Genomic DNA, 136,917 nt, shown 5'->3' on the forward strand with positions numbered 1-136,917 from the left:
AGTACACAGGCACAGATGCAAACAATGCACAAATGTGCAAACTCTCACACACACACACACACACACACACACACTGCTATTGCACATGACATGGTGAGGTGTTGGCCTTTTCACTGATGCTCTGCTGCTCTCACGTTCACAGTGTGTCCTCGGATCTGCTGGAAATCAGAGCCAGTCCCCAATAGCTGCAGAAAGGTCCAATCATTTCCTTGTAATTACTGCTTGTAAGGGTGAGTTAAGCAGTCAGACAATGGTCATCTCCTGCAAGTCTCTCTCTAGTTACAGAAGGCAGTTCTTCCTCCTGTTCAGTTCCATCAACTTAAATTGTAAAAGACTTGCTTTCCAGAGGGAATGTCATGCCCCAGTACTTGTTACCTCTAGCTCCTGCAGAGGCCAGTTCAGCTCATTCTTTTTCTCTTTGATCCCTGACCTTGTGAGACGGTCTCCCACACTCCAAGGGGGAAGAGTTACTCCTAGCTTCCTGGATTCTTCTCCATCACATTTGCCCTCCCCCAGGCCATGGAGCTGGAGCTGCCCAGCCTGGAGACCCATGGAGGAGGCTGGGATGCAGGGTGAACTGTAGCCGAGGGCCACCTCTGCCTCTCTCCTAGCCCACACAGAACCTTGCTCTCCTTCCAGACAAAGCGGCCACAGATGGAGAAGTAGGTGGGGAGGGCTCATCTTTCCCCCCACTTCTCTCTCTGTATCCATGCTTGGTTCAAATGAACCAGAGGAATGGTAATAAAGGCCTGCTCTGGATGCCAGCAGTGGGAGTGGAAAGTTGAGAATAGATGCTAGAAACTCTATGATGTAATCTTTTTACATTAAAAATTTTACGTAGTAATGCCAAGAACTTTATATCTTTAATAGTGTAGAAAATTGATGACACGCATTTCCCTGAGAAGAGGGTCACCCTCTGGATCCAAACTAATACCACACAGAGTTTCTGGATTTCATTCTCCTCAAAATCTCTCTGCCCCGGTCCACAGTGGGTGCGAGTTTCTTGCCTCTCTCTCAGCTGCCACTCTTCTGCTGAGGCAGAGAGGTTTTCTCATCCTCTGGGTCTCCACTATAACCCCAACTTCCATGCCCCAAAGACACGCACACCCTTCCCAAAAACCCAGCAGTTCTCTGTGAGTCTGGTAGAAAGTCCCCGTTATTTGTGGACCTACTCAGCCTTGGTGAGTGGCTGGTCCCAACAGGATCCACAAGAAACTTGCATGACCGCAAGGCCTGGGCACAAGACAAACCCTTCCACTGCCATGCTGCCATTATGGCTGTTGTTTTTCCATATGGTCTCACATGGCCTCTCAGCAGGGGACGACACTGATGGGATTTTTATGGGTCTGTAAATAAAGCTCTTTCTTTCCCACTGGAGTTGTAAACTGAGAAGTAGACACAAGAATCAGACAGATGGAGATCAAAACGTCAGCTTTACTGCTGATCAGAAGGAGGTGGCTGGATGTGGTTTATGCCTTCAGGTTGATGGGCTTGCACTTATCTGCTTGTCCCTTCTCCCATCTGATTTCTTGTGGAGCCCATGGAGGTAAAGTTGGTATTTCCAAATCAGACATTTTGCCCAAAATTGCTGCCCCTCTCTGGTTCTGAGTGGAAAGGGAAGAAAAGAAATCAAATCTCAATTACTTATAGTTTTCCAGTAGATCAGCCTCACCAATCATGGGCCATGAGCCAATATAATCTCCCACAGACTGAGACCTCCATCCCCCATGGTGAGGGGCTAGTGAGACTGGAATACGAAGAGAGTTGCTCAAGTGGCATTCCCTCCTCATGCAATTATGAGGCACAGGGAAGAAGAGGGCCCTGCCTTTTTGCTCCCTGAATGCTTAACCTTTAGATTGAAGTGTTAAGTCCCTGGTTGGCCAGGGAGGCACCATCTTGCTCTTGCGGCTGCTCACTTGGCAAAAGCTGCCCCTGCCTTCAGCCACCCACTCCCCAATATCAGCCACTGTGTCTTGAGTGTCTTCTGGGGACTACTGCCAGGGAGTATGTATTTTGTTCTCAGAAGCTGTCACTTGGGTCAGAATAGTAAAATATTCAAATTAAGTTTGAGCCACACTGAAGTCAAAGTTGGAAATTTATTTTTTCTTTCTTTCTTTGCATTCTTTTCCAACAATATTGCCCAATGTAGCTTATCTGAGATTCTGCAATGTGATTAAATGTCAACATTAATATGATCTGGGAATAAAATGTCAACAACCCAAAGTTGAATATAAACCTCTTCTTTTATTAAATTCTCTTTTAATAGGTTAGGCTAGGTTGGCTGGCTGTATTTGAGACCCTGGGGCTCTCAAATAGCAGCAAACAATTCCCAGATCTCATGGCTTAACACTAGGAAAGTTTGTTTCCATGGACTTCACTGGCCAGCCTGGGCTCTGCCCTGTGCCTCCCTGGTCTTCACTCTGGTGCCCAGCTGAGAGCACAGCAGCCATGTGGAATGCTGCTGGCCGTGTGCCAGAGGGAAACTGAGCTTAGCTAGGCACACACTGGTGCCTGCAGCTTTTCCTGGAAGGGACCATGTTCCTACTGGTCACATTTCATGGGCCAAAGAAAGTTACATTGCACCACCTCAGTTCAAGAGGGCACACAAGTCCAATCCTCCCTTGTGCCTGGAGGCTGAGAGCTGAAGTAGCTTGCACCACTCTAAGGACCAGCAGAGATTCTCAGAAAGAAATTAAAAGAGGCAACTAATAAATATGCTTGGAAGTTAAAGTTCAAATAATTCTGTGTCTTAAGTAAAGTCTAAAATTAAATATTCTTGCTCTTGTGAAGTCAAATCAAAAGTCTATAATTCCCAGTCTTATTTAATGTCCAATGAAATTAAGGCCTTCCTCCATTTCTTTCTCTGTTTATTGGATCTCTGTTCTCTGGATCTGTTTCTCTGTTCTCTGGATCTCTTCAACAATCAGATGTGAACTGGGCTACCCTTCAACATGATGTGCTTAATGCCTTCAGGACTTCAGAGGATGCATTAGGTTAGGTCAATCTCTCATTTCCCACTTGAAAGAGAAGAAAATGATCTTTGCACCGCCAAGATTCTCACAGCACTGACATTCCATCACCAGCTAACTTCATTGTCTAGAGGAACTACCTAATCCAAACATGCTCTCGGGACATCACACTTGGTAAAATCTTGGCCCGTGTTACTGATGCCAAATACGCCATGGAAACTCCATGGGATCTGAGTGTAGGTTGATGTACAGAGAAGAAATCATCCTTGTTTTTATCTCTGCAGGATACCTTTGGTTGCAGAGCACTGTGACTGGGGCAGTTAACTCCATTGCAAGAACTGTCCCTTCACCAAACCAATAATGGCCCTACTTAACCTGTACATGTTGTCTCCTTCCCCAGAGAGGTATTTGTTGAGAAATATTTGAGACATTGCTATCTTCTTTCAAAGTATAGAAATATACAGAGGTGGCACACTTTCTTTTGCACCTTGGGTGTCATTTCCCCTCTAGCCCAGTGTGTGGAGTCCCCTCAGGCTGCTCTGAGAGTTGGCCCTCTATAGTGTCACGGCTGCCACTGAATCTTACAGGCATGTGTGCAGTGCTGTGACATAGTGAACTGTTTCTATTGCCTCTTGTTTTGAAATTGCTAAGACCCGGGAAGCCTGGTTCCCGGGGACAATTTCCCTCTAGTCCTCATGTTGGTTTTCAATCAAGAACCATCCTTAGAACATTTCCAAACCAAAGCTGCTGTTATTGCTTCGAGTCTTTGCTCCTGGAGCACCACTCCTCACCTTTGGCTGCAGCTTGGAATCCCTTGGGGGACTTTAAGAATCCTGAGGACCCTACTGTACCCAACCAATTGAGTCTTTGGGGGTGTGTGATGACTAATTGTATGTGTCAACTTGGCTAGGCCATGGTGCCCAGATTTTTGGCCAAAAGCCAGTCTAGATGTTGCTGTGAAATAATGTTTTAGGTGAAATTAACATTTCAGTGAATGGTGAGTAAAACATATTACCCTCCATAATGTGGGTGGACCTCATGCAATCAGTTGAAGGCTTTATGAGAAAAGGCTGAGATTCCCCCAAATAAGAGGGAATTCTGCCTCCATACAAGCTTCAGCTTGAGCCGCAGCATCAACTCTGCCCTGAACCTCCAGCCTGTCAGCCTACCGTGCAGATTTCAAACTTGCCAGCCTCCAGTCTTGTGAGCCAATTCCTTAAAATAAATAAATCTCTCTGTCTCTATCTCTATCACTATCTCTCTATCCCTTTATTTCTATCTCTGTCTCTATGTTTATCTCTATTTCTATTTCTGTCTGTCTCTATCCCCATTCCTATCTCTATCTCTATATCTATCTTTATCTCTCTCTATCCCTATCTCCATCTTGATCTTTGTCTCTGTCTCTACCTCTATCTCTATCTACTTCTGTCTCTATTTCTATCCCTAGCTACCTCTATCTCTATTTTTATCTCTATCTCTCTCATCCTATTTCCATCTCTATCTCTTTCTGTTCTATCTCTCTCTGTCTCTATCTCTATCCCTATCTCCCTCTATCTCTATCCCTTCTCTCTCTAACCCTATCCCTGTCTATCTCTCTCTATCCCTATCTGTATCTGTGTCTGCGTCTCTATCCCTGTATCTATCCCTGTCTATCTCTATCTCGATCTCTATTCCTGTCTATCTCTATCCCCATCTCTATCTCTGTCTCTATCCCTATCTTTCTCTATCTCGATCTCTATCACTATCCCTATCTGTCTCTATCCCTGTCTTTACCTACCTCTATCTCTATGTCTATCTCTTCTATCTCTATGTCTATAACTAGCTCTATCCTTATCTCTTTCTCTATGTATCTCTACCTCTGTCTTCATCTCTATCCCTATCTACATCTCCATCTCTTTCTTTATCCCTATCTCTCTGTCTCTATCTCCTCTATCTCATCTCTGTCCACTTCCTGTTGGTTCTGTTTCTTGGAGAACCCTGGTGAATACAGGTGGTGCTGATCTTCCAGGCACTGGTAGTGTTTAGAGCTTTCCTGGTGACTACAATGTGCAGCAGGGTGGACAGCCCCTTCCTGAGGGATCTAAAAAGGACCATCCCCCTTTTTCTCTGCTTCATCTTTTGTTATTTGTTTGTTTGACAATTGTAGGGGTTGTCTCCTTGGATCACGACCCTCTCCTGCCCCTGCTACTTCCAGAAAGTGCAGTGGCATTTCTGACAGTTGGACCTGCTTCTGAGATCATTCCCCTTCTGTATCAAATGACTTGCTCTTCCATGCGTTGCTCCACAAACTAGCAGCATCAGCCTTACCTAGAGCATGACAGACAAGCCTAGATATTGCACCTACTGAGGGATGATGTCCTGAAGTACTGCATCCACAGCTCCACTGTTCTCTCAGGGTCCATCTGCAGCTCCTCTCCCCTTTCACATCTGCCCAATCTCATCTTCCTTCCTGCATGCCCTGCCTCCCCTTTGAAACATCAGCTTTCCTTCCACTGAAATCACTCTCCTTCCCTCCAGTTTAATTAGCCTGACTGCCTAAAAAAACAAACAGGCCAGCTGCAGTAGCTCACGCTCATAAGGCGAGGCAGGAAGATCACTTGAGGCTAGGAGTTCAAGACCAGCCTGGGCAGCATAGCAAGACCCTGTCTCTACAAAAACTAAAAAATTAAAAAATTAGCTGGGCATGGTGGTGCATGCCTGTTGTCCCAGCTACTCAGGAGGCTGAGGTGGGAGGATCACTTGAGCCCAGGAGATTGAGGCTGCAGTGAGTGACCCATGATCCTGTCACTGCACTCCAGGAGCAACAGGGCAAGACCCTGTCTCAAAAAAATTACAAAAATAAACAACTCTTCTACAGCTCCTTTTCTTCTAGTAAAGTGAAGTACACTTTCATAGCCTTCTAGCTCCTCCTTGATTCTTCTAGCAAATATGGCATCTATAAAGTAATCCAGATGCAAGACTTGTCAGTGCACTTCTAACCTTTGGGTTCACAAACACTGAATTAAATTTTTTTTTGCCACTCCACTAAAAAAAGACATTAAAAAAGTGCTGCCATTCCTTCATTTAATTTTCATGGAAGATTCACTGAAATGATCTAATTTCTTTGTCTGTATTTTGACTATAAAGCTAATACATGGCTTTGTTCTTCTTTATTTGTTGATGATTCAAATCTACTATACTTCTACAATTAAAACTGGTCTGGAACTCTAAAATCTAAATTCAGGATTACAGTTTATGCAGCTAAAAATTGCAAAGCCAACTTGAGATCACACGGTGGTGGTGATGGGGGTAATGGTGGAGTGATGTGGTGATCATAGCAGTAGTGGGATGGTGGTAGAGACGGTATGATGGGAATATGGTGGTGGCAGGAAGATGCTCATGGAGGTGACAGTAACCATGATGGTGGAAATGGAGCAGGAGGTAAAAGTTGTGATGGAGGTAGGGGTGGGGGCTGTGATGGTATGGTAATAGTGATGGTGATGGTGGTGGTAATGGTGATGATGGTGGTGGTGGTGGTTGGTGGTGGTGATGGTGGTGATAGTGGGGATGATAGTGATGGTGGTGGTGGTGATGGTGATGGTGGTGGTGATGACGATGATGGTAGTCATAATGGTGATGATAGTGATGGTGGTGGTGGTGATATAGTGATGGTGATGATAGTGGTGGTAATGGTGGTGGTGGTGGTGATGGTAGTGATAGTGGTGATGACAGTGATGGTGGTGATGTTGGTGGTTGTAGTGGTGATGGTGATAATGGTGGTGGTGGTGATGATGGTAGTGATAATGGTTGTAGTGGTGATGGTAGTGATAGTGATGGTGGTGGTGGTTATAGTGGTGATGGTGGTGGTGATGATAGCGATGATAGTGGTGATAGTAATGATGGTGGTGGTGGTGATTATAATGGTGGTGGTGATGGTGGTGGTGATAGTGATGGTGGTGGTGGTGGTGATGGTGGTGGTGGTGACAGTAATGGTGATGACTGTGATGGTATTGGTGTTGGTGATGGCTGTGATGATAGTGATGGTATTGGTGTTGGTGTTGGTGGTGATGGTGGTGGTGATAGTGATGGTGGTGGTGGTGATGGTGTTGGCTGTGATTGTGTGGTGGTGATGTTGATGGTGGTGGTGATGGTGTTGGCAGTGTTGGTGTTGGTGGTGATGGTGTTGATGATGGTGGTGGTGATAGTGATGGTGTTGGTGGTGGTGATAGTAATGGTGGTGGCTGTGATAGTATTGTTGTTGGTGTTGGTGATGGTGGTGCTGATAGTGATGGTGTTGGTGTTGGTGGTTGACGGATGGTGGTGGTGATAGTGATGGTGGTGGTGGTGATGGTGTTGGCTGTGATTGTGTGGTGGTGATGTTGATGGTAGTGGTGATGGTGGCGGTGTTGGTGTTGGTGGTGATGTTGTTGTTGGTGGTGGTGATAGTGATGGTGATGGTGGTGGTGGTGGTGGTGATAGTGATGGTGGTGGTGGTGATGGTGTTGCCTGTGATGCTGTGGTAGTGATGATCATGGTGGTGGTGGTGGTGGTGCTAATGGTGATGGTGGTGATGGAGGTAATGGGAGTGGCAGCATTGGAGGTGTTGAGGAGGCTGGTGGTGGGAGGGGAATGGTTGTGACACAGCCTCTGGACAAGGCACATAGTAAGGAGGGATTCATCCCTCAAATTCCTCTCAATGCCTGCATACACCTACTGGAATTTGGGACAGTGAAGCAGGGAGTGTGGGACAGATGCTGCTCTCTTGGCCTGGTCCTACCGATTCAAAACAGAATATGAACTCACCATTGCCTCCTGAACCACACAGAGCTCACTGACTGTTATTTAGGGGCCTTGCCTAGAGGCCCCACTGAGGTAATCCAGAAAGGGGCAAATATGTTTTCATCACAAATGCCAAGACAGCACCAGGCTGGCTGCTCTCCTGGAGTCCAGGATCGAGCTGCAGTGGCTCCCATGGCAGCAGGCATGTGCTGCAAGCCAGATTGGAAGCAGTTTTGCTAAGGTTCTTCCTTACTAAAACCAGCTCTGTTCTGCACTAGCTGCTGGCTGTGAGTTCAGAGGGCATGCGTTTATGGTGGTGCCAGTAGTGCCTATTTGCAGCGGTTCCAAGCAGCCATTTGACCAGACTCCACCAGCAACCTTTTCAATCTCACCAATTCTTGTTTTTCTTGGGGTTCCCAGCTCATGTACTAAAGGTGTATGGCAAATGCCCTCTATACATACATTCCATATATGAAATGTGGGAGTTTTAGGGGGAATTTAAGCAACAGCCCTCTGATGTCATTTCTGAGGTATTTGAATGGAAAGAGCAGGGCATGCAGGGATGAAAATACGAGTTTATCCCTGATAAGTGCTGGCTTGGAGGACATGACTTAGGTGGGCAGTCAGATGGGCTGGGTGCTTCCTTCTCCCCCAACTCTCCTCTCCCCAACTGTCTAGCCCTTGGCACACTTACCCCAGGCTTGTGTCTCCCTAACAGATTCACTTACCCTGGTTGCTGGCATGCCTGGCCATTGGAAGAAAGGGAAATTTCTTCCTTTTTTTTTTTTTTTTACATTCTTTCATTCAACAAACTTTATTGAGCACCTAGTAACTGCCAAGCCTGGACAAGACAGAAAATAATTTTGTTTTTCTGATACTTATGTTTCAGCGGAGACACAAGTCCTCTTTGTTTGATAGCCTTTTGCTGAATGTGCCCAGTTGAAACTCACTTTTTAACCTGTGAGGAGAGTGATAAAAAGACATACTCTTTGGGAGGCTGAGGTGGGTGGATCACGAGGTCAGGAGTTCGAGACCAGCCTGTTCAACATAGTGAAACCCTGTCTCTACTAAAAACACAAAAATTACTGGGCTTGCTGGCAGGCACCTGTAGTCCCAACTACTCGGGAGGCTGAGGCAGGAGAATCCCTTGAACCTGGGAGGTGGAGGTTGCAGTGAGCCGAGATCGCGTCATTGCACTCCAGCCTGGGCAACAAGAGCAAAACTCCACCTCAAAAAAATAAATAAATAAAAATAAAAAAAGACAGGCTCCTGGAGCTTCCTTCTCAGGGGAAGGAGGAGCATGCACTTCCCCCTAGTCATTCAGAGAGGTCAAATGCAGTCCTCTTTGGGAAGTGACTGGATGTGCAGAGAAAGTCAGAGGGAGGTCTCGCCGCCTCTCAGGCTGCTTCGAAGCATCTCAGTCTGTGGACCAATGGGCTTTTCTGCATTCGGCTGCCATGGCTTGTGGCACATTCAGCAGGATTGGTTTCTGACCTCCCATCAGGCTGGGAGCACCCCACCGTGTAGCTCAATACTGAGAGATTTGTAAAGGTTTTTAATGAATGACTCTAAGGTTCTAAGCCTGGGTAACTTGGGTTATAACAGCATTCATAAATGGAAATAGAGATATTCGAAAGACTTTTTTTTGGGGGGGGAGAAACTGCTGAGCGCAGGTTTAGACCTCGTGAGATGTTTAGAGGACAGCATATTATTTTTTGCATGGCTGGATTTAATGGCTGTTTTGCATCCCTTTGCAGGGTTGAGATAGCAGAGGACTCTCAGAAACCCTCACACCCAGCATTAAGAGGCACACACTAGATCAGTTTGCAGATACAAATCTTTGTGGCTCTACACTTTCTTTAAAATCAATTCCCAGTATTTTAAATTCCTCATTATTCCTCTATCATGTGTTAGACAAATATGATATCCCCAAATCTACAAATGGCTACAACTATGCTGTCACTGCAGGGATGTCTTGCTCTCTGAACTGTCGTCAGGAAGCTTATAAATAAATACAGGACACATGAAGCTAATTTGATACCAACAGCAATAATATAAACTCTGACTAAGGGAAAATTGGAAAGTGTTGCTGATCTAACAGCACAAAGAGGCATTAGGAACATGCGTCTGCATGTACCTCACTCCCAGGCTTGGGCTCTTTCCCATAACATTTGGAGGCTGTGATTTCACCTACCAAATACCTATTTACATGCTTAGCCTTCGGATCATCATATAATTCACATCTCTGAGAAAATGATGTTTTGTTACCTAAATGTTTCACTGCTAAATGAGATCAGCTGAAGAGTATGTTATTATCGGCTTCAAACTATGAGTTGGAAATGTCCACACACTTGCACCTTTCTTTGGTGCTATTATTTGTTTTTGATTTTGTTTTGTTTTATGTTTTTGATGGGAGAGTGCGGGGCGTGATGATCATGGCTCACTGTAGCCTCCACCTCCTGGGCTCAAGCCATCCTCCCGTCTCAGCACTCTTAGGACTAACTACAAGTGCACACCACTGCACCCAGCAACTTTTTTTTGGTAGTTACAGGGTCTAGCTATGTTGCCCAGCCTGGTCTCAAACTCTTAGACTCAAGCAATCCTCCCACCTGAGCCTCCTGGGTAGCTGGGACTACAGGCACTCACCACCATGCTCGATTAATTTTTATATTATTTGTAGAGATGGGGTTTCACCATATTGCCTAGGCTGGTCTCAAATTCCTAAGCTCAAGCGGTCTGAATGCTTCAGCCTCCCAAAGTGCTGGGATTACAGGAGTGAGCCTTCATGACTGTCCAGCGCTGTTATTTGAAATACAAACTGAGTTCTCTACAAGGTGGAAGTTTTAATAAGTGATGCACCTTGTCAGAGTAAAAGCTTTCAGTGGGGGCAAATGTGCTTTAATTTAGTTCATCTAAATTTCTCCACACTCTCAGCACAGCGATTATCTTGCCTTCTATATCACCCTGACACATACTATTAACCTATCAAACAGCAGAAGGCTGAGCACCACCAGGCTCCAATCTATACAGATAGTTGGGCCAATTCAGGTCAAAATTTTATTGGTTTTGGCCTAAAAGCTGCTGGAAAAACTTGTAAAATGAAGAGAAGTTACAATGTGATTTTAAAGCGGATTTCAAAGATGAGAACAGGATAATATCAGTTTCTGGCTGCAAAGTTTTCTTCTGTTAAAAACCTATAAGTTAAATAGGCACACAAATATATTTCTATGCTCTTTAAACTACTGGGTATAAAGTGATCACAATTTTAAGTTCCATAAAAAGACTGCCAATATTAAAACACTTGACTACAATAAGGTTCCTTTTGGGCCTTAGGTAAGTAATGTTTTCTGGTGTTGTTCCAGAAAGCATAATAAATAAAATAAAATTATCCTTTGATCATACCAAGGGGTTTGTGACAGTGTGTATTAGCCTGTTTTCACACTGCTATAAATAACTACCTGAGACTGGGTAATTTATAAAGAAAAGAGGTTTAATTGACTCATAGTTCTGCATGGCCAGGGAGGCCTCAGGAAACTTACAATCATGGCAGAAGGTGAAGGGGAGGCAAGGCACGTCTTACATGATGTCAGGAGAGAGAGCAAGGTGGGGAACTGTCACACACTTTTAAACCATCAGATCTCCTGGGAACTCATTCACTATCATGAGAACGGCATGGGGGTAACCATCCCTATGACCCAGTCACCTCCCACCAGGTCCCTCCCCGACACATGGGGATTACAATTCAACATGATATTTGGGTGGGGACACGGAGCCAAACCATATCACAGTGATACCACAATAAGATATCCATAAGTATCAGTTTCTTAAGGCAATTTTCCAAAGTACCCCACATCGGATAGTTGAAATATCTGAGATGTATTGTCCCACAGCTTGGAAGGCTGGAAGTCCTAGATGAAGGTGTTGGCAGGGTTGGTTCCTTTTGAGGCTGTGAGTGGGGATCTGCTCCAGGGTCCCCTCCAGCTTCTGGGGGTTCCTTGGCTTGTAGCAACATCACTCCAATCTCTGCCTTGTCATCACATGGCCTCTTCCCTGTATGTTCGTCTGGCCCAAATGTCCCATTTTCATAAGGACACCAGTCACACTGGATTAAGGGCCTATCCTACTCCAGTAGAACCTCATCTTACCTAAGTTACATCTTCAGTGACCCTGTTTTCAAATAAGGTTATTTTCTGGGCATTGGGACTTTAACAAACGAATTTTGGGGGAATCTGATATAACCGATCCTACCCCCCGCAGTGATGCTTGGGCACCTCAGGGAGCACCCCCCTCTCAGCCCTGCATCCCAGTCCCTCATCCCACCTCCTCCTCCTGGCTTTGTTGTGCCTTGTTCCATCTCATGGCCTCACCCGCACACCGCCATTTTGGTTGGGCTGTCTGCCTTGTCCCTGAACGCTACCTTCTAATCTTCCCTTGACTCCTCTCCTGCTCAGAGCCCAGGCTGCCTAAATCCCAGACCAGGGATCGGACTCTGAGGAGCCCCCATTTATTCAGTAAGGGAGTGTCTCTGTCCCCTTAATAAACTGTTATCCTGCTTCTTGACTCATGGAGGAACAGCAAGTCCTGAAGAAAGATGCAGGAACAAGGGACCCAGAAACCCAGCCAGGTGGGCTTACGGCATCTGGGGAACTGTGTTTTGGAACAAGATTTGGGGCCTATTTGTGAGCACATTGTCCTAAAGGCATTTTTGAGCCCAGGATAGGTAAGGAAATGGAATTCTCTGCTGAGATCACTATTAATATCTTACACCACCTAGAAAAAAATGGTGTCTAAAATATCCAACCTGTCAGACAAGGAGCTTTGATTGAAGATGCAATCACACAGCCAAGCCAATGCCAGCTGACAAAAGGAGTTTCTGGGGTGGGAAATGGGTGGGATGTGTCCAGGGATTTAAAACCCAATCCTTGCAGGTTTAAACGAAGTATGATTTTTGACAGGAGGTTCTCAGTGGAGTCTTGTATTTTTCTACAATTTTTGATTAGGGCCTCATGGACTGGAATCTACCTATTCTCTGTCTGGAGTCATAGGGTGCTAGTGGGTAAGTGTGATGTTTTCATAGGTAGCAGTTCTATAAGGTCTCCTGTACAGTCATCTGTGGTATTTTCAAATGTTTACCTCTGCCCTATAAAGAATTTGGGTCACTTTTGACTATGTAAGACTTTGGTCTGAATTATTTAGACTACCACCCCTACTGCAGTAGTATTTTAGAATTCCTTCTACAACTTCAGTGGCTATGACATTTACTAATCTTGGCATATGATTTCTGAGGAAGGGTTGCTTAAAATAAATACCTAGGCGCCCAGATACAGAATTTAGCTATGGTGAAATCTCAACTGTTCAGTGTCTCCTGGAAATCAGTGATATCTTCTGGATGACCAAATTGACCAAACACTTGAAGGCTAAACTTATTCTTCCCCAGAACATTAAAATCTAAGTTTCACTTGTGTCGTATTTTGTTTTTGCTGGAAGCATGGGCTTTCTTTTAAAATAGCTGACATCAATCAATCAAACCAATTTCTTAATGGTTTATCATGGTCCCCGGGCACTCCAGTTACTTTGTCATGTTTCCTTGTGGCTCCGGTTGTATTAACAGATGCAAACTTGTGTGTAGAAGGTGTGAGGGCACAGAGCATGTTGCACATCTGTATAGAGCTTGCTTTCATGGGAATCTGTTGATATTAATTTTAGATCATTTTTCTTCTCATCAAGATGAAGTGAGGCACACAAAGGCCACTTGGTTGAGGTCATTCCCCAGCCTCTCTGCAGACTTAGAGAATCAAGCCCTGAGTCCATCTTCCACGGAGTGTTTTTCTTACCTTCCTAAAAGAGACTCGTCTTCTGATTAGCCCAGTTACCTTTGGTATCTTGGACCCATCTATGGCTTGGATCTACTTTCCCATCTCTAGTTCTTTATGAAAGGTTCACGAGGATTTTTTTCTCCCTACTACAGTAATTTGTGCTAGGAGAGGGTACAGACTGACTCTAGATCAGGGGTTCTCACTGGGGGTGATTTTATCCTCTTCCTTGGGGATATTGAGCAATGTCTGGAGACATTTTGATTGTCATGATGAGGGGGTGAGGTGCTAACCCTAACCCTAACCCACCTAGGGAGTGAGTGGAGGTCCAGGATGCTGCTCAACATCCTACAATGCACAAGGCAGGCCCCCACAACAAAGCATTATCCAGTTCAAAGTGTCAGGAGAGTTGCACTTGAGAAACCTTATTCTAAAGAAAATAACACTTTGGCAACATAACCTGAGCTACAATCTCTTTCAAGCTCTCTTTATCTGTGATAATTCAGAGTATTAACCTCTGTTAGCAATTGCATCTTAATATTAAAGTTCCTATAAAATGCCTCCCTGATGGATAAACCTTTTCATATAGTTTCTTCTCTAACACATGCTTCGTAAAGCATGATAATCCATAGGTTGAATCTAGTAAAGGCAGGAAGTGAAGGTAGGATGCCAGTTAAAACAAATACATGCAATGTTAACTCTGCAACTGGAAGGGGAACTCAGATACTGTCTTGCGCTGGTTGAGACAACTTTTTTCAGGTGTCAGGCTGGTATCTGCATTAGTTTCCCAGGGTTGCTGTAAACATGGACACAACTTGAGCAGCTTAAAAACAATAGAAAGGCTGGGTGCAGTGGCTCATGCCTGTAATCCCAGCACTTTGGGAGGCCGGGGTGGGCGGATCACAAGGTCAAGAGATCGAGACCATCCTGGCCAACATGGTGAAACCCCGTCTCTACTAAAAATACAAAAATTAGCTGGGCGTGGTGGTGCATGCCTATAATCCCAGCTACTTGGGAGGCTGAGGCAGGAGAATCGCTTGAACCAGGGAGTCAGAGGTTGCAGTGCACCGAGATAGTGCCACTGCACTCCAGCCTGGTGACAGAGTGAGACTCCATCTCAAAAACAAAACAAAACAAAACAAGCAAACAAATAAAACCAATAGAAATGTACTCTCTCACACTTCTGGAGGCCAGAAGTAAAAAATTCAAGGGGTCATCAGGGCCATACTCCCTCTGAATGCTCTAGGGAGAGTCCTTTCTTGCCTCTTCAGCTGCTGGTGTTGCCAGCCATCCTGGGCATTCATCAGCTTGTTGCTGCATCACTCCAGCCTCTGCCTGCGTTACTATTTGGACTTCTTCCCTGTGCATTTCCAAATCTCTCTTGTAAGTCATTGGATTTAGGACTCATTCTCATTTAGTCTGACCTCATCATACTGTATCTGCAAAGGCCATATTTCCAAATAAGTTCACATTTATAGGTACTCCATGGAGATTAGAACTTGGACATATCTTTCTGGGTGACACCATTCCACCCATAGCAGTCAGTAGCCAGGATGTATGAGGCACTTTACTTCCCCACACCACAGAAGTCCTCTTGTCCCTGTCAATCACGCACCGTCTGTCTCTGGCAGTGGCAATGTTGTTGCTGAGTCAGATTGCTGGTGGCAGGGTTGCCATTTGCTTGTCTTCATCATGTATTTCAGCCTCCTGTGTCCTTTCCTCCTCTTTCTTCTTTATTTTCCCATCAATTCTCCTTGTCTGCCTGATTTTACCACCAGAAGCTAATCATGATGCACTTTCCTTTATGATAAAGATGCTCACCCCATTCACTGAGCATGGGATCCGACTCTTTGGATCTTCTTGGTGGTATTCATTTGCTGCCCATTGCCTGGGAGCACCTGGTAATTGCAGAAGATATTTTCCTCTAAGTGCTTAAATGCTGGCAGTCCTTAGGGGAATCTGAGGCTTCCATAAAACTGGACTTCAGATGACAAAGCCATGCTACATTAATAGCTCTAGAGATCTGCAGTTGGGATGGTTTATCTTTCAGATGCCATCATTTTGGCTTTTAATTTGTTTGCGAACAATATCCTTTGGGGAGCTGCATCCTTCAACTTCTGCCTGCATTATCACATGGGCTTCTTCCCTGTGTGTCTCCAGATCTCCCTCTGATAATTCATCGGATTTAGGGCTCACCCTAATTTAGTCTGACCTCATTTTGATTATATCTGCAAAAGCCATGTCTTTTACCTGAGGGTAACAGTTAGTAAGAACTTGTGGGCATCACCTAAGAGCAGGGAGTGAGAAAACCAACTGAGGAAAGAAAAACGCAGGGCCCAAAAACCTTTTTAAAATGTATTTATTTATTTGAGACAGTCTTACTCTGTTGCCCAGGCTGGAGTACAATGGCACGATCTCAGCTCACTGCAACCTCTGCCTCCTGGGTTCAAGTGATTCTCCTGCCTCAGCCTCCCAAGTAGCTGGGATTACAGGTGCGCACCACCACGCCTGGCTAATTTTTGTATTTTCAGTAGAGACAGGGTTCCATCATGTTGGCCAGGCTGGTCTTGAACTCCTGACCTCATGATCCACCCACCTCAGCCTCTCAAAGTGTTGGGTTTACAGGCATGAGCCACCACACCCAGCCCAGGAAACCTTTTAATTAAACAATGTAGTCGAGGTCTGTGGGAAGAGGCAGAAGGGATAGGATTGTCCCCACCCTCTGTCAATGTTCAACAGCCTGAAACCCCCATCTTGTTGTAACCCTGATGTTGCTGTGTCACTGCTCAAGCAGAAATACAGAATGTCGATACCAGAGCAAAGATGGACTCTTGAGCTGTGTTATATTGGTGGAACCAAGGGCTTTAGTTGGAGCTATGAAAGCGGCATAAGTATACAGAGGAGTCTAGACAGTAAGCCTGGGCAAGCCAGGCAATGACTGGCAGAAAGACAATTATTATTCCTGCCGTGTGTGGAAGTGCGTGTTTGGAGGGGAAAGATGAGGTCTGATTGTCTTCAGGCTTTCCACCAGATTAGTGTTTCCCATGAAACCTGGAGGTTCATGGACGTGGTCTTTTGGGGGATGGTTCCCTGGGTCCTTTTTTGCCCTTGTAAAATATTGACAGGTAAGTTTTCAACAAGAATGCTGCTGTCATCTATCTTGTTTAAGATTGCCACCTTCCTCTGCCTCTGAAATCTCCATACCACTTCTGTGCTTTATTTTCCTCCTAAACATAATCATTTTCAAATATACTATATATCTACTCATGAATCTTGTTGATTACTTCCTTCTCCTTAGGACGTGAGCTCCACAAGGGCAGAGGGTCTTGTCTGTTCCATTTACTGCTGTGTCTTCCGTAAATGAGACACATGGCCCCTGGGCCATCCTGGCTTCCTCGTCCTTCAACCCTTCAACCTGCACATACTTGTTATTATGTGGGGTGTGATTTTACTAGAGGGAACCATTCGATGTTGCACATATAAGGGATTTGTAAAATGGGAATAGAAATAGTATTGAGCCGATGTGGCTGTCGTAAATGAGTACCTGTAAACAACAGCAACAACAACAAAAAAAACCCAGAAGCAGCCTGACCTAGAATGAGTGCTTGGCAGTGTCAGCCCACTCACCAAGACCCTCTGATGGTGCTTGCTCAAGCCCTGGTGCTCTGCTGCTGAAAGGAATCCATATGTTTGGGTTTCCACCAAGCTGAAATCTTAATTAGCATAATATGTAAAATCGTGTCAGTGTTCAGTTTTTGCTCCCTTCCCCCGCCCCCCGTTTATATTTCCTTAACTTTTGGTACTTGGTCATTGCTTCTCTGTTAGGGAAACTACTAATAGGAGGGAAAAAATGCTAAAAATCTTTCAGGGAAGGGGGAATGATCATGCTTAGTTCAACAACTTGCAGTTTTGAAGATTTATGCTTACATCTGGTTTTGTTTTCTTTAAAATTATCCTTGGCTTTATAAATGCCTATACTCAATCCAATTGAATATATCAATGTTTCCTGGTCTTCCATAATTGCATCATGACCCCAAACACTTAGTCCACTCACTAATTTAATTGTTTATGTCTGGCCATCCAGGCAGACCCATGCCTTTGGTATGTGAGCATGCTTATGCATAAGGTTAGCACTAACAGGCATTAGATGCTTTCAGCTTTGCTATATGTTGTAAAACTAATGATGATTTGCAGAAATGAGTAGGAATATACAATTACTTTATGGTCAAAAATTTGAAAAAATACTTGTTTTGGCTTTCACTGACACTATGTAATTGGAAAAAAAAGGTGATTTAAGAAGAAAATTGATTTACACAAATGTTTTATTATGGCCTTTGATTTCCATGCAGAAGGGATATTGATATATTACTTATTTTTTAATTGCCAAATCCTTAGTGAACATTAAATGACACAAAAAAGGATTGTGGCAAATTGGATTTGGAAACAGAGTTGTTGCTCTTTTAAGACCAAAGGTTGACTGAGCCATAACTTGCCAAGGTGTTTGGAGCAAAGTAGATGTTTATTCAATTATTTAACTCAATAAATAATTATGTGCTAGTTTTGTTCCTGGCATATTGTGTACACATGGTTGTTTGCCATCCAAGAGGGCATATAGTACATTTGGGAGTTATTATCATGTAGGTCGAGTTGGAAATGTAAAGTGAATGAACATGTCTTGCGAGATAATGTAGAATGAAGAGAAGACACCACTGTCTTTGGATGGGCAGACCAGCTCACAAAGAAGATGGAGGAAATGATGGAAAAGGACACCAGGAGAAAGTGTGGTCTTGTAGACCAAGGGAAGAGGGAGTTCACAAAGGAAGAAACAGTCAGAAGCATCACATGCCACAGTGAGGGTCAAGTGAGAGTCAATTGCTATATTGCTATATTTGTTGCTTTGGAATAAGGAGGGCTGAGTAAGCTATAATGAGTTATTTGGGCTGAAGATGCCAAACTTGAAGTCAGTGGTTGGAAAAAGGAATAAAACTCTGTGTCTCATCTGAGTGGCCAAATGTGCCTTTGCCATGGCAGCACCTCCTGCTCCCTCACCTCTCTGTTATGCAGCCAAAATATAATTAAGTGTATGATTGAGATATGCTCTTTTTTCCTTCTGAGCACAGGATTTCTCAACCATGGCACAGTTGACATTTGAGACCCAATATTTCTTTGTGGTAGGGTATGCCCTGTGCATTGTAGGAGGTTTAGCTGCATCCCTAGTCTTTGGGGGCCAGGACCACCAAACTACTGCCCCAAAGTTGTGACATCCAAAAATTTCTCCCAGCAGCGCCAAATGTCCCCTGGGGGTCAAAACTGCCCCAGGCAAGAGTCATTGTTCTAGATATGTAGCCAGGGAGCTCAAGCTGCTTATTTTGAAATGCTCATCAGGATAGAGGTGCAGAACAAGCAGATTTTAGATGGAAACTGTCTCAGCCAGAAAGCTGGCTAAGAAAAGGTGCGTATGGTGATGAAAACCAAATAACCAAGTAACTCAGACCTTAATTATTTAAGCAAAGTTTATTTCCCCTGAAGCAATGAAGGAATTGTCTCTAGAAGGTCAACACAAAACTGTAAAAGTCAATAATAAAAGATTGCTCCTAGTCACATACACACACCTTCATAAACTAAACATGAGGAAGCAAGAGCTAATGGTGATGGCGGTTTGTTGTGGGCATGTGGTTAGCAGGACCCTCCACCTCTCTGACAATAACGCCCTTTGGTCTTCAGTAGTTGATGACAATACCAGCTCAGAATCATATAATTTGTTCTCTACCTCATCTCTGCCTTCCACAGAGCAAAAATTCAGGTGGTCCTAGTTTTAAAGGTAGAGTAATATTTTTCCCCCTTTCTCCCTTGTTCTCCATTTGGTTTGTTTTTCTGCTTTCTAGAATCTGGAGGACATTCCTGGCCCTTAGCAGACTTATTTTCCCCTTTTCTTTTGCTTAATCTAATAAGGCAATAGCATGTACAAACCATCCAGCGAGAATTTTCCTCTCCTACAGAGTGTGCGGCTGTGACTCAGGATTTGGTGTGTGGTTCACTTAGCCAGTCAACAAACAACGGCTGCAACTCTGCTACCTGTTAGCACTGTGCTCTCACAGGTGAGACAGGTCCATGCTCTAGACAAAACAGTTGGCTGCCATTTTTCATTTGAACAAGTTTTGTTCAACTTGGGGGTAGAGATAATAAACAAGTCAAATGTAAATTTGAAAGACAAAATAAATACAAATTATAATCATTGGCAGAAAAAAAGTGAAGTCCTGTGATGGGTTTGAGATTATCCTAGATTATTTTAGTGGGTCCAATCTAAACACACAATTCCGTAAAGGTAGAGAATCATCTTTCCCAGCTGAATCAGAGAGATGAGACAGAAGAAGAGTTTCACAGCATGAGAGTGACTTGCCCCGCCCTTCATGGCTTTGAAGATGAAGGAAAGATGCTGTGAGCCACAGAATGTGGGCGACCCCTGGACACTGGGAAATTATCTCAGCTGGCAGCCATTGAGGAAGTGAGATCTCAGTCCTACAGCTTCAAGAAGATGATTCTCCCACTAACCTGAATGAGCAAGGAAACGGACTTTGCTTTAGAGCCTTCAGAAGGGAGCATGGCACTGCCAATGCCTTGGCTTTAACCCAGTGTGACTCATGCCAGACTTATAACACATTTCTGTTGTTTAAGCTGCAAGTTTATGCCAATTTGTTACAGCAGCAACAGGAAACTAATACACTGGGCTTGGTGGCTGAGTGGATATGGAGGAGGGGGAGGACCACAGGGTGGACTCCTAGATCAGCCAGAGGGCAATGAGTCCACATACCAAGGTGAGAAAACTCAGGGAGAAATGGACTATGGAGGGTGGAAACCAGACTGATGTTTTGGTCATATTAAATTTGAAATGTCTATAAGACATTTAAGTGGAGGTACTAGCAGGCAATTGACTATGTAAGTCTAGGGTTCAGAAGAGGAGTCTGAGCTAGTGATGACTTTCTGGACTGGAAGAATACAGATCCAAGGCAGGAGGATCACTTGAGCCCAGGAATTCAATACCAGCCTGGGCAACATGGTGAGACCCCATCTCTACCAAAATAATAATAATAATAATAATAATGATAATAATAATAATAATAATGAGAAGAAGAAGAAGAAGAGGAAGAAGAAGAAAGAAGAAGAAAGAAGAAGAAGGAAGAAGAAGAAGCCGTGTATAGTGGTGTGCACTTGTAGTCCCCGTAATTCAATACCAGCCTGGGCAACATGGTGAGACCCCATCTCTACCAAAATAATAATAATAATAATGAGAAGAAGAAGAAGAAGAGGAAGAGGAAGAAGAAGAAAGAAGAAGAAGGAAGAAGAAGAAGAAGCCGTGTATAGTGGTGTGCATTTGTAGTCCCCGTTCCTTAAGAGGCTGAGGTGGGAGGATCGCTTGAGTTCAGGAGTTTGAGGCTGCAGTGAGCTGTGATCGCACCACTGCACTCCTGGGTGACAGAGTGAGATTGTCCCTAAAAAAGAAAGAAAGAAGACAGGTAACAACATGCAACATGGAACTGAGTGGATGTAAGAAGTGAGTGTGGCTGGAGAAGCAAGACTAAGTCCAAATCAAAGACACCACAGTATGTGAGGTTGGGTGGGAAAGGAGGAGGACATGGCAAAGGTGTCAGATAAGGACCCCAAGTAGGGCAAGGAGAAAACCATGGGAGCACAGCATAAGAAGGGCCAGGAGCCAGGCATGGGCTGCAAAGGAGGATGTGGGCAGCTGAGAGGACTAGTGGAAGAATGACAGAGAGGTGCCACGAATTTGGCAATGTTGAATGGATCCTGGTCCTTGGTAAGTCTGCATTAGTAGAGTGGCAAGGATGGAAGCCAGATGGGAATAGGATGAGGAGGCAGGGGTGAGACGATTAAATTCAGACAACTTGTTCACTAGAAACAGAAGTGGAGAGTGGATCTAGAATGGGTGAGAGTGAAGAGATGGCTTTTAAAGATGGATCAAAGAACAAAGCTGGGGTGTCACATTACCTTTCAAATTTATTACAAAGCGGAAGTAACCAAAACAGTATGGTGCTGGTGCAAAAACAGACACATGGACCAGTGGAGCAGAATACAGAACCCAGATATAAATCCACCCATTGCAACCAACTCATCTTCAACAAAGGCACCAAGAACTTACAATGGGGAAAAGACAGTCTCTTCCATAAGTGGTGCTGGGAAAACTAGATGTCCATATACAAAAGAATGAAAATAGTCCCCTATCTCTCATCATACACAGAAATCAAATCAAAATAGATTATAGACTTGAATTTTAGACCTGAAACTATGAAACTACTAGAAGAAAACACTGGGGAACCACCCCGCGACATTGGTCTGAGCAAATATTTCTTGTGTAAGTTCTCAAAAGCACAGGCAACCAGAGCAAAAATAGACAATTGGAATTACATAACACTAAAAAGCTTCTGCACCACACAGGAAACAACAAAATGAATAGACAAACCACAGATAGAGAGAAAATCTTTGCAATCTAACTGACAAGGGACTAATAACCTGAATATATAAAGAACTCAAACAACTAAATAGCAAAGAAACAAATAATTTCATTTTTAAAAATGGGCAAAAAATCAGAACAAACATTTTTCAAAAAGAAGACATACAAATGGTCTACAGTTATATTTTTTAAATGTTTGACATTGCTAATCATCAGATAAATGCAAATCAAAACCATAATGTAGTATCATCTCACTCAAGTTGAAATGGTTTGTATAAAAAAGACAGGCAACAACATTAGGAAAAATAGCTAATGCATGCTGGGCTTAATACGTAGGTGATAGGCTGATAGGTGCAGCATACCACCATGGCACACATTTACCTATGTAACAAACCTGCATACCCTGCACATGTACCCTGGAACTAAAAATAAAAACTGAAAGAAAAAAAATGAAGATAAAAAACAATATGCACCATTCAAAAAAAAAAAAAGGCAATGATGGATGCTGGTGGGAATGAAGAAAGGGGAATTCTCATACGTTGCTGGTGGGAATGTAAATTAGTACAGCCACTATGAAGAAGAGTATGGAGGTTCCTTAAAAAATAGAAAATAGAACTTTCTTATGACCCCGCAATTCCAGTACTGGATATATATCTGTAAGACAGGAAATCAATATATTGAATAGATATCTACACTCTCATGTTTATCTTAGCACTATTCACAATAGCCAAAATATGGAATCAACCTAAGTGTCCACAACAGATGAATGGATAAAGAAAATGTGGTATATATACACAGTGTAACATTATTAGGCCCTTAACAAAATAAAACCCCTGTCATTTGCAGCCACATGGATGGAACTGGGGGCCATTATGTTATGTGAGATAAGCCAGGCACAGAAAGACAAATATCACATGTTCTCATCTGTGGGAGCTAAAAAGTGGATCTCACGAAAATAGATTGGCAGTTACCAGAGGCTGGGAATGGGAGGAGTACAAAGGGGTAAAGTGGGAAAAAATCATTAAATGTCTTTAAACTGTACACTTAAAAATGGTAAAGATGGGCCGGGCTTGGTGGCTCATGCCTGTAATCCCAGCACTTTGGGAGGCCAAGGTCAGGAGTTCAAGACCAGCCTGGCCAATATGTTGAAACCCCATTCTCTACTAAAAATACGAAAAATTAGCGGGACGTGGTGGTCGTGTGCCTGTAGTCCCAGCTACTCAGGAGGCTGAGGGAGGAGAATCACTTGAACCTGGGAGGCGGAGGTTGCAGTGAGCCGAGATCACACCACTGTACTCTTGCCTGGGCGACAGAGTGATAAGACTCTGTCTCAAAAAGAAAAGAAAAGAAAAGAAAAGGTAAAGATGGTAAATTAGATATGTATATTTTACCTAAATTTTTAAAAAAGATGAGTCAAGTTTGTATACTGATGTGAATGATCTGGTCGGGGAGGATAACTGGACCTGGAGAGAGAGAGAGAGAGAGGAACAGAGAGATAGAAAGAAAGAGAGAAGGGGAGAGAGAGAGGAGAAATGAGAAAGACAGAGAGAGATAGAGAGAGAGAAGGAAGAGAGAGAAGAGAAATGAGAGAGACAGAGAGAGGAGGAATGAGAGAGAGAGAAAGGAGAGAGAGAGAGGAGGAATGAGAGAGACAGAGAGATAGAGAGAAGGGAGAGAGAGAGGAGGAATGAGAGAGAGAAAGGAGAGAGAGAGAGGAGGAATGACAGAGACAGAGAGAGAAGGGAGAGAGAGAGGAATGAGAGAGACAGCTAAGGGGGGATGGGGGAATGAAAGGACAGAGGAGAGACAGAAATAATATTTGGGGAGAGAATATTTGGGGAGAATATAGGAGATGGACCCCAAGGCACACGCGGAGGAATCGGCCCATGGCGTTCACTGTAGTAGGAAGGGAAGCTGGGGAGATGGATCTGTAGATTTGTCAGTGGGAGGCGGATGGAAAAGAATAAAAATTCCTGGCAGCACGCCAGCTCGGCCTTCCCACATTAGTATGGCCGTAATAACGACTTGGGAGTAATAATCCAAAAATTCGGATGTGGAGAGGGAGATGACACTGCATCACTTTGATCCAAATGGCATTTTTATGATTGCGCTAAATGTTTATGACGTTTACAAGAAGAAAGTCTAGAATGCTGAGCAAAAGGATGCCTTTGGGAAAGGACATTAACATTTTACTGACAACAATAACCCCCATGCTTGCCTTTCTCCTCCCCCAGGCCTTGCACTCCTTCTAGTTCTTTTGTTGTTCCACACCTGCAAGGTTGACCAGCTGCCCCACATCAGGGGACTCAGCTCTTGAAGGTGTTATCCCAGGAATGGTAGTAGGTCTTTCTGAGTCAAATCAATGTCTTCCAATTTGACTTCCAAGTGAACTTGTAAGCAGAGATCTCATTATTCAGCTGATAGTGTTAACAGAGATGGCTCAGATTCTAGAATTATTCCTGAGACAGGCTAACTGGACCATCTGCAATGATTCATATCATGCGTGGTCTTCAGGAGTCCAGAAGGAGAAAGAAAATATTTAAACTTTTATGCTAGTAACTTTTATCTCATTCTTTTAAAACTGTATGTTGCAGTATATAAAAGCATTAATACAATAATACATGCATACAATTTATGTCTATATACAATCATACAGTGGTGTGATCAAAACCTTTATCCTGAAGGAAGAATGTGGTCTCACAAGCCTACACACACACACACACACACACACTCACACACACGACCATGCATGGCGGTTGTGAGATAGTAACGCAATGGATTTTCATTGACATTCCTATTGGTGGTTGTCCTTTCAAGAGTCTCTCCTGGTGGGTTTGGATCGTAAAGCACTTGCTGCAGCTTCTGAGCTGTCATGTGGTGCCGGCTTCTGGAGGAAACGTTTGCACCTCTGCATAATGTTTGAGCTAAAATGATGACCCTACGATAGTCATACTATATATTAATTGGCATATAGAATGTTATATATGCCTGCAGTGCACCTTTCTGCAGTGACTAATGGGCCTAGAGAGGTGGCCTCTCTGCAGGAGCTGCTCAAGGCAGGTGAGCATGGCTATGTTCCTTAGGAGGACATCACCTATTTATAGGGCCCTGCATTCTTTCTGGTCCTCAGCAAGGCCATTTGTGAATTGAGGCAATCAATATCCCACCCACCCGAACCCCATGATTTCTTAGTCAATATCCATTCTGAGTTTACTCAGTGCCAGGTGCTACTCTGCATTAGTGCTCTAATGCAGAGAAACTTATGGTAAAGATAAGGAAACAGAAGCCCATGTGGTCAGGATTTGCTCACAGCTACGGAGTGGCAGACCGAAATTTGGTTTCATCTAGTCTGTCTCCAAAGCCCGCAGTCTGAACCATGGTGATTTTTGCCTCTTGCACTCTCAGCTGCTTGCAGCTGCAGGCACAATGATTCCAGATTTACAAAGGCCCACAAGTTTAGACATCCACATTTACATAATGACTTAAGGATTTGCAGATGTCTGGGAAAAATTATCCTGCTCACTTGGATTATTGGGACTGTGTCTCAACTTTCCATTTTATTTTGCATGTGTGCACAATATTTTCAGGTAATTTCTATGAAATAATATCCTGTCACATAGTTAAAGGTTATAAACATGGTGCTTTACGTTTGTTTTTGCCTTAATGGCCAAAGGAAGGAGGTTAGCGAGTGAGCACATTTGCTCCTTTTATCTGCAGTAGGAGCGTTTTGTTGGAAGTATTTCCATGTAGCAGCATGAAGCCAAATAAGACATTTACAAACAGTTTTTTTTTTAAGTTAAGATATATGTTTCATCTCTTGTTTCACATTGTTGCACTCAATATTTGCAATTGAGTTAGCTTAAAATAAAGTGCATTTATTTGACTAGATGGTTTGCTCCAGTTGCCCCACTGTGTTTTTTTCTTCTATTTGATTGCTGTCTTGGTACTAAGCCAGTACAAAGACAGGAATGAAGATTTACAAACTTTTCAAAGATTATAATGGGCCCTTGGGTGTGATATTTTAAATAGGAGCTGACTTTAAGTCAAAAGCTTTCAAATCAACCAGTAAGTACTTAACAGAAGTCCTTTCTTCATGACAAGGATGAAACACAGAGTGGATTACGCAAGGTGAATCTGGTCAGCCCGGGCCTGAGGTCACGTCTGACTCCCAGCAATGGTGTTTTGCTTGGAGACTTCTACTGCCCTCTTGGCCTCTCTGTTTGACCTGGCATGGTCCATCTGTAGTCACTCTCATAACATGTCATACATTCCTACGCATTCTCATTTTCTGTGCTCCTTCAACTTTTTTTTTTTTTTTGAGACAGAGTCTTGCTCTGTCGCCTAGGCTGGAATGCAGTGGTACGATCTCGGCTCACTGCAATCTCTGCCTCCTGGGTTCAAGCAATTCTCCTGACTCAGCTTCCTGAGTAGCTGGGACTACAGGTGCATGCCACCACGCCGGGCTAATTCTTGTATTTTTAGTAGAGATGGGGTTTCACCATTTTGGCCAGCCTGGTCTCGAACTCCTGACCTCGTGATCCACCCGCCTTGGCCTCCCAAAGTGCTGGGATTACAGGCGTGAGCCACTGCACCCGGCCTCAACTTTTATTAAAAAACAAACAACAAAAAACTGAGGCAGGGCCCTGCCTGGTACCCCTGACAGCCTTCGGGAGAAGAAAACAGCCCTTCTCTGTGGGTCATGTCTCCAGGGTGTGCAGGACCAAATACTGCTTTATTCATAAAACAGGTAGCTGGAAAGCTGCCCCACTGAGAGTAAAGGGAATGGGGTAAATCATCCTCCCTTCATTTGGCTGTGGCTTCTGACAATCTAGATAGTTGTTTGCATACCTGTGTGCACACCTGTTGTCATTCTGTTTGGACAGATGACTAGCGTACAATGCAGGTTCTTCAGAGGATACGTAATTAATCAAATCATAATGACCTCAATAATATAATCTGAAGAATTAAAAGCAGGGCTCTGGTATTTGTTCTACACAGCATTCATATAAATGTCCGATTGCTCTTTGCAGCTTACGCTTGGTAGTCCCAATCACTCTCTAGAAAGGGCTTATGAGCAGCTACCTGGAAGGCCTGGATTAGGGAGTGGTAGCAGATGTCATGGTTGAGAGGATCTAGGGGACCAGGCAGATACCCCATCGGACAGTGGGCATCCTCTGAACTGTCTCTCACTGACTTCACTATGAACCACAGTACCATAATTTTGGTCTTTACCATTTTCAAAATTTTCTGTTTTTCAAACCACATGTTCAAACTCTATTGTAGTTTCAGATTAGTAGTCCATGTTTTTCTTATGACTCCACTTATTTAAGAACTTCAGTGACATACATTTATCTCCACGTAGTGAGGATAAAAAAGTTGAGAACAAGAAGCTAATACGATCATCAAGACACAGTCACAGGAAGTAAAATAGAAAGGAAGGAAAAAGAAAGGTCTAGGTCTTCAGAGACAAGGGAGAGATATGGCAAGGCAGAAGTCCCTAAGAGTTCAATATAAAGACAGGTAATACCACCACTCTTAAGGAAAATATTTCCAGGGATTCAAGGTTGATCAGTTCCATGTGTCTAAAATTCACTTGGACTTGTAAGAGAACCCCAACTTTAATGGAAGAAGAAAACAGGTAAAAATATCCTCAGCTCAGGGCTAGTGGCTTTTCTTATCTCAAATAAAGGGAATAACTCATTCATATTGCTGGGCTTTCTTTGTCCTGTTTTAAGAAATTTCAAGTTGTTGGCTACCCAAAAGCCGCATTCTAGACTTCTTCCTCTTGTCCCACTGGGTAGAAGCATGGCCTGATATTTTCCTTCTTCAGTATAATAATTTCATTTTAAGGACAGTCAGGTCCTCTAAATGTGTTATTATTTTGGTTCAGGCTTTAAACCGAATAAGCCAGCCAAACATTGATAAAAGCAATGTATCTGAGCTTCCCATATTTACTCGGCACCCAGTGACATTTGGCTCTCATCTACTGAGAATATGAGAGTGATAACAGCAGGAAACTTAAGTCAGAGCCTGCAGGTTCTTATTTAATATCTATAGATACTAAAGGATTTGCATCTGGATTTAAACGGAATTACTCTGAGAATATTTAATTCCAATAGTTGGAGGAAATTGCTCCTGTGATCAGTACAATTTGCCACAGTTTTAAACATGTGGGTGACAATGACTGACTTTCATATTTCTGTCCTTGGCAGCGTGACTCTACACAACTGAGTCGCAGCCACTCTCAGAGGGGATTGCAGCCTACAGCTCACGTCTTAGAGCTTCTGAATGCAGCAGAGAACCAACTTGCTGAGCCACTATCATTATTAACAAAACGTTGGGGATTTTAAAAGAATCCTCAGAGAGTCCCAGCAACATATTCAATATGGAATGATAAGGGCCAGGCCTTTGGAGAGTTGAAGAAACCATTTTCCCAATAAACCCTTACATCAAATGTACCAGTGACATCTGATTGCGCTGTTTCCTCTCTTGGAAATGCTCTTCCCCTCCTCCTCACCTATAGAAATTTGATTCACTTGCCACAACTGAACTCAAATCCTGCCTCCTCCACCGAGCCACCCTCTCTGAGGTTTCCTTCCCTGACTCCAGTTGGAACGAGTCCTTTCCTACTTGAGGCTATTATGATATGACCCTTTGTCCCTAACACACTGTGCTTCCAAGCAAAGCACACACGGGTTTACATGCCTGTCCTCTACTGCATGCCAGACTGTCTCTCACTGTCCTTAGTGGGGGCGAGGTTCTGCATTAGCAGGAACCAGAACAGCACCTTGCATGTCCTTAAGTGGCCGGGTTTTGGGGAGCTGAATCTGTTCATGCACACTTGGCCTTGTCCTGTTCTCAAAGCTGCTCCACAGACACGGGGCTGTCTCCTCTCCGTGGATGTCCCTGGCTGGGGCAGCCTCTTTTCCATGCATCAGCCTGTAGCACGATGTGCAGTCTTATGAGCAGTAAGAATAAATGTAATGTTTCTTACCCAGCAACCGCAGAATGTGCACAGCTGCAAGCAGAGTGTGTGCATGTGACAGTGTATTTGTGTAATTATGTGTGTGTATGAGAGAGAGACACTGTGCATATGTGTATCAGATGTAACTAGCTATGTCACATAACCACTTATTAGACTTAAATGTTACTGTTTCAAGTTTTTAATATTGAAAAGTAGATTTTGAGGTCAGGCGCGGTGTCTCACACCTATAATCCCAGCACTTTGGGAGGCTGAGGCAGGTGGATTGACTGAGGTCAGGAGATCGAGAACAGCCTGGCCAACATGATGAAACCCTGTCTCTACTAAAAATACAAAAAAAATTAGTCGGACATGGCGGTGGATGTCTGTAGTCCCAGCTACTCGGGAGGCTGAGGCAAGAGAATCACTTGAACCCGGGCAGCGGAGGTTGGCAGTAAGCTGAGGTCGCACCGCTGCACTCCAGCCTGGGTGACAGGGCGAGACTCCATGTCTATAAAAAGAAATTGATTTTGATTTTCCTTTTGTGCTTGTCCTCTGATGTCACCTTCCTCCCCACAACACACACTACTGTTGTTAATTTGTTCAGACCATGGGTTCCTGACTCACAATTAGAAAGTGGAAGTGACAGTAGAAACACATTGCTTTCACTCTGAGCGCCCATGGTGGGCTGTTCCCTATTTTCAGGAGGTAGATGTTCATGCGGGAATACTGCTTTGAGGACTACATGCCTTGAGTTCAGAAAATAAGTTTGATTTAACGCGCCCCCTGCCACCCCGCCTTTTGTTTTGCAGAGAACGAAGACTCAGTCATATCTTAGGATGTCTTAGGCCTGAACCTGACAAAGGCTTCCCTGCTTTATGTCATCATCAGTCAGGATGCTATCTCCCTTTATCTTTTGTCCCGTGTGCTGGGAGGACATGGTCCAGGGTGAAATGAAAAACAAAGTGAAATGTATAACTTTATTTGCATGTTTCTAATCATCCTTTAACAGCAAGAATAATACACTGTATTATAATAGTCAAATTTACTCTCTTGAGCTTACTTCATCTGGAGAGGTCTACTGACTATTTTGGTAACTCTTGCAAGATTTTTCACTAGCTCAAGCAGCATCTCTCAAAGTGTCAACTGTTCACCTTTCACTCCAGTTCATGCTGCTTTTTCTGGCTGTGCTGCTAGGCTGAATGCATCGCTAACACCCGCAGAGGGGACACAGCAGATTTTAGCAGATGCCTCCGTGGTTTGCAATGGGAGGGAGCACTTCCCATGTGTCCCAAATGAAAACAAGCAGAACTTCATGTATGAGTATATATGCAAGTACATACAATTAGAAGAATATGCAGATGTACACATGCCTCCTGGGCACCTGCTTTCAGGACAGAAAAGAGTCAGATCGTGTGTCTCTGCATGAGCTCAATTGAGAAAGGGGTTCCCTCACCAAATATTCAACTCATTGATTGTTGCAAATTCTGAGCTGGATGCTAATGAGGAAATCAAACACTGGCTCCTTCATCCCAGATTTGTAAAGCTTATTACTGATAGTTTTCAGTCTTTCCATCTTCTAATTTATAACCCAACTTCTAATGTTCAAGTCACTCTGCTCTGTGCAAGAATCCACCCCTGCCATGGTTGGGAGACTTTGGCAAACCCAATCAGAGATGAGGACAAACTGAATCAGCAAAGGAGGTGGTGCTGACCAAGTTCTGACCCAGCAGCATGTCTTGGGAAGAAACTAAGCCCTTCCTCAACACCTCCCCGCCAAGCTGGCACTGCTCATTGACCAGATCACAAATCCTGGGTAATCTGGGTGGAGCATGTTGCCTAACCTCAGTGTCATTTGCTATTTCTATTTTTGGAATAGAGCAAAAGGATTCAGGAGATCAATACGGCTTGCTCCTGTTTTTTCCTTTCTAGTCAACCTCCTACAGTGTGAGCAATGACCCTCACTCCACCCCCAGGCAAACACACCCCCCTCTACATCCCACAACTTAGGCAGTTTCTAAGACTTTGGGAAAATCCCTGGGAGTTTCTCATAACACAAAATGCCTTGGGCTGTACAAGCCTAGGAGAAGATGCCAAGCCGTGGTCTAGGCTCAGGGAATAGTTTCGCTGCCCCTTCCTCCCCACCTCCCTACAGACACCCCCCACCAGCCAAGCAGCCTGTTCCCACTGATGCCTGACTGGGGAAGGAGACTGAGTTTGTTAGGGCCAAGGCCATAAGCACTTATCACTCAGCAACCACAAAAGCAACTGGGTTTTGTGTTGATCCCTCTAAGATTAGGCCTTGAACCTCCTTTGTGCACCCCTTCTCAACAGACAATTGTACTTCTGTCTGAAAGTTTTAATTAAATGACTCCTGCACAAGCTGTCTGACTTCTTTTTTTTTAAATTTTGCTCACTAATTTTGGTATCCATGTGTAGATCTTGACTGGAGAAATTTTTATTACTGGTTGTATTTTCCACATTCTTTCTACATTTATTAATTGCAATTTCTCTAGAAGGAAGTGTTATTCCTTCTCCCCCATCTATTTATTTATTCAGTTATTTATTTATATCAGTATGAACTCAGCATTATTTATTTTATTCTTTGGATAAGAATGCAATAATGCAATACTATAACAATTTATTTTCCTGATCAAATTGTTGCAGCTTTGGCCGCTGGGAGCTCTTACAGGCTGGCTTGTGCCCCCTATTGCAAGCTTCCATTTCTTTTGTTTGAATGCTTCTTTACTCTCTGGTACCACAAATCCTCTATGCTCGTCTTATATATTCTTTGCTCCAGCTTTGGAATTAACCAATACTTCAAAAGTCCTGTTTCCTTTTATTGCAAAGTCAAATTTAGAACCAAGATCTGGGCAATAGATGTGCTCATTGCTACTAGAATGTCATTTCCACTAGGTCCTCTCAGCAGAAAGAACTAGGAAATGCATGTCATATGTACCAACCCATATGTATATATGTATCTATGTTTATTTCTGCATATATTTATCTGTATATATATTTTAAGTAAACACAAGTTTGTATTGATACTTCTGACTCCAATTCAGCACCACATGGTTCACTCTAGCCTTCTTCCTTATTTGTAATGCCTTTCCCTGACTGTGAGAGCCTGACTCACAGCATATACCATACATTTCTTGTTTTGCTAACTCATAACCCAGAGACAAACAAATTTACCAAATAAAATACAGCATGGAGTATAGTTCTTGTTGTCTTTAGCCTTCCAGTATCGAGTCAAAACAGGGTTTCCAAAGATACCTAGGTCAGCTCTTTTGTCCCCCACCTGTCTCAGTGAGCCTTGGTGATTGATTAATTTCTGACACAGTTGGGTTTCTTTCTTACTGTCTGTGTTTCTTCTCAACTGCCCCCCCTTCCATTCAGCCAACATGCTGGTTGATTTTAAAAATTTAACTTACATATAGCAAAATTGTAATTCTGTACATCAAATTTGTATGTCACTCTTTGTGACATATAGTTTTATGCATTTTGACAAAGTGATAGTCATCTATTTACTGCTACAGTTTCTTAGAGCACAATTCCATTCCCACTCCCCTAATTTCCTCATGATCCCTGCTTGTAGTTTGTCCTCCCCACCATCACTCAACTCATGGCAACCACTGATCTGTTTTCCATCTTATAAAGATGGAAGCTGTAAGCTTCACCTCTTCCAGAATGTTGTATAAATAGAATCAAACAATATGCAGCCTTTGGGATGAACTTCTTTCACATACTGAAAAGAATTTAAGATTAATCCATGTTGTTGTTTAAATTAACAATTTGTTTCTATTTATTCCTCAGTAGGATTCCATGATACAGGTGTACCATAGTTTATCCATCCTTGTTTGAAGGTCACATGGGTTGTGTCCAGCTTTTGGCCACTATAAATAAAGATTCTATATAGATCCACATACAGGTCTTTATGTGAACATATATTTTCCTTTTCTTGGGTAAATAACTAGGATTGGGATTGCTGAGTCATATGGTAGGTGCAAGTTGAACACTATAAGAAAATGCTCAACTGTTTATCAATGTGGTTGGCCATTTTTGCTTTGAGCAAATAGCAACATATGAGAGCTCCATTTGCTCTGCATCCTTGCTGGCATATAGTATTATCAAGATTTATGGGGCTTAGCCATTCTAATAGGCAGGCAGTGGTATTACCTTGTGGTGTTATTTACATTTCCCAAATGACTGATGATGTTAATCATTTTTCATATGCTTATGCACCATCTTTATTTACATGCCTGTTTAGATTACTTGCCTATTTAAAAAATATTGGGTTGTTCATTTTCTTATTTTTGAGTTTTGAGAGTTCTTTATTGTATTCTGGACACATGTCCTTTGTTAGAAATGTGATTTGCAAATATCTTCTCCCAGTTTGTGGATTGTCTTTTTAATTTTTTAAGTGTGTCCTTTTCAGAGCAAACATTTTTAACTTTTATAAAGTCCAACTCTTTCTTTCTTCCTTTCCTTTCCTTTTTTTTCTTTTTCTTTTCCTTTTTCTTTTTTTTCTTTCCTTGAGATGGAGTCTCACTCTGTCACCCAGGCTGGAGTGCAATGGTATGATCTTGGCTCACTACAATCTCCATCTCCTGGGTTCAAGCAATTCTCCTACCTTAGTCTCCTGAGTAGCTGGGATTACAGGCACCCACCACCATGCCCAGCTAATTTTTGTACTTTTAGTAGACACGGGGTTTCACCATGTTGGCCAGTCTGGTCTTGAACTCCTGACCTTAAGTGGTCTGCCTGCCTCAGCCTCCCAAAGTGCTGGGATTACAGGCATGAGCCACTGTGCCTGGCCATTATTTTTTCTTTTATAAATTGTGCTTTGGTATTATATTTAAATACTTTTTGTCTAACCAAAGGTCATTACAATTTGCTTCCATGTTCTCTTCTATAAGTTTTATAGTTCTACAATTTAAATGTCTATTATCAACTTTGAGTTACTTTTTTTGTATAAAATATGAAGCATAGTTTAATATTCTTTTTAAAAATATAAATGAAATATTCATATGAATATGAAATTTTTTCATAATTCCAGCACCATTTGTTGAAAATAGTATTCTCTCTACATTGAATTAATTTTATACCTTTGTCCAAAATTAATTGGCTATTCTTACGTGGATCTATTTCTGGGTTCTCATTTCTGTTTCATTGATATGTATGTCTGGCCTTTTAAAAATATTATATTATCTTAATTATTGTAGAGTCATCATAAGTCTTGAAATTTGCTGCTATGAGTCTTCCAACATTTTTCTTCTTTTTCAAAATTGTTTTGGTTATTCTAGATACTGTGCTTTTCCATATATATTTAGAATGAGTTTTTCAGTAGCTACCAAAAAAGCTTTCTTGGATTTTGATTGGGATTGCATTGAACCTATAGATCAAATTAAGGAGAACTGACATCTTAACAATATTAAGTATTCTAATTTTGACCATGGCATATCTTTCCATTTAGTTAGATCTTGTTTGATTTATCAGAATTTTTATAGTTGTCAGCATACAGATTCTACACACTAAAAAAAAGAAAAGATTTATACCTAAGTATTTCACTTTAGGTGCCACTGTAAATTTCTTTTAAAAAAATTGGTTTCCAGTGGTTCGTTTCTAGTGTATATAAATTAATATTTGTATGTTGACCTTGTGTCCTGTGACTTGGATCAACTTGCTTACCAAATCTAGGAGCTTTCTTTTATTCCCTAGTTTCTTTTTTAGATTTTTGTATGTAGAGAATAATATCTGTAGAGAATAATATCTATAACTAGAGACAGTTTTATTTCTTCTTTTCTAGTCTGTATGCTTTTTTTTTTTTTTCTGCCATATTGCACAGACTAGGAACCCAGAAAAATGCTGGATACCAGGAGTGAGAGAACCTCCTTGACTTGTTGAAGATCTTAGAGGAAAAGATGGAAAGTCTTTCACTAATAAGTATAATTATAATTAATTATTTCAATATCCTTTATTGGTTAAAGGCAGGTTCCTAGGTGATCACAAGTTTTTTTTTTCACGAATAGATCTTGACTTTTGTCAAATGCTTTTTCTGTTATCTATTGAATATATACTTTTTTTTTCCTTTTTAGTCTGTTAATATGTTAATTACACTGGCTGCTTTTTGAATGTTAAATCAGTCTGGTAGTTTTTGGAATAAACTCCACTTGGACATGATGTATTATATTTTTAATATATCGTTTGCTGAAAAAAAATATTGGTAGAATGCATTTATTGTTGGCAGTAAAGACCTCCATGTTCTTTAAAAGCCAAAGACCGGGGCCAGAGTACTGCTGGAAGCTAATCTCCTCCCTGGGAGCCACACAGATAAGGGTAACTGGAAGCAAAGGGCTCTGGAAGAGAGAAAGCCAGGGTGCCGCTGCTGCACCCCGTTCCTGCCTGGCTTGGACGTATCTGGAACTGACCTCATTCTTTCACTATGGTGGACAGAATTCTAAAGCTGTCTTTCTAAGATGTCGTCCCCTGGTTATATAATCAAGCGCTAATCCAGGTAATGCTGTGAAGGGACTTTGCAACCCAAATTAAGGAGGCTAATCACCTGACCTGAAAATATGGCAATTATCTTGGGTTACTGAGTAGGTCCAATGTAATCACATTAGCTCTTAAAAGCAGAAGAGGAAGCCAGAGAGATGCAGCAGAAGGGCTGGTGGGACTGGAAACATGAGAAGAACTTTGTCTGCCATTGCTAGTTTTGAAGATGAAGATGGAGGAAGGGACCACCGAGGAATGTGGGTGGGCTTTAGAAGCCGAGAATGATGCCCGCAAGGAAGCAAGCAAGGGAATGCACCCGGAACGACTTTGGAAGCAGATTTATTCCCCAAACCTCCATGAAGGAACACAGCCCCACTAATACCTTGATTTCGGCCTATGAGACCCAGAGCAGAGAACAAGCTGAACCCCACTATGTGTGGACTTCTAACCTACAAAACTGTGAGATAATAGATAGACACTGTTTTAAGATGCTAAATTTGTGGCAATTTGTTAAGGCAGCAATAAAAAACGAATGCTTTGGCTTAGCAAACATATACGGAAGACCTTCTATGTGTCAGGGACTGCCAGGTGCTGAAGATAAGGAGACTGGGAAGAAAAACGACCTCTTTCTCTAACGGGCGCACAAACCAGAGGGAGACTGTAACACCAAACAAAACATGGAGGTATTCCGTATATGTGCCGTAAAAGCAAAGCTTATCTTGGTTGCAAAGAATAAAAAGCAATTCTGGCTAACTTTAAACAACAAAAGAAAAAAAAAGAGAGACTATGTGCTTTTAATTTTGAGAGCAAAGATACTGGAAGATTCTAGTAAATGAAGGAAACTTCAAACATGTCAGATTTAGGGAAAGGACGACCAGTACATTCCCAGGAACCTTAGTCATAGAAGTTTGTAGACTTTCTGCTGGTTCTTTAACTCTGAACCCACAGTTCTTGGTCTTAATTTATCCTTTCCAAATTTAAAATTATAAGAGGGAAAAAGACAAGGCTTAGATTGGTCTTCTTCAAGGACGGCATCAATCTATTCATGAAGGATCCAACCCTCCCCAGCCCAAACACCTCCCATTAGGCCCCACCTTAAAGACTAGTAATCAAATTTCGACATGAGGTTTAGAGGGGATAAATATCCAAACTATAGCAAGGGTAACCTGTTTTCCTTAGAGTCCATTAAAAAAACATCTTCACAGCAACATGCAGCCTGGCGTTTGATTAAATTTCTGGGTAATGTGGACTAGGCAAGTTGACCCATAAAATTGAACATCACGTCTTGTGGTACACATAACCCATGGGGTCTAGCTCTATGGGTCAGAGCCTCATCCCCAGAAAGAAGCCTCTTTATGGGCCTTAAAGTTAGTCAAACAGGTGCTCCCAAGACTGTCCAGTTGTCAGCCACACTTCAATTACCCCTACAATGAGGATGGTAATACTCATAGGATTTTTTTTGTGTAGCTTGGAAAAAGATTATGAGGATAAAATGATTTTGTTAACTGTTAAGTGATGTGCGTATGTGAAGTTGGCATTATGTATTTTAAATTAAGATTCAAGGAAAGTTGGCAAACTTTGTTAGAATTTGTACTTGCTACTAAAAACGAGTAATTTTTAAGTGAGACGTCAGGAAACCCCAAAGCCTTTTCGTGATTCCAAATGCTGTCAGAAACTCCTCAAAGCAAAACTCCACCATCTGCACTTTAAATTGAAAAGTGTGGCGATTCCTCAGGGATCTAGAACTAGAAATACCATTTGACCCAGCCATCCCATTACTGGGTATATACCCAAAGGACTATAAATCATGCTGCTATAAAGACACATGCCCACGTATGTTTATTGCGGCACTATTCACAATAGCAAAGACTTGGAACCAACCCAAATGTCCAACAATGATAGACTGGATTAAGAAAATGTGGCACATATACCCCATGGAATACTATGCAGCCATAAAAAATGATGAGTTCATGTCCTTTGTAGGGACATGGATGAAATTGGAAATCATCCTTCTCAGTAAACTATCGCAAGAACAAAAAACCAAACACCACATATTCTCACTCATAGGTGGGAATTGAACAATGAGAACACATGGACACAGGAAGGGGAACATCACACTCTGGGGCTGTTGTGGGGTCGGGGAGAGGGGAGGGATAGCATTAGGAGATACACCTAATGCTAAATGACGAGTTAATGGGTGCAGCACACCAGCATGGCACATGTATACATATGTAACTAACCTGTACATTGTGCACATGTACCCTAAAACTTAAAGCATAATAATAATAAAATAAAATACAAAGTCATGAAGATATTAAAAATTTTTTTAAATAAAAGCACGATCCATATAAGGAAAAAAAAAAAAAAAGAAAAGTGAAACTGCGATCATCCCTGTCTATCAGGAACAGCCAGGGGCTGATGAATTGCAACAGGATAGGGTTGTCCCAACCCCAAATGACAAAGACTCACTGCCCTGAAGGATAAAAGTGGGAAAAAACCTAAACAAAAATCACGAGTTGAGCCAGAGATGTTTGTGACCCAACAGAACATGGATTTTTCACGTTCTCTTGTGCTTTCCTGGTCTTTACTGGATGAAACGTCAGAGCATCTATGCTGATTGTATTCTGACAAAACTATCAGAGGCCAGAGTGAGTCTTACAAATTTTGTGTATCTTATTGCTTCACAGTCAGCCCCTTCTTTATAGCATGGCTGAGTGCTGAACTTAGCCCCAACTTTTTAAAAATTAAAATTGGTCAATATTGCAACCCTTTCCTAGCCCTTCTGTCTTCTGTCCCTCCCTCCCTTCTATCCTTCTTGCAGATGTAATTCAGGCAGAATTCTGACATTCATGTATCAAACTTGCTGTTGCCGGCATCATTTTGCTTAGTGTTCATTATCATTTCTGAACGGTTCTATCAGGCAAAGGCGTCCTCGTTCTCCAAGCAAGGAAGCCCCAGCCAGACAGTTGTCAAGGCAACGGAAAATGCACACTGTGAACTACCAAGAAAAGGCCGTTTCTGGCTGCTAAGAGTTTTTGCACTCTTGAGGCTCAAACTTAATTTCTGGGCTTGGCAAAAAGAAGTATTTTATGGCTAATTATAAAATGTACCCAATGTTATTAGACTGGGGGATAGATGATTGCCTGCTAAATGTGTTGTGAAAAATTAAAGCAGTTTTCAGAGCGGAGGGAGCTAAACTCAGTGTGCCCAAAGGATCGATCGCTTATTTTTGTCATTCTTTATAGCTGGAATACAACAGTTGATTTGAGTCTCATTATCTATTTTGCTGTCTTAGGTGTTCAAAACAAGGTAGAAAGTGCACCGTCCATATTTAGACTTTTTTTGGGTGGGTGGGGGATGGTTAGGGCAGCGTTTAAATAACGTTTCTTGGTCCACATTAAGAGCCGTACATTACACTTAGCAGGTGAGACTATAAGATCAGAGTCTGTGGGCTAATTTCGTACATTAGCTGCTATCATTGTCTTCCGCATCTATTTATTTATTTATTTTTGTCTTCTATTCTCTTCCCATGTACTTGCTTGTCAACAAACCCCAAATAAATGCCACATATTAAGTTAATAAAAGATATGGTAGTTAGGGATTGAAAGTGTCAGGGTGAAAACACTGGTATGACAATCCGCCTTCTTAATAAGGTTGTTCTTTTGTAAACAATGTTTTAAAATCTAACTTTATATGAATGGTTGATTCAAAGCCTGGTGGCCAGTCTTACAGTGAATCTCCATTCACCATAATGGAGATTCACTGTAATGGACTCAGTTAATCCAGTCGTTGAATAATCCATGTTAAGGCTTCACTTTTTCTTTTTGGGTGAGCCTCCACTCATTGAAAAGAAGGTAAACTTAGACTGAGGTTGACATGATTGGATATCTTTCCTCAGGATCTCCCCCTTAAGAAAGGAAAACTGAACCATCCTTTAGAGGAGGAAATATGATTTACCTGAGGAAGAGGTAATATATTTCTTTCTACACTCAGCTGATTGATCATGGAATAAAATAGTATTTGTAGTCCTCTCTCAGGTAGAGAAGGCTCATGAAGTTGATCTCCTAAAAGAAAACAATGCTATGGAAACTAAGTATGTTTTAATGTTTAATGTGCATTGTTTTACTCATAGGTATTCAAACAACATCCCTCCCTTTAGCCTGAAATGTTCCCAGGATTGTATTTTATACACTAGGCACATTGATATAGGCAAAGGAATGGGGAAGGTAATTATCCAGCAATCAGACATGTCAACCAGGCTTGTTTGGATAACCGACAGCGGTGAATCAGGTTCATCGCCTCTATTGCTTTGTGGGACTTTGTTTCTCTTTATAGCATTTCCACATGTGTTGAAACAGGGCCTAAATGTAGGTGTTCAGGATATTAAAACTAGAGCTTTCTAAAAGGACTGAGTATAATTAACTCTTGACTTAAGTTCCTTCTTTAAATTTCATTTCTATCTGTGGTTTAGAGGCAGTGGGAGGCTGTGAAATGGAAAAATGGACCAAAATAAGAAACTGAAGTGAAATGAAATGACTGAAATCTGTTTCCCCATAGCCAGCTTTCTGGAGCGTTTCAACAGCGCCAGTCATCCTTGCATACACTGAGTTCCTACTACATTCCAGGTGTTGTAAAATTTTCTTTGAGTGGGGTAGAAAGTAGGAGAATAAAAATCAAAGTGACGCCTGGTCCAGCTCTCAAAAACCTCAGATTCTAATCAAATGCAGATTCGGTCTGAATGTGCATCATCAGAATGTACCAAGGGCCCCTATCAATGTGTATAGAGGTTCCACAGGAACACAGAGGAGAGAGCAGCTATCTCTGCCTGGAGGAGTTGGGAAGGTTCCACTGAAGAGGTGGATCTTGAAGAATGGGTATGAGTTCAACATGTAGAGAAATGGGATATGAGACTGACAGAGCATTCCCAACAATGCACATGTGGCTGGGAGGAAGAGCTCGATGCATACGAGCAGTAGAGAGCTTTTTCACAAGGCGGGGGACTCAGGCCACTTGTACGGATGGAAAGGAAGGGACTTAAGAGAGGCTTTTAAGGCAGGAAGAGCTGGCTGTCTCCCCGAGAAGCTTCTGATAAGCTGTGCTAAAGAGCTTGGCATTTAGCTCCTGGGTTACAGGGCCTCTGAAAGGTTTTAAGCAAATGACTACCCTGAAGAGACTCTGGTGGGTGGAAAGACAAAGCATGGATTGGAGTGAGAGTTAAAGGTGGAGACAGGCTCAGGGATTAAGGGATGGTTCAAGGGAGATACACGGACCTGAACAAAGGCAGGGGGCTTGGGGATGGAGATGAAAGGAAACCATCAGAAAAGAAGGGGCCAAAGAGGGAGGTTATCTTGGCAGAAGAAAGACATTATTCATCTTGGTTGGTTGGAAATGTGGGTCTGGAGCTCATAAGACAGATCATGGATAGGGATATAGCTCAGGGTCTGGGGTCCTGACTCCACCTAAGGGTCTTACCTCAGAGAGTGATGACTGAGCTTCTGGAGGTCTTGAATTTCCTGAAATTTATGTAAAATGGAAGGTGCATGTGTATACATTTCCTAGGGAATAAGTCAATAGCCTTCATCGGTTTCTCAAATGGTTGGAAAATGGAATATAGAACAGCACCAAAAAACACTATCTTAAATGAGGATCTACCTACAGGGTGTTAAACGGAAGTGAGAGTAACCCAGTGAGCAATGGAGAGGAGAGGAAGGTCCCGGCAGACTTGAAGCCCCTTCCCCCTTAAGCTGAGCACTCAGTGTTGCTCTTCTCAGCTCCATCTGACTGTCCCCATCTCTAATCTCTCCCCATATCTACTTCATATAAATCAAAGGAAATAACATAGAGAGCTTGTAAACTCTGAAATGCTCTGCAAGTGTTTAGTTATCATTTAAAAGATGAAATGAAATATGGCAACTCCATTTAAGCTTTTATTAGTTCTGCCCATCTCCATGGAAAATATCTGTGACATTCAAAATGCCTGTTGATGCTACGTTCACTAATCTTTTTATTAATAAGTGAGCATGTAAAGTTCACACACCTCAGACACTAAGATATGCTATCAATACACATCGATGCCTTCCTCCTAATTCAGGGCTGGGTAGGATGGGCCTGAGACAACACAGATGGATGGCCAATGACTCAGAGGTGGAAAGTGGAATGCAACCCAGCAGTACTGTGCAGCGATGCAATCAGTTAGAAACAACATCTAACTTTTCAGTGCAGCTTAAATGATGTTGAATTAGCCATGGTGTGGCGGCACGATTATGTCTCAACATCACTGTGCTAAATCTAAACCAGAAGGAAGCCCTGTGTGCAGAGAGCGATGGTAGCAAAAAGCTCTATTAAGATTTGTTTCAGAACAGAAAAGAGTCAATATAAACTATAAATTTAAAAAAAAAATTGTTACCATTGTAGCTGATGTGAGAAATTTTGGCATGCCATTTATAGCCCAGATTCCCATTTGAAGTAAAATGCAGTCAGATTGCAAGAACAGGGTTTTGAGCCATAGAATTGATCATAGAGCTGATGGAGCCACATATCAAGAATTGTTGATGGGAGTGGGTTCTCTGCATTTAGACTTCTGAGATGAGGGATAAGGAAGAACCCTCTAATCCAGGTGTCTAAAATAGCCATGGGTCATTTAAGAAAATTATCCACCAAAGATTCCTTAACAAATTTTTTCTAAAGGCGGGTTTAGGCACATGATAGGAAGGAAAATTAAAAAGAATCCCTTTCTTAAATGAGTTATTAAAGAAATAGATTTGATTAGAAATGAACTCATGAAATTAAAATGTTAGGATGATTGAAAGTAGAACATCACTTTTTTCTTGTGAAGGTCAAATGAGGGGTGTGCTTGTGAGAAAGGAAAAAGACAACAGCAAGGAAAGCAAATTAAAACCAACATCAGGTTGTGCAATGGACTAAATGTGTTCCCTTAAAATTCATATATTGGAATCTTAACACCAATGTGATGGGAATAGGAGGTGGGGCCTTTAGGAAGAGATTAGGTCATGACAGGGGACCCTCATAAATTAGATTAGTGCCTTTTTAAAAGGGACCCCTGAGAGCTCTCTCTCACCCTGTTTCCCCACTGTGAGGACACAAATAGAAGGCAGCTGTCTGCAAACTTGGAAGGGAGTCCTCACCAGAACCCAACCCTGCTGGCTCCCTGATCTTGGACTTCTAGGACTGTGAGAAACACATGCCTGTTGTTTATAAGCCACCATCTCTATGACACTTTGCTATGGCAGCCTGACCTGACTAAGGCAAGCTGGGAGTTAGAACTCTCAAATTCTCCGAATCTTAGCCCTGACATTCAATAGCTGTGGGTGGCATGATGGGCATGGCACTTTACAGATTTGTTTCCTGACTTTTAATCTAAACAAGAAAGAGCACAACCACTATTGCCTACCTGAGATCATTGCACAAAAGTGTTTTATAAACTGTTATATAAATAATTTATTTTGGCACAATCTTGAAATTTTAAATGTCTATATGAAAATTTTCTCTGCTTGTCACCACTACCTCCTGTCCTTATAGAAACGTATTTTCATGAGCCATTTGGTTCAGAGTTTAAAAGAAGGGAGAATAATTATTCAACCATAATTGATGTCAAGCAATGTTGTAAAATCTCTTAACTTATCAGAGTCTAAGCACTGTTGATTATGAAACCCAAATAATAACAATGCATGTGAAAGTGTTTTGTAAACTTTAATGCTCAATGCAAATGTCATTTATTTATTTCAGTTTGTCTCTTACTAAAGTCTGTTTTTCTGATCTTTTTGCTGCTGGTATATTTTTGCCCTAGTAAGTTCAAAAAAATTAAAAAGTCGTAATTCTTGGCTTCAGATACCTCCCTAGGAATTCTGAGAGTTTTTTTCTATATAGATCTGCATTGCCTGCTTGATTCCAGCGCATCTCAACTGGGTAGCTCCTACGCTAACCATTTATTTCATGAGCTTGCATCTCACTCTCTTCTCACCTTCTCCATTAACCTTTACCTTGGAAACGTCAGATCTGCTCCCATCTAAGCCAAAAACACTATCCAATTTTATATCCATTAGGTAATGCCTTGTGATTCAAACTACATCTCAAGATTCTCCTTGTTGAGAAAGCTTATCTCAAGGTGCTTGGAGGGGTGACAAGGATGCAATTCATTAATCATTGTAACTCTTCATATTTAGAGAATGCAGCAAATTAAAAGGTGCTTCCTCATAAACATGTGACCTTGTTTGATCTTCACTTCTATAAAGAAAAACATAGTACCTATAATTATTTAACATTATTCCATCCATTGTGCAAAGTGAGAAAACCAACAATGTTTAAATCCAATAAAGTCCAAAATCTCTCAGATGATAAGTAAAACAGTGAAGTTTGCATTTTTTCTGTCTACATCTAAGTTTTTTTCTTTCAGGATTTTTTCTTTGTTTTTGGTTTTCTGAAGTTTGAATATGATATGCCTACATGTGTATTTTGTTTGTTTGTCACTTATCCTGTTTGGTGTACTCTGTGGCTTGGTGTTTTTCATTACTTTTGGAAAGTTCTCAGTCGTTGTTTCTTTACATATTTCTTCTGCTCCATCCTATGTTTCTTCTCCTACTAGTATTCTAATTACATATATATTGCATCTTTTGAAATTGTTCCACAGTTCTTAATTGTTCTGTTCTGCTTTTATCATTCTTTTTTCTCTTTGAATTTCAGTTTGGAAAGTTTTCATTGATCTATCTTCAAGCTCACTGATTCTTTCTTTGGCTGTGTCTAATCCACTAATGAGCCTATCAGAGGCATTCTTCATTTCTGTTAGTGTTTTTCATTTCTAGCATTTCCTTTTGATATTTTTCTAGAGTTTCCATCTCTCTACTTCATTATCTACCTGTTCTTTCATGTCTACTTTTTCCATTAATTACCTTAATATATTAATCAGTTACTTTAAATTCCATAATTACAACATATGTTTCATATCTGAGTCTAGTTCTTAATATTGTTTTGTCTCTTCAGAATGTTTTTTTCTTGTCATTTGACATGTCTTATAATTTTTTGTTGAAAGTCAGATACAATGTATCAAGTAATAGGAAGTGAAGTAAATAGGCATTTAGTGTAAGAATTAATGGTCGTCTGGCAGAGAAGTTCGTTTGTCTTCAGTGTTTGCTATAGTTGTATGTTACAAATATAAATATAGCCAGAGGTTTCAAATTTCTCTAGTGTCTTTTTCTTTGTCTCATCTCTTACCTTTGGGCTTCCCTAAGTACTCCTTCTTAGAGAGAGTCTGTGTCACCTTTTTCAGCTGTGCTCTGCTGTTTATACTGTATTCCCGCTGATGTGATGGTAAGGTGCAGGGGAGGAGAAGCATTCTCTAATTTTATTAATAAATCTCAGTCTTTTAATGGGGTTGTGTCTTGGGGCTATAACCACTACAAGCTTTCTCCTTTGGTACTGTCCCTTCCCCCTGCCTCCTACTCCCTTTCCTGTCTGCAGCCTCCCCAACCTATTTCCTGGAAGCCATGGTCCTTGTTGACTATGGGGATCTTTTGCCCCCTATAAAGTAGACAGAAAGTTTAGGGGGTGCTTTCCACTGGAATATGACTCTGGCAAAGTATTTTCTCTTGGAGCATAGACCTTTGTTGCAGACACATTTCACAAAGATTACTCTCCCCCTTCTCTTGCCAAAACCTTGAAGAGATCTTGCAGATCTTCCTCTTGAGAACCTGTGAATTTCCTAAAGGTAAAGCCAATGATGGTATGGGGTCCCTGAGGACTGGGGACCCCTGGAAGTTTCTGACTCTCATGCTAGTCTACACTCCTGGTTTATCAAAATTTCCATTTGAGTGTTCCTATGAGTTTATGCCTCATGTGGCTTCTGCTCCAGGTGAGCAGATCTTGGCTATATTTCCCCAGATTTGGGGGTGGCAGTTTGCCCTAAAGCCACAATTCTCTCATGGTTCCAAGAAATATAATTGATTTTCCAAGAAAAAGTCCAGCTTTTTTGTTGTAAGAATAAAATTATGATTTCCAAAGTATTTACATGTCAGAACAGGAGCCAGATGTCCCAAGTCATTTCCTTTACCTGAGAGCCTTTACCAGCTTCTAAGCAAGAAAAAGAAAAATCTATAAATAAGCCACCATCTACTTGTTGCTATTAGTAAAACCATTTTTGTGTTATTAGTAAAGAGGAAGGAAATGCTGATGTATTGACTTCTCTATCTGCCCATTCTCTATGGAGGAGGAAAGCCAGCAGAAAAGTGCTGAAATAGCTTTGAGGCATAAAAAGCTAAGACATACCATGATGCAGGAGTCTAGCAATCTGTCCAGCAGAAGGCTCAGTCTGACTGTGGCCATCAGGGGTGTCTTAGAAGGGATCCAGGCCTCCAGAGATTAGAACAACCTCCAGATATTTCCCACTTCTGGCTAGTTATTGATATGCTGTCCACAAAATCATGTCAACTCATAAAATCACAAAAATTTGCATGTTGAAACTGGAAGATTCTCAGGGCTTTTTTCTTTTTCTTTTTCTTTTTTTTTTTAACAAATGAGGAAACTAAGTCCCAGAGAGTCTGGTTCAAAGCCATACAGTTAGCTCTTGACAGATTGTGGGGTGGGTGGCGGGGGAGTGGGGGCAGTCTACACTTTTATCAATGCCTTTTGCTTTTACTCTAAATTACTTTTATTTTCATTTTATTCTACCCTTTGGAGCATAAGATTTCTATGTACTTGTATATATACTTTTCTCGTTAGTATGTTGGCTCCCTAAGGAGGGTATAAACTGGCCCTTTATGTTATTACTAAACTCCCCTAGGCATTTATAACAATGAAAAATGTCAAAAAAAAAAAAAAAAGAAAAAGAAAAATATAGCAGTGCTGAAGATGGGGAAAAAAAGGTAGGCTACACTTATTTATTTCCCTTCCACTTTGTCATCTAGGCATTTTGCAAGCATATCACAACAGTATATATCTGATATATCTGCTGTCACCTCCATCACCCTTCCATTCCACCTGAGATTGTGTTAGGAAAAGAAATGAGGAAGACGTTTGTGTTCTTCTTGCTCATTGTTTCAAATGATGAGAAAGACTTTGATGAGACAGACAGAAAGAAGAATGAGGCAAAGCAAGAATAATAAACCCAAGTGCAATGATAAAACCAAGTGTGCAGTGGGAAAATATGCAAGACTAAATCTAAATCCTTCAATGTGAGTCATCTGAGGATACCTTTGAAAATGGTATTTTTATTTGGTTTGTCTGAAACATTATGTAGCTTTTGTCCTGTGCTTGGTTATCTCAGAGTCTTAGCTGTCAGAGAAGGAAGGGACCTGAGAGCCTGCTTTATTTAAAGTTCCTCGTGCTGCACTGGAATCCACTGAATCACCAGGGACCAGCTGACTTCTGCTGAACCCAACCCCATCCACACCCACCCCCAGTCCTCAACCCACTTACTTTACGTTCCAGGGGTTTGGGTGTTAGAAAGTCCTTTCTCTTGTAGAACTGAATATGATTTCCTTGTAAATCCATGAATTGGTCTTAATTACATCATAAAATAAATATGCTTGACAATTCAGCTATTAAGCAAAGTATACATTTTGTATTACTTAGATGAAGTCTTTCTGAGGAGAAATATTGGACAAAACTTGACAGTCTATTCTTTTATTTTCATGGATCTCCAAACAATATGAACCCAAATGGCTAGCCTGAGTGATTTAAGGGGTTCAGCAAATTGACCTATAAAAAAAACGGAAGCTAAAGTAGTTTGAAATATAGGACATAGAAATGTCTTTACTTCTCCCCAAGTAGTGAATGATCACATGTCCCTGTGGGGTACTCAGGGCAGGAATATGCCCCCAATTTGTGGAGATGAAGGATCACTTTCTCATCTAGAGTGGTAAATTATATTAATTGGAGAAAGTGGTGAATTATATTAAAAGAGGCATTTCCAGTTCCAACTCTTCAGACACACATGGAAATGGGCAGTTGTGAGTATATTTAGAGACACCATGTTGCACTAGATGTTAGAGAACACGAGTGTCACATTAAATGGTGATAGGTGAGACTGAAATTAGTTATCTGAACATTCTCTTTTTCAGAAAGATACTGGACCTTGCATTAGAAAAACCTGGAAAAAGTTACAAGGTATGGAGACATTATTGATGTCGAACATGATTTCAGACAGGCTGTCTGTTCTAACCTCAGCCAAACTCCGGCCCCACCGGGGAGGCAGCAAGCTGATAGCAGGAGGAATGTGGAAGAGAGAAAGGCTTGTGGAAAATGGACCAAAGAGGAAACAAGGCAGAAGTTCTCCATCTCTTTTGATTGGGGCCAACTATGAGAAGAGATAGCCCCAGTGAGAAAAAGTGAGCTCCAAGCTCCAGGGATCAGCAGGGAGCCATGAGGGGAAAGTCTTAGTACCTGAGCTCTGTGTATATACAAGAAAATGCAAATACAAATTGAGCACCAAGAAATTACACATCTATATGCACAAGGGATAAGAAAAAAAGGCAAATTTACAATGTGACATCACTAATTAAAAGAACTAGGGAGGGGCAAGAGGGATCCTACTGTAGTAGATCCCAGACTTTTTGAGTTTATTAATTTTTAAAACTAGAATGTTGAGTTCATTTGTTTAAAATATTAAATGTAATTCAAATAATGGTATCTTAGTGATTATTCAAAATCAAAATTTTATTTGTCAAAAAGAATGCTGAAAAAGGTCATATTCAAAGGAAATAATGATTATATGACTAAAGATAGTAATTAATTTCTCAGGAAAAAAATGATCCACCCACACATAAAATCCTTCATCTTTGTAGAAATTTATTTGAGGTAACCCTATTTTGCTCCCTTAAGCTCACCTTTGATTGAACAAAGTAAAAATAGTATTTCTTTGTCTATGCATTTACTTTAATAAATAGGCATCTAGAAACATCAGAGGCAATAATATATCAAAAGCTAACTGAATTCCACCGAGCTGTTTTGAAAATGGGATTTCTCCATCTTCGAATTTTCAAAAGCAATTTATCTCCTCCACAGGCTGACAAAAAAGGAAAGTTTTTGATGCCTTACTCTGAGGGAAAATTTCTTGATTTCAAATATGTAAGGAAAAGAGTTCTCTGCATATTTTATCTTATTGTGTATATATATATATACATCTATCACTTTGTTTCTTTGTCAATCTCATAGCCAGAATTACTGACTGATGATCATTTGATGTACCACACTAATTTCAGTGAGAGTTGTACTAATGAGTGTTTTATCTCATAAATATGTTCATAATCTCTAATAAACTAGGTATGCAATTTCTTAGTGAATTTTCAATGGTAATGCAAAGCTAAATATCAATTAATTAAAGAGTTCTGGGGGTGGAAAAGGGGACAAGGGAAAGGAACCACTCTTGGTTCTTACAAGATGGAGTTTGCAAGAGAACTTAAATTACAAAGGAAAAATGGCATTAAATTAATATCTAATTTCTAAGCTAGTTGACCAAATTATTTGAGGCTTATTGGCGTTCTCTTGCTTAGTATTGATATAGTACTTACTTAACTTGCTATCACCATAAACAAAAACAAACAATGATGACATGCTCTTCAAACTGAAAAGCTGCAGGTAGCATTCCCCACCTTCAATAGCAGCTACCTGAATCTGTGTCTCTCCATATAACCTTTGAAATCAAACCGTTCAATGAGGATATTAAGAAATATCACCCCTAACCCTCATGTATAACAAAACTAGAAGACAAAGAATAGTTTAGATTATAAGTGTAATGGGAAGAACCTCTCAAACCAGCGGAATCAGTTTCAGACTCCTGACTAAAGTGTCTCTGATGGACAAGGATGGAAGAGGTGTGACTGCATTTGAGGATGTAGCAGGGAGGAAAAGAAAAAGCACCCCCCCCCAAGAAGAATAGGGGTGGATCTCAGGAGTGTACTGAGATGGGACATAGAGAACAGGGACATGAGGCCTCAGGGATCCACTGGCTACTGTGGAATTGAAAGAAAGAGGCTTGATGTTTCAAAGGACCACAGGTGTAAGTCTTCTAGGAAAGAAGCAGGCAATGTGGAGGCTTGCTGGTAAAGGGGAAAAGATAGCAAAAGCTAGAAGTTATAGGAAGAAGTGTTATACATCAGGAAGTACTGTGGCCACCTCCACACAGCAGAAGAAAGCAATGAAAAAATATACCCCACTTACAAGGGCAACAAAAAAATATAAAATACTTAAAATAAATGTTGTGGCCAGGTGCGGTGGCTCATGCCTGTAATCCTAGCACTTTGGGAGGCCAAGGTGGATGGATCACGAAGTCAGGAGATTGAGACCAGCCTAGCCAATATGGTAACATCCTGTCTCTACTAATAATAAAAAAATTAGTCAGGCATGGTGGTGCAAGCTTGTAATCCCAGCTAATCGGGAGGCTGAGGCAGAAGAATCGCTTGACCCCAAGAGGTGAAGTTTCAGTGAGCCGAGATCGCGCCAGTGTGCTCAGTCTGGGCGACAGAGCAAGACTCTGTCTTTAAAAAAAAAAAAGTTGCAAGAAATGTGGAAAAAAAACTCATGAATAAGCCTTGAAAACTCTCCTGGAAGACCCATGATCAACTTGAACCATAAGGAAAATGCCCCTTGTTCATGGACAGAACAAGTCAACATTATAAACTTGCCAATTTTCCCAAAAAGAATGAATAAACAATACAATCACAATGAAAATAGCAAGAAGTTTGTTTTTTTCCCCCTCGAGCTAGACATTCGATTCTAAAATTCATATGAAATATAAAGATGGGATAATAGCTAAGAAACTCCTGAAAAGGAAGATAAACTGGGTGGGGGGCAGCCCTAACCCTATCAGGTATTAAAATATAGCATTGAGCTGCTGCATTTAAACGATTCTGGAAATGTTCCATGAATAGACAGATCAATGAAACAGAATAGAAAGTAGATCCAAGTATATAAAAAATTTGTGTTTGATAAAGGATAAATGCATCCTTTGTTATACACAGACTTTCACTTGGGAATGTATAAATTTGGGGGAATAATGAGCTTTCATTAATTACTGTAGAAATTATGAACTTTCATTATTTATTGGGGAAATTATGAACTTTCTTGTAAATAATGTTGAAACAATTGGTTTCATTTGTAAGAGAAAAACGTGGACCCATACTTCACATTATACTTAAGAGGAAATTCTAAAAGATCTAATATATAAATGTAAAACTGAAACCACATAGTACTCAGATAAAACAAAACTTTGAAGGGAGGAAAATACTCAAAATCCAGAGACAATAAAAATAAAAGAAAGAATTAATAAATTATATTCTGTGTGTGTGTGTGTCTGTATGTTTTAATATAACAAATAGAACAGGAAAAATAATCAAAGCTAAAATAAAAGAACATGTTTTCACCTGAAGAATTTAAATCTGTGAATCAAAATACTTCATCTATTATCAGTTGACTAAAACCATAGACCTGGACACAGTTTTGTAAAATTTATAAAAGCTCACTCCCCAAGTATTTCAGCAGAAAAGTCAATCTACCTACAATTTAATAAAAATAATATTTGTCTCAGACTTTTCCATAGCAATGAACATCAGATATAAATAAAAGTAACATTTACAGAGATTTAAAAAAGAAAGGTTGTAACCCAAGAATCTAAACTAAACAAATTTTCACTCATCTGTAAAGGTCAAAGTAAATAGTCAAGTCTTTAGGAAGTAGTTCACTTCCATGCCATTTTGGAGAAAAATAAAAAAATAATAATTGAATATGTAGTACATCAGAGCAAAGTAAAAAACTTGGTAATATGAAAATTGTGGTAAATAAAGAACATTCAGGTTCATTTTTAAAAGTTGCAATTATTGAAAATACTCTTGAAACCATAGGGTAAATATTTTGAAAATGCTCCTGAAAAAGAAGAGTCTCCAGTCTTTCCCTCTGTCTCTCACAACACACAGCCGCAAACACACTTATGCACTTTTAAAATATTAGATTATTACAACCAAAGTTAAAAATTAGTTGGAGAAGAAGGTCAAGGAATAAAAAGCAGCCAGTTTCCTAATTTTCTATAAAGAAGCATCAATAGAAACTGTTTTATGTTGAAAATACTAATTAGATAAATATTGGTTCAAGTGCATGTTCTCAGATTTGAAGAAACTTATCAGATAATTAAAAACAAAATATACCCCTTTCTAGTTATTAGAAGTACAACGACATTAAAAATAATCAACTTACAAAAAGCAGAAACAAGAAAATAAAAGCACACAAGCAGGAAAATAAAGATATGAAATGCTAACTCCCTAAAGTCTATTATTTTCTCATAAAATGTGGGTTATAACAAACCTAACCATAGGTTAATTTTGAAGATTAATAAGATAATGTTCAAAAAGTATTTTTCAGTGTCTGGCTCACAATCGAAGCTCAAATAATGTTTATTATTATTATTACTATTTATAATAAAATATGACAGTTATCAATTATGAAAGTAAATTTAAATAGTTAAAATTTAAATAAAATATTAAACCTTTCTTATTAAAGGGAAAAATTAATACAATAAATAAAATAACAAAGAGAATTAAAAATTTAGGCTTGTGAAAAGGTATCTCAAACAACACAAATCAAAAGAAAGTAACAGTGTAGAATTCCAAGTAAAAAAGCATTAGATGATGCAAAGATGGTCATTTTATATGGATACATTTTTAAAAATCCCAGTGACGATAAAATTGTCATAAAATTTAATTAATTAAACATTTATCTTTAAAATAAATAAAAGTACTTGGAAATACAAGGGATAAGAAATAATTTTTAATGCTTTCCTCTCAGTATTTATAAATCAAGAAGACCAAAAATAGGGCAACCCTCTTTTGGGCCCCCTGTCCGTGGTGGAGAGCTTTTTTCAATTGTTCATTAAACTCTTGCTCCAACCTCAAAAAAAAAAAAAAAAAGAAGAAGAAGAAGAAGAAATAATATAAATCAAGATGACCAAAAATATACCTAAGATGGTAGAGGACTTTAATAATGTAATTAATTAGATTTAATTAGTGTATATTAAACAATATACCTTTCCAAGGTTTTGGAAAACCTTAACAAAAACTATATCTTATGTAGTCTACAGGATTTTAAAAAATTTTATTTGTATATGACACACTCTATCATGACTATGTAATAAAAATAAAAACTAATGGGAATAAAACATTTCAAAAAATCCAGTAATTTTAGAATAAAAAGAAAACGTTGTAAATATTAGCTAAAAAGAAAAAGAAAATGAAAGTTACTACTACAAACCATTTAGAAAGTAATAACCATGTAAAACTATATGTTAAAATTTCTGTACCAAGACAATTAAATGGGAAAAGAAAAGGCCTTTCAGCAAGTGGAGCTGGAAGAACTAGATAGCCACACAAGAAAGAATGAGTTGAAGTCCTATCTCACATACAAAAATTAGCAAAATAGAGGAGCTAAAACTCTAAAACTGTTAGAAGAAAATAAGCATAAATCCTCATGATCTTAGAATAGACAAGGTTTCTTAGATAAGACATCGAAAGTATAAGCTGCCAAAGAAAAAAATACATAAATTGGACATCACCAAAATTAAAAACTTATGCGTTTCAAAGAATGCCATCAAGAAAGTGAAAGGAAAATCCACATAATGGGAGAAAATTTTTACAAATCATGTATCTTATAAAGCAGGGGTCCCCAAGCCCCAGACCACAGACTGTACCAGTCCCTGGCCTGTTAGGAACCAGGCTGCACAGCAGGAGATGAGTTGAGGGAAGTGAGCATTACTGCCTGGCCTCTGCCTCCTGTCAGATCAGCAGCAGCATTAGATTCTCATGGGAGTGCAAACCCTATTGCGAACTGTGCCTGAAAGGTGTATTAGTCCATTCTCATGCTGCTATGAAAAAATACCTGAGACTGGGTAATTTATAAAGTAAAGAGGTTTAATTGACTCACAGTTCGGCATGGCTGGGGAGGTCTCAGGAAACTTACAATCAATGGCTGGGGAGGTCTCAGGAAACTTACAATCATGGTGGAAGGCAAAGGAGAAGCAGGCACCTTCTTCACAGGGCGGCAGGATGGAGTGAGTGCAAGCAGGGGAAATGCCAGACACTTATAAAACCATCAGATCTCGTGAGAACTCACTTACTATCACAAGAACAGCTTGGGGGAAACCACCCCCATGATCCAATTACCTCCACCGGGTCTTACCCTTGACACATGGGGATTACAGAGATTATGTGAATTATAATTCAAGATGAGATTTTGGGTGGGGGCACAGCCAAACCATATCATGAGGAATCAAGGTTGCACACTCTTTATGAGACCCCAATGTTTGATGAGCTGAGGTTCAACGGTTTCATCCCGAAACCGTGCCCCTCCCCCTGCGCTTCCCACCCCGTTCCAATTTTGTGAAAAATATCTTTCATGAAACTGGTCTCTGGTGTCAAAAATGTTGGAGACCACTGTTATAAGGGACTCGTACCTAGAATATATAAAGAATTATTACAACTCAATAACAGAAGGGTAAATAACTCACTTTTAAAAATTAGCAAAGGATTTGAATAGACAGTTCTTTTAAGAAGATATACAAATGGCCAATAAGCACATCAAGGGTTGCTTGACATCATCAGCCATCTGCAAAATCGAAATCAAATCCACAATGAGATACCACTTCACACCTGTGACGATGCCTATAACAAAAAAGATGGATAAAAACAGGTGTTGGCAAGAATACGGATGGAGAAACTGGAATCCTCGTACACTGCTGCTATGAATGTAAAATGGTGCAGCCACTTTGGAAAACAGGGTGGCAATTCCACTCCCAGGTATATACCCAAGAGAAATGAAAACATACATCCACACGAAACCTTGTATACAAATGGTCATAGTAGCATTGTTCATAATAGCCAAAAAGTGGAAACTACCCAAATATTCATGAACTGATGAATGGATTTAAAAATGTGGTATATTCTTATAATGAAACATGCTTCTGTGATAAAAAAAAAAAAAAAGAAATGAAGTGCTGACATGTGCTACAGCTGAGACAAATCTTGAAGACATGAAGCTAAGTGAAAGAAGCCAGTCACAAAGAACCCCATATGGTATGATTCTGTTTATATTAAATTTCCAAAATAAAGGAATTTATATAAAATGAAGTAGATTAATGCTTGCCTTGGGCTACAGGGGCTGGAGCAATTGAGGGTGATTTTTAAGGGGTGCAAGGTTTATTTGTAGTGTCATGAAAATGTTCTAATATTGATTGTTGTAATTGCAGAACTCTGAATATACTAAAAGTCATTGAATCATATACTTTAAATGGGTGGATTGTGTCACATATGAATTCTATCTCAATAGAGCTGTTTAAAAAAAAAAAAACAACTTGTTGGCTGGGCGCGGTGGCTCACACCTGTAATCCCAGCACTTTGGGAGGCCGAGGCAGGCGGATCACAAGGTCAGAAGATCGAGACCATCTTGGCTAACACGGTGAAACCCCATCTCTACTAAAAATAAAAATAAAATAAAAATAAAAAAATAGCCAGGCGTGGTGGCAGGCGCCTGTAGTCTCAGCTACTCAGGAGGCTAAGGCAGGAGAATGACATGAACCCGGGAGGCGGAGCTTGCAGTAAGCCCAGATTGTGCCACTGCAGTCCAGCCTGGGCTACAGAGCGAGACTCCCTCTCAAAAAAAAAAAACAAAAAAAAACAAAAAAAAAAACTTGTACTATGACTTCAGCTTCCAAGTGGAATGTAGATGTTGCGATTGCCCAATGTTCCCAACACAATTACTGGACAAAAAGCCAGACAAATGACCAAAATCTTGTTTCAAGTCACCATACAGTTGTAGAAACAATAATTAGATGAATTGGAATTTCACAGGAGGAGACTTCTAGAACAGTAGGAATTTTGCTAATGTTTAGTAAGGCCTCATGATCAGATTTGGCCCACACCAGGGAGAGAAACCGGAGATGTTTTTGTTGGTCACTCAGGGCTGGTACGGGCGCAAAAGATTATATAACTTGAGAAGCACAGACTTAATAGGTGTTTTCCCCAAGAAATTCTCTGTGTGCTGGAGATGAACATGGAGGACTCGAGAGCTAGGCTAAGGGTTCCTAAAAGACAGAGTAAAATCTGCTTTATTCTCCAAGTGCTTGAGAGACTGTAGTTCCCCAGAGGGACAAGGCCTACCAACTAGTCCTCCAAGATATTTGCCACATTTAAAGCTGCAGGATATGGGAGCTAAAGATCCAAGCTCAAATCTAGAAGGTGGATTTGCCACAGTCTTCCATGTTTGAGGGAGAGTGACCCACTAGTCTCTCAGCCCAAATCCTTGAAGGTTCTTCCTTGAGAAACAGGGAAGGACCAGAGATGGATGAGTCTTAGGAAAACTGCATATGTGTAATAGAACTAAGAGGGGAAGCGGGAGAGAGACAATGGGCCAAAAGCAACAACTGAAGATATAATGGCAAAGCATTTGCCAAAATGGATAAAATATTAACACATCAATTCGAAAATTCAAGAAACCCTAAGTAGCTCAGCAAACCCCAAGTAGGGTTTAAGAAAAAAGAAAATCATGCTAAGGTACATTACAGTTAAACTGCTAAAACTTAGCAGATGAGGTCAAGTTTCTTTTCTGAAGCAAATTCATATCCTTAAATAGCCTTATTAAATAATAAATATTTAAAAATTTTAAAACTACTTATTCATCATAAGAAATTAAGAAAATAATAAAATCTAAGATTCACAGGAGATTGGGTTACCAAAAATAAATGCTGAAATTAAATTATCAAAAAAAGGGAAAACAGTTAAATTGATAAATTAATAAATCTTAAAGGTGGTTATTTTAATAATAAAAACCCAACAAAAGACATGTATTTACTTTCAATGTTTATTATTTTAATTAAATTTGATTCAAATTAAAAAGCACAAATGTGAGAGTGAAAAAATGACATGACTACAGATTCAAAGGAAACTACAAAAATAAGAGAAACTGCAAAAATATGCCTTCCATAAATAAATTTGATGGTTTTAATGAAAAGTATAATTTCTGGCCAAATATAAATTATAATATTTTACTTAAGAAGTAGAATATCTGAATAGGCCTATTACTATGCATATTACTAAAAGGATTATTCAGAAATTTTAAAATTTACTACAAGATTTTACAAGATTAGGTTGTATCATATAAAATTACTTTATGCTATATATAATAGAGTACATACGCATAATAATTGGCTATATTTGAATCTCAATTTATTTTTGACATTAGATTAACTTGTTACCAAGCTTGAGAAAGCACTACAACCATGCAACTAAAAAAATGGCACATGCGACACTCTCACTTATGAATATAGGTGCAAAAATTCTAAAGGAAATTCTAACAAATCAATTTCAATGCTAAATAAAAATGAGGCCGTACCATTTTAAGTAGAATTATTCTAGGTATGCAGACTTACTTCACACTAGGCAATCTATCAGTTGACTTGATATAGCTACAGTTCAAAGGGAAAACTACACAATTATTTCTACCCATGCTGAAAACACATTAATAATTAAGATACATTTAAAAATTAGTAAGCTTTATTTTTTAGAGTAGTTTTAGCTTTACAGATATATTGAGTAGAAAATACAAAGTTCCCATATACTCCCTCTCCCTACCACAGTTTCCTCTATTATCAATATCTTGCATGGATGTGGCACATTTATTATAATTGATGAGCCAATATTGATACAATATTATTAACTAAAATCAATAGTTTACTTTAGGTTTCACTCTTGGTATTGTACATTCTAGGGATTTTGACAAGTGTATAGTGATGAGTACCCACCACTAAAGTATCTTATGTAATAATAGTTTCACTGCCTTAAAAATCCCCCTTGTACTACCTATTCATCTCTCCCTGTCCTCCAGTCCCCAGCAACCACTCATCTTTTTACTGTCTCCAAAGTTTTGCCTTTTCCAAAATGTCATAGAGTAGGAATCATACAATATGTAGCCTTTTCAGATTGGCTTCTTTCACTTAACAACATGTGTTTAAGGCTCCTCCATGTCTTTTTGTGGCTTGACAACTCATTTCTTTTCATTACTAAATAGTATTCCATTGTATGGATGTGGATGTACCATAGTTTATTTGTCCAGTCACCTATTAAAACACATCTGGGTTGCTTCTAAATTTTGGTAGTTAAGAGGAAAGCTGCTGTAAACATTCATGTCCAGGTTTTTTTTTCTGTATGTAAGTTTCTAATTCATATGGGTAAATATGAGGGAGTGTTACTACTGAGTAGGAGTATGCCTAATTTTGTAAGAAACTGCCAAAATCACTTTCCAAGTGGCCATACCATTTTGCATTCCCACTAGCAATGAGTAAGAGGATCTGTTGCACAACATTCTCATCAGCATTTGGTGGTGTTTATGTTTGGGATTTTGGTCATTCTTATGGGTGTGTAGTAATATCTCGTTTTAATTTGAAAGTCTCTAATGATGTTGAGCATCTTTCCACAAGCTTATTTTCCATCTGTATATCTTCTTTGGTAAGGTATCTGTTGAGATCTTTTGCCTATTTTTTAATTGGACTGTTTGTTTCTTATTATTGAGTTTTAAGAGTTCTTTGTGTATCTTAAATACCAGCCTGCATCTGACATGTGTTTCACAAAATCCTCCCAGTCTATGGCTTATTTTTTCATTCTCTGAACAGTGTCATTTACAGAACAGAAGTTTGAAATTTTAACAAAGTCCAACTTATCAATTTTTTTATGGATTGTGCTTTTGGATTTAAGAAGTCATTGCCAAATTCAAGGTCATTGAAATATTCTCCTATTTTACCTTCTCAGCATTTTACAAGATATTTTTTTAATTAAAAACAAATAGATGCTCTGAATCAGTCATGGTCCCCACAAGGATTTTTAATAGAAACTGTAAGGAAAGGACAACTTACAATGGGCTTGGTAAGGTTAAGGAAATATATAGGGATAATGCTTGCAACCATGATAAGCTGTCATCACCCAGGTCAAAAGGAAAAAAGGGAGGAGCTAGTGCTGGGACCCAGTGTGGAGGCTATGGTGAAGAAGCTATTATTGTGAACTCCACTACTACTATAGGTTTCATACCTAGGCAAGAAGAGCGTGTAGTCCTCATAAGTTGATAGATATAAGAAAGGGGGCTGGGCGCGGTGGCTCACGCCTGTAATCCCAGCACTATGGGAGGCTGAGGCTAGCGGATCATGAGGTCAGGAGATCGAGACCATCCTGGCTAACACGGTGAAACCCCGTCTCTACTAAAAATACAAAAAAAAAAAAAATAGCCAGGCGTGGTGGCAGGCACCTGTAGTCCCAGCTACTCGGGAGGCTGAGGCAGGAGAATGGCGTGAACCCGGGAGGCGGAGCTTGCAGTGGGTCGAGATCGCGCCACTGCCCTCCAGCCTGAGCAGTGAGAGCAAGACTCGTCTCAAAACGAAAAAAAAAAAAAAAAAAAAAAAGGAGCCCTAACTGGCAGGAACAGGAGCAAGGATGGGGGAGAGCCATCATTCTAAGAAATGGCTGACAAGCCATTGTTCTGAGAACTGGTTAACCAACAACAACCCACTTGCACAACACCCTGTTCCCAAATACCTTGTTTTGCACATAGACCCAGCAGCATGACCTTATCAGCACGTACCCTCTCCAGCACAAGCCTATAAAACTTCCCTCCAGCCCCTGACTCTTCGAGACAACCTCCTCTCTGCTGTGCACCTCATTGTTCTCTTGCAATGTATCTTCATACTTTCTACAATAAATCTGCCTTTCTTTATCCATGACTGTCTTGGTAAATTCTTTCACTGCCTGCAATGCTGGACCCAGCCAGTCACACCAGCAGCATTTTAGTGGTCCATATGGAGACCTCTCCCCTATTCACTGTTTTTTCTCTTCTCCAACTCCAACCTCTTAGTGGACAGCATACAAGCCTGGAGACAACTGATGGCCCCCCACTGCAGCTACTCCCTGGTGGACCAGAAGATCCCAGTGGAAAGACGTTTGACCGTCACTGCCCGATTGAGTGAGAGTTTACTTTCCTTTCCCATCTTCTGGTGGACAAACTCTAGTATCCCTCTAGCAGCTGATGGCCACTGGCCAGGGCCACTCCCTGGTGTGGCCTAAAGGCCAAGGAGTGAACCAGGTTTGGCTGCCTTGCTTGGAAGGGAGGATGGCTCTCTCCTAACCCTTCTGGTCAAAAGTCCCCAGTCCCTACATGCAGCACAATAGGCAGCGGCAGCTTGACCAGGGCAAACGCACACACATTTGGGGGAACTCAGACCCCGTCCTTCTCACTCTAAATTTCTCCTGTGAAGAAAGCCAGCCATCCTTTTCTGGACATTTTAAGCAACATGATCCCAAATAGCACCAGAACAGTGAGGCTTCCCTCAAACTTTGCCCCTTATACCTGGATTCAGCACCCAGTATAATTCATACCTGGACTGACCTGGGGCTGCTCACCCTGTGTTCATCCATCCAGTGTAAGGCTCTCATGCTGGGAGGTCCTTTCTAATAGGTGGGATGCCCCTTTGGAAAGTGCCTCTCAAGGCTCCTCAGTGGACATAAGTGGAACCCCCTTTCCTTGGCTGGAGGCCCCAAGAGAAATTGTGGTTTGTGTCCCCAGTAGACATTCTTTTCCAATCCCCCCATGGGACAAAGCCCTTCCATTCTCTCAGACTCACCGATGGGCTGCATTCTAAAACATTGGGATAAACTTGACTCCCAGACTCTCAAAAGGAAACATCGAATTTTCTTGTGTAATACAGCATGGCCACTTTATAAACTTCCAGATCAGGAATCCTACTGGCTTCCAAATGGGACCTTTGCCCCCAGTAGTATTTTATAGGTTGACCTCTTCGGTCGTAATTCTTCTAAATGGCTTGAGATTCCTTATATCTGAGGTTGTGTAACTCTTTCTAAGTTTGCTCTCCTCTCCCTTACATGGTTCCTTCCTTTACTAGAACAGCTGCATTTATACTTCTACTTCTCCTCTTCAGTCCTTTGTCTCTTTAATTTACTGGTTAAATTTGTTTCTTCCAGAATGTAGCAATTCCACAGCAAACTCCTAATGATGCAAGGATATCAGCCAATCACCCTCAGAAAACCCCATGAATCTCCTCTAGACTCACTAGATATCAATTCCATATTAACACGCTCTTTCTTCCTGAGTTCTATCCTCCAGCAGCATTTAATAGACTAAGTCCCATAACTCAGGACAATAACCCACAGGGTCCCCTAACAGACCTATAATCACAGGTAGGGCCCACACTGTGCCCACAGTCCGCAGGAAGCAGTTGGAAGATAAGACCTCCATACCAATGCCAAAGATTTGTCATTGTTGTTCTGTCAGCAGGGAACATGGAGTCCTGGTAAGTTAATAGATACAAGAAAAGGGCTCTAGCTGGCAGGAACAGGAATGAGGATTGGGGAGAGCCACTGTTCTAAGAGATGGCTGACAAGCCATTTTTCTGAGAAACACCTAACCACAAACAACGTACTTGCACATCATCCTGTTCCCAAATACCTTGTTCCACAGGTAGCCCCAGCAGCATGACCCTATCTGTACATAGCCTCTCCAGCATAACCTTATCAAACTTCTCTGCTGTGCTGCCTGTTGCTCTCTTGTATCTTTGTACTTTCTCTAATAAATCTGACTTTCTTAACCCACAACTGTCTTGGTAAATTCCTTTACTGCCTGTAACACCAGCCCCAGCCTATCACACCTGTGACAGATGGAGAGGATGAAGTACCTTTACTTCTCTCTCCTCACCCTCAATAGCATGCCAGTGACCGTTGCTGGCCAAACACAATCAGAGGGCAGCCAGCAAGGGAGCCTGGGGGCTGCTGTCTGCATGGGCGATCATCCTGGGGCACAGGCAGAGCCAACATGAGTAGGCTATCCCTGTGAGAGAGGGCACATGGAGCATGAGGACCACAGCTCTTTGTGTAACCAAAAATTAGTGTTCCACACTCTAGACTCTTGCAGACCAAGGGTCAAAGCTGAGCTCTAGCACTCATTGGAAAGTTGATGTCTTTAAGCCTCTGCATTTTATGTGTAATTAGGATTAATAACAGTGCTACATTATAGATATTAAGATGACTATTTATATTAAATGTTTGTGAAGTATTAATGAGTGCTCAGTAAATGCTAGCTGCTATCACTACTGCTGCCACTACTATCAAAACTACTACCATTACTACTACTAATAACATAACTACTACTGTCACTACTATTACCACTACCATTAGTACTACCACCACTATCATCACTACCATCACTACTAATACTATCATTACCACTACTATTACCATTACCACGACTATCATACTACTACCACCTCCACCATTACTACTACTACTGCTATCATTACTACTACTGCTTCTATAATTACTACTCCTACTCCTACCATTACTACTAGTAGTATCACCATTACTACTACTACTATCATTACTACTATTACCACCACCATTACTACTATCATTACTATTACCACCACCATTACTACTACTGCTGTCATTACTACTACTGCTACTATTTACTCCTACTGTTACTACTACTACCACCACCAGCATTACTACTACTATCATTGCTACTATTACTACTGCCATCATTACTATTACTACTATTAGTTTAGTCATTATTATCAGAGGTGAGGAGAAGCAGGCAGCATAACCAAGAACATAAGTATTATTTCTCAATATGAGACAGAATCTCTATATTAAATTAATAGCCAAAGCCATACCCAGGAATGAAATATTTACATGTTCTCACTGAAACCAAGAACCAAATAACCAGAGGATTGCTACCATCATTATCATTGAATATTCTAGAAATTTTAGCCAACATATTAAGACATGCAACCTTAGGAAAGAGAAAAAGTTTACCTTTTTTGGTTAACATTTACAAAATATAATGGTTCTCTGCCAAGAAAATCACTTCCCCATTTAAAAATTAAGTGGCTAAACACAAAATGAATGTATAAAATTTAACGGTTGTTCTGAAAACTAGGATAAAACTATTCATAATATTTAATGAAGATAATTTTCCACTTACAATGGCAACACAAACTATTAAGTGCCTACATAGCTTTATATATAATTTTGCAAACAATATAAAGGCTAGTAAAAAATAAAAACAAAAAACTTATAACTAAATTAAGAAAACTGGGCACAGTGGCTCATGCTGGTAATCTCAGAACTTTGGGAGGCTGAGGCAGGAGGATCGTTTGAGGCCAGGAGTTGGAGACTAGCCATTGCAAGATCACATTTTTACAAAAAAAAAAAAAATTAGGCACGCATAGAGGCATGTGCCTGTAGTCTGTTTACTTGGGAGGCTACAGGTAGCTAGACTACAGTAACGGTAGTAGTAGTCATGGTAGTAGTAGCAAAAATGACATTGGAAAAATGTCGATTTTTTCCAAATTCATTTATAGGGTTAACACAATTGCACTTAAACTTCCACTGAGATTTATTATTAAATGTGTTCAAGTAAAACTAAGATTCATCTAGAAGAATGAATTTATAAGTAGAGCTCAGAAAAAATTTTTTAAATGCAAAACAGAAAAGATTAACCAGTGAGATTTGCCCTGTTATATATAGAAACATAACACTAATATAGACAAAATATGTGGTTTTGGCACAAGAATAGATTATTGGAACAATGAAATGAAATAGAAACTCTGGGAAAAGAATACCTACATTAATGTATTGAAGTAAACCCAGACATGTATTCTGACACATTACCCCCAAAGAAATACCAGGTGGATTAAATATTTAAATGTCAAAAATAAGCCACCATAAAAATCTTAGAATATGCAGCAGAATATTTGTGTATCTCACAGTGAAAAAAGGGTTTTACAAGTATAAAGGTAATACAAAATAGAACAGAAAATTGATATGACAACATGAAAGAAAACCTTTTATATTTCAAAAGTCAGCTTTCAGTTTTTCCCAGTAACAGCCATTGTTTCTAACCTTGGGGTCTAAGTTTCCAGGCTTGTATTGGAACAGGATTAGAAAAGGAATTATACTATACATTGGGTGACTGTGTCATCACCCTCTAGGATGATTTCTTCTTGGAATGAGACTTAAGATACCATAGTTCTACTTCCATTGTGCATTGATACATTAAGTCATTTATAACATTTCCCAAAACTCCAATCTGGAGAACTTTCTCTATCACCAGGGCATTGCTTTGGAATTCAGGGAGGCCTGAGTTCTGGATGGGAATGGGAGTGAGATGGTCCAGTGAATGTTAACAGTCACTATTATTATCCTTATTTTACAGAGGAGGAATATTCTGCTCCTTTATGAGCCAACATTTACTTTCTCTGAATTAAATGTTACTGGTTTCTTATTTATAGAAAGCAGAGATTGACTGGGCACACTTTCCCCCACAGTTTCCAAGACTCTGTAATTATATGCAAAATAGTAAAATTAAATTCAATCTAGATGAATCCATATTTCAATAAGGATATTAGTGACTTAGGTCTAAAAATTAAAATTAGACTCGTTAATCCTGTCATGCTTTCCATTCAAATGTTTTTCCTAAACAGCAACAACAACAAAAACCTGATTTCCTAATAGTCCATTTAGCTTTTATTTCATGCCATTTACAAAGTTTAGGCAACATAAATGCACTTTATGCATATCTCTGTCCCATATCTCAGTCTAGATAGTTGTCTAGATAATTTTCTAGACAACCTAGATAATGATAGGAAGGCTGAATGGCAGAGCAGAAAAACCATGTCTTCAGGGTCTGAACTATTGAGAGTAAGTATCATCTCCACCACTTAACAACTGTACAACTCTGGGAAGATGTGCTGGGCAAGCCCTTTCAGTCTTGTAGGCTTACCCAGTAGTCAGGATTTGTTGCAAGAATACAGTGCCAGCTGTGCTCCAGCCACTGCTCTCAGGGTACTGTTCCCTTTCTCTTTATATGTTCTGATATTTCTCCCATAGCTACCAACCAGCCCATTCTTCCAGTCTTTCTCTGTTCAGATGCTAATGGGAGAGAGTTGATGGTCTTAGATAGTCACCATAATCCCTTTAGAGCAGAGATTTGTTGTAGAAGCCAGGCCACTTTCAAGGACACAGGCTGCCTGATATTCCGGCTGCCCTTGGGTCAGATCTCATCCCTGGCCAAAGTGGTGCCACCACTTTCTCAATGATTGCTTAATTCTCCCTCCTTCAACATGCTTTAGAAGGCAGCGTTTCCCTTAGAGGAGCACAGTGGGCAGGGCAGCAACAGTGGATGACGTGCGTATTACGGCACTGCTGGGTATCATCATAACCAACATGAACATGTGGCTTGTTCTTACAATGCGCCAGACGTCTCATGAAACATTCAACGTTTCTTAATTCACCCTCACAACCAGAATGAGGTAAGTGTTGTTCCTATTCTTATTATTTGATATTTTATAGATAAAGAGAAGCTTACAGCACGAAATAACTTTCTCAAAATGATAAGATCAGTAAGCGGAATATTCTTTTTTTTTTTTTTTTTTTTTTTTGAGACGGTGTCTCGCTCTGTTGCCCAGGCTGGAGTCCAGTGGCGCGATCTCGGCTCACTGCAAGCTCCGCCTCCCGGGTTCACGCCATTCTCCTGCCTCAGCCTCCCCAGTAGCTGGAACTACAGGCACCTGCCACCACTCCCGGCTAATTTTTTGTATTTTTAGTAGAGATGGGATTTCACCGTGTTAGCCAGGATGATCTGGATTTCCTGACCTCGTGATCCGCCCGCCTCGGCCTCCCAAAGTGCTGAGATTACAGGTGTGAGCCACCCTGCCCGGCCAGTAAGCGGAATATTCAATTGGATTCCAGAGTTTATGCTTTTAGCTATCAAGCTATACTCTTTCTCACTATATTTCCCTGAGCTTTGGTTTCCTTATCCATAAAATTGGAACTGCACTGCCTGTTTGCCTTTAGAGCTATAGGTAATAAATGTTATGCGTTTATTATGGTAAATAACATGTAGTAGAGCAAAGCATGGAAATTCAGGAAGTAACGAAGAGCAATCATAAGAATGTCTGTGGTAAATCTAGATAAACATTACTTGTATACACATTTACAGTAGCGCCTTTAAAACACACACCGATAGCACTTTAGTAAGTCAAGAATGCATGTTGCACCAATTAGAGAAAACACCAATTTTTAAAAAAACATATAAATAACAAGCTAATAGAAGAAGAAATGTAATTAGAAAAATTTAAATAAGCCCAAAAACTTTAAGGAAGGACAAAAAAAAATCATAGAACAGAGAAAATAGGAATCAATGGTAAGATGGTAGATTTAACCTTGAATTACAGTAAATATAAACAGACTAAATATTCAAATTGAAATATAAAGCTCATCAGAGAAGGTAATAATATCAAGCAAAGCTAAACAAGCTGCTTACTTTAAATATAAAGATATCGACAGGTTGAAAGTAAGGGATGGTAAAACTACTATGCAAAGCAAAAGTTACAAAACCAAAGCAAAGACTGGCTCGTTTCAGAATAATCAACGTTTCAGGTTTAATATGAAATAATCGTAAATTTGTTTATACCTAATAACATAGCCATAAAATAAAAACTGACAGATAAACAATCATGTTAAGAGACTGTATAAGCCAGATTTCTCCAGAAAAACAGAATCAAAAGGATATATACATTAAGAATTATATCAAGAAATTTATTTTAGCATATTGGCTTACATGATTGTGGGGCTGGCAAGTCCAGAATCCGTAGGAGAAGCTGGCAGGCTGAAACTCAGGCAGGAAACGATGTTGCAGACTTTAGGCAGAATTTTTTCTTCTCTAGGAAAATTCAGTTTTTGCTCTTAAGGCTTCTGATTGTATAAGGCCCATTCACAGTATGAAAAGTAAGATTTATGTAAAGCCAACTGATTGTAGATGTTAACTACATCTACAAAATACCTTTGCAGCACTACCTAGATTAGTGTTTGATTAAATAAATAGGCAGTAAAGGCCGGGTGCAGTGGCTCACGCCTGTAATCCCAGCACTTTGGGAGGCCGAGGCAGGAAGATCACTTGAGGTCAGGAGTTCAAGACCAGCCTGGCCAACATGGTGAAACCCCATCCGTACTAAAAATACAAAAATTAGCCTGGCTTGGTGGCGGGCACCTGTAATCCCAGCTACTTGGGAGGCTGAAGCAGGAGAATCACTTGAACCCAGGAGGTTGTAGTGAACCGAGATCGCGCCACTGCATTCCAGTCTGGGTGACAAGAGCAAAACTCTGTCTCACCACAAAAAAAAAAAAAAAAAAGGCACTAAAGCCTGGCCCCCATGACACAGGAAACTAATCGTCATGGAGACTTTATCCACACTTTTGAATATATGTTACATTACAACATTAAAACACACACACACACAAAATCATAAAGCAATCAACAAAATTAAGCTGAATGCTTCGTAATTGCTGGATTCCCTGGGAAGCTGACTCTGAGATGGAGATTAGCGTGCAGGACATTTCTTACGGGTTGTTCTTGGGATCAATACCTGTGGAGAGGAGAAGCTGAGGCAGGATCGGGAAGCGGGGAAGTAGAGTGCAATGCTGGTGAAGCGGCATCACTGTCTGGGGTAAATATCCGGGGTTCATCATCTCTCGTCAAGATGATTAACGACATGGACACATATGGGTGAGTTAAGAAGCGGAAAGTTTAAAAGAGTGAGGAGACCAGCTCTCAGACATCCTTAAGGGAAAGGCTGGCCCGTGACTGACGGCAGCAGGTTTTACGGGCAGGCTTGAGGAGGCGGTGTCTGATTTACGTAGAGCCCAGAGATTGGTTCGACCAGGGGTGACGTTTACGTAGCGCTCAGGGAATGCTGGTCACCCCACCCTAATCTTGTTATGCAAATAGGCTTCCCACTTGGCGGGTGCTGTCTTGTCCACTCGTTTCTGTACACATGGGTGGCAAAAAGAGAAGATGGAGCTGCCATTTAGAACATGCCTAATCCCAGGTAGTGTTTTTTGTTGTTGTTGTTGTTGCTGTTGTCGCTTTTTGAGTCGGAGTTTCGCTCTTGTTGCCCAGGCTGGAGTGCAATGGCGCCATCTTGGCTCACCACAGCCTCCGCCTCCTAAGTTCAGGCGATTCTCCTGCCTCAGCCTCCTGAGTAGCTGGGATTACAGGCGTGAGCCACAGCACCGTCCCCAGTATATTTTTATTGGCACAACTGCCGGCATTTGCCTGTGCAAGCTTTCAGCTTGCTTGTCTGTGTCTGCAGCTCGATTTTCCAGGTTGCTTTTTGTTAGAAAAGAAAATGATTTGGGGGCTGCTTTTCATTAAAAGGAAGACCTTACTGAGGACTCCCATACCTTCACTATCTGCCTAAGTACTTTCTTCTTAACTCCTATATCACTGGGTCAGCAGCAACCCCAGTCAAACCTCAAGGGAGACGGGAAGATGGGACGATCTGTCAGAGGTATGCTGAGTTGAGGCAAGAGGGCCGACCTTTATGGATTGCCAATCCGTGACTTCTTGGAAGTGGGGCAGCCTGGAAGGAAATGTGGCCTTAGGTGAGGCAGCTGTCTTCAGAGGAGGCAATTTCTTTGTATCTGGAGGGGCAATTGTTAGTGTTCCCCTGGACTGAAGGGTGAATTATGGAGAATGGAATAGAACGATTTGTTACTATGATTTGGTTGATGACTTATTTCCTGTTTCCTTAGCTTCATCTTGCTGAGCAAAAATGAAGGAGCCTGGACCCAACTTTGTTACTGTGAGAAAGGGTCTTCATTCATTCAAGATGGCATTTGTTAAGCACCTACTGTGAGTAGATGATCTCCTGTCAAAGACAGTTAACAAATCCTCGGAATATTGCTTCATGTGCAGTTATTGGAGATGAGTAACTTACATTCTCTTAATTGTAATGGTTCCTTGGAAAGTCATCGTGGAAAATGAAGGCTGGCTCATACATTTTCCCAGACAGGAATTTGGCTGCCAACAGGGAATTCTAAACAACTAAAAACTCCAGATGATGAACGCACAACATAATGATGGTTAAATTAAAAAAAAAAAAAAAGAGCACGGTAATAAAATTTCCGTGAAATATTTTGTGTAAGCGCAGATAACCAGTCATTTTCTTTGTAGAATTCTTATTCGTAAATAATTTAGAATACTTTCTTCTTTATAATATATGATGGGCAACTATAGTATGATTCTTCTGAGTGACTCAGTTCTTTTTTTTTTTTTTCCACATTTAATGACTTTGTTTCTCCTAAGTGAATGCACAGATAGTATATTAATCAGGGTTCTCTGGAAAAACCAGAACCAATTTATTATCAGGTACTGGTTCATGTGATTGTGGAGGCTGAGAAGCCCCATGATCTGCTCTCTGCAAGCTGGAGACCCAGGAAAGCTGATGAAAGTCAAAGGCCTAAGAGCTGGAGGGCCGATGGTATAGATTGCAGCCCAGGTCTAAAGGCCTGAGAACCAGAAGCACAGAGGGCAGAAGATCAATATTCCAGCTCAATCAGGCAAAGAGAAAAAGTCCTCCCTTCCTCTCCCTTTTTCTTCTATTCTGACCCTGGATGGACTGGATGAGGCCCAGCCACATTGAGGAGAGCCATCTGCTTTAATCAGTCCACCAACTCAGATCCTGATCTCTTCCAGAAACACCTTCACAGATACACCCAGAAATAACATTCAGCCTGTTAGGAGTATCCCATGGCTCAGTCAAGTTGACACACAAAACCAACCATCACAGATACACATCAAAGTTAAATAATATTAACACAGACTTTGGCAAGCTGTATTTTAAAACACAGTAGGTTAGTGAGTCTGGTTTAAGAGCACTAGATGAAACCACATATAAGGATGTTTTTCACATTCTGTATCTGACCCTTTAGACTCCCTGCCCTCCTCCCCACCATGTTCTGAACCCCAGAACACTGACCTCTACGAACAGCCCCACATGGGCTCTGTTACCCTCTGGCTTCCCATTGGCCCATGGAGGCACAGAGGAAGTTGGGGCAGGAGGACAGAATGGTTGAGGTACGGATGCTCCTCTCAAGGCCACAAGTCGGCAGGGGCTACATTCCTGTGTGAAGCTCACTACCCCTCAGTCGTCTCCTCTAGCTCTCTGTGGGGTCCGGTGACCTCTCTCCTTACAGTCCCATTAGCCCTAGGGGAGGTAATGGCTCTCCAGGGAGTGCTGCCCATGGGTGTTTCAGTGTCACTTGTTGGTTCCCATAGCCCCACCCACACCTGTGTAAATAGGCCTTCATTAACCTTAGCTCAGTTGCCTGGTTTGAGTGTACCATCTGTTTCCTGCCAGCACTCTGACTGATAACAGCATTTTTGATATAGGTCTCCATCACATGTATGTACCTTTGTGTCCTCTGTATTCCTCATTGATCAGGGTTATAAATTTTCTCTTCCTGTGACACTAAATTGCCCTTAATAAAGCTTATTGACCCTAAAAGTCAAAGAGGGCAAAATCAGAGCTAGTCTCAATTCCTTAAAGTGGACATTATACAGAAGGTTAGGAAATATTAAATACAAGTATTCACATATGTGTTCCCCCCTGTCAAGCTAATAAACATACATATGTGCTTTTTGAAAACCAGTGTAACCGCAGGTTGTCTCTTGTTCCTAGTAGGTGCTGATTAGAGCAATGAGTTCCAACTCGGCAGTTTTTGGAAACTAAACATGAGCTGTTAACGTCTCTTCATCAACTCGGGTTTCCTTTTGCTTTTGTTTAAATTGAAGTTTTTCACTTAATATAAGATTTAGAGATTTCTGTCTCAGAGCTCGCCAAGATTTGCTACTTTTGTCTACCCTTGTTTTTAATCTTAAAAATTTAGATTTACTTAATAATTCCAAGTATGAACATTAATGTTGCTTTTATCTTCCATTTTACTGCACAGGAGGAGGGGAACAGATACCAAACTACTGATTATTTTACTTCCATTGTTAATACACATGAGAATATAAGTCTTCTTGTGTACCTGGAACTTAAAAAAATTGGTTTCAGCTACTCAGGAGGCTGAGGCAGGAGAATGGCGTGAACTCAGGAGGCGGAGCTTGCAGTGAGCCAAGATCGCGCCACTACACTCCAGCCTGGGAGACAGAGCGAGACTCCGTCTCAAAAAAAAAAAGGAAAAAAAATTGGGTTTTAAAAAATTACATAACATACGTATATGTTAAAATATACATAACATAAAGTGTATCATTTTAACCATTTTTTAAGTGTACAGCCTAATGGCATTAAGTACATTTGCATTGTTGTGCAGCTATCCCTACCATCCACCTCCAGAACCTTTTTTTATCCTCCAAAATTGGAACTGTGTACCCATTACACAATAATGCCCCGTTCTCTTTTCCTGTAAGCCCCTGGCACCCACCATTCTGCTTTGCCTCTAGGAATTTGACTACTCTAGGTACTTCACATAGGTAGAATCATGCGGTATTTGTCCTTTTGTGACTGGCTTATTCCACTTACCATAATGTCTTCAGGGTTCATCCATGTTGTATTAATAGCATGTCTTGGAATTCCTTTCCGAAATTTCTAAGGCTGAATAATATTCCATTGTATGAACAGACCACATATTGTTTTTCTGTTCATCTGTTGATGCACACTTGGGTTGCTTCTACCTTTTGGCTGTTGTGAATAATACTGCTGTGAATATAGGTGTACAAGTATTTATTCAATCTTTGCTTGCAGTTCTTTGAGCTACATATGCAAAAAATGGGATCCTGGATTATACAGCAATTCTATGTTTAATTCTGTGGAACCACCATATTCTTTTCTGTGGTGGCTGCACCATTTTATATTCCCAATAGCAGTGCACAGAAGTTTTTCCACATCCTTGATAGCACTTGTTATTTTCTGTTTTTTGTTTTGTTCTGATTTATCTTTTGACATGGAACATTCTTATACATGGTTACACATCCATTATGGTGGTCTTCATCAAGTTAGAGGCTGCAAAGCATCCATATCATTCATTCTTCTAGGGTTAAAGGCATTTGTAAAATATCAAATTCAATAACACTGCTAAATGTCTTAAACTTTGTGTGTGGGAGGGCGTAACTACTGGATTTTATAAGTGCTTATTACACTTGAAGATGACAGATTTCTTTTCTATTGAACATTTTAAAGAACAATTTAGTTCATCCCAACTGATATTTTCTGAAGGCCACTATGTACCAGGTTCTGTTACAGGTGAATGGACCCATCAGTGAACAAAACCTTAAAAAGATTACAAATCATTTGGAAATCCACTATTACAGTCTTTAGGGATGATACTGTTTTCCAATATGCTACCTAGGAAATGTGCTTCCTTCCAAACTCACTGTTATGTCTCAAGCGATTAGTTCATGGCTCAGAAGAAACATAAGTGAGAGGTGCTCCTTCTACAGCCCTTACTTTGTGCTTGTTTCTGGCACTCACCACTTTCGACCTTGTCATTCATGTGCTTGTTTTATTTTCTTACAAGACTTTGAGTTTCTTGACAGGATTTCATCCGTATTTGATTTTCTACAATTATCTGCAGCATTTTGCATATAAGCATTAAAAAGATTTATTTCATTTGCTGAATAATAATGAACATGGCTGTTTTGTATTCTTTTTATGAGATGGTCAGTCACATGCAGCCACGGAGGAGACACAGGGGAGGCTCAGGAAGACAGTGTATTATACTCACAGGTCCTACAAAGGGGAGGCACGCCATGCCACGCAGGACCACACGGGAAAAAACACCAGAGTGGTCAGGAGGCAGGAGGCAGGGGCTCAGGAAATCATTCAACCAAAGCCTTTACTGAGGTTTCCTCGGGGAAGGCAGGTGAGCAGCTTAGGATGGGCTAGTTTGAATCATCCTGGTGGGCTGTAAGCTCTAGGGATGGTCCCTAGTTGTCTAGTACCCAGCTCTGGAATGGTTAAGGCAGAAATTTTAAAAAATGAAAATTTAAAAAATATATATGTGTACAATATCATACACACATATATACAAAATAATACACATATATATTGTGTTTGTGTGTACACACACACACACACACACACAAGTGGCAACTTCATGCTAGGGAGAATGGTGATTCTAGACATCCTGAACTCCAGAATGATGGTGAAATAGGTAATGCAAGTCACCTCCCAACCTGCTCCTGACTCGGTCGGCTCCCTCGGTGGGTGAGAGGGTTGTTGGTCTGCACTTTGGCGCCCTCTAGGTGAGAACACTGCATAGGCCATTCTGGTCTCATTGCTGCAGTTTGTACTTTTCATAGGAAAAAATTAGCAAGCTGACCTCTGTTTTGGAATGCCTCAGAAGCTAGAATAGAAGCCCACTCACTCTCCTACAGCACCCCTTTACCCCCACACACCTGTCTTTGCTAGGTAATAAGCAGATGCGGCTTGCAGACACAAAGCGTGAATACGATTAGTAAATTCACCTTGTGAAATGCAGCTCCACCTTCCTCTAATTTGGCCTTAGGGGTTGTTTTGCTATTTTATGAGTCTGTATGTAATTAGCCACAATTAAAATCTGAAGTCTCTTAAGTATTTTCACAGTCCAATTTCATCTGAGGCAATGAAAAATAAAGAACTCACAGTGACTTTATTACTTCTGTTTCTCAGATTTGGGGAAGCAGAATAGCGAAGTGGGTCTCTTCACGCATCCACAGGACAGGTAGGATTCGCAGGGGCTTGAAAGTCCCATAACTCAAGTGCATTTCACCTGTACTGTCAACACTGTCTATGGGCAAGACTTAAGGCAGCAACGTCCAGCAATTCTTTGTGTGCGAGGATCTCATTTCATCCTTCTTCCAGGGAGGAGCGGGGTGAGAAAAAATGACTCCCAAACCTCTTGTTACCATCCTATCTCCACTTCTGAGCTCTGTCATTGTTTATGTCATTTGTATTCCAGATTCCAAAAGAATATGAAAGATCTGCCTGAGATCTAGTAGCATATTTCCAGCTGGCTCTTGGGAATCAAGAATATATACAAAGCATTGTTGACAACAAATGTTTATTTACTCTGAAGATGGTTTCCCCTTCTGTGTGAGTCAGGGTTCTGCAGAGAAACAGAACCAATGGGATATACATAGTGCTGTGGTTTGAATGTGTCCCCTCCAAATTTCATGTTGAAACTTAATCTGTATTGAGGTGATATTAAAACGTGGAGCCTTTTGGGAAGTGATTAAGCCATGATGGCTCCACCATCATGAATAGATGAGTGCCTTATAAAAGGGCTGGAAAGAAATGGATTAGGCCCTTTTGCCCTTCAGCCTTCTGTCACATAAGGATACCACCAAAAAACGCCACTGATGGAGCATTCCCTCACTAGATATGGAACCAGCCAGCCTTGATCTTGGACTTTCCGGACTCCAGACCTGTGGGAAATAAACATTCTGGTCTTTATAAACTACCTCGTCTTAGGTGTTTTGTTAGAGCAGCACAAACAGACAGGACAGAAATACATGTAGGAGGAGATTGGCTTATTTGATTACAGAGAGCAAGGAGTCCCACCATCTGCTATCTGCAAGCTGGAGAACCAGGAAAGCTGAGGGTTCAATTTAGTCTGAGTCTGAAGGCTTGGCAACCAAGGGAGCTGCTGGTCTAAGTCCCGGAGTCCAAAGGCCCAGAACCAGTAGCTCTGATGTCTGGGGGCCGAGGAAGATGAATGGACCAGTTCAAAAAGAGAGAGACAGAGAATTCCTCCTCCCTCCACTTTTTTGTTCTATTCAGATCCTCAATCAATTAGATGATGCCTGTCCACACTGGTGATGGTGGATCTTCTGATTCAAATGTGAATCTCTTTAACCATCATAGCTTCTAAGTTCCCACCTTTCTTCCATCCTTGCCCCATCCCTTCTTCTCTAACCTCACCTTGTCCTCGCTTACCTCTATCCTTTCCTCTCTCCCCTGCATACATTTTGTGGAAAGCCTATGTATTAAGGGTAGACACAAGGCAAAATTGTTTCTCTGTTCATGGAACTTAGATACTACTGCACCAGCTACTGGAGAAAGTATTATGCACTTGCCAAGTGATACACAGGATTTTTGTCACTTATAAACACAACAAAGCTCAAAATCTACCATCATCATATTCTCCTTCTTGTCACTCAAAGTCACATCAAGAGGATGAATTGATTTTGTCCTCAGGACACCTTGTCATGTCTCCCAACTTTCCTATACAACTGATGGTTGTTACTCCAGACTTTTATTAGATTATCTTCAGTGTTTTGGGTTGAAATGCATCTTCCAAAAGATATGGTCAAGTCCTAACCCTGGGAACGGGACCTTATTTGGAAATAGGGTCTTTGTAGATATCATCAAGTAATGAGGTCTTACTGGAGTAGGGTGAGCCCTAATGCAATGACTGGTATATTTATAAGAAGAGGAAGATTTAGACACAGACACACAGGGGAAGAAGGCCATGTGATGATTGAAGCAGAGTTGGAGTGTCTACAAGTCAAGCAATGCCAGCAATCACCAGAAGCTAGGCGGGAGGCACCCAACAGACTCTCCCTCACACCCCCCAGAAGGAACCAACCCTGCAAATGCTTTCATATAGAAGGCCCCTCCAGAACTGTGAAGGACTTTCTCCTGTTTCAAGCCACCCAGTTAGTGGTGATTTGTTAAGGCAGCCCTAGGAAACTGGTACACCCAGTCAGTGCAATAACTTTCAAATAGTTCTGCTTGCCTCCAACACTCACACTCCATCTGTTCCCATCCTTGATTACTGTGGCATTCTGCACATGGCATTCAAAGCTGGGTCAATGTGAGCCAAGAGAACTCAGGAAAGGAGAGACATAAGAGAGAAGAAGACCCTGGAGAGAGAGGTTTTGAGACTGGAAAGTAATCATATAAGCCATTGGATACTTGCAGAAATCTTGGGGTGGTCGCTGAACTTCCCCCAGAGCATGGGATGGGGGAATTCAAAGGACAGAGAGGCTTCTGTTGCCTTCTGCATGATGTATAAGAAATATCATTGAATCCTCTCTGCCACTGCATGGGCTGGAACTACTACCTGCACATACAGTTAGGAAGCTGAGGCTCTGTGGGGTTATCTCTTGCTTAAGAATGACCGACTGGACTGACAAAGTTCAGCCATAGAATTAGAGCCCAAGATATCCTGCTCTATAATGAGTATTCTTCCTTACCACCCTTATATCTCTAAATCAACAAACTGGGTTATTTGTTTCTCTTGGCCCTGACTTGCTATTTACCTATCTGGATTTCCTTCTCTTTCCCTCTGCACCTGGTCAAAAGCTGCTCATCCTTCAAAGTCCAGTTTAAATTTAATTGTCTCTGTATAAATGTTCCTGAGCACCTTAGCCTGAAGAGACATGAATCAGTCCCACTGAACAAGACTAACTGACATGCATATAATTTAATTTGCACAATTGAACACCTGCTGTGTTGTTTCTTCAATTATGGGCTTGGTCTCTTTGCATCTTTTGTTCTGAGTTATTTTTTTCACACTGTTGTAAGCTCCTTGGGCAGAGTCCATAATTTATACATCTTTGTATACCTAGTGGGTCTCAGAACAGTTCCTTGCACACACAAAAAATGAGGCAAAATGAAGTCAGATGTCTTGGTTCTCAATACAGTCATCTGTTCTGGAGTTGTTAAGTGTAGGATATCGAATGCTTTTCTTAAACTTCCTGGTCTCTGTCTCCTCTTCTTTGACAGTAGGGGTTTGAACCAGCGAATGTCAGTTTCCTTCAGCTCTGTTGGGCTGGGGCACTGCTCCTTTAGCTTAGGGACATATGCCGGGAAGAGGGAATGTGGGACTCCTCTGGCCCAATTTCCAGGCACCTGGGGCCCCAGCAAGCTTACCTTGTCAGATTCATCAGATGGTTGGACTGCAGGCATGACCTTGGTGTTCCTTGCCGGAAACAAAGGCCAGGTGTGATGCTGGCAGTGTGTCTGTGTGTCTCAGGAGTCTCTCTGATGTTCCGTCTGAAATACATGTCGGGAGATGCCAGATCTCAATCCGACAGATCAAGCCACATGTGCCCAGAAAGGCTTTTGGCGACATCACATTCACTTAGGAGCTGTGGTCCATAGGGGGCTGGGGTATGACATTCTGAATGGTGACGGAAATAAGTGTTCTTATTCTTGTTTACAGTGCCTTTTTGGGAAAATGGGTGAAATAAGGTTCTGTGTGAGTGTGCATGTGCGTGTGTGTGTGTTGAAGTAGGGCTGGAATGGAAACATGGGGGGAAGGATATTTGAAGCTCTGTAGTACCGTTCCTTATTGAAGTAACACCCCTCGCCTAAGTATAAACTTGTGGATGGCTTCCCCAGTGCAAGTTTATAAGTTTGTAAACCCCAGGCTCTGCAGATTAGATGTATGGGCAACTGAATTTTTTTACACAAGCAGAGAAATTTTAAGAAATTTAAAGCATAATCATGTACACCCAAATGCTGGTGGTTTGTGCTGGCTTAAGAAGCAAGAATATTCCTTTGGTTGGTGTAGCATTTCTCTTTACTGAACAGCATTAAAATAGCAACAACCGACTATACACTTCAGAGAGAACCATCTAGACATGGAGAGAAAAGAATCAATCTTGTTTGTAGGTAGCAATGTCTGGTAGTATCCATAAAATATAACAGCCAAGGAAATTTCATGGGAGTGGAGCAATGGAGATTTTGTGCTTAAAGAGGGATCAATTAATTGGCAATCATGTACAACTCTAGGTATAATTATATAGAAAACAGGCAACATGAGATCATTTATTTATTTTTATGAGGGAATAATTTTATTTTATGCTCATTTTACTGAGGCTAATTTCTTCTTATTCTCCTAAGAAGTAAATGTGAACATGCCTATTGTGCATTTGCAAAGGAAATTCAAACATTGTCTTTGTTTCAGAAGCAAATGCTGTAAATGTTGCTATTTCAGAATGACTTTTATCATAGTTATAGATGTTCTCATTTATTTGCAAATACATTTAAAGTGACAAAAAAGGAATACTTGGGGATTTGAATAGCATGTTTTCAACTTTAACTGCATACTGTATTTAGAATTTAAAGGGGATCTCTGATCTTTGTTTTCTCATACGTTCCACTTGAGGCCACATTATTCTAGGGCAGTGGTCCTAATCCACAGATTTTAGTCTCTTTTCCCCACCCCTCCAGGGCACATCTGGCAGTGTCTGGGGGCATTTTGATTATCACAATAGGGAGGGTCCCCTAGTACAGGATTCTAGTAGGTAAAGGCCAGAGCTGCTGCTAGACAGCCTAAAACACACAGGACGGTTCCCATCTACAAAGAATAATCCAGTCCAAAATGTCAGGAGTACTGAAATGGAGAAACCCTGCTCAAAAAAAAAAAAAAAAAGAAAGAAATTTTATTTCCTTCTTACAATAATCCATAGTTAATCTCTGAGCCCCATTTTGTCCACAACAGCATGGTGTCGTGACCTAAAGGTATATCTCAAAAGAATCTCCCATTCTTATCAGTGCAGAATAGAGAAATTGTGTGCAGCCTACGTGTGATTTGTCACTTTAGTACTCTGTGGTAGGTTATTTGACATTTCATGCTTCATAGTCTGAAATGCCCTCTCTTACTATACCCATCTGACATTTTCGAGAGACTAATGTTTGCCTAAGAATGCTTAAACGATGGCCAGATTTTACTCTGAGTGATACTACACCCTGGAAGTGGGGGGAAAAAAGAAGGAGGGAAAAAATTAAGTTTTCATTCTAAACATCGTCAAAGCTTGATTGGCTTTAATAAGGTATCATTAATTAATTCAACAGCTAAGAAGGGACTGCAAGTGTTAAAAATCACGGCTGTCAAATGTTATGGCATCTGGGAGCCCTAGTGGTTGGCTACTTAACATGATATTTTAGGACAATTCTACTCTGCTTAAGCATAATAAACCGGAAAGACATGAACAAATGTCCCAACTGCTTCCCTTTCTACTCCCACCCCCTGCTCTGGAAAGAAGCCCTAACACCTCTAATACCACACCACTCTAAAATAAACCCAAATGTTGCACTTATTTTACTGCTATGCATTGAGCATTATTATTTGGAGATGCTCTATGCTGCTTCATTAAGGATCTTTCATACGGGGTGGGGAAACTGAGCCACAGGGGATGATTAAAAGAAGGAAGAAGTCAGATGACTTCGGATTCTGTTGGCTCCTGACTAGAGAACACCTTAGGAAAAGCAATCCTTCATCTGCAGCACACAGAAGAAACCACATTCCGAACTTCTCGGTGATGAGCCCTGTTTCCTAACAGTGTGAGGTTAATGAACCTCCTTATTTTTGGCAGGGTGAGGAAGTGGCAAGCAGAAAAACCTATCAAAGGGAGCCCAGTTCCAAGGCTTTAATTGCTTAGGTGACTATTAAGAAAAGAGCCCCCTTCTTTCACAGCAGAAGGATACAGTTCTCTGTTCCCAAATCTGGCAGCTATTCCTCAATTATAGAAAGAAGAAGGAAATTAAAATGTGATGGATTAAATAAGAGGGTGAACCGGTACTTATTTCCTAACTAGAAATTACCATTTTTGTGCTTTTAAATTGATAATTATCAGCACCATACTTTATTCACTTTTGTCATAAGGTCCTTCCTTTTAATTAAAATTGAGATGCTTCACATTTCTTGCGTTCCCTTAAGAAAATCTTTCAAGTGTTTAAGTCCCTGATATTGGAAAGCTTTAATTACAGCATAGAAAAAGAAAAGTGGAAGGAGCTGGGGCGGGGGGATGTGTCCCTTCATTTCCCGTGAACATGTGTCCCTTCATTTCCCGTGAACATGATCACACTGGGAACTCAGGGAGGTCCAGTGCATTTGTCAACTTGCCAAACATTATGTTAATTAAAGGCCAGAAAGTATCCCTGGGGGGTGGATACACTTGAGCTCATTTCCAATCATTTTACCTGCTCTGCCTCATTTCAGAGCCCAGTCAGATCATTACCAGACTTCTCACATTGTCCTAAAAAAATGCATTAAAATTAAGTCACAACAGACATCCAGGTTTGCACCTGTATCTCACACCTGTGAGGAACGCTTTTATATTGAAATAAGACAACGTTCTCCAGAGAAACAGAATATATATATATATGTATGTATTACCACACACGCATATATATGTATGTATACATATATGTATATATACACATTTTAAATTTTATTAAAAATTTTAAATATATTTATTTTAAGAAATTGTCTTGTGTGATTGTAGGGGCCGGCAAGTTCAAAATCTGTAAGTCAGGTCAGCAGGCTGAAAACTTAGGCAGAAGTTAATACTACTGTCTTGAGGCAGAATTTGTTTTTTTTGTTTGTTTGTTTTGTTTTTTTTTCAGGAAACCTCAGTTTTTGCTCTGAAGGCCTTCAGCTGACTGAATGAGGGCCATGCACATGATCCAGTTATCAAGGAGAATCTCTTTACTTAAAGTCAGCCGAGTAAATTGTCTAAAAAATACCTCCACAGCACCTAGATGAGTTTGATGACATAACTGTGTATTATATAGCCTAGCCAAGTTAATACATAAAACTCATCATCACAGGCATCAAGCTCAAATGTTAGGGTTTGCAGTGGACTAATGCATACTTAAGTACCTAGATGACACCCAGAAGGGACAAAAGCCCTGAGCTTCCCCACTCAGCATGCTGCCACCTCCATACCCATGTTGACTCTCTTTCTGTTTTCAGGTTGTAACCCACGTATTCTGGTTCTGACCTGCTCTATTTTCTCTTTATCCTCCTGGAGCAGGAGTGAAGTAGCAAGTATGTTGAGTCATAGGACAGATTTCACTATTCCTTGAATGCCGACAGAACTCAAAGTCTTATGTCTCATGATTTTCCACTTGATTTCCATTTTTATGCTTTGGGTAATGAGGTTTAACTTGCCTCTCCATTGGGAATACAGATTCCTGGAAGGTAGAGAATATTTCATCTTATTTTCTGTGTATAGAGTTCATAGTTAGGTTTCAGGTGATACTCAGAAAATACATTCAGAATTTTAGAGATGTATGGAGTTGTGAAACTAGCAAAATATTAATCATTCTTTTGACACAGAGCCTCACTTTGTCACCCAGGCTGGAGTGCAGTAGCATGATCTCCACTCACTGCACCCTCCGCCTCCCAGGTTCAAGTGATTCTCCTGCCTCAGCCTCCTGAGTAGCTGGGATTATGGGTGCCTGCCACCACGCTTGACCAATTTTTGTATTTGTAGTAGAGATGGGGTTTGCCATGTTGGCCAGGCTGGTCTTGAACTCCTGACCTCAAGTGATCCACTCACCTTGGCCTCCAAAAATGCTGGGATTACAGGCCTGAGCCACAACACTCTGCCTAATCATTCATTTTAAGTGATTAAATCATCCATTCATCTACTTTTAGTACATCCTACATCCTTTTTCCTTCCTTCCTTCCTTCTTTTCATCCATCCATCCATCCATCGATTATTAATTCAATAAATATTTACTGTTTTCCTTCTTTTGAGAGGTGTATGACCTAAACTAAGAGGTATGGAGGTTAAATGACTTGTGGAAAATTAAAATGTTTGCAATAAAAATACATGATTCCGGACAACATATCTCATTTTATTTACTTCTAATATTGATATCAGATTGGTTCTCCTGCCTCTGAGTCTCAGTTGAGATCAGAAAGCGGTGATAACAGCTCATTGGGAATTGGCCATTTGCAACCAAAGTTTGTGATATAGTTGGGACAACTAACTGAATAACTGGGTCACAATAGGAGACATCTTAAATTACTAAAGCTACATGATTTTGGAAAGTCTGGTTTCATTTATTTAACTAAACTACCAGTAATACCTTATGTTTCCAACTTTGGTTTTTGTCAGTTGAGATCTGGCTTAATATCCCTCATGGAAAAGATGGACAATTTAGGCAAAAAGTATTTATAAAGATAAAGTTTAGGCAGGGCACAGTGGCCACGCCTGTAATCCCAGCACTTTGGGAGGCTGAGGCAGGCAGTTCACGAGGTCAGGAGTTCAAGATCAATCTGGCCAACATAGTGAAACCCCACCTCTACTAAAAATACAAAAAATTAGCTGGGTGTGGTGGTGTGCACCTGTAATCCCAGCTACTCGGGAGGCTGAGGCAGGAGAATCACGTGAACCCAAGAGGCGGAGTTACAGTGAGCTGAGATAGCACCATTGTACTCCAGCCCGGGCAACAGTGTGAGACTCTGTCTCAAAAAATAAACAAACAAACAAACAAACAAACAAACAAATAAAGTTTAAAGAAGAAGTGTATATTTATGTATTATTTAATTAACACATGCACCAACCGTACAACTGCCTTCAGAAAGTACCTTTCTGACAAAATTAGAATAAAGGAGACATAGTGGGTAGGGAGGAGAGGGGTTAGGTGGGTAAATTTAGGCTGTGCCAAATAAAAATGGGGCCCCTAGGAGTGGGGTGCCTAGGACTAGCATTGGCAGAAACCACTGGAGCCTCGAGCCAGCATCCTTTTGCTGAGGCCTCTGCATAGTTGATAGAGCAGTCCCAAAGATGTAAATGGAGCAATTAAATATCATTCAATTTATAGTGCTCTTGGCAAGAAAAAGATCTTTCAGAATTCTTCATCTGCCCTAGGCAAACCTTTAGAGGCTCTCCTCTTGCTTATTCACACTTGTGGCAATTTTCCAAGAAGAAATTCCTCTAAAAAGAGTCTATTTTTTAATCCAAATTGAGCAAATGGGGAAGTAGTCTAGGATGATGGTAGGAGTTGAAATTCTGGTGTCAGACTGCCAGAGTGCAAAAACCTGGCCCAGGCCTCCCTCCTATCTACTAAGCAGGAAGGGGGAGGATGTGAAGAGGTGGTGGTAGGGGGTTGGTTTACCTTGGCTAAGCTGCTCCTCTGAGCTTCCACATTCCCACTTGTAAAATAGAGTAATAACAGTCCTTACTTGGCAAAGTGGTTAGAAGGACTAGATGAGCCACTTCTGAAGAAGTGCTCAGTGCATAGTAAGCAAGAGAAATGCTAACTGTTGTTCACATGTGTACAGTGAATGGGACTATTACATGACCATCACATCAATGATAATTACATTTCCATTATTTTTCCTTTTAACTCATAATACCTTTGGGTATTTAGCTGGAATGCAGCATATTTTACTAAATAGATACAGTAGAATGCTCCATTTAATAATGATATCTACTTTGTTTTCTTGTCCTCAAATCAAAGGGACCCGAGTGCAGTGGTCCAGCTATTCAGGAGGCTGAGGTAGGAGGATAGTTTGAGCCCAGGAATTTGAGGTTAGCCTGGGCAATATAGCAAGACCCCATCTCTAAAAAAAATCAAATGGAGAAAACTATTGGTCCATATTCTGTGTTATAGACAAGATACAAAAGACAAACTCAGATTAATGCAAGTTAACCAACTCTATAAAAATTCATAGAATTTTATTATTATTTAAACTGCCTTTTCTACCACTGCTATATTTGTTGACTCTGCCTAGGCATGCTTTAAAAATTCCATAAACAGCTCACGCCTGTAATCCCAGCATTTTGGGAGGCCGAGGTGGGCGGATCACGAGGTCAGGAGATCAAGACCACGGTGAAACCGCGTCTCTACTAAAAATACAAAAATAAGCCAGGCGTGGTGGCAGGCACCTGTAGTTTCAGCTACTCAGGAGGCTGAGGCAGGAGAATGGTGTGAATCCAGGAGGCGGAGCTTGCAGTGAGCCGAGATCGTGCCCCTGCACTCCAGCTTGGGCAACAGAGTGAGACTCCGTCTCAAAAAAAAAAAAAAAAATTCCATAAACATGTAAAAGTATATTCATTACTAGATATCCATCAACATTGGGAGAGAATCTAAAGCAACTTATCCCCCATTCTTTTACCCAGCTGTATTTTCTGCTAAGCCACCTATCTCAATCTGAGATTATATTACACATTTAAAATTTTCTGGTTTATCATCCCTTCCTAAAATGCATACCTGAGGAGGGTGGGGACTCATTTGGTCTTGCTTACCAGTGAGCCTCTGGTGGTCTGATAACACTCCATAAATACATGTAGAATGAATGTCAAGTAAATAAATTCAGAAAATGGGCATTTATGTTTCTAAGTTGAATATGTATTCACAATTTCAGTTAATACCCACTTGCTTTTATTATTTATCTTGTGAGATATGACATTTCCAATGCAAGCCTTGCCCTACTGAAACCATCATTTGCTGAATGTGTAATTTTCATCAAACTGTACTTTAATATTAATCAAAATGAAAAGAATCCTCTTCTAAATATTTGTTGACCTTGAGCTTATATCATGTTTGCATAATGAGATTTAAGTAGAACATACTTTAAGGTGCACAGAGATATTTTTTCATATTCTATGTTACAGACAAGACACAAAAGATAAACTCAGATTAATCCAAGAAACAAAAATAAAAAAATGAAAGATCAAGAAAAAGCTGTTTTTTTTAAAAAGATTAACAAAATGCACAAGCGCTTGGTGTGATTATCCCAGAAAAAAAATAGGACATAAAGAAATAATATTAAGAATGAAAAAAGTTATCTAATACAGGATTAGTAAAGATTTTTAATATCACAAGAGAACATAATTTTGATAAATTTAAATCTTAGTTTAGACAATTTTCTAGCAATTATAATTTTACAAAACTAACTCAAGAAGAAATAAAAATGTGAATAAACTACTAATTGTCAAAATATTATATACAAACTCGTTCTAAGCCTAGAAAAAAAGCTGGGAGAAGTCCTCAACTTATTCTATATGGTTAATATAACCTAGATACCAAAGTTTAAATCTCTTTTTTTGAATTATATGAATTTTATGAAAAATTCTAAATAAAGCATTCATAAATTGAATATTTTAAAACCCCAGATACATCATGACTCAGGAATGAGGCTTGACTTGACACAGAAGAATCTACTAATGCAATTCACTACATTAATAGAGAAATGTAGAGACACCATATGATCACCTCAAAAAGTGCCAAAAAGGCAATAAAATTCAATAGTTATGGCTTGTAAAAACCGGAAGTAAACTAAAAACAGATGGAGACTTTTTCGTCTGATAAAGGATATCCACCAAAAACAAAAATAAAAACAAACATAAAACAAGTAAACACCTACAAATCTACTGTGAATTTCTCCCTCTGTGGCTACAGATGAGTAAGTGCAGGGTCTTTGGCAGCTAATAGATCTGCAGGAGCCCTTGTCCTTTTATAGGACTTAGAACTTTAAGTACAAAAGTTCCAAATAAGTTTGACGGAACAAATAGGCACCAGCTTGGGCAAAAAAAAAAAAAACAAAAAAACTGAGCCTTCATCACAACCATCTTGGATTACTGAGCAGGAATCCTATACAAGATAATTTTTTTTAAAAAGATAAAACAACAACTCATATAATGTTTAAATAAACACATATTAAAGATTTAACCCATTCATTAATGAGGGAACCAAGATCTTACAGTCAATTCAAAGAAGAATTCAAAACACATAGGCACACACATACGAAATAAGAAATGCTGAAATAAATTTATAAATAAATGCAAAATTAGTCAATATTTCCAGGGCAATTGTGAACTACATCTCCACTGGGTACAATTTGTTTGAGTTTTTATCGGCAGGAACCAGTTGGATGACAGTTTTTGTGGAGGTGTGAAGTAGCTCAAAGACAGCAAAAGGCAGAGCCCATGCAGAAGGTACCACCCCACCATCCACTTGCCCATTTTAACATCTTTCACAATTTCTGTTAACAGTTTAAATTATATTTTGATGTTGATCTCTTTTAAATACTTGATTAGGGAATAATTTTCTTTATTCTCTGATGTTGCTGATGCTCGGCTTAATAAAGAGTTTTTATTTTCTTATTTCTCTTTAAAACATGAAATCAGTGGAGCCATATGCCAATGTCAGTTAGATATGTCTATGGAAAGTCAGACCACACTCCTGTTGGGCCCCAGCTGGCTTACCTCAATTGCTAGCAAAATGCTTGCAAGGAAAATGTGGAGACAGCCTAAGCTACAGAAACCATCTTGCTTTTTTTCTGATAACATAAGTTTTCAAAGCAATATTTAAACAAAAGACAACATGTTTTTTCCCCAAGTAAATATCTACAGCCTTCCTCCCAGCCTGTCTTACTCCCAAATCATGTCCTTGTTATTTGCAGGTATCCAAATGTCTGCATGTGGGAGCATTCCTTGTGGATTAGGGTGTTAGTGTCTAGGAGTCTCCTCTTTTATGAAATGCAAACATTCTTTGAGCACAATCGCAACATCAGCTGTGATATTTACCTAAATGTTTCCCAAGGATAAGTGGCTTACGTCAGAGCCCTGAGGCTACAGGATGTAGGGTTTGACCAGCAAGAGATTTGAGGGCAGGTAGGTATCCCATGAGAAAAAAAGTATCAGAGACACAACAGCATTATCCCAGGACATGAGGTCCTGGAGGTTAGAGGCAGCCCACAAGAAAGCAGTGATCCCAAAAAGAGACAGGAAGGTGCTAAGGACAAAACTCATCTTTGTGTCTACTCCCAGGCTGATCCGTGATTACCAAAATGATCCAGTCCACAATTTCCAATGCTGAAGACAGAGGAAAGATTTGGGGCTGAGAGTGATCTATGTTGTTTGTTTATATACAAGACATTAGGTACCCTGGGCCATTGACCTCATAGAGAACAGGCAGCATTTGTTGTCTGCCAACTCTGGATTCTGCAGGCATCAAAGGATTAGACTCTCATAATGAAATCAGCCCTTTAAGCTACTCGGAAGACTTACGATAGGGATCACTACCCAGATTAATTTGCTACCAAATAGAGAATGAGAGGCCAAGATAAACAAAAGAGAGCAGCCAGCTGGTAGGGTTTGAAAAAAAAATGCAAGCCATTCATTTTCCTTTTGTTCTTGTATTTCCAATTGAATTATGATGGCTCATCTTTTCTAACCTGATATGAGCTGAATTTTTTATGATTTAAATTTGCTCATTATATTTCTATTGCAGAGTGGTTCTCTGAAGAACGAGCCTGTTGCTGGCTGTCAGGGTGTCATGACGGTATTGCGCAAATCCTCAAGGCAGCTTTCCAGGGCTGCTGTCAGCCTGGCTCATGCCCTTTAGCCACTGGGCAGTAAATGAGGATCTCTAGGACTGAATACATAATTTGAGGGGTTCTGTGCAAAATGAAAATGCAAGGTACCTTGTAAAAAATAAGACTTTCATCAGAGCAACAGGGAGCTTCTGGGTCCAGGCCTCAGGCCACACACCCATGAAGTTGACCCTGGGGGTCTCAGTGATGGGATAAGCAAATCCTTTCCCACAGCAATTACATAAACTGTCTTGCCAGGGACTGAAGGCTTACAACTTGGGAGTCAGATACACTTTGTAGCTCAGAAAGCTGACTTTAATAAAAGTAGTGTACCTAGAAGACAGCTGTTTATTTGTAGAGGTGGCTTGATATGTTTTGAATTTGTGTCCCTACCCAAATATCATGTCAAATTGTCATCCCTAATGTTGGAGGAGGGGCCTGGTGAGAGGTGATTGGATCACAGGGAGGGACTTCCCCTTGCTTTTCTCTCAATAATGAGTTCTCACAAGATCTGGTTCTTCAAAAGTGTGTGGCACCTCCCCTACTCTCTCTTTCTCCTTCTCCGGCCATGCAAGACATATCTGCTTCTCCTTCACCTTCCACTATGATTGTAAGTTCCCTGAGGCCTCCCCTACTCTCTTTTTCTCCTTCTCCGGCCATGCAAGACATATCTGCTTCTCCTTCACCTTCCACTATGATTGTAAGTTCCCTGAGGCCTCCCCAGCCATGCTTCTTATACAGCCTGTGGAACTGTGAATCAACTAAACCTCTTTTCTTTATAAATTACCTAGTCCCAGTTAGTTCTTTATAGCAATGCGAGAATGGACTAATACATGGCTTTACCTTAGATTTCTTGGAATCTGTAAGTTGATCCAAATTGCTTGATGAATGCATTCTCTAGGGATCCATGTGAATCTCTCTTTGAGAAGATTTTTCTCTTGTGGCTTCACTTAGAGTCTATCTACCTTTACATAGGTGCATTTATATTGAGGTGATTGATTATTTGGGTAACAGCTCCATGTATACTATGATATTTATAGGGGCCCCATTTGTATTAGGGTTTGTAATTCTGTCAGCATGAAGCAATCATTTCAACGGACAATATTTAATTTTTAATGTAGGATTTATCTAACCAGATTCTGCAGAGGTGTTCTTGGGGTGCCCCAGTGCTCAAGTTAGGTCTAAGTCAGGTTCGAATCAAAGGTTTTGAGGTCTTAGTGATTAATAAGTTCTGTGCCCCTTCTAATGACCGTATGTAAGTCCAAATGCCATATGCAAATCAAATCTTTGAAGGAATTGATAGAAAATGGCAATCTTCATTCAGATAAGGTTTAGCCTAGTGGTCAAAAAAAAATTCCAAATAACCAAATATTGAGGAATAATAATGTAGCAACAACAACAGTTTTGAGTACTCACAGCATGACAGATACTTTTGGTGTATTTTTCCAGTCCTGTGAGATAGGTCCTTGTTGATCCTCCATTTTGCAGATGAGAAAAATGAAGCAAGAAGGATTCAGTAACTCACCCACATCTCCAGGCAGCAGGAGGCAGAAGTCAAATTTAATTCCCCAGAATCTGACTCTAAAGCAAGTGCTTTACCCTCTCAATTTCATTTCTCTACACACTTGTGCTGGAAAATGCATGAAAGTTTGCATGATTTCAAACTTTCACATGAGCATGAAGATCAGAATTTATGGGGATATGATTGTTTTAAATTGTAGGTTTTATTATTTTTCAGGCATAGTGAGTTCAGCAGATCAGGAGATGACTGCCATTGAAAGGATGGTTTATTACTCACAGTTCCCAAGAGCAGGAGGCAGCCACACCATACAGGGCCTTTTGGGGAAGTGCCAGGATTGGTCAGGAAGCAGAGGGGCTGGGAGGAAAACATGGACAAGAGCATTTATTACAGTTTCTGTGAGAAGGAACAGGTGAGGCAGGATAGACAGACTTAGGATTGTCTGGTTTAATAATTCCAAAGGGCTCTGGGCTGCAGGGGCTGTCTCTCATTGCCTGGTACCTGGCCATGGGATGATTTGGGCAGGTGAATGGTGGGGGAGGCTTGTGAGAATCTGATAAAGAAGGTCTTTGGGGCATGGGCTCTGGGTTAGTTGGTTTGCATCTGGAAGACACCCTTGTAGGCAAATAATTTACTATCTTTAGAAATTAGCTCTCCCTGGGAGGGGCAGTCTCTCCAGGGTCAGCAAGCCCCCAGATGTCAAAGCTTCAGAATTAGAAGATATGCTTAATGCATTGACCTGGAAGACCTGGGCTGACAAGAGGGACAGGGACTGCTGCCTGGTCTAAAGAGTCACCTCTTAGGACCAGTGTCCTCCCCTTTGTTAAAAGAAGACAAAGAGTCCTTGAAGAATGATCATAAAAAGATGATGCCAAAGTGTCTTGGGGAGACAGCCACATTTTTCAGAGCTGTAGCCACATGTCTCAAAGATGTAGACTTGTGGGTAAATGGTACTTGAAGCAGAAAGCAAATGTGACACTTAGTGATTGTAAGTAATCAAGATGACACTTCTTGGTAATTAGGCAGAGACGATAAGTAATTTTTTAAAAGTTTCAGATGCCTATTGCTTTTGATTTTCTCTCCTCTCTTTGTTAGTCTCCTAATGTCAATAAGTAGAATTCATGCCAATGACACCTAACATCAGTCCTTTCTCCCTGGCCCAGCAAATAAACAAAAACACAGAGGAGGCTGCCTGGAGAACTGAGTGTTGCCTCTCACCTGCAGCACACAGGACAAGCTGGGTTCTTCGGGCTCCACATTAGGGGTCTCTTTCAACCAGTACCCAGATCCCAGCCCACCTTCTCTTGGCTGAGTTCTGGAGCAGACTTCCAAGTGCTCTTTTATTTCTGTTTGGAATCTGGGAGTCTTGGTGGTTGAAGACATAAGGCACCAAGATATCTGGGCTTGGAGGGGAGGATTCTAGAGTTCTAAGCAGGGGCACTAAGCTCTAGCATTGAGAAGTAGAAATGGAAGAGAGGAGAGGGACGAGTATTGTGAACAAAAAGTTGGGGCGGCTGGGTTTTGTACACCCAGAGGTTCTCAATGAATGAGTCTCCATCAGCCCCTGAGGCTTCCTCTCTCTCAAGGGGCAGGAGAATACCTGGAGGAAGTGGGGTAAAGAGGTCATGGAGATTAGCAGTTTTTCACCCTTTGAAAGTGTTAGGCCATGTGATGGAGCCTCCAGACCCAGAATCTCATTTAGTCCTTATACAACCTGAAAAAGTCTTCCAAAACCTTAGGGGCAAACACATCCCATCTCTTTCATTTTCCCCCCCAATGAAAATGGGTTTATCCTTTAAGGGCACTCTTATTTGGAGGTCCAGTACTCCCCCCTTTGATGTTCTCTCCTCCTCAAATTGTCCACAAACCTAGAGGGCTGATGTGGTCCAAATGGACCCAGGTTTAATCAAACTGTCTCCCCAATGAAAGCTAAGCTTCAGTTGGTGCTCGCTGCCACATGGCTTGAGCTGAGTGCTGGTCCTTTCCACCTGAAAGATACTGCCGGGCAGCTGCTGACCCAAGCTCTTTCCCAAGACATTGTTTTTTTTTAAGAGTGGCCAATGATACTCACTTGGAGCTAAACTCAGCTAATAGGATGCCATGATCTGAGGGCCTCTGCCTTTAGAGCTCAACCACTAGAACAAAAGGTCTCTCCCTACCCCCTCCTTCTAAGGGTGGACTCCTTGCTACTAGCAGGGAGCCAGACAGTCTTCTTAGACGTTCCCCTGAAAGTAAAGCTGCTACCTGCTCACCCTTAGGCAGCTACACCTGATTCCAAGCTCTTTCAGTATCTTGAAATTGCTCGATTCTCTTTCTTTTTCATTTCTCAATATATTTTATTTTTAGAGCAGTTTATGTTCACAGCAAAATTGAGAAGAAAGTACAGAAAGTTTCCACACACCCCCAGTCTCCATACATGATGGCATCACCCTAGTCAGCAGTCCACACCAGAGTGGTACATTTGTTACAAATGATGAATCCGCATTGACAACTTATAATCACCCAAAGCCCATAGTCTAAGTTAGGGTCACTCTCAGTGCCATATATTTTATGTGATTTGACTATATGTAATGACGGGTATCCACAGAGATACCTGTATGACAGAGTGCCATACAGAACAGTTTCACTGCACTGAGAATCCTCTGGGATCCTCCCATTAATCACTCCCTCCCACCAACCTCTTTTCATTGTTTCCATAGTTGTGCCCTTTTACAGAATGCCAGACCATTATAATAACACAGTATGGAGCCTTTTTAGATTGGCATCTTTCTGAGTTTTGGAAATTATGTAAAAACCTGCTCTACATGTCCCTGAGAAGGTTTTGATTGGATATAAGTTTTCAACTTGCTTGTGAAAATACCAAGAAGTATCCTTGATGAATTGTATGGTAGGAATCTGTTTAGTTTTGTAAGTAACAGCCAAATTGTCTTCTGAAGTGCTAGTAATATTTTTCATAATCACCAGCAATGAATGAGAGTTCCTGCTGCCCCACATCCTCACCAGCATTTGGTGTTGTCAGGGTTTTATATCTTGTCTGTTCTAATAAAAGTGTAGTGCCATCTCATTGTTGCTTTGACTTGCAGTTTCCTGATGACATATGATGTTGAGAGTTTTTTCATATGCTCATTTGCCATCTTTATATCTTTTTTGACAGAGTGTCTGTTCAGGCCTTTTGCCCATTCTTTAATAGGTTGTTCATTTTTTTGTTGTTGTTGAGTTGCAAGTATTCTTTGAATATCTTGAATAATATTTCTTTCCAGATATGTACTGTGAAAATATTTTTCTTCCAGTCCATGGCTTGTCTTCTCATTCTCTTGACAATGTCTCTCACAGAATTTTGGGTCTTTTTTGTTTGTTTTTAAATTTCAATGAAGGTCAGCATATTACCACTGTATTCATGGTGAATTAGATTTTCTCCTGTCTTCTTCTAGGGGTTTTATAGTTTTGTGTTTACATTTAGGTCTGTGACCCATTATGAGTTAATTTTTGAAAGGGGTGTAAGGGCTAGGCCTATAGTCATTTTTTTTTTCTTGCATGTGGATGTTTAGTTGTAACAGCACCATTTCTTGAACAGATTATCTTTTCTCCATTGTACTGCCTTTGATTCTTTGTAAAAAATCATCAGTTAACTATATTTGTGTAGATCTATATCTGAGGTCTGTATTTTGTTCCTTTGATCTATTTCCCTATTGTTTTGCCAATACAACACTCTCCTGATGATTATGGCATTGTAACAAGTATGGAAGGTGAATAATATCAGTCCTTTCACTCTGTTATTCTTTAATATTGTATTGATTATTTTGAGTCTTTTTCTCCTCATATAAACTTTAGAAGCAGTTTATCAAAATCCACAAAATAATTTCCTGGGGTTTAGATTGGGATTGTGTTGAGTCTATAGGTCAACTTGGACAAAAATGGCATCTTGACAATATTGAGTCTTTATAGAAATAAAAATAAAATATTTCTCCATTTATTTAGCTGTTTGATTTCTTTCATCAGAATTTTGTTTTTTTTGTCTTGTACTTATTTTGTTAGATTTATAAGTATTTCATTTCAGAAAGTGCTAATTTTAATGGAAAACAATTTATTTTTAATTAAAATTCATTTTTAATTATAATTTAATTTATAGGAAAACAGTTTAATTTTGTTAACCTTATATCCTGTACCTTATTATAATCACTAGTTTCAGAAATTATTTTTGGTTATTTTGGATTTTCTACATAGACAACACTGTCATTTGTGAAAAAGAGCAGCCTATTTCATTCTTCACAAGCAATATATCCCCTTTTCTCATATTACTGCATTAAGACTCCCAGTAAAATGTTGAGAAGGGGTGCTGATAGAGAACATCCTTGCCTTGGTCTCGACGTTAGCAGGGTAATTTCTAGTTTCTCACCATGTTGGTTATGATGGTAGCTCTACATTTTTTAATAATATTCATTATCAAGTTAAGGAAATTCTCCTGTATTCCTTATTGAGCTGGTTTTTACCATGAAAGGGTATTCGATTTTCTCAAGTGCTTTCCTGTCTATTGATAGGGTCATGCTATTTTTCTTCTTCATATATAGGATGGATTGCATTACTTTCTTTTTATTTGTTCATTTATTTATTTTCTTTTCAACTTATTTTTGGTTGAAAGGGCACATGTAACAGGTTTGTTACATGGGTAAATTGTGTGTCTTGGGGGCTTTGTGTACAGATAATTTTGTCACCCAGGTGATCAGCCTAATACCTGATAGATAGTTTTTCAATCCTCACCATCCTCCCACTCTCAACGGTGGACTGGATAAAGAAAATGTGGTACATATACACCATGGAATACTATACAGTTGTTACAAAATGAGATCATGTCCTTTGCAGCAACATAGATAGAGCTGGAGGTCATAATGCTAAGTGAATTAATGCAGGAATAGAAACTAAATAAATACTTCATGCTCTCACTTATAAGTGGGAGCTAAACAGTAAGTACACAGGGACACAAAGAAGGGAACGATAGACACTGGGGTCTACTCTCTTAAGAAAAGGCAAGATGACATTCCAGTGTCCACCTGGCTAGAACAGAAAAAGGAAAAAAAAAAAAGAACATTGACTCATTCCCAGGGCATCTTCCTACACTTAGATTCTGAAAGATACTATTCTTTCCATCACTCCTTTCCTTTCTACTCTTAGCACAAATATCCTTAAACAGAATTTTAGAGCCGAAGTCAAAGTCATTTTGTTCCACATACATACCCCAACATCTGCTACTTGTTCTCTTGATACTTAAATTCACTTAACAGGAGATCTGGCCTTTTTTCCCCCAAGCTTTAATTAATGGTTAAATCTTCTGAAAGGCTAGCAGAAGTAATCTGTTAGTGCAATTGGGTTTCACTCCTAATTCTTAGTGTCATTCTACAGTTCTTTCTCAAGCCGTGACCTGTGATCACCATGATCAGGGATTGGCAAACTACAGCTCATGGGTCAAACTCAGTGAGCTTCTTGTTTTGTACGAGCTGTGAGTGTCCACAAAAGTTTTATTGAAACATAGCCATGCTTCTTCCTTGTCCCTATTTTCAAAGACCAGTTTTGTTCTATGACAGCAGAGTTGAGTAGTTGCGACAGAGACTGTATTTCCTGCAAAATCTAAAATATTTACTCTCTGACTCTTTACCAAAAAAACCCCCAAAAAACAAAAAAAAAATTGCTAACTCCTGGTCTAGGTAGTGTGAGGTTCAGTTTCTGGCTCCAGCACTCACTATTGGGGAGGCATTAAGCCAGTGCCATTCTCCTAGGAAGTGCTCCACATAGCAGCTATTGGCACACAAGTCATGTGGAGATGGGGAATCCTAAGGAAAAGAACGATCAACTTTGGATAAACTTATTGAACTTTTAAATTCTGACAGTATCCTGCTTATATAATTTCTGCACATATGGAATCTGCATCCTGAGTTTTTTTCTATCCAGTTCATGTTTGTACAAGTATCTTATATGTGCAGATGATGAAACAGTGCCTTTAAGCAAATGCCTTTAAGCAATGCCTTTAAACAATGCCTTGAGCAAAATGATGTATTTGAGTGAGTTTATTGTCAGTATTACCAAGCACAATGTTTGACTCCTGCTTTGGTAATGTCAGGAAGTGTGGCAGATGGTGGGGAGACGAGAGGAGTCATTCAGGAAGAAGCCAGGAGCTCCCAGGATAAAAGAAGCAATTAAAATGCAACCCTTGGATGGGCTCAAATGCAGTCTGCCTCCTCTTCCTTATCACGGGCCAGATCCAGTCTTTCTTAATTGAAGGGGTCAAGCTAAAGTTCTTATCAACAAAAGTGATGTTGCTTAGGAAAGTCATATTCCTTAGCTAATTTTAGGTGCTGTTTTGTGCTTCCTGTGTTACCAACCTTCTAAACAGTAAATAAGAGAACATTGCTGTCTATAAAAAAATCTTTTAGTTGTAGTGCCAACTTACAAAAGAATTGACAAAAAGGAGTGGAAGTTCTTTTAAGTCCTTGCCAGGCTGCAGAGCAGAGCTAGAAGAACATAAAGTCTTAATCCTTTCCCTGCTCTTTACCTTGGGGGTGGTGGATGTTTTTCAGGGCTCTGTGAGGGGCTGGCGTGGTGTTTGGTCATGCTGACTGGGGAGCCAGATGATCTATCTGAGCTCTGGTGTTGGCTTTGCCATGTATTCTGAACCGTCGAATCAACCCCTATTCCAGGATGGTTGATTTTATGTGTCAACTTGGAGACATTTTGGGATGAAATTAACGTTTAAATTGATACACTAAGTAAAGTGCATTGCTCTTCATAATGTGGATGGGCTTCATCTAATCAGTTGAAGGCCTGAGTACAACAAAAAGACCAGCTTCCCCGAGCAAGAGGAAATTCTTCAGCAATTGCCTTCAAGAGTTCATCTGCACCATTGGCTCTCCTGGGTCTCCAGCCTGCTGGTCCACACTGGGACTTGGACTTGCCAGCCTCAATAATCATATGAGCCAATTCTTTATAATAAATTTATTTAAATACACACACACACGCGCACACACACACACACACACACGCATATGCACATTTGATTTCTCTGGAGAATCCTGACAAATTTAATTCTATGAATAGAGTAAAAGTCTCTGTTAACTTATAATAAAGTTCCTGTTCATTTTAAAATAAAAAACGGTACTATTGGCTCCTGGTTGAGTCCTTGACCATCATATGCACACATGCTTTAACCCCAGACAGACAGCTTCATTCTTCTTTCTTGCACAGGCAAAACGGCTTCTCATCTTTGGAGTAGTCGAGAGTCTAGGTGCTGGATCCAGACTCCCTAGGTTCAAATCCGAGCTCTATCACTTGGTAGCTTTGTGACCTTGGGTAAACCACTTACCTACTCTAGGCCTCAATTCCCTCATCTGTAAAATGGCAAAATAAGAATACTCACCGCATAGGATTATTGTGAAAAGTAATGACTTAATGCAAGTAAAGCGCTTAACAAATTATCTGGCACTCAGTAAATGCTTGTCCCACTTAGAAAAGACCTGGTTTGTCTGCAGTGATGAAACATCAGTCTGCTGAGAACTTGGCTAGAAATGCTTAAGTAGTTGAGTGGAGCCTTAAAAGAAGCAAGTAAAAAAAAAAAAAAATTCTACTATGTGCCTGAAGGAGGGAGAAATGAAATCCTTGGCAAATAGAATGAATAATTTCCCCAGTTACTATTATTAATATGTATTATGTGGCTAGCTTCACCTTGTTTTCTTGCTCAGGGAAAATAATTTCTTTGAATATTGGATTGATGCTTCTATCAAAAAGCATCTTCTCTGTCCTGTTTAACAGAGAAAACATGGTTCCCCTCCTCCAGTAGTTAAAGCCCTGAGCTGTGTCCTCCAGTGCCCAAGCAGATAGCATTTAGTATCTTGGGCTGTTATCAAGGAGCTTCTTTATAGAAGGAATTACACCTTCGGTGGTTGGGGGTGGGGGAAATAGTTAAAATGCAAATGTATCAGTATTTACTAGCTTTTGGAGCTCACGTCTCGCGCATTTCATTCTGAACTTTTTGCTCAATGCCTCTGAAATCACCCTTGCTAATTTAGGCCCCTCGGAAATAATTCCACCAAGGCAGAAAATTGGCAACCAAAGAAGTTTCACTGGCCTTTAGATCATTTTCTTTCTTAACTTGTAATTTTCCGTTGCTTTCTGTTCTCCATTAACTTTTCATTTGTCCATTATATTACATGTGTAGTGGCAACCTTGATTTTGATACATGATGTACATTCACTGAGCAAGGGGGTTGATCCATTATGTGGACCCCTTCTGGGAATATGTGGATTGTGTCTATCAATTTAAGAATGTTATATATGGAAACATAATGAGTATTATAAATAAGTTTTAAAAACCTATGCACACAGATAGTGAACTTCAGGGACATTTTAAATGAATTTTCCTTGTTTTTAGCTGAATACCCAATAAGAGTCTAGGTATATTATAGGTGAGTGATCTGTGCCCTTGATAACCTTGAAATTTGGAATTTTTGTACTGAATAAGATTCATGCTAAGCATTTAAGGGCAGTCTGTTGGATTCATGGCAAGTGTTATCTATTGGATTCATAAGATGGATCTTGGAGAACTTTTTATAAATAGATAATCCCATGTGCTATACCTGTGAGATTCCTAGAGCATAGAGATAATCGCTCTTTCATCATTGCCATTTATAAATGTGAAAAAAGTCTGAAAACTCAGTGAGGAGCCTTAAAGAACGTCTAGGCACCCAACTCTTGATGCATACAAGCTACCCAGTGTAAGAATGTGCATCTTATGAATACTGAATATTCAGCATTGGTTGAAAGGTGTGTGGGATAATCGTGTGATAGTGGGAGGAGGATGGCCTTTATTATTTGTAAATATGATATTTAATGCAACCCAAGTTTTAATTTTAAACCATTTCTCATTAGTGCATCTTCATATGAAATTTGAATAGTATGAAATCAATTATGTAGAGGAAAAGTACTTGACTATTGATAGGAAGAAGGAATGCTGTATTAGGAGTCAGGAGACATAGCTCAGTACTTACTCAATCTGTGACTTTCAACAAACAATTGTTCCCCTCTAAGCCTCAGTCTCCTGAGTTGTAAAATGAAAGAATGACACTGGATCCTGTTTCTAGGTTCCTTTGCACTTTCAAAATCTTTAAGAATCTTTTGTTGTTGTTGACAAAAGGATTTAAAGAGTAGGGACAAGTGACCATCCATAAGTGATGAAAAGAAAAGTTAACCCAAGAGATACATAAAGTGGGGACGCAGCAGAGTTAGAGTTGGAGAAACCAGGGAGTGAAGTCGAGGTGTGCCACATTCCCTCTAGATGACTCTTGAAGGGTTGGTTTCTCTTCTGTAAAACAGAGACCATAGCTCAGAGGTTTGTTATAAGGATTAAATGAGATAATGCATAAAACATGCTTCCAGGAATAAAGAATCATGGAAGTGAATAAGGAAGAAAGGAGATGGAGGAAGAGGAGGAAGAGAAAATGACTTAGAAAATGTGTGATTAACTAAGTAATTAATCCTTCTAAAACTTTCACATTCAACCAAAGCACATTTGTGCATACAACTCTCATTTGTCTACCTTGGAATAATCAATTTTGTGAGTTATTCACAGAAGATGAGTGAACTCAGCCAGGTTTTCTAATACTCTGCTGCCTTCTTGTTCACCTATTTTCTGACTAGGAGGCATGTAACTCAAGTTTTCATCAGCCTAAGCCCAACCACATTTTGGAGGCATGCCTGCATCACAAATTATCTTGGGCTTTCAAAAATCAAAAATAAACCACTTTACCAAAAATCAATCCCACTCCATCACTTTGGTTTCTCTGTGCCTTGTGCACCATTATTGGCATGAGGAGTTGTGAGCTAACCGTGCCACATTTTCAGGAGCCTTTGTGCCATTCTGTTTCAGCCCTTGACAGGTGCTCCTGCGGGGTTCTCAAGCTTTCCTTTTGATTTCCCCAGGATATTATCATTGTGGCTGGTCAAGGGAGGGGACATCCTGAGAAAATCAGCTAACAGTTCCTCCTGGAAAATCCAAGCTCTCTGATTAGAGGGGCAAGAAATCCAACTGATATGTATTTAAGCACTTTTATAGAATTCCCGCTATGTGCCAGGTGCACATAGTTCCTAGGTAATAGGATGCAGCAGCCAACTAGCTGACCAAGTCCTCTTGAAGCTAACATTTTAGTGGAGAATGTAGATAACCCCTCAAAAAATTAATAAAGAAGAAATAAAATTTTTGATAATGGGATGTATTATGAAGAAAAATAAAAGCAGGGGAAGGGGCAGTGAAAGTGATGGGGTGGTCTGGAAAGGTCGATCTGAGGAGGTGATTTTTGAGATCTGAATGCAGTGGGAGAACAAGCCATGGGGAGGGATAGAGAAAAAGCAATGGAGGCACAGAAAATATTAAATACACAGTGGGTGGAAACTAACAATTAACTTGGCCAGTGCAGCTGGAACAGGGTAATGGTTGAAGGACGGAGCCCATTCAGGTAGGCAAAGGTTGGAGTTTCAAGACCTTGTCAGCTAAAGTAAGGGGTTTGGATCTTATCAGAATTGAGATGGTAATCTATTGAATGGTTTTGAGTTGGAGAATGATGCAACTTATTTGCATATTAAAAAGATTACTCTGACTAACATATTGATAACAGACTGTCATGAGACCAGAGTGGAAGCTGGTTAGTAGATGACTGAAACTGTTTAGGAGAGAGAAGACCGTGCATTTCACTAGAGTAGTTATAGCAGGGGTAGTGTAGAATAATGGGATTCAGTACATATTTTGGAGAAAAATCCAGCCTGACTTTTCGCTGTGTTTATGTGGGACATAAAGGGAAAGAAGGAGTCAAGGATAACTGCTAGGTTTCTGTTTTTAGCGACTGGGTAAATGGTGGTGGTGTTAACTGAGGAGATGAGGTGCTGTATCAGTGAGGACTCATGCAGGAAAAAAGGAACCACTCCAGGTGTATTAAGTATGAAGTGGTTTAATAAAGGGAATTGAGTGCTTTCAAAAGCATTGGATTAGCTGAGGAAACACAAGTTAGAGAAGGTGCCCGGTAGTATTTAGTTCTGCTGTCACTGCTTGGGCCAGTGAATTCAGAAGTTGTTGCTACCACTCAGATGAGGAAAGTAAAGGAAACTAGTGCTGCCCTGCAGCACTGAGAAGAGTAACTGGAATGGATCACCCAGAAGCCACCGCAAAAACTCTTGTCTGCCAAAGTTTTCATGTCCTACATTGATGCATGGGGAAGAAGAGTATGTTCTGTGCTCTTTCATCTTTGAAATCTCTCACTAGTGCACCTCATTAGCAGAATATAGCTGCAACCAGAAACTGAAAGGCAGAAGAATCTGACAGATAAAGTTTGCAAAAGAAAGCATATAACACAGGACAGAGGAGAGCAATAGAATCTTGTAGGCTAAGGGACAGATAATAAAATATTTGTATTGTTATGTCATAAATCTGTGTGTCTATCGGACATCCAAGCAGAAGTGTCAAGTAGGAAGTAGAATACACAAGTCCAGGAATCATGGGAAAGGTCAAGGATGGAAATATAAATTGGGGAGCCATTAGAACATAAATGGTAATTAAAGGCATGCAAGTGGAGAGTATTATCTAAGGAATAAGTGTAGATAGAGAAAGGTCTTAGAACTGAGCTCCATATGCTTCTGGAAAAACTTGGACATTGGGGAAATTAGGAAGCACTTCTAGGGTTAAAAGGACTGAAGGCCGTGCACGGTGGCTCACACCTGTAATCCCAGCACTTTGGGAGCCTGAGGCGGGTGGATTACTGGAGATCAGGAGTTCAAGATCAGCCTGACCAAAATGGTGAAACCCCGTCTCTACTAAAAATACAAAATTAGGCAGTCATGGTGGCATACACGTATAATCCCTGTTACTTGGGAGGCTGAGGCAGGAGAATGACTTGAACCCGGGAAGCGGAGGTTGCAGTGAGCCGAGATCGTGCCATTGCACTCCAGCCTGGGCAAAAAGAACAAAACTCCATCTGAAAAAAAAAAAAAAAAAAAAAAGACAAGTTGGGACTGGGACCTGAAAGAAGCTCAGACAAATGGCTTACATATTGCAGTCAAGACTACAAGAGGGCTTAGAGGTCAGGAAGAAGAGGAGATGCCAGTCAATGCGACTGACAAGGTGGGAGAGCAATCTACAGAGTATGGTCCTCTGAAAGTCAAATGTCAAATACTGATGAGAGTTATGTTTTGTTTTGCTTTTGTTTTTGCTTTTGTTTTTGTTTTGAGACAGTCTCTTTCTGTCACCTAGGCTGGAGTGCAGTGGTTCAATCACGGATCACTGCAGCCTCCACCTCCCAGTTCAAGAAATTCTCATGTCTCAGCCTCCTGAGCAGCTAGGATTACAGGTATGTTCCACCGTGCCTGGCCTGATGAGAGTTTTTGTTTTTTAAATTAAATTAAATTAAATTTTACGTTCTGGGATACATGTGCAGGAAGTGCGGGTTTGTTACATAGGTAAACGTGTGCCATGGTGGTTTGCTACACCTATCAACCCATCACCTAGGTATTAAGCCCAGCATGCATTAGCTATTTATCCTGATGCTCTCCCTCGTTTCAGCCCCTCGCTGACAGACCCCAGTGTGTGTTGTTCCCCTCCCTGCGTCCATGTATTCTCATTGTTTAGCTGCCACTTGTAAGTGAGAACATATGGTGTTTGGTTTCCTGTTCCTGTATTAGTTTGCTGAGGATGATGGCGTCCAGCTCCATCCATGTCCCTGCAAGGGACATGATCTCGTTCCTTTATATGGCTTCATAATATTCCATAGTGTATATGTACCACACTTTCTTTATCCAGTCTATCACTGATGGGCATTTGGGTTGATTCCATGTCTTTGCTATTGTGAATAGTGCTGCAGTGAACATACGCATGCATGTATCTTTATAATAGATTAATTTCTATTCCTTTGGGTATATACTCAGTAATGGGATTGCTGGGTCAAATGGTATCTCTGGTTCTAGGTCTTGGAGGAATTGCCACACTGTCTTCCACAATGGTTGAACTGATTTACATTCCCACCAACAGTGTAAAAGCATTCCTGTTTCTCCACAGCCTTGCCAGCATCTGTTGTTTCTTGACTTTTTAATAATCGCCATTCTGACTGGCGTGAGATGGTATCTCATTGTGGTTTTGATTTGCATGTCTCTAATGCTCAGTGATGACAGTTTTAAGAAGATGGAGTATGAGAGTTCAACACTGTATTTGGCCAGATGGAAGCTGTAGGAAACCTTAAGCAGAGTAGTCTTCAAAATCTTGAATGAAATGGATGGAGGTGGGGATAGAGAATGTGCAGTGAGCAAATAAAGAGAGAATTTACACAATTCTTTGGACTCATTGTGATGTAATATAAAGAGAGCAGAAAAAAAAGAGCAGCAGTTGGAAATGATGTAGAATCTGGGGAGAGACCTTTTAAAGAAAGGTGATATCAAGGCTTGTTTGTGGACTGAGAATGATGTGTGATCTTGGAAGTCAGCTTGAGAATGGAGCAGTCAAGACACAAATTGGTTGGCAGGTCATGATCAACATGAGAGGAATCTCTATCCTGCTTCCAGGCTATCCTTGGCACTGTGATTTTTAATAAAATAATGCACTGACTTTGCATTCAAAGAAATTACTGGACAGTCAAAATATACACACATATGCAAAAATTGAGGAGCAATTTCCCATAAAATGTAAGCAAGAATAGTTATTTTATGTTATTTCTGTAAGTGTTAGTGGCAGTAAGTAAAGAATGAATTGTAAAATTGTGACAGGGAAGGTAGAGGAGTGCTTTTTGAAACCTATTTTCCATTAGATCTTAAAGAAAGTTGAGAACATAAATTTGTGGAGAAGTGAGGGTGAATATTCTTAAGGGAGGCAGAAGCAAGGTTTAATAACAATGCAGAACAAGGAATCAGCAAAACCTGTTGAAAACGTCAGAAAACTTAGGGGAAGCTGGAGCAGAGGGTTAGAGTTGGGAGACCTGAGTGAGGGTCTTGGCTTTCACTCAGTGTGCAGTCAGGATCCACCTAATGTGGAATAACCATGGGGTTCTGGAATGGGCTGATACAGTGACATATTTGCCCATATTAGTGGATCCATGAATCATTTTCTACAAAGTCTTCTTGTTTTGTTTTTCAGACAAACCTTGGAAATCAAGAAAGTTCTGGAATGATGAAGCTGTTCATGCCAAGACCGAAAGTGCTGGCCCAGTATGAGTCCATTCAGTTCATGCCGTGACAATTTTCTTGGAACTCCTTTTTATTGTTAGTTCTCATTTGTTTCCATATTTAGTGAATGTACATTTAATTGCAAAGCTGTCATTAATAAAAATTCTTATAGTACCTCACTGCACAAACATCTTTCCTGTGTGCTAGGCATTTCCAAAAGCAGAATCATTCTGTATCTGATTTGCATCATCTTATTTAAACCAAGACAGTATTGGCCATACTGTCTACCAAAACAGGCTGTAAGAAATTACAGTAATTTTTGCAGCTATAGGGTAACAATCTATCTCTTCTGGGTTTCCAGAAAGTGTTCTGCTCTATATGATTTTAAGAAAACTGGGACATTGGTGGGAGGATAGTAGTTGGGAAATGCTTCTAGGATTAAGAGGATTGAAGTTGAGACTGGAGGTAAGCTTAAAGGAATGGCTGAAGTATCCCATCAAGACATCATAGTGTCATTATAATGACCATGTTCTCTTGTGAATCCTCACCAATGGTATAGAATCCTTTGATTTCAATTTCTACCACTCTGGGAAACCCCTAGGCTTGTGCTCCTGATACATCAGCCCATTTCATGGTACGTTGAAGCATGCCTACCTGTGGGATTGCTGGATTCCCAGCCCAGTGAGGTAATGACCAAGCAGCGTCTTCAGAGGAAGGATAGCTGTACAGCGTGGTGAAGGACTCAATGAGAAGGTAATTGATGCTTCACCTTTTCTTATTTTCTGTAAAGTAGGGGAATATGAGTCTTCCACTGTGTGCTTTTTTGTTTGTTTGTTTGCAAGCAATCAAAATTCTTTAAGCTTCTTGGAGGATGGGATTTTCTAGAAACTGAAATTTTTAGGGGTGGTTGGGGTCTAAGCAATCCAGAGAAATATGAATGCAACCTCAGGGGAAAACATGAAAGGTGCTAAGGAGGAGGTAGAATAGTCCTATAAAGAAAAGGCACACACATACATGCACACACACCCTGAGACTCACACATATCTTGTTAAAAAACATTACAGCAAACTGGAGTTCTTAAATCCCCAGTGCATAGAGCTTTGGGAGGGTAATTCTGTTAACTTAAAGGGTAGTCCTCTGTAATGATTGCAGTTCTTGTGCATACTCAGCTACTGTGCTCTAATAATGTCTTACTGAGCTTGAGGATCTGTCAGGCAAAATATGCTGATCTTCTGTACCCTGGGAACTTTCTCCAAGTGAGGTCACACTGCTGCCCAGCTCAGTTCTAGGACTGCTCTGGTGATGCGATTTTATTCCATGTCCGGTGATTTAGAAAACACAGAGTTTTGAGTTTGGGTTCCTTCTAATGAACCATTAGTGGTTGTGGTGGGTTTCATTGATTTCTTCCTGATGATTTGTCTTCTCTTTAAAACTGGTGCTATTTGTGGTTTAGTGATATGTACTTGTAAGGATTTGGGTCTGATGTTTGGTCCATCAGCCAGATCATCTGCAGTTTGGGATTCTTGATAATCTAAGACCCAATGTCTGACCCCTTCTGACCTCATTCTGTACATGCTGTTTAGTTACAGTATGAGCTTGTTCCTTAAACGTTCCAACAGCCACTGGGCTTTCAACAAATGTAACTGAATGAAAGACAAATCTTTCATGTGCAGATTTGCCTGTCTAAAACACAGAGTTAAAAACACCTCTCATTACCTCCTTATAATTATATGCTTGGCCTCCTTTGAAGCCAAGGTATGGCTTTTCAAGCCAGTTGCCCTGTGATGTGAGAGGGCAGCACCTTTCTGAAGACGGTTCTCACTACTGCTACACCTTGTGCTGCTGAAAGCAGCAGGAGCTCTGCAGGTGAATGTGATTTCTCTGTAGCTGCCCAAGGCAGGGCCCTGTATCCTATGGTTGCTCAGGGGGACTCTTGGGCAGAAGATGCCTGCAGATCAGCTTTGTAGTGACCTCCACCATCCTGGTCTCAGCCATTTTTCCTTGGCACCATCCAGGCCGAGCTTATTGCAGCGAGAACCAAGATGTCCTCATCCTCAAGCATGCCTGCCTCATGCAAATAGAGTGAAGCCGGCTCATTTCCAGCATTTTCTTTCTGACATTAAATGTTTTTCTGGCAGTAGGTTTAATATTACTCTAGGCAAAACCCTAGGGTTTTACACAAATCATTTATCATTTGGATGTAATTCTCACTATTTAAGCACCTCCAGTTTCTACGTTATTGAATGAGACACTGTGGCCCTCACCCTTCCATCAGGATGGATTGGGTGAAGGGTCTTATCTAAAATTCCCAGTGTGCTCTAATTGTCAATCAACAATTCAAATTAAACAAGTGACCTCCACTACCTACAGGATAGACTTGGTGCAAGTCTAGTTTTAGTGTGAAAAGCAATTTCCATATAGACATAGACCATAAAGGGGGGCTCCTGTAAGGGTCTGAACAATAGGTCATTGTATGTGACTAGAAAAGTGGGGAGAAAAAAACAGAGAAATCTCCCTACGGGTGCAGCGTTTTTGGTTTTATAGAAAGAGAGAAAAACAACTCTTTTTGAATCAAATCATCAGGCACAAAAAACAAATGCTGCCAGAGTAATTATCCCTGGAAAAACTCAGTCCTGAGGGCTCTCCACGCCATAGGCTTCCTGATGCCACCTGCAGCTCATCCCAAGAAAGGGTTGGAGATGCATCAGCAGCCTTCGGCAAAGGGGAAACACCGTGCAGCAGGGCTGACTTGGCAAAGAGGCACCCCCAGAGGAATGCGAGGTGCAGCTTCTCTCCCTTTCCTTCTTGCCATGTGCTGAGAGCCCATGACCCCAGGATCTTTCTGCCATCCTTCCCCTCAGGTTGCTTAGACAAGGAACTTAACTGCACTTCAACTACTGAACAGTAGAATGGGGTCCTAATTGTAACCCTGTCATGGATTTTGAAGGATTTAATGAGACAATCCATGGGAAATGCTTAGCACACAGTATGCCCCCAAGTCAGTGAAGTTGCTTCCATTCCCAACCTCGGTCTTCAGTCCCTGGTCATCTCACAAGCAACTAAGGACTCAACATTAATTCAAGGGACAGATCTGATTGGAGGGGCCTCCAAGATGAGGGAAGGTCCTCTCGGCCACTAGGGGGCACTAACTACATGGAAAACAAGCACTGAATTTCGGGGACTCGCTCCACTGCCCTGCAATGTAAATCCTGTAACTCATTTAATTTTCTTGGAGCAAAGTTTGGGAATGGTTGATACAGATGGTGCTATTTCTGCTTGGGAAGGTGGTTACACTTACATGTCAAATGAAGAAACTTTTCTTAGCTCCTCCCTGTGACTCACCAGCTCCAGCTATTATGAACTCATACTTTAAAATATTTTTTTCTATTCAGCCCCATTTACTTTCAGTCCTCTTTCTTCTGTATTATCCAATTCCTGGAAAAATAGACAATATCCTTAGTTGTGTGGAAGAGGAAGAAGAGTTATGTAGAAGAAAGAAGCATCCTTACTGTAAAATGTTTCTGACTTTTTGAGCCAACCACGTCTGGATCAGATGTTTCCATCTAGAGTCATACCTTTTCATAGCCTTTTAAACCTGGCTCATGAGAGGAAAGAGAGAGTGCAATGTCCCTGAGATATCTAGGAAACCATGGAGAATTTCTTATCAGAATTAACCCCTATTGTTTTGAAAGTAACTAGATCCTAGGAAGCATGAGATGCCACGGGCTTCCCAGAACCCATAGCATGTGAGAAAGAACTGGAATACAGGGTGAGGTGTGATGAATCGAACTGCTTTTCCCAGAACACAGAATACAGCCAAGGTATGAAAGCTGTTCCCCAGAGGGGAAAAATGTACACTGGCCAATGAGGGTGCATCCAAGAGCCTGTAGGCTTTCTTGGGCATTGATTAAACCAATATGCCAGGCATCACCTGCTTGAGAATTACTAGAGATGTTTGTCAAACCCCCAGTCTCTGGAATTAGACTACCTTGATGTACATCTCAGAAATATGCAACTACTTTGAGGTGGTTTTACGTTTCCTAAAATTTAAGAACAATTGCTCTAGAAGATAATAATTCTACCTCCACTGACACTGGAAATACATGTAAGGATGGCTCTGCATGTCCTTCATCACAGCAAGTTGACATTTTCTAGAATCACTGAAAGGAATTATTGCTATAAAAAAATCCAATCCAACAATAAAGCCCCAGATGATCAGAATTGTTCATCCCGAAACTCTTCATGTCCCAGAATTGCACATGGTGTCTGGGACACTTGCTGGAGTGGATTCCTGTGATCGGTGACCTCCCAGTTTGTGTGCCGACAGGGCTTAGAGCTGCAGGCAATGCAGTTGCTACATGGTATCTCAGTGTCAAGAATCAACAGTTCCATGGAGCCAAGAGGGTGCAGGTTGGCAGTGGTGGGGTGGGGGGATCTGTTTGCAAGACGGTGTCATGGAGCCTTTCTGTGGCATTGAAGGAACAAAGATACAGGGGCACAAAGGACATGGCACTTTGTGCTGCTGGCACTGTTTCTACGTTGAGTGACCTCCCCAGGAAATCCCCACTGAAACACAAGGTGAGTTTTGCCAGATTTAAACAAGATAATTCCAATGAGTTTATCAGGAAGTGGAAATGGAGAGAACATTGGAAATCTGTTTTCAGACATCCCGTGTCCATTTCTGTTTCTGGAAACCACTTCGAGATGAACCTTGGACTCAGTTCATCTTCCCTTTGCTCTACATTCTCTGATTTCCAAGCAATAAAACCAACAGGGTTATATTTCTCTGGACAAGACCCTCACCTATCAGCAGAAACAGAAAAGCAAATCCTCCCTGAAACAGCAGCTTGGGGAAGTGGCCCATTGGATGCCTTTTTCTAGGGCTGTACTGTGAGAAAATGTCTTTCATTGCATCTACCCAATGCTCAAAGTTACTTCTCATTGAGAAGAAATCATAGATTTGACAAAATTGTGAGTGAACACTAAAGAACCTGTCTTCTGGAACGTACCTGTGAGGTGAAAGGAAAGGAACTTATGTTTGGTGTGTGGACTGGTGGGATGCAGGACAGGCTTCATCAGGGTGTGACTTGTGCCACTGCACAGGGGCCCATGCTCAGAAGAGCTTTGCACTTGGTTTAATGCCCTGATGGCACCATCCTGAAATTCTTTTTTCTTTTTTGTTTTTTGAGATAGAGTCTCATTCTGTCGCCCAGGCTGGAGTGCAGTGGTGCAGTCTTGGCTCACTGCAACCTCCGCCTCCTGGGTTCAAGCGATTCTCCTGCCTCAGCCTCTGGACTTGCTGGGACTGCAGGCCTGCATCATCATGCCCAGCTAGTTTTAGTATTTTTAGTAGAGACGGGGTTTTGCCATGTTGCTCAGGCTGGTCTCAAACTCCTGACCTCAAGTGATCCGCCTGCCTTGGCCTCCCAAAGTGCTGGGATTACAGGTATGAGCCACTGCGCCCAGCTGGCCATCCTGAAATTCTTAATACTGTGTAAACAAGGGTCCTGAATTTTCATTTTGTCCTGGGCTCCACAAATTACACAGCTTGTCCTGGTAGGACTGCATGGTGGGATTTGGAGAGCTCTGGATTTAAAATTAGGCAGTCTTGGATCAGATCCCGCTCTTCTACTTAGTAACTGTCATCTTAGACAAGTGATAGCATCCTCCCTCCCAGCCTGAGTTCTCTCATCTACAAAACAGAATTACTAAACCTTTCTGGTGGGATTGTTGTTAATACTGAGTGAGTTCACCTGGCATATACAGCTAGCCTTGACCCTGGCATGAAGTCAGTAAATGCAGATAATTTGTACTCAATTTAAGTAAATTGTATGTCGTTCTTGAAATATACGTGACCTGCAATTTAATATAATAAAATATGTATTTCTTGAGTTGCTCTTACATGTACTATGCAAAAGTTCATATTTACAATGCATTATCATGGCTAAATCATAAATATGGGAAAGTCAGTTAAATAAGACTTTAAAAGAAGAACCCAAGTCTAGTCACCTAACACTTACGAGGCATTTCTCATTGAGAAACCGGATTATCTTTTATAGCCTCTGGAGACTCAGAGCCTATCCCAGGTTCCTACGCATCCAAGAACAAATGTGTCCTGAGCAGATGAATGAAAGAGTAAGTGGACCCCTCAGGAAAAGAGCGTTTTTAACACCCTGAATTAACCTCTCAATATTCTTCTAACAAGAAAAAGTGTTAGGACACTGGGGCCTTAACATTAGCTTTCCTACTCACTGAGTGATCTTGACAAGTTACCTAAACTTTTATTTATGTATTTATTTTTGAGACAGGATCTCACTCAGGTTGTCAACAATCGAGGGTCATAGGTTCTTCACCCAGGCTGGAGTGCAGTGGCAGGATCATAGATCACTGCAGCCTCGACCTCCCTGAGCTCAGGTGATCCTCCCACATCAGCCGCCCAAGTAGCTGGGACTACAGGGACACCCCACCATGCCGAGCTAATTTTCTTTTTTTTTGGAGATGGGTCTTTGCCATATTGCCCACACTGGTCTCAAACTCCTGGGCTTAAGTGATCCATTCACCTTGGCCTCCCAAAGTGATGGGATTATAGGCATGAGCTACTGTGCCTGGCCATCCTAAACATTTGGACTTCAGATTCGTTATTTGTGAAATGGAAAGTGAAGTCATCATAAAATCTCTTTCACCGTATTGGAAGGAAGATTAAATAAACTTATAATAGGTGAACACTTTTTGTAAACTCTACAGTGGTGTACAAATGGGATGTGTTAACTTTATATACTGTTGTTGGCAGTCCAGTGATTCCCAAAAGGTGACCAGGGAACCCTAGCTCCTCAGGGATAACAAGCAAAGCCAGTATCTTTTTCAGCCTCAGAACTTACCAGAGCCTTTGATGTGCTAATGAGCACTGGAACACTCTGTAAAAGAGGAGCATGGTTTGTGGCATTTCCCAAATACATTTGTCCAGAATCTTTTGTCAGAGAACTCCTTAAAGGATTCGTGTTTTACTGGGGCACCCACTGGAAAACACTGGGCTATCATGTGGACTGGGCCTACATGGGTTCATTTGGTAGACATGGTGCCCTGCTCACCCATCCTCTTCAGCCTCTCTCCCTCGTCATGCAGGCAGTGCTTTCCTGAAGAGTAGCAATGAGGAGATGGGAGAAAGTAGATTATCTGTTTCTTAACTGGCTCTTTACCTCTCAAATAACCTTCCTCTTTGGGGCATTTTTGCACAGTTCTCTCTAGATTTAATGCATTGAGGGCAAAATAATTAACCCAAGACTGATTGCCATAGTTATTATTATTGTTCTCCTCCTCCTCGTCCTCCTCCTTTTCCTCCTCTTTCCTCTTTCTCTTCTCCTCCTCCACCTCCTCCAACTTCTCCTCCTACTCCTGCTCCTGCTCCTGCTCCTGCTCCTTCTTCATCTCTGTCTTTTTCTTCTCCTCTTCCTCCCACTTCTTTTTTTTCAACTCAACTATGTGATGATTTCTTCTTTTACAACAATTTTATTGTCATAGTTTGGCATAGTTTACACATTTTCAATGAAATATAAACCCTAAAATTTAAAATATTGCTCTAAGAATTTTTAAAAATAGAGTTATCTTTAAGTGCAAAGGGGCATATTATTCAAATTCAATTTTGAAGTTTATGTTTGTACCTTTCCTGGGGTTAGGGGCCGTTTTAGAACATGGTAATCATGGACAGTATCTGATGGTACTGATGGCCATTTCAATAGCTGTTAGCTGCAAATTCAACAAGTATAGGATACCTGTCTCCTTCTTGGGACTTTCATGGCATACCCCTTTTCCCAATAATGCTGTGTGGTAAAAAATAATAGTAATAATAATGCTGTGAGGTTCAGAGAGACTGAATAACTATCAAAAGTCATGTAAAAAAGATATATGACAGAGCTACTATTTGAACAAAGGTTTTCAGACTCCCAGGTATTCCCTGCAAAGAGAAGGTATGAGGAACAACCCCCTTTGTCTCTGTGACCCCACAGCAGCCTCTGGGCCCCCACTTTCTGATTCTTCCTCCTGTTCCTTTTTGTCTTTGATCTGCTTCTATTTCTCCTCTCCCTTTTCCTCTTGTCTTTTATCTGATCCATGCCAATCGTGCTCTCCAAAATGAAGAACCTATGATCCCTCGATTGTTGACAACCTGAGAACATTTCTTGCCCTACCCAGGACAGAAGGAAATGACATAAAAACATTTTATTCATTGGGTGAAATGGGATTATTTTTGAGCTGCTCTGTTCAACATCAGTGAGGCTGCTCAATAAAGAGAAGAGGAAACCTGGCATAAAAGAAGAAACTGGGCTTCAGCTTTGCATGCATATACATGTTTATTGCAGCACTATTTACAATAGCTGCAAAGACATAGAATAAACCCAGATGCCCATCAATGGTGGATTGGATAAAGAAAATATGGCACAATACACCACGGAATACTATGCAGCCATAAAAAAAGAAAATTATGTCCTTTGCACCAACATGGGTGCAGCTGGAGGCCATTCTCCTAAGTGAATTAGTGCAGAAACAGAAAACCAAATACCACATGTTCTTACTTATAAATGAGAGCTAAACATTGGGTACCCATTGATATAATGACAGGAAGAACAGACACTGGGGACTCCAAACATGGGGAGGGAGGGAGGAGAGTAAGGACTGATAAACTACCAATTGAGTACTATGTTTACTCCTTGGGTGACATGTTCAATTGAAGCCAAAACCTTAACATCATATCCATATAACAAATCTACACATGTACCCCCAGAACTAATATTTAAAAAAAAATAAGAAACATTTCCTCCCAGAGACAGTGTCCTAATGTGGTTTTATCAGAGTCGGTTCTTCCTGATGGGAGATAATAAATAATGGCATCTTATCCAGAAGACTTCATCAAGTACCTGAAGTTTACTGTGGGAACATCTGGGCTGTAGCCCCTCTTTCCAAGGAGCTCTGGGATCAACTTCTGATACTGAGAAGCGTGAAGTTCGAATTCAACTTTAGCCTTGTTATGCTTGTGTGTGCACTTTCACACTTATTGTTAAGGGATTCGTGAGTGGCTGAGGAGAGGAGACACAGAAGACTCCCTTTCTTTGTAATGTACAAAAAACCATAGAGAATCAGTAAATGCAGATGAATGGGAATATAAAGCACTTACTGTTCTTATGGTTCAAAGGTTTTAGAACAGGCACATCCACCTTTACTCAGCCACAACCAAGAAGACTGGAATTCAGAAGCACACTCGACCTCTAAGCCTGCCTTTCTCATCATGCTGTCTCACACTTCTCCCTGGATAAATAAAGGCGACCTGTGCCCTAGCATTGATAATGATGCTGGGGACAAAGTCAAGCTCCGACAGTGTTGGGACAGTCTCTGGAGTCTGCCTGGGCCCTGGCGCCTGAAATGGCCTGGCTGGTCCTTAGGCCGGGCCACCTTGCCTGCCTGTTTTCTGGTTTCTTTCCCTCCTGGGCCATCTGTTTTTCACCTGCCTGATGGCTGCAGTCTGCTTTCCATCTGGTCATCGTTCCAAAAACATGGGAAGCAGAATATGACAAATGGTGATAAATGGAAAGAAAGGAGTCACAAAGGTTTCAGCATTGATCATCTACAGATTTACCAGCAATTATAAAATTTGGCTCCTTCTTATTCATTTTCATCTGCATGCCAAAAGCAATCGATTGTAGTAAAGACCCGCATTCTTTGTATATTTTACTTGCCAAGTCAGTTGGAGTCCAGATGGTGACACTGACCTTTGCAGAGTTCCTCATTCTTCCCAGGAAATGTACATTCGAGGAAAAGTCAAGCCTCTTACCACTTTAGTGGTACCATTAAGAGGGTGGTTGGGGAACCTGGATTATTTTAAATGCATACACACACACACACCAAGCCTGGAACATGCTGCTTGCTCTTATCATCAAGAGTGTTATAATTTTGGGCTGGCTGGAAAGCAAAAGCTCCAAGTTAGAAAGCAATCTGTTCCACCCCTGCCCCCTCACCCTCCCTGAAGCCAGACGGCTGTAGTGCAGCTTTCTCCTCTTCAGACACACACCGGGTTGGAGCCTGTTAAATTGCATCGGCACTGACTGGACCTCACAGAGGCCCATGTTCTGTGCCCCTCCGGGAACCCTCATTGGCTTTTGGATACTTTCCTTGCTACTCCGAGTTCGCCAAATGCTGTGATAGACCCTTGTAAGGTCACAAGAGTGCAGCAATGAGAGAAAAAAAAAAGAAGCCGTGATTCTAAAACTGAACCACACTCCTACATTATCAGGATTTTTCCATTTTCCAGTGAGAGTGGAATAGTGAAGACTTTCTGCCCTGGAGCCTGATTCCTTTCCATGGATCTTAACAACAGGGGGAAATAGTAGACCCTGCACCTGCAGGAGGAGGAGGGTCTGGGGAAAGACAAAGCTGGGATTAACCTCATGCTACTAGTTATAAAGAACGATTTGGAAGGATCAGTATCACCCAAATTAGCTATTTGCCAAACACTGAATATCTATCAACTGATAACCACCCTCTTATTATTGAAATAATTTTGTTTTCATAAATCCAGTTCTAATTCAAGAAGATGCCGTTTCATGTGAACTCCATCAGATTACAGCTCTCCAGGCACAAGGGGTCGCTGGCTAAGAATCAAAGCACATGTCCAGATTTCCTCCTTCTCACTTTTCTTCTTGGTTGCTTATAGATGCTAAATTCTCCTTCCTTCCTTCTCCATTCTGTGGCTTTAGGGATTTAGAAGAACAAGAGCTAAATCCTTACTTTGTGTCAGGGTCCGTAACAAAGGCTTCACACGTCTTAACATGTTGAGTCCTCAGAGCAAAGGCATGGAGAGGTATATACTATTATCATCCCCATTTTACATATGAGGACATCAGGGCACAGATAGGTTAACTTGCCCAAGGTCACAGGCTAGTATGTGTGGGTTTGAACCAAGGCCATGGAGCTCCAGGATTTGTGCTCCTAAACATGTTGCTGTGGTCCCCCTTAGAATGTAGAGCAAGAGTTCTCAGCTGGGGGTGATTTTGCATTTGGCAGGGGCCCTCTACTTTAGCACTGTCTGGAGACATTGTTGGTTGTCACAGGTGGAGAAGCACTCCTGGAATCTCGTGAGTGGAGGCCAGGCTGGAGATGCTGCTAAACATCCTCTAATGTACAGGGCAGCTCCCCTCAGCATAGAACTCTCCTCCCTCAACTGTCAATAATGCTGACATTGAAAAAAACCCTGATGAAAAGAAATCACCGGACACATACACAGAAATGTACACAGATGTGTAAATAGTAAATCAATCAATCTATCTCTATTGATCCACCTATCTAGCTAGCTACCTATGTCTTCCTCCTGCTCCCAGAAGACAGCTAAAAGGTTTACTCTTTTGAAAGGGCCTTTAAAGTATTCACTATTTTGAAAGCTTTTAATAGTAATTTTCATATAAGAGTTATAGAGCAAAGTGATTTACAAGTTATTGTTCCTTGAAAATATAGTGGTGTGTGTGTGTAGTAGGGGTGGCTCCCACTTTAGTTCCTGTGGACTTTCCCTTTGGCTGTGGAAAGTCCAGGTCATTCCCTAAGACCTTGTACCTGTGATTTTGTCTCCACTTGGCCTTTGAGAAAAAAGCTGGGCCAGGACAGGTCATCTGGCCAACGCCAAGTTCTCAGTCATTTTAATTCTAATTACATCCAGCTTATATTACACATTATGTTAATATCACACTCCATCATGTTATAGCAATATACATTATGTAATATATTAATAGACATTACCTATTCTGTTATTAGCACATGACATTAATACACCTTATATTAACACACATTAAATATTACATCAATACACATTACATGCTACATTGACAGCACATTACAAATTACATTAATAACACATTGCAAATTACACTAATGCATACTACATATCACAGTGATGCACACTACCTATCACATTAGTAACACCTTCCATATTACATGATTAACACATTACATCTTATATTTATACACATTATATATTACATTCATAATGCACTCGATATTACATAACACATTACATCCATAACATATTACATGTTATATGTGCATAATACATATTGCATACATATTAAATATTATATATATTATGTGTTACATGTTGCATTAATAACACATTCCATATAATGTAATTATATGGAATATATGATTAACACATTACACATTGCATTAATGCACATTACACATTATATTAATAAGTACATCCTGATGCCTGGTTGAAGGAAGCTCATTCTTTCTGGAGTCCCCAACTCTAATATTCCTGGTCACCTCCAGTCCTAGTTGTCACCTGCAGCTGATCTAGACAACGCTGGTTTCTCAAAGAGCTGACAGTTCCCCCAAGGGCAGCTCCCTCCCAGGCCAGCACAGGCCCCTTGGCTGCCTGGGAAGTTCTCCATGTTCTTCACCCCAGCATGCTTCACGGCCCACAGACATCCCCTTTGTGCTGTGCTTACCCAGTGGGGTCCTGGTCCTTTGGGGTCACCCCCACAGCTGCTCTACTACAGCCCACATGGCTGACCAGGGAGACAGGTGAAGCGATGTCAGTGCTTGACAACTCACACGGCCCAGTGAGCCATTCCTCAATGCTCATCAGCTCCCACAAGTAACAGGCTCTGGCTGAGTGAAGGAGATGGTGCAGGTGCAGGTCAAGACAGGGTCACTGCCCTTCTGGAGCTTGGGTCTAGCAGGAGAGTGGAGTAGAGGTAAGACTTTAATTAAAAGACCCATTGATAACTTGGAATTAATGGTGATGTGCTGTTATATCTAGCTGTGAGGAAAAAGATCATTTGGTTTCAGTTCTTAGACCTGGGTGCTGGGCTTGGGGAAGCTTGTCCAACTCCTCTTTCCCTCCAGGTGAGTTCTGTCTTGAGGCCTCTTTCATTTGTTCCCCCTGCTCTGTGGTTTCTAGGTGCATTGCCCATCCTTCAGAGAGCTCTGTGTGAATCCATAAAAGGTGCTTAAAGCTTTTCACTCCATGAAGCCTCATCTGTCTCATGAAAGCAATAAATGTAAGTGGACATTTGGGAGGAGATGTTTGCTTTGCATGCTCATAACTGGATGGCTCATTTGGATGGAGATTGCCTCAGACATCCATGTAAGTCCTCCATCCTAGTAGACAGCAAACTACTGCAGCACGAACCATATTACATTACTAACACACTACAAATTATACTGATACACACTACATATCACAATAATTCACATTACATATTACATTAGTAACATCCTCCATATTACATGATTAACTCATTACACCTTATATGAGCTGGTTTGTGCTGCTCCCTATGTAAGCACCCTCTGTAATTCCATCAGGATCTCAAAGGTCTGGAGCTCAGGTTCAGCCACAGTACCTGCAATGCAATGAAATTAATGGTATTATGATATAATGATATGATAATATTAATGCAGGCTGTTGTGCAGTACACCTACTAAGGTTCTGGGAAATAGAATCCACAAGACATGATATACACCTTATCCTTCCTTTTCCTCCAAAACACTGCCACGATCTGTCAACACCATCATTTAACAGATGTTGAAAGAAAGACTCTAAAAAATAACTTGCCCAAGGCCAGTCAGTGAGTTGGCTGCAAACTCTCTGTCTTTCCCCATTTCTTCCTTTTCTCTATTCCACATAGTATTTAAGTCATCACCTCCTGTTCACCCCACAGTGCTCAGCTCTGCCACCCCTCACTCACTGGAGCACCAGTGCTCAGGTCACCCACTATGCCTACCTTGCACATCCCACCTCTGGCTGCACCCACAGGCTCACGCTAGGCAGGGAAGGGCAGGTAAGGGCATCAGGCATTGTGCCCTTCCACAGCCAGGCTCATGGAGGGCTTTCTGAGCAGAGATTCTAATTCTGCCAGCTGACCTGGTAGAAGCCCCCAGGCTGCAGCCCTGTTCTGCCCACTTCCACTCCCATGCATAGGGACATCCACAACATCCACACTCCAGGTAACTGGATCCACCTCCCCACTGCAGCATTTCAGAAGATGCTAAGTGCAGGATGAACCACACACTTCCTTCTCCAAACTAGGCCACTTTTGAGAGTAAAAGAGGCATTATTAATAACTGAGACAACAGGTGGATGCTGGACATATGTCATTCACCCTGTTTGACAAACTCCTGTCGCCTCTCACCAGCAGAGGAGGCTGTGAGACCAGAAGACTTGGAAGGAAGTGGCAGGCACTGATTGTTTCTAAGGGAGCTGGGTTGGATCCTGGTTTTGTGTGGTTGGGAGGCTGGCACCTGGCAGTCCCCTCAAGCCAAGCATGATGTAGTGGGAGTAGGTTATCTTTCTTCTCACTGCCTTAGTGTCCTCAGGATTGCCTTGGGGCCACTTTTCTTGTCATCAGGAAGTGAGCAGGACCACAGCTGATGACCCTCAGCCTGTCATTTTGGTGCAATCCAGGGTTTAACTGGCCGGGGAGTAAAGGGGACTGTTGCACCATTCCAGGCTGGCTGAGCCTTGTATCTCACCTCCCCACATCTCTGTATCCCTGGGGCTAAATGGGGCTGTTTCCATGCTCCTTCTAGAAGCTTCTCCAGCACCAGCCTTCCCCCAAACCAGAACAAGAGCATTGATCTATACCCAAGAGGAGCAGGAATCAGCAGAAACACAATGGAAGAAACTGATATGCCATCTAGTGGAAACACAGAAAGCCTCAAATGAAAACCTCAGCCAAAATGAGGCCACTCAACCAGTGTCCAGTGAATCAAGTTTCTGACAAAAGTCAGCTAAATCAAACACCTCTGTGTTTCACCCTTTTTGATGGCAACGCCATAAATGTGACTGCTGCTCAGAAAGCCAAGTAAAGAAAATATAATGGGGCTGCTATTGGCTCATTCCGAATCAGGCATTTTCTCTCAGGTCAGCATTTGGGATCAGAATTTTGATTACATAATATTGTCGAAGGCAACAGAAAAGGACCATTGACTCACAGGGTGTTACAGCTGATAAAGGACTTCAGAATTAATCAACAAACATTGAGGCAACATTAACTAAAGGTCAAGAACTATTCTAACCACCTTATAAATATTTATTCACTTAATTCTCACAGCAGCCCTATATATAAGCACTAGCATTATCTCCACTTGACAGATAAGGAAACTGAGGCATGAAAAAGTTAAGAAACGTTCTCAAGGACACACAGCTGAGATAAGGCTTCGCACCCGTTTGGTTAGGCTCGGAAGCCACTGCACCATGCCCAAGGTCACAGAGCAAGGAGTCCAAGCAGTATTTCCCTTACTCAGAGATGTGAATAGCCAGAAACACTTAGGATGTTTGGTTTTACAACCCACAACCTCCTCCCCCACCTTCCCCAAAAGATAAACTATTTTCTTTTTTTCTGGAACTTACCTAACATAACATAATCTACATAAATCTACAAAATAATGTTGTTCATGAGAAAGGCATATTCGATTCAAGCTTATCCACCTTAAATTGCTTCCGCATAACCAACCTAGACGTATACAGAGTCCCTTCTGTTAGTTCCTTTGATGGATTTTTGCTTTTTTTCTCCTGAAAGTAAAAAGCAGGAACATATACTGTGATTTATTAGGTTTTGCATCTGTGACAAGGAATGCAGTCCTGGAGAGGGCGGTAATTAGCTAATGCTTCTGGAATGCTGCTTCCTTCCCACCAGCCCCTGGAGGTCAGCAGGCCAGGGGCGAAGGCAGCTTTGTCCTGCCCCTATGGGAGGTTGTGTTTCTCGACCCAGTGTCTTGAGTTTGCTTCGGGGCCGGCATCTATGGAGAGCAGGGAGCATTTGCACTCCTTGGGGAAGAGGCATGAGGAGGGGCAGCGGTGTCCTAAGCTCCTAGTGACTCAGTCTATTCTTGACCTGCCATCACAGGGATGAGTTTGGCCTGAATGAAAGTCACACACCCTGAGCAGGCTCTGAGGTTTGGTTTAGTCCACAGTTTTTCAACCTCAGGACTATTGAAGTTTTGTCGTGGGGGCTACTGGATGCACTGTGAAATGTTAGCAGCATCCCTGACCCTCCACCACTAGATGCCAGTAATGGCTGTAACTGTAATAGGTTCGCTGCCTGATGGGCAGCCAGCAAGTCAGTACACCGAGACAGCCAGTTGCAGCAGAGAAAGAGGGTTCATTGCAGAGCCACTGAATAAGACGGGAGGAAACCTCAAATTTGTCTCCCCAAGGAGTTTTAGGGTTAGGGTTTTTAAGGGTTTTAGAGTTGACCAAAGTGTGGAGATCAGTGGTTGATCGAAGAGTGCAGGGTGAAGGCATTGGACAAGAAGATGAAGACGCTGTATTCTCATACTGATCCGGTTCCTCTGTGAGGTGAGGGTCTTCTAGCTGGTTGGTGTGAGCTGTTCCACTGGAATTCAGGATCTGAAAAGCATCTTAAGCAATTTTTTTTTTTTTTTTTTGAGACGGAGTCTCACTCTGTCATCCAGGCTAGAGTGCAGTGGTGCGATCTCGGCTCCCTGCAAGCTCCACCTCCCGGGTTGACGCCATTCTCCTGCTTCAGCCTCCCGAGTAGCTGGGACTACAGGCACCCACCACCACGCCCAGCTAATTTTTTGTATTTTTAGTAGAGACGGGGTTTCACTGTGTTAGCCAGGATGGTCTCGATCTCCTGACCTCATGATCAGCCCGCCTCGGCCTCCCAAAGTGCTGGGATTACAGGCGTGAGCCACTGTGCCTGGCCACATCTTAAGCAATTTTTAAGCAAAAGCCTTGTGATTCTAACCTCAGAGATGCTATCTATAAGAACAACAGGGATACAGATGGTCAGTGTCTAGGCCTACCTGACTTTCTGTTACAAGGAAGTGGGCCGAAGTGCAGCCTGATTAATGCTTAATTATAACTATATTTCTGTACAGAATTCTTGTTAAGAATTATTGGGCCCAGGATTGACCTAATTTTCCCAAATTATTTAAGATTAATTATAACATGGCCTCTCAGATTGGTTCAAGGGTGGAGTGAGGGGGACCATGCCATTTGGGAAGAGCCATTCAGACATGTCTAATAAGTAAACATTGCTTTTCTCTACCTTACCCAATATTCTTTACAGATTTCAGAAACAGCCTAAAACAACATTCCACACATTGAATGCATATACTAGTTCACAGTGAGGCCCTAGAGTACTGGAAGCAAAGCTGGGAAAAATTAAAATTCTAAATCTTCTACACAGTAAATGCAAACATGAACTGGACACTCCTCATTTCTTCCATATTTCCTTTTCTACCATCTTTAACCTATTCTCAGCCTCAGATGGACTGACGCATTAAAGCCCCAGAGTGTGGATAATTTATGGAACTTGAAAAATGCATGTCTGGGAGCCATGGAGAGAGGGGGAAAGGGCAGTCCCAATCAGACCCTCAGTCTCCTCTTTGTCTTTCATGTACTCTCTAATGTCTACTCCATTGAGTGTACTCTTGGTACCCAACTCCTTTAATGGGAGAAGCTTTCAGCTGTTGCTCAGGGTATTGCTGCTCATATGCACTAAAGCCATTGAGCACACTATCCAGGGGACCCTCACCAGCCCTCTTGGATATTTGCACTATTGGTGGTCCTGAGGTGACCTCAAGGATGAGTCATAGGAGTTAGTCCATCTTTCAAAGGGAGTGTCTGTTCCCTCTGCTGGGAGATCGTGTGTTATTTGATGCAAATTTTCAATACAAACCCACTTTAAATACAGAAGACATCCCAGATGGAAAGGAAAAACCTTTTCAGACAGCTATTCTTCAATTTGGTTTCTGGAGACATAATTTTCTTCGATGGTAGGCAGAATTCTAAGATGACTTGCGCCTTGAATAATCCCTTCCTCTTGAGTAGGGGCAAGAGCTGTGGATATGATGGGATCTCATTTTGTGTTATAATGTATGGCAAAAGGGACTTCTGCAGATGCAATTAAGGTCTCTTAACAGATGAGTTAAGGTAAAGGGAGACTGCCCCGGTTGGGCCTTATCTAATCAGGTGAATTCTTATGGTCTTAAAGTCTGAGACAGAAGTCAGAGAGAGGCATGTTCCTGCTGGCCTGGAAGAAGAAAGCAGCCACAGTAGCTAGAACCAAAGAGTGGTCTGAGAGCTGAAAGCAGCCTCAGCTCAGGAGCCAGCAAGAAAATGGGGACCTCAGTGCTACAATCACAAGGAACTGAATTCTGCCAGCAACCAGAGAGCTGGAAGAGGACCCTAAGCCTCAGATGACCTTCCAGCGCTGGCTCAATAACTTATGTTGTTTTAAGTCACTAGGTCTATACGTAATTTGTTATCTGGCAATAGAAAATCAATACACCTTCATTTTATTTTGTTGCTAAATTGGATATTCACTGTATTTTCTTATTTGCTTTGTTCTTGATGCTCTGGCATCTAGGGCCTTGTTGACAGGAAGAAACTGCCCTTCCCAAGGCTTTACTATCCCAAAGATTGTAAAGGACTTGCCCTGGAGCATGCTTTTCATATGAAAACTAACCAATCCAGAGGCCTTACTTTGAACCACCTTCTTTCTCTGGCTCTTACACTTCAGGAGGTAATGTTCCTCTGCTCTGATCATCTCAGGACCAGGTACCAGACAGCTAGAGACAGCCCCTATACCCTGGAGCCTACCAAAATTACTTGATCTAGCAGATCATACACCTACCTAGTCTGTTTACCCTGCCTCACCTGTTCCTTCCCATGAAAACCACAATAAAGATGTCCACCTCTGCTTTCCCCATTTCCCCACTCTGCTTCCTTATAAACTTTGGTCCTTCCATTTGTAGCCTCTCCTCTTGGGAACTGTGAATAACAAACTATCTTGTCAGTAACAGTCATCATCTGATTTGTTGGCCTCACCATACTGGAATAATAATAAAAACTATTTAAAACAAACTGTTAAGGTCGTTTTGCTTATACATTTCTTCTCTACGTGTTCTACTCAGATCCTCCCAAACTTCAGAAGTGTCAAAAAATACTAAATGCAGATTATTAAATCTTGACCTTAATTAGGTTCCATTGCGAATTTTTTAAATAAAAAGATTGTTTTAGTATTAAAAACATTCTTCACAAGGGATAACAAACACATCTTGGCTTTTGTCCCTTCTTACAGATTTTTAGCGTAAGCTGAAAGGAAAATAAAACTATGGGAAAGATTTTGCCAGACAAAACAGAACAATAGGCAGAGTTCCATGTAAAATGCCTGATTGGTGCAGGCAGCCAGTATCCTCTAATGGAAAAATTCACAAATGTAACAAAAATAAATGGTGCATCATACATTATGTTTGTCAATACTTTTGTGATGATTTATGCTAGAATGGTGATCCAGAGATTGCCTAATTTTATGTCCTATGCTTTAAGACCAGCCGCCCATACTTTCCTGAATGTCTGAAGAGCTTACAAAAGGGCTTTTGCTTTGTTTTACTCAAAGAAAAGTGAACTCCTTCTCTTACTAATGATTTGAGCATTTTCCTCTCAGGAAACAAATAATATTTAAGCAAGTGATTTAGCATGACACTATTTTTTGCTTCTAATGTAAAAGGCCTATTACTTACAAAGAAAAACTAGATATTTATAAACAAATTATTTTGTTAATAATGTGCTGTTCCTTTACACATCTTATTATCTTGTATTAATAGCTCTAGCCATATTGACATTTTTAGTTTTATCTATACATGATATTTTCTCTAAGAGGCAGATTTTAGAGGCCAGTCAAGCATTTGGATATAATTTTGTGCAAGGAGTTTTTTTAATTTACAAATAATGGTATCACATACCTGAGCATCTGCAAATAAATTGGTAACTGCTATAGTTACAAATAAACATACACTCATGTATGCACACACAACCATGATCATAAACACATTCCTGTGCCTCTCCCTTTTCTATGCACACCTCATACATATAGGGGGTACGTATGTGTATACCTGTGTGTGTGTGCGTGCATGTTTTTAATACTAAAACGATCTTTTTATTTAAAAAATTTGCAATGGAACCTAATTAAGGCCAAGATTTAATAATCTGCATTTAGTATTTTTTGACACTTCTGAAGTTTGGGAGGATCTGAGTAGAACACATAGAGAAGAAATGTATAAGCAAAATGACCCTAAGAGTTTGTTTTAAATAGGTTTTATTATGTTTGTGTGTGATACTCTTATCAACTAAATGGGCAGTAGATTTGTATTATGGCAAACATATCACTTTAGAATTTGACATGCCTGTGACTGACACCCACACTACAGCATACTTACTTCATCATTGTAACTTTGGATAGTTTAACATATTTGGACGTTCATTTATTTTTACAACAGGAAGAATAATTCCTATCTCACCAAGTTACTAAGACGGTTAAATTTGGCTCCACCTGCCTGAAATCCTTTTTCTCCTGACCATCCACACTGATGTCTTCTTGTCCTTTGAATGTCGCTCACTGTTTTAGAAAGGATAACCCTGACTAATTAGCTAACATAGCCATCTAATGACTGTTATATCCCTTGATTCATAGCACTTGTTTATGTCTGCTTTGATCATATTCATTTCATTAAATATATATCTTACTCCCTCTGTAAGAGAACAAATGCTGTGAGAACAGGACCTTGTTTGACGTGTTCATTATTCTAGCATCCAGTGCCTGAAAACATGCCTGACACATAGTAGTCACTTGATCAATATTTGTATGAAGGAAAGAAGGAAGGAAGGAAGGAATAAAAGGAAGAAGAGGGGTTTGGTGGGAGGGAGAAAGGGAGGGAAGGACAAAGGAGTGTGAAAAAGAGGGATGAAGGGAGGCAGGAAGAAGTTTAAATGTCCAACACAATGACTAACACATTACATAGGCACTCAATATACTTCAGTTTTCTATTTTATAACCTGTGAATTTTGGTAAGTTTCTTAAACTCTTTAGGCCTCGCTTATCTTATCTGTAATAATGGTACATGCAGTACCATCCATTAGGATTGTTTTAAGGAATAAATGGAAAACAAAGAAATAAATGCAGAGTATATTGCACTGTGCAGAACTATATACTCATTAAATATTACATATTAATATTTTTGTTACTTCCCCCAAATGATATCATCGGACACAAACTTCTGAGTTCAATTAGAATTTATAACTTATGGATATGAATTTGTTCAAATAGTGTTATATTTCCTTTTATAAAAATAACCATTTGAGATATATGAAACTTGAACTCTTGGCCTCAAGTGGTTCTCCTGCCTCAGCCTCCCAAAATGCTGAAATTACAGGCATGAGCCACTATGCCTGGCCATTTGTGATGTAATTAATAAGCAATCAAGAAATACTTAACTGTACTTATAATTATTAAGTAAATGTGACCAAAGTTAAACTTTAATACAAGGAATGTGTGAGCCCTTAACTGAAAATTATAATCCCTTTGCTTGTTTGATGGCTGAATCAAATAAACCATAAGAAAACCACTAGAAAATTATACTTGTTTTCAATACATCCTTATACTTCTGAATAGATAAAGAAGCCACCTTAAGTTTTAATTAAGAACAGTTTTTCTGACCCCAAACAAGAATAAAACAATAAGGTAAAGTGCCACCAGAAAATGAAAACGTGAGTAATGACTTTCTTTTCATTGCCTGATGGGTATAGAGGGTTATTTTTTCCCGTACAGCATAGTTTAATTTTTTTTCATTTCTTATAATGAAATTACTGAGGTACTTTAATGAAGATTTCCTGCAAAATAGATTAAAACTTACAAAGTGATACAAGATTTGTGCTTTCAGCCAGAAATTGTCTTTTAATTGGCCAGTACAAAGACAAGAGAAGCTAAGGGAAATGGAATACCATTTGTGTCATTTCCATCACACCATTTCTTATTCTCAGCACTTACTGAGTGTGTAACTGCTGAGAGATTTGCCAGGTGTTCACTCACAGATTGATAGCTCCATGTATAATTCCAAATGATAGAGATGGAGTGTTGTGTCCTCTGATAGCAGAAGCAGCAGCCACTGCCTTCCCCACAAACCTGCCATGAAGAAATCAGTGGGGATTGGATTTTGCCGTGACCTGGATAAAAGGACACTTCATCACAGCAACAGCCTGCTGGGAGAGGAGGGAATAGACCCTGCTCTTGCTGCTGCAGATGCCTGCAAAGGATCTTTACTTGGAGGGGTCTTGGAGCTCCTTTCTCCGCAGCTACACCAAGTGGCCAGGTATATGTGCACATATATAGTAGCCACCTGCTTTCACTGTTGCATGTTACACAATGAATCTCACCATGGGAGTGAAGATGCTTCTGGTTCTTCAAAGTGAGACAGGAAGAGGAAGAAGAAGAAGAGGAGGAAGAAGAGGAAGAAGAAGGAGGAGGAGGGAAGAGAAGAAGGAGGACGAGGAGGAGGAGGCGGTGGCAGTGGCGGCGGCAGTGGCAGTGGAGGAGGAGGAGGGGGAGGAGGAGGGGGAGGAGGAGGGGGTGGAGGAGGAAGAAGAAGATGGAAGAAGAAGAAAGAAGAAGAAGAAAGAAGGAAGAAGAAGAAGGAAGAAGAAGAAGAAAGAAGAAGAAGGAAGAAGAAGAAAGAAGAAGAATACTGTTTGGTGGGAGCTATATTCCAGGCTCCATAGCTGGTTACTCCAAGTGAAGAAAATGCGGCTTCAAGAGGTTGTGAGGCTTACGTGGCAGGATGAAGGAAGTGAGGGTATGGGCATGTATGTGATGTAGCAGCAGCAGCTTGTCCCAGTGGGAAAACCTCACCCTGAGAGGTCATGGGAAATCCCGAGAACCACATAGCACTTCCCATCCTCCATCTTTCCTTTCAGTACAGTTCCCCACAATCTCTACTACCACCCCCACCCTCTGCACCAGGCTCTTATCTACGTTTTTTGGAAAGAAGACCATCAGTTTAACAAATGAGCATAAAACAAGACTCTCACAGCTGGAGCCTCTCCCACAGTTTGCACTTTCTCCTGAGAGACTCTTTGATTTCTCCTGCCATTGTCTTGGGGCCATCCCAGTGGTTCTTCAGACATGCCTGAATATGTCTACATTCCACCAGCAAATGCCCAGACTGAGGGTCACACACCTACCCACACAGACACAAAAATAATCTCACTCATCAACAGTGGTGCACTAAGTCTAAGGTTACAAGGAACAGTGACATACAGGAAGTGTGCTGTCAGATAAGAGAGTTATACACTTCAAGGGACAACCAAAGTGGACTCTAGTGAGGACCTGCATGGAAGGGTCCTGGTGTCTGTGCGTGAACACTGGAGGGACACTTAGGTCTGTGAGGCCTCAGGAAAGGCTTCTGAAAGCAAGAGGCCCTGAACTGAAACAGCTAGGTGTGTAAGTGTTCTGTGGCTGAAGGCAAGAAGCAAGGACAATCTAGGTACAGGGAAGCTGACAAGGGAAGGCTCAGAGGCAGAAAATACTTGGGTGAATCCAGAGCCCCCATCTCGCTTAATATGAGAAAAACCTAGAATCCCATGCAGGGAGTGGCAAGAAACCAAGCTGCAGTATCAGCAGAGACTGAGTCATAAAGGGCACTGAGGGACATAGCAGGAAGCTCAGATTTTGAACTGACAGGAAAAGAGTCCCCGATAGACTCAAGTTTCTCTCTCAGATTGATAGCTTCATTTATAAACCCAATGATAGAAATGGAGTATTGTCTTTGAATAATAGGAGCTATCACGATTATACTGTAGAGCTTTTGGAAGGCTACCCTGGAGGCAGTGTAACAGAAGGTCAGAAATTAAGAGGGTCACCTGATGAGGCTACTGCAATAGTCCAAGGGGATGATGTTTTGGGCCTGGACTAAACTATGGCAAGTAGGGATGGGGAGTAGATACCAAGAGGAGAGTAGCAGGTAGCAGGGCCAGATGACGGCCTAAATCGAGGGGTACAAGAGAGCTTGCACGAAATAAACAATCAGCCCTGGCAGGACTGACTGGGACTGCCCTTGCAGGAAGAAGAGAGGAAGGGTTAAAACTACATGTCTTGAGGCTATTTGCCAATGTCCTTAGGAAGCAGGGAGTATGGCTAATGGAGCTTTTAGTCCTAATTAGCCAAAACTGGGATCCTGCCAATTTTAGAGGCTTTCAAGGGGCACGCTTCAAGGAAGAGTCCCCCTGAACTTAAGTAATGAGTGATGGCCTGCCATCCAGCCCAGGGGCAATGTCTCTAACCCTGGGTCATGCCAGAATTATACTCCCTTGACTAAACACATCAGTTTATCCAGGACTCAACATATTTCATTTTATTTAATATTCCCCCAAACCCCAAGTAGATGTACTTACTACTCATTTCACAGATAAGGAAACAAGCTTCAGGAGAAGCAAGGCCATTTTTCACATAGTTGGTAAGCATTCAAAACAGTATTCGAATGCTGGCCTGTCTGATTCCTAGGTTTTATTCTATCCACTATGTACAATATCAGAGGGGTCCATGTGTTTCTCTTCTGGACAGAGAAAAGAGTGAGGAGACCTCAACAGTGGACACTAGCCTCCACAATTCAGAATGAAGTAACCTGGGACTTGCAGAAGAGGGAATCCACATTGCTTCAGTTAGGTAGCATTTGGTGACAGTGATAACAATGATAATGAAAACAGCAGCAACTAATATTTACCGAGTGCTTCATATGCACCAGACATTGCTCTAACTCATGTAATCCACCCAAAAACCTACAGAAATAGGTATTGTCATGATGTCCAGATTGTTGAGTGAAATAATTTTACAGAGGAGGAAATGGGCCCAGGAGAATTAAATAACTCTTCCAGTTGACAAGGTAGAGGTGGAAACAGCATGGAAATTCAGGCATCCAGCTTCAGAGCTCACTCTCCTAACCACTATATTATGTTCTCTATGGTCAGGTTGAACACAGTAGTTTGCCTCATGTGCCTTTATGGTTTGTGAATGCGGCTGAAAAGTCCCACAATCACTAAAAGACAAAACACAGTCAAGCTTTTTATTCTTCCTTCAAAAAAAAAAAAAGTTGATGGGAAAGGGTGATAGTACACACATAGGGTCTAGCAATAAATCATTTTTTCCCTCCCATTTCACAGTGAAGGGCATAGGAATGAAATGAGCTTTTAGAATTCCTGAGAATCATAGGCACTCCACCCTAACCACAGATGCTGGAAACTGCATTATGATATGTATTACATTCAAATGTGGGAACCTAGGGCTAATTTTAAGCAACAGTTCAAGCTGGATGTAATTAAAACCTGCAGCATTCTACTTCTGGAAATGACAAAGAAGCTTGTATCATACTAATCCTCTCACAGGTGACAATTGTAAACTATAGCCAAGTATAAAACATTATTTGAAGGCACTGAAGAAGGAAGAAATGCAGGCTGAATGTGGAATAGAGTCAGCCTTCAACAAAGAAAACTGCACTGTATGTAAATGGATTTTGCAGGGCGTTTCACCTGAGAACACAGCCCTGTCTGCACAAGATGAAGTGGCTGAGCTCCTGCAGAAATATGCAGTCTTCCTTGTTTGAGAAGTCAGAGTATGGAGTTCATAACTGGAAAAACTTCTGGGGTGTGAGGTGGGTAGGAATGCCAAAAAGGAGGATGCCAAGGAGGGGGGATCACCCAAATCTGTGTGCAGACTTTGCCCCAGTTCCTGGCTGACTACACACGCATAAACTGCGCATGCATGTGGAAAATGTCAAGGGTCCTAGAAGGAGGCAGCGGATGGAGGACAGAGGGAATTGAGAGGAGATATCAACTGCAGTCCCCTACAGACAGGCAGCCAACTTCACCACCCTCTAAGGCAGAACTCAACACTCTGACCAAGTCTCTAAAACAAAACATTTACAAAGCCCATAGTAAAATAAAATATTGGTAGACATGTGAAGAAATAGAAAAATGGGACTCAAAAAAAGAAAAGCAGTCATTAGCAACCACTTCTAAAGAGACCAAAAGTTTGGAGTTATGAGAGAAGGAGTGTACAGCACCTATGAAGAGTATGTGCAAAGATATAAAGGAACACGGGGTCATGGTGAGGGTCAACTGGGAATCCTGGCAGGAGAAAATAAATATATATACATAAAGAAATAATTATAGAACTAAAAATCAAAGTGTCTGAGATGAAAAATTCAATTATTTTCCTTAAGAGCAGATTGGAGAAAGCAGAATAATAGACAGATGAGACAAATAGAAAGCAAATAAGAACTTGATAGACATGAACCTAATGATATAATTCATTACATAAATGTAGATGGAGTAAACATTTAAACTAAAAGGTATAAATGATCAGACTGTACAAAAATATAAGACTATATGCTGTTTTTATTAGTGATGGTTCTCTAGAAAAACAGAGCCAATAGGATGTGTGGGTGTGGATGTAGAGGAGAGAGAGAGAGAGAAAAAGAGAGAGAGAGAGACTTATTTAAAGAAATTGGCTCATGTTACCTTGGAACCTGGCAAGTCTAAAATCCGCATAGTAGGCCAGCAGGCTGGAGACCCAGGAAGAGTTAATGTTGCAGCTCTGGTTCAAAAGCAGATGGCAGGTAGAATTCCTTCTTCCTTGGGTGGGAAACTTCCATCTTTTTCTCTTAAGGCCTTCAACTGATAAGAGGATGCCCACCCACATTATAGAAGATAAACTGCTTTACTTAACGTCCCCTGATTTCAGTATTAATCTCACCCAAAAACTATCTTCACAGCAACATCCAGTCTAGTGTTTGACCAAATATCTGGGTGCCATGAACTTGCAAAGTTTATGTTAAAGCATAAAATTACAGAACCTTTTTATCCCCTTATAGTCTTGGCTCATCTTTATGTTTTTGAATCTTATAACTGCTTCTGTTTGATCACAGCTTGATTCACTGATCTTATTGCATGGAGGCATTGCCTTCTTGTATTCTATTGAGAATGGAAAATTGTTTCCAAAATAATTTATTTCTGGCTTTTCTATAAATCATTTTGAAAAGTCTCTGTGCTTCTCTGAGTCTTCAGGGATACTGATTCTTTCAACTTTTTGAATCTTTTATTCAAATCAGGACTGTATTGATCTTTTTCTTTTAGATTCATTCTTCACAAAAGAAACATTTATCTAGACTTGACAAAAGCCTAGAGAAAAATGTGTTAATTGCCCTTTCATAGTTGATTAGATTACTGGTTATATTGGTCAAGGCTCATAGTGGAAGAAAGTAGAATGCACTCTGTTTGATCTGAAAAGAAAGTGATGTATCAGATGGAACGATGAACCTTACAGAATCTCAGTGAGGCCCAGGGCATAAGGTTTAATTATCACATAATCAAAAATACAGCAATCAAAGGAAATGCCCAACCACCTATGGAACTGTTTCTGTTGCTGCTGCCTACTGCTGAGTACCTAAGTTTCTAGGAATCAGACTTCAGAAACTGCCAGACCTGCACCGGGAGAATGAACGTTTCTGTCATGAACCATGGCCACTGGCTCCCATTGCTCACACCCTCCTGGTCTCATGTGGACATCTGCTTGGCAGAATCTAAGCCACATGCAAAATCTTCTCTGCTAAGTATGGTTTTTAATCTCCTGGCATCTGTTATACTAGAAGGTTCAGTAGAAGGAAGTGGGAATGGCAGCGGAGTGAGCCAATGAAAAATCTGCTGCACTAAACAATCTCAGTGCTGGATGGAATACCCACATCTCAAATCCAAGGTCTAGAAGACCTTTATCCATGGTGGCTTCACTGTAAATGAGTGGACCTCTCATCATGTCACTGATTTTCTGGGACTCTATACTAAAGAAAGATTTTTTAAAAATTGCAATTCCTTCTTATATCAACTCCAGGGCTCCTCCTTCCTGCATCTTCCTCCACAAAGTTTTATTTTCTTAAATGAAATGTGTCACCAGCAATCTCTCCCCAAACCTTCCACACCACAACTCACCATACTCACTAGATTTTTGAGAATTTTAGTCTTGAGTGAAAATACAAGTGTGTGGGGGGAAAAAAGGAGAAGTAGATTCTGACCACCAACACAGTAGAAGACGAGCCACATGGTTTCCAGGCTGGCACAGATCCTGGGTACATGAGCTGGGAACAGACTTGATGCAGGGATAATTTTGGGTAAATTAATTGACCTGTTTAAGGATATTTGGAATAAGTTACCGATAAGCAGAATTCTAGAGGTAATGTCCTATGATTTTATAAAATCTGGAAGTCACTCGTTTACATATTGGAAATTCTTTTTCTTGACAAAAATGATTCATGACTTCAACAAATGGTGCTAGAACAACTGGATGTCTGTGTTCCAAAGAATGGTGGAGTACCCCTTCTTCACTCCACACATCAAAACCATCTCATTGTTCACTTCCCACCTATGAGTGAGAAAATGCAGTGTTTGGTTTTTTGTCCTTGTGATAGTTTGCTGAGAATGATGGTTTCCAGCTTCATCCATGTCCCTACAAAGGACATGAACTCATCATTTTTTATGGCTGCATAGTATTCCATGGTGTATATGTGCCACATTTTCTTAATCCAGTCTACACCTGGGACTGTTGTGGGGTGGGGGGAGGGGGGAGGGATAGCATCAGGAGATATGCCTAATGCTAAATGATGAGTTAATGGGTGCAGCACACCAACATGGCACATGTATACATATGTAATAAACCTGCACGTTGTGCACATGTACCCTAAAACTTAAAGTATAATAATAAAAAAAAATCTCTGAAAATATACCCAAGACCTAGATGTAAAAATTTAAACTATAAAACTTTTAGAAGAAAACATAAGAGTAAATATTTGTGATTTTGAGTTAGGCAATAGCTTTTTGAGATACAACACCAAAAACACAAGGGAAAAACAAAACAAAACAAAACAAAACAAAATCAGTGAATTGAACTTCACCAAAACTAAATGGGACAACATATTTAAAAATCACATATCTGATAAGGGACTTGTATCCAGAATGTATAAATGATACCACTTGCAACTCAGCAACAAAAAGACAACCCAATTAAAAGCAGACAAATCATTTGAACAGACATTACTACAAAGAAGAAATACTAATGATCAATAAGCACGTGAAAGATGTTCAACATTATTAGTCTTTCAGGAAATGGAAACCACAAGACATCACTTTACACCCACTAGAATAGCTCAAAAAGAAAAGGCAGACAATAATAAATGTTGTCAAGGATATGGTGAAATTGGAACTCTCATTCATTGCTAATGGGAGTAAAAGAGTGCAGTCAATTTGGAAAACAGTTTGGGAGTTCTTCCAAAAGTTACACATAGAGTTACCATATAATTCAGCAATTCTCCTCCAAGAATACTAAAAACGTGTCCACACAAAAATTCACACATTAATGTTCATAGTAGCATTATTCATAATAGCAAATAAGTGGAAACAGCCCAAATATCCATCAACTTATAAATGGATAAATAAAATGTGGTATATTTATTAACTGAAATATTATTTAGCAATAAAAAGAAATGAAGTACTGATTCATGTTGAGCATCAGTGAATCTTGAAAACATGATGCTAAGTGAAAAGAGCCAGTCACAAAAGACCACATATCACATGATTCAATTTATATTAAGTTTCCAAAATAGGTAAATCTATAGAGATAGAAACCAGATTTATGCTTGACAGGGGATTGTGGAGGAGGGGGCAATGGGAAGTGGCTACCAATAGGTGTGGTGTTTCTTTTTGGGGTAATGAAAATGTTATAAAATTAGATAATGTTGGTAATTGTACAACTTTGTGAATATACTCAAAATCACTGACTTGTACACTTTAAAAAGGTGAATTTCATGGTGTGTTAGTTATATCTCAAAAAGGCTATTAGAGATTTACTTGAATTTCACAAAAATAATTGCTTATTTAATGCAAGTTTATTCATTATATTCTCTATTTGAAGTATGAAAGTTCATTGTTTGAATTAATTAAAAATTAAAACACAACATATCAAAATGTGTGGGATACAGATTTTAAAAATCTGAATTTTCATTTTAAGATATAGAAAATACAAGCAAGAGAAAATTAAACCCCCAATAGAAAGAAGACACAATAAACATAAAAGTAAAAATAAATGAAATAAAAACTAAAATATAATGATAATGATGATGATAATAATAATAATGGTAATAATAGTAACATGAATGAATCCTGCAGCTGTTTTTTTTAATCAATAAAATTGATAAAACTCTCACTAGACTTATGCAGAAAAAAAGAAAGAAGACACAAATTACCACATTAGGAGTAAAAGAGGAGCATCACTACAGATCCTATAGACTTTAAAAGGATCATAGGAAATATTATGAGCTGCTTTATTCCAATAACTTCAACAACCTAAATGAAATGGATAAATCCTCTGTCATAATGTATTGGAATGTATTTATTCTCAGGAGACCCATGCAGAAATATTAGATAAAGTGCAACTCACTTTCAAATGGCTCAGCAAAATGTCAACAGTTGTTGAAACTAAGTAGTGAATATAAAAATGTTTATTATGTTATTCTTTTATTTTACCTTTTCTGTATTTTTGAAAATTTTTGTAATGCAAAATTGGGAGAAATAAATCAGATATGAATGCATGTTAGTAGAGAGGCTTTCACTCCGGGTTAGTCATTTGAAGTAGGGCTGATTATGGAAAGGACAATGTCATGACCTTTTCACCCAAAAAGCAGTGTTGTAACCTTCCTTTTGTGTCTGGATGAAGCTTCTTGGTGACACTGGTAGGCTATGGAAACTCCCACAGAACAAGCACAGAAAAACTCACACAGACATGAAACCTTGGCCTAAGGGGACACTTATTGGACACTAATTACCCTTAAGAGCTCTGTTAACCCAAACTTCCCATAAACCAAGCTTGGTATGAAATAAGAAAATGCATAAGGAAGCAAAATGCTGACATGACCAAATTTATCAGTCCTGAAAGTCCTTTCTTCAGAAGTGATGTTGCAATTGTATAATAATAAACAATAGAAGGTTGACAATCTCATGTTTACAGGCAGAGAACAGCTTCTCTACATTTCTAAGAAGCTGTATATTTGGAAATGGATTAAATTGAAAGTAGGGATAATTGGCATTCTAAGGCCAAGTAGGATGAAACAAGCAGAATTTCCCATATTTTAATATGTCTCTTTTTAATTAGAGTATCTATAAAGGAAACAAATTATTGTATAGTTACCGATTCTTTTTAATGAACAAGGAAAAATGGTCTAATAATATGAGCTTCGTTTTGGACTTGGGTCCTGGCTGATGTTGGGTATCCAAGGACCCTCTCTGTCTTTTTTTCCATGTTGGACGGGTAATGTGCCCACATTGTAACAAGGTTTGAGGAAGGCACATCTCACACATGCACATGTGAACACCCAAGCATCACACTTATGAACTACAAAAGGATCTACCCTCTCCATCTTAAGTAGAGACTTGAGAGGGAGTGATAGGCAGGAAGAGCATCAAAACTTCTTCACAGGACATAAGTGAATGACTTGTTACTTATTTTCTTATGGTTCATTTATTCAACAAATGAAACATCTCAATTGTTCATTGCTATTATAGATAGACACTAGGTATACTGGTAAAAAAAAAGACTAAAAAATGTTGTTTTTATTTAACTTACATGATGGCTGATATAGTAAAGTCAAAATTATTTAAATAAAGAAAAGGGGTAATGAAGACTTTGGATGTAGAAATCTAGGTTCTCATCCAAGCTTTGCTGCTAGCTTGCTGAGGGAACCCTGAGTAATGAGTCCTTAAACTCCCTCTAGGCCTGGAGGTTCATCCATCAAGTGAGGGGCCTTAACCATGTTTCCAACAACAGCCTTTCCAGCCCCATCTTCCTATGAAGGAGAAACCTCAATATGGCCTCATGGGGAACATCATGGACTTTGGACTAAAGCACTTTTGGTTTGTTCAATTATTTCATCTCTGATCTTCATCATCTTATTTAACTACTCTGAGCCTCAATTTCCTTGCTGCAAAATGAGATGATGTTTGCTTAAATGAGCAAGCAAAGCAATCACCACAGCTCAATTAAGGTAAATTGCGTTCATGTCAGCTTCATGCTTCCTGGACAGCCTGCATAACCATGAGCTAATTAAACCTCTTTTCTCTGTAAATTATCAAGTCTCAGGTATTTCTTTATAGCAATGTGAGAACAGACTAATACAGATGCATAGTTTGCAAATATTTTCTCCCATTCTATGGGTCATCTTTTTTACTCTGTTGATAGTTTATTTTGCTAAGAAGCTCTTTAGTTTAATTAGAATCCATTTATCAATTTTTGTTTTTGATGTTACCACTTTTGGTTTTTTTGTTGAAATATTTGCCTGGTCCTATGTCTAGAATGGTATTTCTTAGGTTATGTTCCAGAGTTTTTAATAGTTCTAGGTTTTACATTTAAGTATTTAATCTATCTTGAGTTAATTTTTGTATATGGTATAAAGAAGGGGTCCAGGTTCAATCTTCTGCATATGGCTAGCCAGTTATTCCAGCACCATTTATTCATGGGGAATTCTTTCCCCATTGTTTGTTCTTGGCAAATTTGTCAAAGATCAGATGGTATGTGGCTTTATTTCTGGGCTCTCTTTTGTGTTCCATTGGTCGATGTGTCTGTTTTTGTACCACTACCATGCTGTTTTGGTTACTATAGCCCAGTAGTATAGTTTGAAGTTGGGTAATGAGATATCTCCAGCTTTATTCTTTTTGCTCAGTGTTGCCTTGGCTATTTGGGCTCTTTTTTTGGTTTTGTATGAATTTTAAAACAGTTTTTTTCTAATTCTGTGAAGAATGTCATTTGTAGTTTGATAGGAATAGCCTTGAATCTGTAAATTGCTTTGGGCAGTATGGCCATTTTAATGATATTGAGTCTTCCTATCCATGAGCATGGAATGTTTTTCCATTTGTTTGTGTTATCTTTGATTTTTTGAGCAGCGTTTTGTAATTCTCATAGAGATCCTTCACCTCCCTAGTTAGCTGTATTCCTAGATATTTTATTCTTTCTGTGGCAATTATGAAAGGGATTGCATTCCTGGTTTGGCTTTCAGCTTGGATTCAGCCCCTTTTCTACATGAATATTGGAGGGGACACAAATACGCTCTTCATAGTCTTTCCCTTTGTCCGTTCTTTGCTGTGTTGGGATGTAACCCAGCAAAGAGTCAACAGGGGAAGGCCACCTTCCATCCGTGTCCTGTCTTTCATGCGTAGGCTCCTCTCTGTGCTCTCCCCTCCCTCCCAGGTCACATGTACCCTGACAAAAGGCTTCCCATAGCCTCAGTCATCCTATGTTTGATGGGTACCAATAGGAGAATGGTAGGCGGCAAGACCCTGAAGCCCTGATTTGGGAAATGACCTGCAGTCTTCAGTGCAGCACAGTTTTAGGAGTGGGCACCAGCTGTCAGTGCACATTCCTTCTGTTCCCTGAGCAGTTCCTTACCTCTGTCTTTGGTGTGAGGCTTCAGACTCTGTTGGATAAGCAGATGCCCATTAGGGGCAGTGCTTTGAATAGTTCATTTCAGGATGTTCAAATTGTCAGGGACATTTTATTACACACACACACACAAACAACTGTAAGAGGTGGTATTTTTAAGCACTTCTTAAATGCCAGACACCATTCTCTAATTTTACATGTTTTACTCAGTTAATCTTCACAACACTATGAGGTACACAAATGAATGTGAATGAATGCAATGAAACACGCACTTTCAGTCAAATAAACCCGAGTGCTGGCCATTCTCCAGATTCATTCTTTGCCTGCTCTATGCCCAGGAGACTGACTCTGGCCTGCACTGCCCAGGCCCCCTTGCAGGAGACTGCCCATACAACAGCAGCCAATGGGAGGACGAGAGCAGAAAGTAGAGGCAGTTTCCCCTTTTCCTGTGACAGAGCCTCACTGGGCCCAGACAATAGCACTTCCTCTCTCCTTCCTTGAAACCTGGGGGTGGGAACAACTTCCCCCTATTGCTGTCATCTGGGAGCCTCCCCTTCCCTTGTCTGGGCCCTTATCCCTGCCCACAGCTCAGGAAACTTCTGTCATCAAAGGCTCTTCCTCTGCACAATTTGGGATGAACTGTTTCTTAGTGTATTCTTATCTCATACATTGAGCAACTCTCCTTTTATGTGTGTATAATTTAGGAAACTTTTGTGTAAGTACAAAATGTGTGTGTACATATTTTTCTTTTCTCCCTTTTATTTATTTAAACAATGTTAAAACAATCTGTCCCTCTTAATTTTACATTTTCCTCAGGTGCTGAAATAACAACTAAAAGTTGCTTGTATCTGCATTGTGGTTTCTGTGTGTTTGCCATCAGGGGAAAACTTCTTTGAATAAAATTTACATAAATTTAAACAACAAACACTATCTTAAACATCATAACAAAGGTTTTTTTAAAATTTTTAATTTAAATTGAATTTAATTTTTTTATTTATATATTTATTTATAAATTATATATATATTTATATATTTTTATTTCCATAGGTTATTTCCATAGGTTTTTTTTTATTTCCATAGATTATTGGGCAACAGATGGTATTTGGTTACATGAGTAAGTTCTTTAGTGGTAATTTGTGAGATTTTGGTGTGCCCATCACCCGAGCACCCAATTTGTGGTCTTTTATCCCTCACCCCTTCCCACCCTGTCCCCCCAATTCCCCAAAGTCCATTGTGTCATTCTTACATCTTCGCATCCTCACAGCTTAGCTCCCACTTATGAGTGAAAACATACAATGTTTGGTTTTCCATTCCTGAGCTCCTTCACTTAAAATAATAGTCTCCAATCTCATCCAAGTCATTGTGAATACCATTAATTATTATACACACACACACACACACACACACACACACATATACATATATCACAGTTTCTTTATTCACCCATTGATTTATGAGCATTTGGGTTGGGGTTCCACATTTTTGCAATTGCGAATTGTGCTGCTATACAC

General features: G+C 40.7%; 2 protein-coding genes and 1 non-coding gene across 3 annotated transcripts; 1 reads left to right on the forward strand and 2 right to left on the reverse strand.

Moving 5' to 3' along the window:
- Positions 1 to 1,464: 1,464 nt before the first annotated feature.
- On the reverse strand, positions 1,465 to 67,157 carry LOC129138317 (Down syndrome critical region protein 4). The gene is made up of 3 exons (XM_054675299.2): positions 66,935 to 67,157; positions 66,130 to 66,231; positions 1,465 to 1,604 (listed from the first exon to the last, which is right to left on the reverse strand). Exons 1-3 carry the CDS (start codon positions 67,060 to 67,062, stop codon positions 1,478 to 1,480), a joined length of 357 nt encoding a protein of 118 aa, XP_054531274.1. The 5' UTR covers positions 67,063 to 67,157; the 3' UTR covers positions 1,465 to 1,477.
- Positions 67,158 to 67,230: 73 nt separating this feature from the next.
- LOC747480 (Down syndrome critical region protein 8) lies at positions 67,231 to 118,564 on the forward strand. Its single transcript, XM_003949171.5, has 6 exons — positions 67,231 to 67,396; positions 68,103 to 68,202; positions 100,201 to 100,297; positions 102,070 to 102,194; positions 102,700 to 102,851; positions 115,036 to 118,564. Exons 2-4 carry the CDS (start codon positions 68,123 to 68,125, stop codon positions 102,166 to 102,168), a joined length of 276 nt encoding a protein of 91 aa, XP_003949220.1. The 5' UTR covers positions 67,231 to 67,396; positions 68,103 to 68,122; the 3' UTR covers positions 102,169 to 102,194; positions 102,700 to 102,851; positions 115,036 to 118,564.
- Positions 118,565 to 133,272: 14,708 nt separating this feature from the next.
- Positions 133,273 to 133,378, reverse strand: LOC112206699 (small nucleolar RNA U13). The gene has a single exon (XR_002941130.1). It is a non-coding gene; the product is annotated as a small nucleolar RNA U13 (small nucleolar RNA).
- Between the last annotated feature and the right edge of the window lie 3,539 nt (positions 133,379 to 136,917).

This window comes from Pan troglodytes, chromosome 22 (genome assembly GCF_028858775.2).
Source record: "Pan troglodytes isolate AG18354 chromosome 22, NHGRI_mPanTro3-v2.0_pri, whole genome shotgun sequence".
In the NCBI taxonomy this organism is placed as follows: Eukaryota; Metazoa; Chordata; class Mammalia; order Primates; family Hominidae; genus Pan; species Pan troglodytes.

Coding starts and splice junctions, on each gene's coding strand:
- LOC129138317 (XM_054675299.2), bottom strand. CDS start 67,062: ATGTCGTTAATCATCTTGACGAGAGATGATGAACCCCGGATATTTACC. Junction 66,232..66,934: donor TCAGCTTCTCCTCTCCACAG/GTATTGATCCCA, acceptor GAATTTTCCTAG/AGAAGAAAAAATTCTGCCTA. Junction 1,605..66,129: donor CTTGCCAGCCCCACAATCAT/GTAAGCCAATAT, acceptor CTTTCCACTCAG/AACCAGAGAGGGGCAGCAAT.
- LOC747480 (XM_003949171.5), top strand. CDS start 68,123: ATGAAGGAGCCTGGACCCAACTTTGTTACTGTGAGAAAGGGTCTTCAT. Junction 68,203..100,200: donor GCATTTGTTAAGCACCTACT/GTGAGTAGATGA, acceptor TCTGTCACCTAG/GCTGGAGTGCAGTGGTTCAA. Junction 100,298..102,069: donor CTGAGCAGCTAGGATTACAG/GTATGTTCCACC, acceptor TTTGTTTTTCAG/ACAAACCTTGGAAATCAAGA.